Source organism: Erinaceus europaeus, chromosome 2, assembly GCF_950295315.1.
Source record: "Erinaceus europaeus chromosome 2, mEriEur2.1, whole genome shotgun sequence".
In the NCBI taxonomy this organism is placed as follows: domain Eukaryota; kingdom Metazoa; phylum Chordata; class Mammalia; order Eulipotyphla; family Erinaceidae; genus Erinaceus; species Erinaceus europaeus.
This window is the reverse complement of record NC_080163.1, coordinates 6,234,151-6,368,002: the sequence shown is the minus strand read 5'-3', so window position 1 is coordinate 6,368,002 and position 133,852 is coordinate 6,234,151. Positions and strand designations below refer to the sequence as shown.

Genomic DNA, 133,852 nt, shown 5'->3' with positions numbered 1-133,852 from the left:
CCCTCCCTGTGCTTGGTGCTCCCTCCCTGTCCATGGTGCTCTCTCCCTGTCCACTGGTGCTCCCCCTGTCGTTGGTGCTCCCTCCCTGTCCGTTGGTGCTCCCTCCCTGTCCGTTGGTGCTCCCTCCCTGTCCTTGGTGCTCCCTCCCTGTCCACTGGAGCTCCCTCCCTGTCCTTGGTGCTCCCTCCCTGCCCTTGGTGCTCCCTCCCTGTCCACTGGTGCTCCCTCCCTGTCCGTTGGTGCTCCCTCCCTGTCCTTGGTGCTCCCTCCCTGTCCTTGGTGCTCCCTCCCTGTCCGTTGGTGCTCCCTCCCTGTCCGTTGGTTCTCCCTCCCTGTCCGTTGGTGCTCCCTCCCTGTCCTTGGTGCTCCCTCCCTGTCCTTGGTGCTCCCTCCCTGTCCTTGGTGCTCCCTCCCTGTGCTTGGTGCTCCCTCCCTGTCCGTTGGTGCTCCCTCCCTGTCCTTGGTGCTCCCTCCCTGTCCTTGATGCTCCCTCCCTGTCCGTTGGTACTCCCTCCATGTCCTTGGTGCTCCCTCCCTGTCCTTGGTGCTCCCTCCCTGTGCTTGGTGCTCCCTCCCTGTCTGTTGGTTCTCCCTCCATGTCCTTGGTACTCCCTCCCTGTCCTTGGTACTCCCTCCCTGTCCTGGTGCTCCCTCCCTGTCCGTTGGTACTCCCTCCATGTCCTTGATGCTCCCTCCCTGTCCATGGTGCTCCCTCCCTGTCCACTGGTGCTCCCTCCCTGTCCATGGTGCTCCCTCCCTGTCCTTGGTGCTCCCTCCCTGTGCTTGGTGCTCCCTCCCTGTGCTTGGTGCTCCCTTCCTGTCCTTGGTGCTCCCTCCCTGTCCTTGGTGCTCCCTCCCTGTGCTTGGTGCTCCCTCCCTGTCCTTGGTGCTCCCTCCCTGTGCTTGGTGCTCCCTCCCTGTCCATGGTGCTCCCTCCCTGTGCTTGGTGCTCCCTCCCTGTCCCTCTGGGTCAAGGAAATGCAGGGGCTGCCTGAGCCTTGCCCCACCCTCCCGCCAGGCCGTTTGTCTCAGCACATCCTGTCCACACCAGGCTCCGTCAGCCGCCAATCTGATAGTCAGGGCGGTTACCTTATTATCTTTTTTAAAAAACTTTTTTATTTATAAAAGGAAGCTGACTAAACCATAGGATAAGAGGGGCACAACTCCACACAGTTCCCACCACCAGAACTCTGTATCCTATCCCCTCCCCTGACAGCTTTCTTTTATTTTTCTTTTCGTTTTTAAAAAATATGTATTGATTTATTTCCTTTTTGTTGCCCTTGATGCTTTTATTGCCATTGCAGTTATAATTGGTGTTGACGTCGTTGTTGTTGGATGGGACAGAGAGAAGTGGAGAGAGGAGGGGAAGACAGAGAGGGGGAGAGAAAGACAGACACCCGCAGACCTGCTTCACCGCCTGTGAAGTGACTCCCCTGCAGATGGGGAGCCGGGGGCTCAAACTGGGATCCTTATGCCGGTCCTTGCGCTTTGGGCCACTTGTGCTTAACCTGCTGCACTACCGCCCGGCTCCCAATAGCTTTCCTATTCTTTATCCCTCTGGGAGCATGGACCCAGGGTCGTTGTGGGATGCAGAAGGTGGAAGGTCTGGCTTCTGTAATTGCTTCCCCGCTGAACATGGGTGTTGACAGGTGGATCCATACTCCCAGCCTGCCTCTCTCTTTCCCTAGTGGGGCAGGGCTCTGGGGAAGCGGAGCTCCAGGACATTGATGGAGTCGTCTGTCCAGGGAAGTCTAGTCGGCATCATGCTGACATCTGGAACCTGGTAATTGAAAAGAGAGTTAACATACAAAGCCAAACAAATTGTTGAGCAATCATGGACCTAAAGGCTAGAATAGTGCAGATGAAGAGTTGGGGGGGTCCTCCATTTTGTAGATAGCTAGTAGGCCTATTTTAGTTATATTCCAAAGGGCCTGTGGTTATACTAGTTTTTTTTTTTTCTTTTTCTTTTTCCCCTGAGCCTGAAATCTGATATGCAGGTGGATCCAAGTTATTGTCTGAGGAGATGATGTCATGGCTGGAAAAGGACCAGAAAACTGGATCAGTGAAGAGAGTAGCTCCCTAATATGGGAAAAGGGTATAAATATTGTTGACTGTAAATCCCATCAATTTGATATGATCTGGGGCCTATCTTCAGCTTAGGAGCCTGTGTGACCTCTGCATCCCTGTAGATCTGAGCTCACATTCTGTGGTCATGAGTAGGAACGTTCCAAGCTGCCCCAATATCAGGACCCATCTTCCTCAGGTGTAGCATAGAGTATGTTGTCCAGCCTCCCTTCAGAGGATGGAACATTCTCTACCATTGTTGATCCAAGTTAAGGGCAAGGTTCTATGGGGGCCCACAAAGGGGTCCATTTTGTTGTTCCTGATAGAGATGTCCGGTAACAATGGAGAGAGGGATTTATTCAAGGTCTAGGCCCATCATGTCTGTGTGGGAATCTCAGGACTCCCTGACTAGGGCCCCAGCTGATGGGGTGGCCTGACAGTGACTAAAGAGTCATTGTTAAAGTATGCCAGTCTCTGCCCTTACTCAGCTTTTGTAGTCCTTGCTTTGCTAAGGTTAGCTTTGGAGTGAGAGAACTGTAATAGGAAATAGGAATCTAAGTCTAAGTGGACCCTATTTCATTATGAACTTTATACTGACTCACTACAGACTATTGTGTATTTTTGCTTTCAGGTATATATTTTGCCCTAATTTATGGATACGTGTGAACATATGCTCTATCTCAGGGGACCTGGTCTATATCTAGGTTTTGGGACTTTGTTAGGAAGTGAACCACCTGGAGTGGAATTAGAGAATACTATGAAAGGAAAGGTCTCACTCGAGTAATGAGGCTGAAGGGTTGACATTCCATGCCTGACGTCTCTGGACACAGTCTGAAGTGAAGCATGTTGAGGTGGTACTCAGTGTGTTGGATTAGGTTGGGATCAGCGGATGCAATATCATTTGGTGTGAATTGAGAGAAGCATGCAGGAAAGTGAGCCCCACCCTAGAGGTTCCAGGACTGGGGGAAATATGGGCTTTATAGAGGAAGTGGGAGGTTCCTGCTGTCTTAGGGTTTAAGAAGAAAATAGATAGTTATTGCTATAACCACATTATTTGGCAATTGGGTTAACTTTGAAAAATCCCTTTGTTAGGATTTGCTGTATCATACACACCATCACCATATTTTATGTCCTTTGACATTATCTGTATAGAGCTGTGCCACCGGTTGCTTCTGTTCTCCCTGGTCTAAGCTTTTAAGAGAGTCAACGGGAGTTGAGCGGTAGTGCAGTGGGTTAAGCACACATGATGCAAAGCTCAAGGACCTGAGTAAGGATCCTGGTTCTAGCCCCCTGCTCCCCACCTGTAGGGGAGTCGCTTCACAGGTGGTGAAGCAGGTCTGCAGGTGTCTCTCTTTCTCTCCCCCTCTCTGTCTTCCCCTCCTCTCTCTATTTCTCTCTGTGGTATCCAACAACAATGACATCAATAACAACAACAATAATAACTACAACAACAATGAAAAACAACAAGGGCAACAAAAGGGAAAATAAATAAATATAAAAAATTTAAAAAATTAAAAAAAGAAGAGTCAACATATCAAAGACTCAGCCTACGTATTAAAAAGATTCAGTTTGTGCTTTGAAAAGTTTGAGACATTCAATCAATTTTTCCCTTCTCATATTAATTAAATAATGATTTATATGACTACAAATTAATAGGAGTGTACATAAACACCATTCCCACCACCAAAAGACTGTGACCCACTCCATCCCCACCTCTCCACCGTGAAGCCAAACATCCACCTTCACCCTCAACCCAGGGTTTTTACTTTGATGCCCTATTCACCTTATTATCTTAAGGAGTACTGAGGGGCCGGGTGGTGGCACACCTGGTTGAGTGCACTATTACAATGTTCAAGGACCCGGGTTCGAGTCCCTGGTCCCCACCTGCAGGGGGAAAGCTTTGCAAGTGGTGAAGCAGTGCTGTAGGCGTCTCTCTGTGTCTTTCCCTCCCTATCACCCCCTTCCTCCTTGATTTCTGGCTGTCTCTATTTATTCGTCCAATAAATAAAGATAATAAAAAAATAAAAAATCATCTTGAGGAGTATTGATCTGGACTGCAGTGAGCAGAGTGGTTTCAAGTGTCTGTGATTTGTTTTTCCTTTGCAAATTGCCCGACACGCCCTTTGCCTCTGCTGCCCATTCCCTGTGTGTGTGGGGGAACCTTTTGCTTTTAAAGAATATTTTCCTTCTTTCCTTTTTTGATAGGATCAAGGAAATTGAGAGTGAAGGGGAGAGAGAGAGAGAAAGAGAGAGAGACCTACACCTCAGGATCTCACACTCGCAAGTCCAAGGTGTTACACGCTGTTTGCCTCCTGGGTCACTTGGGGTTATTTTATTTTATTTTAATGACAGAGACAGAGAGAGAGAGAGAGAGAGATATCAGAGCCCTGCTCAGCTCTGGCTTATGGTGGTACTGGGGATTGAACCTGGGACCTTGGAATTTCAGGCATGAAAGTCTCTTTGCAAAACCTTTATTTATGTATTTATTTATTTATTTATTTATGTCTTCAGGGTTATCGCTGGGGCTGGGTGCCCGCACTATGAACCCACTGCTTCTGGAGGCCATTTTCCCCACTTTATTGGATAGGACAGAGAGAAATTGAGAGAGGAGGGGGAGATAGGGAGAGAGAGAGACAGGTGGGGAACTGGGGGCTCAAACCCAGATCTTTGCGCTGGTCCTTGTGCTTCATACTATGTGCGTTTAACCCAGTGCGCCACCGCCTGACTGTTATTATTATTCTCTTCACTTATAAAGTCGCTGTTATTTTATGGGTTAGAGGAGCCTACTGCCCAGGGTACGTGTATATCTACGACGAGATGGTGCCAGGGCTGGAGCCCAAAGCCTCTGGGCACCTGCTGCTTCCCCAGCTCTGTCCCCCACCCCCCAGGAAGCCCAAGTTCCCACAGTCAGAGAGGGGCCACCACACCTCACCCAGACCCACCCACCCTTGCCCCATCCCCGGCAGTAAAGCTTCTCTCTGGTTTGTGGTACCCATTGAGTACTTGGCAGGCACTGGGCTCCAGTGCACCACAGTTATGAGTGTTTGATTTTATTTTCTCTCAGCTGCCTCCTCCTCCAAGCCAGCCTCTACAGATCCCAACTGTCTGCCGGTCCCTCCCCAAGCTGTTTGCCTCCTGACTCTTAGCCTTTGCGTATGCTGAGACACGTGTCTGGCTGTCTCACTACCCTAGGCATACTGGAAGGACTCTCTATTCAACCTCCAAAACCCTAACCAGGGGGCTGGGTAGTGGTGCACCTTATAGAGGACACATGTTACCGTGCACAAGGACCCAGGTTCAAGCCCCTTGGCCCCACCTGCAGCAGGGAAATTCATGAGTGGGGAAGCAAAGCTGCAGATGTCTCTCTTTCCTTTTAAAATTCAAAAAAAAATTTATTTATTTCCTTTTGTTGCCCTTGTTGTTTTATTGTTGTAGTTGTTATTGTTGTTGTTGGATAGGACAGAGAGAAATGGAGAGAGGAGGGGAGATAGAGAGGAGGAGAGAAAGATAGACACCTGCAGACCTGCTTCACTACTTGTTGTAAAAGGCAGTAGCCTTAAAGTTCCCTTTTTATGCAGAAGTTTTTAAGTTCCTTTTAGTATAAGTTGCTTGTAGTGTGAGATGGAAAATTCTTTGCCCTTTCCCCCTTGAAGAACAGGACCTAGTCAGTAAGCCACCGGTTGTTTACCAAGACCCTGCAAACAGGCAGAGCTTATCAGGGCCTTTGCACTAGGAAATTATTTTCTAGGAAGGGGCAGCTGATGGCGGGGGGATGTGGTGACCCTACCTGGCTAGATTCTATTGCTTGTGTGATTTTGCAATGTTTGAAACTAGCCTGCACTTTGCTTTGAATGGATCATATGCTTTTGCTAAGTTTGAAATGATTGGGTTTTGTGTTCTCTATAGCATGTTATTGGATATAGGCTGATAAGGTGATGTGTTCCCCCTCCCTGAGTGTAGTCTGAATTCCTATAAATTGTGTGGTTTGAGCCTTGTTCAGGGTCGAGCTGGTAGACTGCTGTCAGTCACCACTCGGCCCGGATTCGAATTCATGAATAAACATCTTTTGCTTCCTTGCAGTGGATGGTGGTTTGATTTTTGCTTGCTAACACTTGTGAAGTGACTCCCCTGTAGGTGGGGATCCTGCCGCAGGTCCTTGCACTTTGCATTGCCTGCGCTACTGCCTGACTCCACTTTTTTTTTTTAAGCTAGAGCACTGCTCAGCTCTGGTTCATGGTGGTGTAGGTGGGGGGAGGGAGGGGGTGAACCTGGGACCTTGTAGCCTCAGGCAGGAGAGTCTATTTGCATAACCACTATGCTATCTACTCCCCCACCTTCCCTCTCTGTCTTCCCTTCTCTCTCAATTTGTCTCTGTCCAAAACAATTAAATAAAAATATTAAATAAAAATTAAAACCTATTCAGGTTTCTCCTCTTGAGCCCAGGAGTGTGGGCACACCACCCCCTCCCCATGTTAGCTCTGTTTCTCCAGGTCCACAGAGGCCTCTGCTGGGAGCACACTGCTTCAGAAGAGGAAATGGGCTGGGTGGTGGTGCACCTGGTTAAGTGCTCACACTCCAGTGCACAAGGACCTAGGTTCAAGTCCCTGGTTTTTATTATATTTATTTATTATTGGATAGAGAAATTGAGAGAGAGGGGGAGATGGAGAGGAAAAGAGACAGAGACACCTGCAGCCCTGCTTCACCACTCGTGAAGCTTCCTCCCCTGCAGGTGGGGACTGGGGGCTTGAACCTGGGTCCTTGCTCACTGTAATGTGTGCCCTTAATCAGGTGAGCCACTGTCGGCCCCTATCCAATAATAAATTAAAAAAAAAACTTAAAAAAGAAGAGGAAACAGACTGATATATATTGTTCATTCATTAGTGGGAGGAGGGAAGAGAGAGGAGAACCAGAGCGTCAGTCTCACACATGCAGCGCTGGCTTCAGACCTGGGGCCTCACGATATACGTGTCGATACACATACATTGTCAGTATGTATCAGCTTATGACAGTGCCTGAATCTGAGAATCTGAGAGGCAAGAGCCTCAGGCATGAAAGTTGTCTGCATACCAATGTAAAAATATTTTATTTATTTATTGCCTCTAGGGTTATTTCTGGGGTTCAGTGCCTGCAAGACGAATCCACTACTTCTGGAGACAATTTTTTTTCCCATTTTGTTGCCCTTGTTGTCTGTCGGGGTTCTCCCTGACAGGTAGTCACGTGGAGGGAGATCTGGACCAGCCGGACCCCCCTTCTGGGGCTGAGCGGGAGGGAGAGTGTCGACGACTTGAGAAAAGACACCACACCAAGTCGGGAGTACTGTCAAGGCAGTGACTCGCTTTATTGAGAAAAAGACCATTTTTTATAGGCAGGGGGTAGAGGCAGGGATGGAAAGGTAGGGTGAGATGACATTAGAGGTGATGTGAGGTGGTGTCACCATCTGGAGGGCAGAGGTGAATTCAGGCATGGCCTACAGGAAACGCTGTGTCACTCTGAGGAGGTTAGTGACCGTCAGCGAAACTCGAGCCAGGCTTACGGAATGTCTGCTGGGCCTAGATCGGGGCCAAGCAGACCCCAACATATGCCCCTTCTGTTTTTGTAATGCCAGGTTGCATAGCTCCTGTCTTAGGTTGTCACCACACCAGTGATCTTACCTGTCATTGGATACCATGCCTCTGCTGGCTTCTGGATATTGGCTCCATGACCTGTCATAGGTTGCCCCAGTCTCTCTGAGATCTTACCTGTCATTGGTCTACTAGAGTGCCGGGGAGGGTTCGTAGCCTTCAGGCTCCAGAGTCCTGAGTCGGTGATAGTGGACCTCAACTTGGTATTTCCTCAAGCCTTTGCTGGATTAACTGTGCACTTTTATTGGGCAAGCAAGGCCCCATGGTTAAGAGGAGGAGAAGGAGAAGGAGAAGGAGGGGGAGGGGGCACCCGGATTACCAAGGGGGAGTACCTGGACCTCCACGGGTGGAAATAAAGTGCAGTTGGTTGGGGGAGGAGGTAGGTTGGGTTAGCTGGGTATATACTGGCATGGTGTCCTTTATGGTAAGGACTTGTCAACAGGGACTCTGTGGATTTTGCAAGAGCAATAATGGCATCCACCATAATAAAAGGAAAACAAAACGTGGATATCCAGTGATTAAAAGAAAAAGAAAAAAATGTCTCTATGACTGGAAAAGTGGGTGGCTTTGTCAATGAGATATAATAAATGGACAATTCAAATTTTTGTAAATATCAAAAAAAGTTTAGTATAGTTACTTCATTGACACTTTAGCCAACTGAATATTGGGGGTGCATTTCCCTTCTTTTTAAAATTTTTTTAAAATAGTTATTTTATTTACTTATTCCCTTTTGTTTCCCTTGTTGTTTTATTGTTGTAGTTATTATTGTTGTTGTCATTGTTGGATAGGACAGAGAGAAATGGAGAGAGGAGGGGAAGACAGAGAGGAGGAGAGAAAGATAGACACCTGCAGACCTGCTTCACCGCCTGTGAAGCGACTCCCCTGCAGGTGGGGAGCCGGGGGCTTGAACCGGGATCCTTACGCCGGTCCCTGCGCTTTGCGCCGCATGCGCTTAACCCACTGCGCCACCGCCCGACCCCCGAATAAAAATATTTTGGAGGATTAACACACATTAGTGAAAACAAGGTTAGCACACAGACTTAAAACAGATAATCTTGGTGAAAAGAAAAATTTTCCCTTTGAAAAGCAGTTTTTTGGATTTTTTTTTTTTAGCTCACAGCCACTCCCCCAGGAGGGGAGGGTGTGGCTAGGGAAATGATTGACTGAAGTCTTTGCCAATCTGTGGAGCAGGAGCTCTGTGATGTGATTGGCTGCGCGGACTGAGCAGGTGGGCTTAATTTACTGTGCGCAGAGAAAAATCTTTGGAAGTTCTTTTCTGGGCTAAGATACATTTTAGATTTTTAAAGAAACAAATCATTAAATTACTATCAAAAGTGTGTGTTGGTTCTCTGATTAATAAATTTTAAGTTAGAGAGAATGTTTTGTTAGATTTCTTTCTTTCTTTCTTTATAGACTAGATTGCTAGCCAGATAAGATCTCACTCAGAATTGGTTTAACGCTTTTTGAGAGTAGAGGAAAAAAATTATTTATTTTTAGGTAGGAAATAGCAGTTTTAAGACAATGCCTAGGTCCACTTTAATGTCTGTTTGACTCAGAAATTAGGTGACAGTTTAGCAAAAAGTGGGAGAGGAAAAATTAGGTCAGACTCATTAAGATTAAACAGGGGAAGGACACTCAAGTTTTTCAGATCCTGGCCAGGGTTCTGATCTGCTGAGGTTCCTTTTCTGTGTCCACTCTATGAGCTTCCCTGGAGTGTGAAGGATAGGGAGAAGGAGAGAAAGATCACAGGGACTCAAACATTTCTTGTCTGGTTAGGGTACCCTCACTTAAAGTGGCCCTCTCTGCTGCAACCAAAGCAAGTGTGTCCTTTGCTAGTTAAAGTTTGTTGGAGGGTATTAACTAGGATGGTTGTATCTACTTTATGGGTTTTTCTAAGGGCGGCCACCAAGGCCCTAGTCTGGTGGGAGGAAGAGCCAAAATCTCTGGCGGCAATAATCTAACAATCAAGTCTCTGCTGGCGTAGCCCGGCACAGGCAAGTTGACATTCAGCGTTTATGACATCTCAAACCAACGATCTGACAAAGTGGTCCCTAAGTTCACCTGCCAGAAATTTTCTTTGTAAGCTCTTCTGGACCCTATTGATAAAGGAGGAGAGGTCCTCACTGGCCTTTTGATTAATGCCTGCTATGGGGGATTCAGTGGGTCCCTCATCAAGCTTTCGCCAGGCCGTGAGGCCAATGGCTCTAATTTGATCTTGATAAGGGGGGGGGAATAGCTGCCTGTTGGGCACCCATGGCAAATTGGTCAGAGGTGTCAGAGAGCATGCCAACGGTAATAGGGATGGGGGGTTGGGCGTTTTGGTTTCTTTCTCCCTGGGCTTGGCATTCTTCATTAAAATACGCCAGAAATTTAAGACATGTGGGCCCAGGCAGGACGGCTTTAGCCAATTCTTTCTAATCCTGGGTGGCGCAGGCCTGGTGGGCTAGGCCCTCAAGAATAGTATCTGCACAGGGTGAGCTGGGTCCGTCTTCGGCCACAGCCTTTTTTTAGTTCTTTTTAATTCTCTGGGGTCCCAGGGATACCAGGTGGCTGGTCTGTTACCCCTGGGATTAAGATTGACAGGGTAAAGGTGGGGAGTTTCTCCTAAGCCGAAGGCCCCTCCCGTATAGGGAGGAGGCCCTGAAGGCAAGGGACCAGGAGTGCGGAAAGGGTTAGTGAGCGACTCAGGAGTCGGGGACTTGGAGGAACATGGCTTAATGTTGGGCCAGGGAGCACAACCAAAGAGGTCTAAAGAGGGGTACAGGGGCTCTGAGGAAGGTGGGGGCAATTTATCAGGTGCATCTATCTTTGGGTCAATCTTAATCTCTGTCTCCTTTTGTGGCCGTCTTTCTTTGGTTTCCTTGGGAGGCCTGGGTGGAAAGCAGCTTTTTAGAGCCAAGATAGTAGGGAGTACCCCGAGAGGTGGAATCTCTCCTTGGTCGACCTGGACCCGAGTGATCAGTTGTTCTACTCGGTCCCAGGTATCTCAGTCGAAGAGGTTGGCAACAGGAAGCCAAGGGGCAAACTTAAGTAGGCACCCCCAGGCCTGAAGGGTTTGATTATCAGAAAGAGTCAAGCCTTGACTCTTAAGTAAAATACGCAAGGATTCAAGAGAGGGATCTGGCTGCCCCCTGGATGAGGTGGGGCCCATGATAGGACTAGAAATTAAAAAAAAAAGGGGTGAAAAAGAACTGGCATCCGATGGATGACAATCAACTGCTCACCTGGCTGGGCCCCTCGCGGGACTTTAAGAGGTCTTAGCTTAGGAGTAGTCGTATAAGCCCCGACCTGGTCTTGGCATGGCCAAGACTCTCCACTGAGCTGAAACGACCCCACGGACACGCAGGTAGAGAGCCCACTCATGCCCTGTAGCCGTGAAGGCCGTGAGGCTCACATGTTCGCACACAATCACACAGAGGCAATCATTCAGTCAAGGCAGGGCAACGACCAGACCGGCCACCGTTACTGGAATATCCTAAGTCAGACCTTCAAGACTGGAGAGTAGCCCTGGCCACAGCCCGTCAGTTGTCGTGACAAATTCAATCCTTTCACGCGTTGCCAAAGTGAGAAGGGAAAGAAAGAGAAGAGGACTGCCCCATAATTTATGGGGGTACACTCACCAGCAGACCGATTGGCCCGTCAGCGTTCTTCCGTTGAGCAGCCTCACATGGGGCACCAGTCTGTCGGGTTCTCCCCGACAGGTAGTCACGAGGAGGGGAGATCTGGACCAGCTGGACCCCCCCTTCTGGGGCTGAGCGGGAGGGAGAGTGTCGACGCCTTGAGAAAAGACACCACACCAAGTCGGGAGTACTGTCAAGGCAGTGACTCGCTTTATTGAGAAAAAGACCATTTTTTATAGGCAGGGGGGAGAGGCAGGGATGGAAAGGTAGGGTGAGATGACGTTAGAGGTGGTGTGAGGTGGTGTCACCGTCGGTGGGGCCTATGCTCTTTAGGCATCATCAGCTGGAGGGCAGAGGTGAATTCAGGCACGGCCTACAGGAAACGCTGTGTCACTCTGAGGAGGTTAGTGACCGTCAGCGAAACTCCAGCCAGGCTTACGGAATGTCTGCTGGGCCTAGATCGGGGCCAAGCAGACCCCATCAGTTACCCTTGTCGTTATTATTATTGTTGTTGTTGTCATTGCTGCTGTTGTTGGATAGGACAGAGAGAAATGGAGAGAGGAGGGGAAGACAGAGAGGGGGAGAGAAAGACAGACACCTGCAGACCTGCTTCACCGCCTGGGAAGCGACTCCCCTGCAGGTGGGGAGCCGGGGGCTCGAACCGGAATCCTCACGCCGGTCCCTGCGCTTTGTGCCACGTGCGCTTAACCCGCTGCGCTACCGCCCGACTCCCGTATTTATTTATTACAACGAGAGAGACACAGAAACACCAGAGCACGGTCCAGTTTTGACACAATGGGTGTGCTGGGGATTGAACCTGGAAACTTGGTCCTTAGGCAGGCAGGAGAGTCTTGCAGAACAGAACCACTGCGCTGTCTCCCCAGGCTCAACTGAATTTGTTTCATATTTGCTTAGCTTGAGAGAGAGAGAGAAAGAGAGAGATGGAGAAAGGGAGAGCAGAGCAGCACCCTGGTGCATGTGGTGCGGGAGATGGAGCCCGGAGCTTCAGCGCAGAAACCCCGTCTGTCTGTCTGTCTCCCTGGCCTCCAGCCAGGCCTATAGACAGGCACCTGCAGCCAGAGTCCTGTGACTGACAGACCCGCTGAGTGACGTGTGTGCACACAGCCCCGCCCCCAGCCGGCGACCCCGCCCAGCCACGGGAACTACAGTTCCCAGCAGTCTCAGCGCGGAGGGCCCCGCCCACACCCGCTGGCCCCGCCCCCCCGGAAGAGCTCTCCAGGCGGCTGCCCACGTGGGCGGAGGTCGCGGGCGGCTGCGGGGCGGCGCTCATGAGCCGCTACCTGGTGCCGCTGTCCGCGCTCGGCTCGGCGCTGGGGGCCGCGGTGCTGCTCAAGTGAGTGCGGGCCGGGCCGGGCCGGGGCGGGGCGGGGCGGGGCGGGGCGGGGTCCCTCCTGCCCGAGGACGCGGTGCGGGCGGACCCGGGGGCTGAGGGCGCCTGCGGGGCAGGTCACGGCCCAAGGTCACTGCGGTCTGGCCACGAGGGACGTGTCCCTTCCCTCCCCTCCCCTCCCCTCCCCTCCCCTCCCCTCCCCTCCCTCCTTCCCTTTCCTTTCCCTTCCCTTCCTCTCCTCTCCCCTCCTCTCCTCTCCTCTCCTCTCCTCTCCTCTCCTCTCCTCTCCTCTCCTTTCTTTCCCTTCCCTTCCCTCCCCTTCCCCCCTCCCCTCCCCTTCCCCTTCCCTCCCCTCCCCTTCCCCTTCCCCTTCCCCTTCCCCCCTCCCCTCCCCTCCCCTTCTCCCCTCCCCTCCCCTTCCCTTCCCCCTCCCCTCCCCTTCCCCTTCCCCTCCCCTCCCCTCTCCTTCCCTTCTCCCCTTCCCCTTCCCCCTCCCCTCCCCTTTCCCTTCCCCTCCCCTCCCCTTCCCCCCTCCCCTCCCCTCCCCTCCCCTTCCCCCCTCCCCTCCCCTTTCCCTTCCCCTCCCCTCCCCTTCCCCCCTCCCCTCCCCTCCCCTCCCCTTCCCTTCCCCCCTCCCCTCCCCTTTCCCTTCCCTTCCCCCCTCCCCTCCCCTCCCCTCCCCTCCCCTTCCCTTCCCCCCTCCCCTCCCCTTCCCCTTCCCTCCCCTCCCCTCCCCTTCCCTTCCCCCCTCCCCTCCCCTTCCCCTTCCCTCCCCTCCCCTTCCCCTTCCCCTTCCCCTTCCCCCCTCCCCTCCCCTCCCCTTCTCCCCTCCCCTCCCCTTCCCTTCCCCCTCCCCTCCCCTTCCCCTTCCCCTCCCCTCCCCTCTCCTTCCCTTCTCCCCTTCCCCTTCCCCTTCCCTCCCCTCCCCTCCCCTTCCCCCCTCCCCTCCCCTCCCCTTCCCCCTCCCCTCCCCTTTCCCTTCCCCTCCCCTCCCCTTCCCCCCTCCCCTCCCCTCCCCTCCCCTTCCCCCCTCCCCTCCCCTTCCCCTTCCCCTTCCCTCCCCTTCCCTTCCCCCCTCCCCTCCCCTCCCCTCCCCTCCCCTCCCCTTCCCTTCCCCCCTCCCCTCCCCTCCCCTTCCCTTCCCCCCTCCCCTCCCCTTTCCCTCCCCTCTCCTTCCCTTCCCCCCTCCCCTCCCCTTCCCCTCCCCTCCCCTCCCCTTCCCTTCCCCCTCCCCCCTCCCCTCCCCTTCCCTTCCCTTCCCCCCTCCCCTCCCCTCCCCTTTCTTCCCTTCCCTTCCCTTCCCTTCCCTTCCCTTCCCTTCCCTTCCCTTTCCTTTCCTTTCTCCTTTCCCTTCTTTTCCCCTTCCCTTCCCTTCTCCCTCCTTCCTTCCTCCCTCCCTTCCTTCCTTCCGTGATTTAATACTGATTTACAACATTATGAGACGACGGGGCGACAATTCCGCGCTGTTCCCACCACCAGACTTCTTTGACCTCAGCCCCTCCACTGGAATCTGCAGCAGTTTTCTCCCAAGGTCACAGATGAGATGGTCGCCTCTTATTTCTGTTTTGAACTTTATTTATTTATTTATTTATTTATTTATTTATTTATTTTATTTATTTTCCCTTTTGTTGCCCTTGCTGTTTTTATTGTTGTTGTAGTTATTATTGTTGTAGTTATTGTTGATGTCGTCGTTGTTGGACAGGACAGAGAGAAATGGAGAGAGGAGGGGAAGACAGAGAGGAGGAGAGAAAGACAGACACCTGCAGACCTGCTTCACCGCCTGGGAAGCGACTCCCCTGCAGGTGGGGAGCCGGGGGCTCGAACCGGGATCCTCACGCCGGTCCTTGCTCCCTGTGCCGCGCGCACTTAAACCGCCCAACTCCCTCGACTCTTATTTCTATAACTATATTTATACAGAATTGCCCACTTTCCCCCTGTGGTCCTGCCTTCTCTTTCTATTTTTTTATTTTGATTTTTAAAAATTACTACTGACAGTATTGATTTACAAAACTATGTGATGACAGGGATATAATTCCACACCATTCCCAGAGTTCTGTGTCCCCATTCTCTCCACTGGAAACTGCAGTGGTTCTCACAAGCTCACAGATAGGGGCTATTTTTCTTTTCTTTCTTAACTTTATATGTATATTTGAAAATTTTAATATTTATTTATTCCCTTTTGTTGCCCTTGTTTTTTTTATGGTTGTAGTTATTATTATTGTTGTTATTAGTATCATTATTGTTGGATGGGACAGAGAAAAATGGAGAGAGGAAGGGAAGACCGGGAGAGAAAGACAGACACCTGCAGACCTGCTTCACCGCCTGTGAAGCGACTCCCCTGCAGGTGGGGAGCCGGGGGCTCGAACTGGGATCCTCACACCGGTCCTTGCTCTGCACTTAACCCGCTGCGCTACCGCCCGACTCCCAACTTTTTTTTTTTAAGATTTTATCCATTTATTTTATTTTATTAAAACATTTTTTTAATAATTTTATTTTATTTTATTTAATATTTATTTTATTTATTTATTCCCTTTTGTTGCCCTTGTTGTTTTATTGTTGTAGTTATTATTGTTGTTGTCATCGTTGTTGGATAGGACAGAGAGAAATGGAGAGAGGAGGGGCAGACAGAGAGGGGGAGAGAAAGACAGACACCTGCAGACCTGCTTCACCGCCTGGGAAGCGACTCCCCTGCAGGTGGGGAGCCAGGGTTCGAACCGGGATCCTTACGCCGGTCCTTGTGCTTTGCGCCACCTGCGCTTAACCCGCTGCGCCACAGCCCGACTCCCCGATTTTATCCATTTATTAATGAGAAAGATAGGAGAGAGAGAAAGAACCAGACACGGCTGTGGTACTTGTGCTGCGGGGGATTGAACTCGGGGCCTCCTGGTTGAGAGCCCAGTGCCATATCCAGTGTGTGTCTCCCAGCCCAGAGCCATTATTTCTATATTTTCATATATCACTATCATATATATCTCTGCCTACTTTTGTATGGCCCTGCTTTCTCATATACGTGTGTGTGTTACCGGACAGTGACAAATCGAGACGGGGAGATAGACAGAGAGAGAGAGAGAGAGAGTCAGAGACACCTTGGCCCCTGCAGCCTTGCTCCATGACTTGCAAAGCTTCCCCCCTGCAGGTGGGGACCAGGGGCTTGAGCCGGGTTCTGTGTACTCTACCAGCTGTGCCACTGCCGCCCCCACCCTTTCTCTCTCTCTTAGTCACACGACACCTATTACTACTTTCAAACGTCTTCCCTTTTTGCCTCTTTTCTCTCCAGTCCTGATGGAGTTGGGGTTCAGAGCCCCCTGGTCATCTTCCCCTAACATTTCTCCCCCTCTGGGAGGATGGACTAGAATTATTTTTTGGGGCGCAGAAGGTGGGAGTTCTGGCTTCTGTCATTGCCAGGTGGGACATTTCTGTCCAGTTGCTTCCAGGCTTTAGTTGGTGACTGGATTCTCTCAGCAGTATGGAGCAGGGGACAGTCGTCCTGTGAGAGCCTGAGGCCCAGAGGCTGCGGGTTCAGTCCCTGCACCCCCTTATGCCAGAGCTGAGCAGGGCTCTGGTGTCTCCCCCTTACTGATAGAGAACGCATACCTACATACGGGCGTCTAATTTTGTTCACTTTTCGGATAGAGAGAGAAACTGAGAGGAAGCAGTCTCTGAAGAGAGACTCTGAAGGGAGACTCCTGCAGCCCTGCGTCAGTGCTTCTGAAGCTTCCCCACTGCACATGGGAGCTGGGGACTTGAACCAGGGTCGTTGCGCACAGTCACGTGCGCTCTATCAGGTGTGCTGACACCCAGCCCTGGTAAAGAAATGAAAAAAAAAAAAGAAAAAGAAAAAAAAAATGAAGCAGTGGAAAGAATTTTTCCTGCCCGTGAGACCCACTGACTGTTGCTCTTTATCTGTAGTTTTAAAAATATTCTGCTGTTTACATCAGTGCCTCTTTTTGGGAAAGATTGATTTATTGTGAGAGAGGAGGGGAATTGAGAGAGAGAGAGAGAGACAGACAGACAGGCAGACACACACACCAGAGAGCACCGCTCAGCTCTGGCATATGTTGGTTCCGTGGTCTGAACCTGGTGCCTCCGGCCTGCCAGTCCTGTCCCTACCAGGCTGAGCTGTCTCCTGGCTCCATCTCTGGGCCCCACAGCCAGACTGTGACCAGCCATTCCTTCCATCAGTGGGTGGGGCCTGGGTGGAGCTGAGGGTGTGGGTGCCTGAGCACAGGAGAGAAGAAGGAATCTGCTGATGTCTCTGACTGTCTCGGGATCAAGTGAGAAGGACCCAAAATAACAGAATATTTGGGAGAGAAAAGGATACCACCATGTATTTTATTTTAACGATTCATTATTACTGTTATTATTTGGAGGATGCCAGACCTTGCACAGCTGTGATTTAATAATGTCCCTCCCCCCCTTTTTTTTTTCTCCTTCAGAGCTCAGCTCTGGCTTATGGTGGTGCTGGGGACTGAACCTAGAATTTCAGAACTTCAGACCTGGAAGTTTTTTTTTTTTTTTTTTTTCCCCATAACCATTAGGTTATCTCCCCAGCCTGAATTTTTTTTAAAATTAAAATTTTATTTACTTATTTATTTGTTTATTTAAATTTTATTTATTTATTTTCCCTTTTGTTGCCCTTGTTGTATTTATCATTATTATTTTTTTGCAAGAGCACTCACTGTTCAGCTTTAGCTTATGGTGGTGCTGGGAAGTGAACCTGCCGACTAGCTTTTTAATTTTTATTCTTTTTATTTGAGAGGACAGAGAGGAGAGAGACCTCAGCACTCCTCTGCCGTCCTTGTGCTCTGGGGGTCAGGGGCAGCTCATCTCCTGGGGCTGCCTGGGCTGTGTGGTCCCTTGTGGCTGAAGCAGCAGGAGAGGAGTCGTCTGTCACGAGGGAGGGAGAGCGAGAGCCAGAGAGAGCCGCAGCCAGAGCACCGCTGTGTGACAGGCAGCAGGGGACTTGGAGCCTGAGCCTTGGCCTGCCCACCCTGTGCCCCCAGCCGCTCTGCCCTGGCCCAGGGGTGTCTCTGGAATGGGGTGTCAGGCTCCCCTTGGGCTGTGTGGGCACCTTTCTCCCATCCTGACAGTGGCGGTCACTGGGTTCACACACTCTGATTGATGCATCTGAGGGGGGCCATCCACGGACAGACGGAAGGACCCAGGGTGCCGTCTCTCCTGCAGGGACCATGTGGCTGGAGGGAGGTGTCCCAGCAAGGCCACCATCCCCGGGAAGACCGTCATCGTCACGGGCGCCAACACGGGCATCGGGAAGCAGACGGCCCTGGAGCTGGCACGGAGAGGTGAGGGGGCGCGCCCACGGCCCCGGGACAGTGCTCAGTGTGCTGGCTGTTGGCCTGCGGTTGGGCCCAGGCCTGAAGGGGTGCAGCTGGGGCCAGAGGTCAAGGGCCAGACCTGGCCTCTGGGTTTGCCAGGCAGAGCCCCTCCTTGGTCTGGGGTTTGAGGACTGGGAGATAGGGACTGGGTGTCTGGGTCTGGGTTTGGGAGTCTGGGGTCTGGGGGTCTGGGTATCTGGGTCTGGCGTCTAGTGGTCTGTGGGACTGGATGTCTGGGTCTGGGGCTTGGGGCTTTGGGGTCTAAGGGTCTAGGGGCTTGGGGGTCTGGGTGCCTGGGATCTGGGGGTCTGAGAACTAGGGACTGGGTGTCTGGGTCTGGGGGTCTGGGGGTCTGAGGGACTGGATGTCATGTCTGCGTCTGGGGCTTGGGGGTCTGGGGGCCTGGGGGTCTGGGGGACTGGATGTCATGTCTGCGTCTGGGGCTTGGGGTGCCTGGGATCTGGGGGTCTGAGAACTAGGGACTGGGTGTCTGGGTCTGGGGTTCTGGGGGCCTGGGGGTCTGGGGGACTGGATGTCATGTCTGCGTCTGGGGCTTGGGGGTCTGGGTGCCTGGGATCTGGGGGTCTGAGAACTAGGGACTGGGTGTCTGGGTCTGGGGTCTGGGGGACTGGATGTCATGTCTGCGTCTGGGGCTTGGGGGTCTGGGTGCCTGGGATCTGGGGGTCTGAGAACTAGGGACTGGGTGTCTGGGTCTGGGGTTCTGGGGGCCTGGGGGTCTGGGGGACTGGATGTCATGTCTGCGTCTGGGGCTTGGGGTGCCTGGGATCTGGGGGTCTGAGAACTAGGGACTGGGTATCTGGGTCTGGGGTTCTGGGGGCCTGGGGGTCTGGGGGACTGGATGTCATGTCTGCGTCTGGGGCTTGGGGGTCTGGGTGCCTGGGATCTGGGGGTCTGAGAACTAGGGACTGGGTGTCTGGGTCTGGGAGTCTGGGGTTTGGGGTCTGGTGGTCTGTAGGACTGGATGTCTGGGTTGGGCTTGGGGGTCTGGGGTCTTAGGGTCTGGGATCTGGGGGTCTGAGGACCTGGGGTCTGGGTGGTTGGTGGTCCTCCTTGTGAGATGGGGTTCAGGGCATCGAGGGGGAGCAGTGTCTGCATGGACCCCAGTCTTCAGAGGAGACAAGCAGCTGGGAACACAGCTGGGAGGTGGCTCAGTGGATGGAAGGCTGGACTTGTGTGCTGAGGCCCCGAGTGCAGTCCCCAGCACTGCATATGTGTGTGTGGGGTGTCTCTGCTTTTCTCTCCTGTGAATAAGTAAATAAACCCTTTAAAATCATTTTACTTCATTTATTATTTTTAGATACATATTTTTCTTTTTTAAAATATTTATTCCCTTTTGTTGCCCTAGTTGTTATATTGTTGTTTTAATTGATGTTGTTGTTGTTAGGTAGGACAGAGAGAAATGGAGAGAGGAGGAGAAGACAGAGAGGGGGAGAGAAAGACAGACACCTGCAGACCTGCTTCACCGCCTGGGAAGCGACCCCCCTGGAGGTGGGGAGAGGGGGGACATATTTCTCTCTCATCAGTATCTATTTCTTGGATAGAGAGATTGAGAGCGGAGGGGGAGATAAGAAGGAGAGAGACAGACACACCTACAGCCCTGCTTCACCACTTGTGAAGTGACCCCCTTTGAGGGTGGGGAGCGGGGGGCTTGAACCCAGATCCTTGAGCTTGGTTATACCACCTGGCCCCCTGTGAATAAATCTTTTTTTTTTTTTAATTTTATTTCTTTATTGGGGAATTCGACAGTAAATACACTAGTTTGTACATACATAACATTTCTCAGCTTTCCATATAACAACACAACCCCCACTAGGTCCTCTGTCATCCTTCATGGACCTGTATTCTCCCCCCCCTCCACCCCAGTCTTTTATTTTGGTGCGATACGCCAATTCCAGTTCAGGTTCTACTTGTGTTTGCTTTCTGATCTTGCTTTTCAACTTCTGCCTGAGAGTGAGATCATCCCATATTCATCCTTCTGTTTCCGACTTCTTTCACTTGTGAATGAATCTCAGTTGGGACAGAAGTGCTGGGTTTTCCTGTGGGGTCTCTGGAGTGGAGGCAGCCCGGCTGGGGGGTGAGGACTGTGGGGGCAGGAGAGTCAGTGGTGCTCCCCCCTCTCCTCCCGCGACTGCGTGGCGTTGCCACCTGTCTCCCTCCTTTTAGCTTCAGATCATCTGGTTAGTCACGCGAGCAGGGTCACTCGAGGCCGAGAGGAACGAGAGGATCCACGGCGCCACTTCGGAGCCGGGCCTCCGCGGTTCTCTGGCGAGGTTAACCCACGGCCGCGCTGCATCTGTACTGTGCTTTTCTCGTTCAGTGAGAGGAGAGGAGCAGCCCGGCCCCTCGCACCTCTGTGCTCTAACCACTGGGACTCCCTCCCCCTGTGTCTCCCCCACAGGTGCCACGGTCATCCTGGCCTGTCGCGACCTGGACAAGTGTGAGGAGGCCGCGCGCTTCATCCGTGGGGAGACGCTCAACACTCGCGTGCGCGCCCGCCGCCTGGACCTGGCCTCCCTGCGCTCGGTCCGCGAGTTCGCGGCCGGGGTCATCGCAGGTGGGGGCCGAGGGCCCTGGGTGGGGGGGTTGCCGGCCCCTGGGGGTGTGGTGGGGCCTGGGGGGCACCAAGGTCCTGGGGGCGTGGGAGGGGGCACCTCTGCCCTGCCCGCCTCCCTGTCCCACAACCTTTAGGGAAGGTGTCACACGTGGCTTCACTGTGCGGAGACAGCACAGCGGTTGTGCAGAAGGCTTTCATGCCTGAGGCTCTGAGGTCCCAGGTTCAATTCCCAGCACCACCATCGACCGGAGCTGGGTGCGGGTCTTTCTGTGTTTTTAAAATAAAGTAAATAAAATATTAAATTTTTTTTTTTTTTTACTTATTTCGTATGAGATACGAGTTTCACTTGGGAGAAGAGAGGCCACTCCTTTGTGTATGTGTGCGTATGGCTCCTGAAACAACTTTTGCTTTGAGACAGAGAGACAGAGACAGAGAGACAGAGACAGAGAGACAGAGAGACAGGCAGGGGCAGAGCCACCGGAGCTTCCCCCAGTTCTGTGAGCCCTGGGCTGTGTGTCCTAGCTGGGTGAGCTGTCCTCCAGCACAGAGAAGCCATGCGGGTACCTGGACCTCAGGAGACATCTGGGCTGTTTACAAATAAAAGTAAAACGAAGATGCGACAAGGACACAGAAGCAGGGCCTTCCCAGGGGAGCGGGAGCCAGAGCAGGCTTCTCTTGGTGCCACCCAGACCGGCCTCAGGACCTTTGCACGTGTCTGTGCTCGCCCCACCTGTTCTTTTCCCTGTCTCACTGGGAAAGTCCCTTCCGTGTGACTCAGGCCTGTCCACCCTGCACTTCCAGTGCCCGTAAGCCGGACTCACATAGCTCTTGTGTGAGCAACGGGGGTGATGCCATCCTCCTGGTAGGGGAAACTGAGTCGCAGCAGCTTTGGAGCTGGCCGGGGTCAGAGGTGGTGGGCTCAGACCCATCTGGTGTGTTTCCTTCCTTCCTTCCTTCCTTCCTTCCTCCCTCCCTCCCTCCCTCCCTCCCTCCCTCCCTCTATTTGTCTCTTAATTTTTTAAAATTTTATTTTCTTTCTTTTTTTTTCTTTATTTATTCCCCTTTGTTGCCCTTGCTGTTTGATTGTTGTAGTTATTATTGTTGTCGTTGTTGTTGGATAGGACAGAGAGAAATGGAGAGAGGAGGGGAAGACAGAGAGGGGGAGAGAAAGACAGACACCTGCAGACCTGCTTCACCGCCTGGGAAGCGACTCCCCTGCAGGTGGGGAGCCGGGGGCTCGAACCGGGATCCTTAAGCCGGTCCTTGCGCTTTGCGCCATGTGCGCTTAACCCGCTGCGCTACAGCCTGACTCCCTTAAATTTTATTTTTTTTAAGATTTTATTTATTGGTTGATGAGAAAGATGCAGGAGAGAGAAAGAACCAGACATCTCTCTGGTACATGTGCTGCCAGGGATTGAACTCCAGACCTCATGATTGAGAGTCTGATGCTTTATCCACTGTGCCACCTCCTGGACCACTCTTTCTTTTTATTTATTTATTTTAATTACAGAGTGAGAAAGAGAGACAGAGCCCAGAGTCCTGCTCAGTTCTGGCTGGTGGTCATGCTGGGGATTGAACTTGGGACCTCAGAGCCTCAGGCAGGAGGGTCTTCTGCAGAACCCCTGTGCTGTCTCCCAGCCCTCTGCTGTATTTTTATGTGCTGTGTGTTTTTAAAAATTTGTATGTATGTTTTCTGCTGACTTCACTTTAACAAAGGCTTTGAATTTGATTAGTTAGTTAGTTAATTGATTTTAGATAGAGCTACCGAGAGAGAGTGAGGTTGGGCAGTCAAGAGGCCGGGCTCCAGTCTGGACCTCGTACCTGACAGAACTGCTGCCGAAGCAAGCTGCTCCGCTAGCTGTTACTCGCTTTTAAGGACAGAGGTCCAGTAAGGGCAGGGCAGACGGCATGATGGTTCAGCAAAGAGACTCTCATGTCAGACACTCCCAGGTCCCAGGTTCAATCCCCTGTATCACCGTCAGCCAGAGCAGAGCAGTGTTGAGATAGAGAGAGAGAGAGAGAGAGAGAGAGAGAGAGAGAGGGAGACAGGGAGAGAGCACTGCTCACCTCTGATTTATGGTGGTGCTGGGATTAGACCTGGGAACTCAGAGGTTCAGGGATGAAAGTATTGTGTAACCACTATGCTATTGCCCTGGCCCAAAGATCTATTTTTAAATTACTGTTATTTTTCTGAGAACACTGTTCAGCTCTGTGGTGGTGCCAGGGATTGAACCTGAGAGCCTCAGTCCTGCAAGTTTGCTGTGTCAAGCACTGTGCTACCCCCCCCCCCTTGGTCTTTTTATTTACTTGTTATCATTTCTTAGATAAAGACGGGGGGCAGGAGACCCCACAGCACTGAAGCTTCCTTTACTGTGGCAGAGGCTGGGCTCAGCCTGGGTGGAGCAGGGTGTGGTTCTGGGAGTGGGACCCTCCGCTTGCAAGTCCGGTGCTCTACCGCTGCCCCCCAGTCTCCTTTGGGGGCTCAGGACCTGCCCCCAGCACCTGCAGGTTCTGTCTCTGGCGCCGCGGCCGCCTTTGGGGTCTGCGGACTCCAGCGTGGTCGGCGCTGCCTGTGGGGGCAACGTCCCCGGATGTGGGCTCACCCCCTCCCCCCGCAGAGGAGCAGCAGGTGCACGTGCTGGTTAACAATGCGGCCGTCATGCGCTGCCCCCACTGGACCACGGAGGACGGCTTCGAGATGCAGCTGGGGGTCAACCACCTGGGTGAGGCCACGCGGGGTGGGGGTTGGGGGTCTCTGTCCGTTTACATTTTAGTTTATTATGTGGATCTGTTTGATGACGGGGGACGGGCAGGGCAGGGCAGGGCAGGGGTGGAGACAGACACTGACGCTCAGCTCTGGCTGATGTGGTGCAGGTGAGCTTAGGAGCTCAGAGCCTCAGGCGGGAGAGTCCTTTGCAGAATTATTATTATCATTAATTTTCCCAGAGCCTTGCTGAACTCTGGCTGATAGTAGTGCTGGGGGTTGAACCTGAGGCCTCAGCCTCAGGCAGGAGAGTCCTTTGCAGAATTTTTCTTATTCTTTTTTTCCCTTTAAGTTCTTATTGTAATATTCCTTGAATTAACACAGCAATCTTTTAAAAAATATTTATTTATTTATTTATTCCCTTTTGTTGCCCTGGTTGCTTTATCATTATAGTTACTGTTGTTGTTAGGTAAGACAGAGAGAAATGGAGAGAGGAGGGGAAGACGGGGAGAGAAAGACAGACACCTGTTCACCACCCTGTGAAGTGATTCCCCTGTAGGTGGGGAGCCAGGGGCTTGAACTGGGATCCTAATGCCAGTCCTTGCACTTTGTGCCATGTGCGCTTAACCTGCTGTGCTACCGGCTCCCTCTTACTCTGACTCTTATTCTTACTCTTATTCTTAATTTCCCCAGAGCCCTGCTGAGCTCTGACTGATGGTAGTGCAGGGGATTGAACCTGGGGCTTCAGAGCCTCAGGCAGGAGAGTCCTTTGCAGAAGCTCTGTGCTGTCTCCCTACAAGGTGTGTGTGTGTGTGTGTGTGTGTGTGTGTGTCTAGTCCACACTGGGGGGCCTCCACTGAGGCTGGGCAGCTCCAGGCATTGCCCCTTGGTGCTGGACCCCTATGAGTGTCTTGGTTGTCTGTCTCTTTGTCTGTCTGTTCTTTTGTATCCTAGATACCTAAGACAGTGGTCCTGTGTCTAAACAGTGGTGCTACATTGCCAGCAGACCCCTGCTTGCAAGGGTTGTGGGGGAGAAAGAAAGGAAGGCCTGGCGGCGACACGCCTGGACACGCGCACATAGTGCCACGCACAAGGATCCGGGTTTGAGCCTCAGCTCCCCACCTTCAGGGAAGATGCTTCAGGAGTGGGGAAGTGGGTGTGCAGATGTCTCTCTCTTTCTCTCTTTCTGTCTGTCTCTCCCTCCTCTCTCAATTTCCCTCTCTGTCCTACCCAGTAAAATGGAAAAGAAATAAAATTTGGCCACTGGGAGAAGTGGTAGCACTGAGCCTTAGTGATGACCCTGTTGGCCAGAGAGAGAAAAGGGAGAGAGAGGGAGGGAGAGAGATCACTGCACTGAAGCTTCCTCCAGTGTGGCGCTGGGCTCAAACCCGGGCCGTGCACATGTCAAAGCAGGAGTTCTCTCCAGGTGAGCTGGTTTGCCCGCCCAGGTCTTTCTGAAAACTGTATAATGGTTCTGCATAAAAGACTTTTGGGCCTGAGGTTCTGTCCCTAGCCCCCCCCCACAGGGCAGAGCTGAGCAGGGCTCAGGCTAAAATGAGACCCAACAGAGGCAGCTCTGTGGGTGGTGGAGCCGTGCCTGCTCCTCCCTCCCTCTGTGCAAGGCCTGGGGTCATTCCTGGTGTCTTCCACCCCACAGGCCACTTTCTCCTGACCAACCTCCTGCTGGACAAGCTGAAGGCGTCGGCCCCCGCGCGCGTCATCAACCTCTCGTCCCTGGCACACGTGGCCGGACACATGGACTTCCAGGACCTGAACTGGGAGAAGAGGGACTATGACACCAAGGCCGCCTACTGCCAGAGCAAGCTGGCCCTCGTGCTCTTCACCCGGGAGCTGGCCCGGCGGCTGCAAGGTGGCCAACCCTGACCCTGACCCCGACCCCAGCCCTGACCCTGACTCCGGCCCTACCCTGACCCTGACCCCAGCCCCAGCCCTGACCCCGACTCCGGCCCTGACCCTGACCCAGGCCCTGACCCGGCCCCAGCCCTGACCCTGACCCTGGCCCTGACCCCAGCCCTGACCCCAGCCCTGACCCTGACCCTGACCCTGACCCTGGCCCTTCCCCCAACCTCCTCCCTCAACCTCTCTGGCACCATGTGCTGTGTAAGGAATAACAGAGCTTCATGAGAGGGAGAGAGAAGCCAGAGCTTCTTCCTGACCTCTATTTTGTTTAAATTATTTATTTATTTTGTTCATTAAATATTTTTATCTTGGACAGGGACAGAGAAATTGAGAGGGGAGGGAGAGATCGAGATAGAGAGACTGCAGCCCTGCTTCCCCGTTGCATGAAGCTCCCTCCCTGCAGGTGGGGACTAGGGGCTTGAATGTAGGACTAGAGGGGCTGCCTGTGCATGTATTTTAGTGAAAGAGAGACAGAGAGAAAGGGACCGAACACTGCTCAGCTCTGGCTTGTGGTGGTGCAGGGGCTTGAACTTGGGGCTTTTGGTGCCTCAGGCATGGAAGTCTTTTTTGCAGCACCATTATGCTCTCTCTCCAGCCCTAACATATATATGATCCCCACCAAAGGCTTATGTGTGAGGATGAGGGGGAGAGCCAGAGCATCACTCTGCCATGTGAGAGGCCAGAGACTCCTAGAACCTCGTGCTGTAGCTTTTACCTTCCCTTTTGGGGGGCAGAAGATGGAGTGCCCAGTAAGGCTTGTGCCTTGACAAGCGTGCAGCCTGCGTTTGAACCCTCCCTCCCTGCCCCTCCTGGCGAACTCCACACGTGGAGATGGGGACTCGGGTGGGAAGCAGCACGGGCCCACGAGCTCCAGCTTGGGGGCCGGCACCAGCCTTCCCTCCGTCCTCCTCCCAGGCACCGGCGTGACCGTCAATGCTCTGCACCCTGGGGTGGCCAGGACGGAGCTGGGCAGACACACCGGCATGCACAGCTCTGCCTTCTCCAGCTTCACGCTCGGTGAGTGGACGTCCTGGCCTCCACCTGGGTCAGGGGTGGGCATAGGGCTGGGGGCCCCCCTCCAGGTACTTGAGGGGACTCGGGACAGACTGCTGACTGCTGATTGCTCAGGGTAATTAATGTCAGCCTCACCCTAAAGGTGAACCTCACAGGAAGTGGCTTCACCTCTCTGAGCCTGTCAGTTGCGGGTTGGAACCACACCCACCACAGGCACTGGGAGCATCCGGTGAGCCCTCCCTTCCGAGGGCCTGGCCTCAGCAGTGTTTAGGCAGCCAGGGGTGGGTGTGAGTATGAAGGATACATGGGCCTGGAGAGACAGCATCATGGTTCTACAAAAAGACTCTCAGGCCTGAAGCTCCTGGGTCCCAGGTTCAATCCCCATTACCACAAGGCAGACCTGAGCAGCGCTCTGGTAAAAAATAGATGAGAGTTGAAAACATGGGGTAGGTGACAACCATGCTGAGGGAGAGGTGGGAAGAGTCCCTTTACCTGGGCAAAGCTAAGGAGGCTTCCTGGGGGAGGCAGCTTTCGAGCTGGTAGCTGTGTTTGTAGGGGGGGAGTGGACATGCCAGGAAAGGAGCTGCAGGCCGACAGGTGCAGGGCCAGAGGCAGGAGGGGCCTTCTGAGGATGGGGCTGGGGTCCTTGCGCCTTCGCTGGGTGTCTGTGGAATGAGTGCTCTGGCCCTGCTGCAGGACCCATCTTCTGGCTGCTGGTCAAGAGCCCCCAGCTGGCAGCCCAGCCCTGCACGTACCTGGCTGTGGCGGAGGAGCTGGAAGGCGTCTCTGGGAAGTACTTCGATGGATTCAAAGAGAAGGCCCCGGCTCCCGAGGCTCAGGATGACGAGGTGGCCCGGAGGCTCTGGGCTGAGAGTGCCCGACTGGTGGGCTTGCAGGAGTCCCCTGGGCCCTCTGTGAGCGCACAGCCTCCCCCCAAATAAACACAGGACACAGGAGCAGGTGTGAAGGCCCAGCCTCCAGGGCGGAGCCTCAACACAGCCTGGGCGGACTACCCTGCCTCAGCACCTCTAGGTGGCAGTGTGGGACAAGGATCCTGGAGTGCGGAGCCTGCAGCATCCTCTAGGTGGCAGCAGTGAGCAAGGAGCCTGGAGTGCCATGCTCACAATATCCTCTTGGGATTGTTGGACAAGGACCACTGGAGTGCCGTGCCTGCAGCTTCCACTAGGTGGCAGCGTCGAGCAAAGAATGCTGGGATGTCATGCATACAGCATCCACTAGGTGGCAGTGTTGGGCAGAGAATGTCGGGTGCCATGCATACAGCATCCACTAGGTGGCAGCGTCAAGCAAAGAATGCTGGGGTTCCATGCCTGCAGCTTCCACTAGGTGGCAGTGTTGGGCAAAGAATGCCAGGATGCCATGCCTACCGCATCCACTAGGTGGCAGTGTTGGTTAAAGAATGCCGGGATGCCATGCATACAGCATCCACTAGGTGGCAGCGCAGGACAAGGAATGCTGGGGTGCCATGCCTGCAGCTTCCACTAGGTGGCAGCGCAGGACAAGGAATGCTGGGGTGCCATGCCCGAAGCTTCCACTAGGTGGCAGTGCAGGACAAGGAATGCCACCGCTCCTGTGCACACGTGCCAGTGTGGGCCAAGCCGTGTTATCCTGTTCTCTCGCCTTTCTGGCCAGTGGAATCAGGCAGCACTTGAGCACCTGAGCCGGGCAGTGGTGGAGCCCCTGCCCTGCCGCCCATAGGAGCTGGGCCAGCAGACGTCCCCCCCCCGAGGATCTAGCTCACCGTGGACACATCAGGTCAGAGGCCACCGTGGGGTGGGAGCCGACAGCTCGGGCTTCCCTGTGAGACTCCAGCCTCTCCATGCCTCAGTTTCCCCGCCTGGACCACGTGTAGAATAACCCCGGGACCTCGGGATGCCGCTGCCTGGCCTGGGACCCCGGGGACAGGACATGCCTGCTCAGGATGTCCCACGTGCGGCTGCCCAAGGCTGTGGCCTCTCAGACTTGCTGAGGTTGGTCCTGGGCCTGGCCCGCCAGAACCCGCAGGTGCGCCTGGCCCCACGTGTCAGCACCAGCCTCACAGCACAGCAGGCCCGTTCCTGTCAGGACGTGGGGCGGGGGAAGAATCCTGCACATCCAAGCGTCAGGTCCCCGGTTTGGTCTCTGGTGTCACATCTTATGCTGGAGTGATGCTCTTGTTCTGTCTCCTGTGAAATAAATAAAATCTGTAAAAAGTAATACCTGTGTGTGTGTGTGTGTGTGTGTGTGTGCATTAATTTTGAATTATTATCTGCCCAGAAGGAAGCGCAGTGGTTAGAGCGCTGGATTTATAAGTACATGGTCCTGAGTTCAGTGCCAGCAGCACACATGCCAGAATGATGTCCTGGCTGCACCCTCCCCTTAATGAGCAAAGCCTGTGAATGTGAGGTCCCAGGTTCAGTCCCCAGCACCAACATAAGCCAGAGCTGAGCAGCGCTGTGCTATAAATAAATACATAAACAAATAAAAGGAACTGGGCCCTGCAGCCAGCTTGAGCACAGGCTCCAAGGTGACTCCAGCAACCAGAAAACGTCTGCTCAAGTCTGGCTGATGGTGGTGCAGGGCCTTGAACCTGGGACCTTGGATCCTTAAGGCCTGAAATTCTGCTTGCATGACCCTTAGCTGTCTCCCCACCTGACAAATTCTCTATGAATTCATGCAGCGTTGGCTGGGATCAAACTGAGGCGCTCAGCAGCCACCTCCCTGGTGCAGGTTTAACATTTATTTTAGTTTTTACTTTACTTGCATATGGAACCTAGAGAGAGAGAGGTTGAGACCTGGACCTCAGCCCTGGCTGATGGTGGTGCTGGGGGTTGAACCTGGGACTTCAGAGCCTCAGGCTTGAAAGTCTCCCAACCCTTTACAATTTTTTATTTATGAGAGAGGAGAGAGAACCAGGGCATCACTTGGGCACATGTCAGAGGTCAGACCCTAGGGTCCAGCACTTTCGCCTCTGTGCCCCTCAGCCTGCAAAGTGCTTCCAGGTTTTGTTTTTTTTTTTCTCCCCAATCAGAAATTTTTGCTGAGGCTTGGTACTGTGACAGAACTCCACTACAACTTCCTGGTGACCTTTTTCCCTTTAATTAATTTTTTAAAAAGTCTTTAAAATATTTATTTTCCTTTTTGTTGCCCTTGTTGTTTTTCATTATTGTTGTAATTATTGTTGTTATTGACGTCATCATTGTTGGGATAGGACAGGGAGAAATGGAGAGAGGACGGGAAGACAGAGGGGGAGAGAAAGACAGACACCTGCAGACCTGCTTCACCGCCTGTGAAGTGGCTCCCTGCAAGTGGGGAGCCAGGGGCTCGAACCGGGATCCTTACGTTGGTCCTTGCACTTTGTGCCATGTGAGCTTAACCCGCTGCGCTACCGCCTGACTCCCTTATTTTATTTTTTAAATTATTTTTCTTTTTGTCTCCAAGGTTATTGCTGGGGCTCGGTCCCTGCATTACAAATCCACTGCTCCTGGAGGCCATTTCCCCCATTTTGTTGCCCTTGTTGTGGTTATTGTTGTTGTTATTGATGTTGTTGGATAGGAGAGAGAAATGGAGAGAGGAGGGGAAGACATAGAGAGGGGGAGAGAAAGATAGACACCTGCAGACCTGTTTCACGGCTTGTAAAGTGACTCCCCTGCAGGTGGGGATCCGGGGGCTCGAACCTGGATCCTTACTCCGGTCCTTGCGCTTAGCGCCATGTGCGATTAACCAGCTGTGCTACCGCCTGACCCCCAATTTTATTTTTTTAAAGGCAGACAGGTGGTAGTGTGCCCAGTTGAGTGCAGGCATAGCATGCACAAGACCCAGGTTCAAGCCCTTGGTCCCCACCTGCAAGGAGGAAGCTTCACGAGTGTTGGAGCAGGGATTGAGGTGTCTTCTATGTCTTCCCTTTTTTCAATTTGTCGATAATAGTAATGACAATAACAATAACAACAGCAATAATAAAGAGACATTGGGAGTGAAAGAGCCCACAGCTCCCAAGTCACCTTCAGAGTGGGGGCAGGGCTCGAACCCGGGTCTGGCTCAAGGCTGAGGAGCAAACTTCAGGTCCCCGTGGTCTGGATGGATCCCAGCTGCTGCCGAGTGCCCCGGGCTGCCCACGGCACGCGACAGCCTTGGTCCTGGCACTGAAGGCCAGGCTGCTTCCTTTGGGGGGGGGGGTGTTGCCTCCCAGCTTCCTGAAGCCCCAGCTCTGCTCCAGCTTCGAGCTGGTTCGGGGGGCAGAGTGTGGGCTCGGCAAACCCCCAGCTCAGGACCTTGCCCTTGTGCTCCCGTGCCCTAACCACTGCGCTACCTCCTGGCCACTAAACTACCGCCACCCCCGTTTCACTGTCACCAGAGTCATCATGGGGCCCTGTGCCTGCACAGTCAATCCACTGCTTCTGCAGTTTTTTTTCCTTTCTTTCTTTCTTTCTTTCTTTCTTTCTTTCTTTCTTTCTTTCTTTCTTTCTTTTTTGATAGGGAAACAGAGTTGCAAGGGGAGGCAGAGAGAGAGGAAGAGAGACACCTGCAGCCTTGCTTCACTGTGAATCGACCCCCCTGCAGGTGGGGAGCCGGAGGGGGGGCTTGAAGGGGGAACCCTTGTGTGGATTCCCCAGTGCGCCCACCGCCCGCCCCCCCAAGTCATTTTAAAAAATAAAACTGTGTGGGAAATACATGGGGTATTGTCACGGCGGGAGGGCTGGGATTCGGGTTGTGAGGCTGAGGCCCACTTGCTTCTTTTGGGGGGAGGGGGAGCGGGTTTGGTATAAAAGACGGACCCCCCCCCCAGCCGCTGGCCTCACAGGCCTGGCCTGGCCCCGTGGCTCGCGGCCAGTTCTCACCACAGACCCTCCCAGCCTTTCCGGAACCCTCAGACCTCAAAACCGCAGAGGGCGACTTGCAGTTGCAGGCCTCAGGCTGCAGAGGGGAAGGAAGGGGAGCAGGTGGGGCCCCGGGCTGCATCCCACCCGCCTGGCTGCTGGCGGAGCCCTGAAGGGGAAACGCGTCGAGTGCGGAGCACCACAGGCCGCCCTGAGCTTCTCCTGGGGGTTGTCGCCGCACTTGGCATCCACAGTGCCTGGCGGCCATTTCCTCCTCCTCCCCGTTCTCTCTCTTTGATAGGTCAGAGAGAAATTGAGAGGGAAAGAGAGAGCCCCCGGCTGCCCACCTGCAGGGGAGTCGCTTCCCAGGCGGTGAAGCAGGTCTGCAGGTGTCTGTCTTTCTCTCCCCCTCTCTCTCTTCTCCTCTCTCCATTTCTCTCTGTCCTGTCCAACAACAACATCAATAATAATTACAACAATAAAAGAACAAAGGCAACAAGAGGAAATAAAGAAAAAAAAAATCCACAAAAAAACAGAAGGACAACAAAAGGAAAAATAAATAAATATATTAAAAGGAGGGAGAGACATCTGCAGAACAGCTTCGTGGCTTGTGAAGCTTCCCCTGCAGCTGGGGACTAGGGGGCTTGAACCCGGGTCTTTGCACATGGTAACCTGTGCCCTCAGCTGGTGTGGCACCTCCCGCCCTCCCATTTTTTAATTACTAAGGAAATTGTGGGCACAGCCCGGGAGGTGGTGCAGTCGGCTATTTAGCACTTGGTTACAGGAGTCGCAGACGTGAGGTCCTGAGTTCGATCCCCAGCATCACAAATGCCAACGTGATGCTCTGGTTCTCTCTCTCCTGAAATACACAAAAATAAACCTTTTGGGGGAGGAGTCTGTCATTGCGGGTTCACTGCTCCAGGCTTGCTTCTTCAGATATAGATAAATAGAAACACACACACACACACACACACACACACACACACACACACACACACACACACACACACACACACATCAGAGCCCTGCTCAGCTCTGGCTGATGGTGGTGCAGGGGATTGAACCTGGGGCCTTGCATCCTCAGGCTGGAGAGTCTCTTGCAGAACTATTGTGCTATCCTATCTCCCCAGCCCCAAAAACAATTAAAAAAATTTTATTTATAAAAAGGAAACACTGACAAAATCCATAGGATAAGAAGGGTTCAACTCCACACAATTCCCACCACCAGAACTCCGTATCCCATCCCCTCCCATCCCCTCCCCTGATAGTTTTCCTATTCTTTTTTTTTTTAACAGGAAAGTTTTGGGCCAGGAGAGATAGCACAGTGGCTAATGCACCTGACTTCCATGCCGGAGGTCCCAGAAGCCCCAGGCTGAGTCGTGCCGCCACCAGAAGAAGCCAGAGCATGTGGTGCTCTGCTTTAAAACACTATTGTAAAATAAATAAAATAGAATAGAGGCATAGCACTGTGCCTGAGCCCCTGGAGATGCCGGGTTCTGCCTGGCACTGCTGTCGGCTGGAGGCTTGGAGCCGAGCTGTGCTCTGTCTGGTCTCTCATTAAAAATGAAGACATCCTGGGCCAGGCGGTGGTGCACCTGGTTGAATGCACACGTTACAATGCGCAAGGACCCAGGTTCAAGCCCCTGACCCCCACCTGCAGGGGGAAAACTTCACCACTGGTGAAGCAGGGCTGCAGGTGTCTCTCTGTCTCTCTCCCTCTCTGTCTCCCCCTCCTCAATTTCTCTCTGTCTCTATCCAATTCTTCTTCTTCTAGCGTTTGCCCTTCTTCCGTAGCCAGTCAACAGCGTCAGGTTGTGCCTGATGTAAAGTTTCGAGACCTCCTTTGAATCTGGAGAGGTGGCAGTCATTGACTATGTGGGTCATAGTCTGTCTGGAGCCGCAGGGGCAGTTCGGGTCGTCTCTGGCTCCCCAGCGATGGAACATAGCGGCGCACCGGCCATGGCCTGTTCGATAGCGATTGAGGAGGGCCCAGTCATAATGTGCCAGGTCAGAGCCGGGTGGACGCTTGCAGGGGTCTGTGATGAGGTGTTTGTTCTTGACCTCAGCTGACTGCCAACTCTGTTTCCAAGAGTCTGGAACAGAGAAGTTCAGTGCAGGCGCAGGGGACCAGATTGGGTGACAAGACGTCAAGCGTTGGGCAGGGTGGGTGAAGATATCCGCGTATATTGGCAGGTCCGGTCGAGCGTAGACGTGGGAAATGAACTTAGATGATGCCGCATCCCGACGAATATTTGGCAGGGCAATGTTGCTAAGAACTGGCAGCCATGGAACCGGGGTGGAACGGATGGTTCCAGAAATGATCCTCATGGAGGAATATAATTTGGAATCGACCAATGGAGGAATATAATTTGGAATCGACCAAGTGGACATGGGGGCTATGGAACCATACTGGGGCACAGTATTCTGCAGTGGAATAGCATAATGCCAGAGATGATGATCGTAGTGTGGAAGCGCTCGCACCCCATGAGGAGCTGGCCAGTCTTGCAATGATGTTATTCCTCGCGCCCACCTTTGCCCACCTATCCAATAAAAAAATAAAAATATCAAAATATGAAGACATCTTTTTTTTTTTTAATTTTTTATTTAAGAAAGGATTAGTGAACAAAGGCATAAGGTAGGAGGGGTACAACTCCACACAATTCCCACCACCCAATCCCCATAACCCACCCTCTTCCATGATAGCCTTCCCATTCTCTAGCCCTCTGGGAGCATGGACCCAGGGTCGTTGAGGGTTGCAGAAGGTAGAGGGTCTGGCTTCTGTAATTGCTTCCCCGCTGAACATGGGCGTTGACTGGTCGGTCCATACTCCCAGTCTGCCTCTCTCTTTCCCTAGTAAGGTGTGTCTCTGGGGAATCTGAGCTCCAGGACACATTGGTGGGGTCTTCAATCCAGGGAAGCCTAGTCAGCATCCTGGTGGCATCTGGAACCTGGTGATTGAAAAGAGAGTTAACATACAAAGCCAAACAATTTGTTGAGCAGAAGACATCTTTTAAAAAATTAGTTAAAAGATAAGATAATTGTGTGAAAATACACAGAACGGGGGCCTGTGTGGTGACGCCTTGGTTAAGTGCACATATCACAAAGCCCAAGGATGTGGGTTCGAGCCCCCGGCTCTCCACCTGCAGGGGAGGTGCTTCACAAGTGGGGAAGCAGGTCTGCCAGTGTCTCTCTTTCTCTTATTCTCTCTCTCTTTAAAAAAATTATTATTATTTTTATTATTTTTTATCAGAGCACTGCTCAACTCTGGCTTATGGTGGTGCTGGGGATTGAACCTGGGACAGTCAGGGCCTCAGGCATGGAAGACTTTCTGCATATGCTATCTCCCCATCCCTCTCTCCTCTCTATTCCCCTTTCTTTCTCAATTTCTCTCGGTCCTGTCTAAAAATAAAGAAAAAAAAAAAGAAAAAATGGTCGCCAGGAGCGGTGGATTCCTAGACACCCCAGTGATAACCCTGGAGGCAAAAACAAACACCACCCCCACTCCCACCCCATACGGCATGGGGCTTAGGCTTGACTCCTTCAAGACGCTCAGGTCTGTGCCCTTATCTGCCGCCAAGCTGGTCAGCGGCTCCCACAGCGCAGGCTCCAAACTGCCATTCTCACATGCTGAGCCCACTTCGTGTGGCCCAGAAACAACTTGTCAAAAAAAAAAATATAAAAGGAAAAGCAGACCAAGCAGCCCCCCAAGTCATCGGGCCCCTGGCCCCGCCCCGGCTGTGCCTGTCTCCGAGCATGCGGTATTTCTGGGCCTGCTTTATTCTCTCCACATCAAGCCTCTTCATCCATTGTTGTAGCAGGTGTCAGAACTTCCATTTTTATTTTAAATATATATATTTATTTATTATTGGGTAGAGACAGAAATTGAGAGGGGAGGGAGGAGATAGACACACAGACACCTGCAGCCCTGCTTCATCACCTGCGAAGCTTCTCCCTGCAAGGCCTTGAACCTGGAGAACTTCATTCCTTAAGAAAAATTTAATAAGACTCTCTCTCTCTCTCTCCTTCCTCTGGGAGCCCCTAGATTTTTCTCAGAGTTTATAGGAACCCTTCAGTAGATGTTTTCTTTCTTTATTTCATTTAACAGTACCCTTCCAATTCCATCCTTGTAATCACAAAAGGTAGGATGTCAGCCTTGTTAATTTAATTTTTTTCTTTAACCAGAGCCCTCTCTGCTCAGCTCTGGCTGATGGTGGTACTGGGACGTGAACCTGGGGGCTCAGAGCCCCGGCAGGAGAGTCTTTTTTGCAGAACTATGACATTATCTCTCTACCTATTCAACACAATAACTTAAAAAAAATTTATTTATTGTCTCTTTTGTTGCCCTTGCTGTTTTACTGTTGTAGTTATTATTGTTGTTGTTATTAATGTTGTTGTTGTTGGGTAGGACAGAGAGAAATGGAGAGAGGAGGGGAAGACAGAGAGGGGGAGAGACAGACAGACACCTGCAGACCTGCTTCACCGCCTGGGAAGCGACTCCCCTGCAGGTGGGGAGCCGGGGGCTTGGGGAGCTTGAAATGGGATCTTTACGCTGGTCCTTGAGCTTTGCGCCATGTGTGCTCAAGCTGCTACAGTTGTCAATTTTAACAGTTGCCTCCCACAGTTGTCAATTTTAACAGTTGCTTTTGCTTCACCTCAGGAGGTGAAGCAGGTGGCCTTTAATCGCTTGTCACCCGTGTGGAAATGCCCACGCTGGGCTCTTGTGTTGTCTCCTTTGTGTTGTCTTAGGGGTGCATTCCCAGAAGTGAGGCTGCTGGTCTACCCCGGGGGGGTGCTCAGTTCTGTGCAGCCCCAGGGCCCCCGTCACTTCCCAGCAGGGCAACACGGGCCTTCCCAGCGTCCCCTCTGCCCTGCTTTATGCATCAGCTACTGGCCTTGATGACAACCTCCCTTTTGTGGTTTGGATTTGCCCATCCTCAGAATGTCAGGGAGAGGACGGGAACATCAGGACACAGGCTGAACCTCTCCCGGATGGTGTGACGCAGGGCTGGTGGCAGAGATAAGGGCTGGGGGGCAGGGGTGCCAGTCATGCTGCTCCGTGCCCAGCTCCAGCTGTGGAGTCTCAGGGAAGTCAGACTTGTGGCTCCAGCAAGAGCTCGGCCAGACCAGAACCATGTCCCCCTCCCTGTCTGTCCTCTTCTGTCTTGGTGAGTCCCGGGGTGGGGCGGGGTGATGGCCAGAGGCTGTGGGGACAGGTGTGAGGCAGAGACTTTAAAGCCCTCACACCACTGACCCATCCAGGGAGCTGTGCTAGCCTCTCTGGTCTGTTCATAGTGGTGGGGAAGGAACCCAGGGCCTGGGGCCAGCTGCAAACTTCTCCCATGTTACCATTTTTCTTTTCTTTTTGAAACTAATTTCTTTTTTATTTTAAATTTCTTTTTTTTTTTTTTATCAGAGAGAAAGGTAGAGATATCGAGAGAGAGAGCGAGCCCAGAGCCCCGCTCAGCTCTGGCTGATGGTGGTGCTGGGGATTAAACCTAGGACCTCAGAGCCTCAGGCAGGAGAGTCTTTAAAAAATTTTTTTTATTAATTAATTTACTTTACCAGAGCCCTGCTCAGTTCTGGCTTATGGCGGTGCAGGGGATTGAACCTGGGACTTTGGAGCCTCAGGCATGAGTTTCTTTGAGTAACCATTATGCCGTCTACCCCTCCCCAACCCCAGCAGTAGAGTCTCTTGCAGACCCACCGTGCTGTCTCCCCAGCATTATTATTATTATCATCATGATCATCATCACTATTATCATTATCGTTATTGTTTTTCCCAGAGCCCTGCTGAGCTCTGGCTGATGGTGGTGCTGGGGATTGAACCTGGGACCTCAGAGCCTCAGGCACGGAATCTTTTGTAGAATCATCAGACTGTCTCTCCGTTCACCATTTTTATTTATTTCTGTTTTTTAAGTTGCTTTTTAAATTTTTATTAGCTTTATTTATTCATTGGATAGAGATAGCCAGAAATCAAGAGGGAAGGGGGAGATAGAGAGGGAGAGAGACAGAGAGACACCTGCAGCCCTGCTCACCAGCTGTGAAGCTTCCCCCCTGCAGGCGGGGGACGGGGGCTCGAACCCGGGTCTTCATGAGCCCTCATGTGCTCTACCTGGTGTGCCGCCAGCCTCTGGCACCTGCCTTGGGGATGGATGTGGGTGCCCTGCAGGGGGAGCAGGCGGGAGCCTTAACCCTGCGCCCAGCCCAGCCCGAGGAAGTGTGGATGCTGGGCCCCACGTCCGCCCTGCTCTTCTCTCCTCAGGGCTGTGTCTGGGGCAGGCGACCGAGACTCAGACGGGTGAGTGGGGCCCCCAGGGGCGGGGTGGGGGGCACCGAACCCTGACTCCACCCGGCTGCTCTTCCTCGCAGACCCGCTGCCCAAGCCCACCCTGCAGGCCGTGCCTGGCCGTCTGGTGCCTGTGCAGAAGCAGGTGAGCCTGCAGTGCCAGGGCCCCCCAGGCGTGGAGGGCTACCGTCTGGAGAAGCTGCAGCCCCGGATGTACAAGGACCAGGCGCTGCTGCACATCCGAGTGATGAGGCCCGAGAACGCCGGCCGCTACCGCTGCTCCTACCAGAACGGGAGCCAGTGGTCCCCTGCCAGCGACGTGCTGGAGCTTGTGGCCACGGGTGACTGGGGGCGGGGATGATGCCAGTTTGGGGGTGCTGTGGCTGGTTCCTGGAGAAGTGTGTCTGCTGTGGCTGCTCCCTGTGTGGGTCCCCCTGCCCCCTGTGTGGGTCCCCCTGCCCCCTAGGATGTGGGTCCCCCTGCCCCCTGTGTGGTTCCCCCTGCCCCCTGTGTGGGTCCCCCTGCCCCCTGTGTGGTTCCCCCTGCCCCCTGTGTGGGTCCCCCTGGCCCCTAGGATGTGGGTCCCCCTGCCCCCTGTGTGGGTCCCCCTGTCCCCCTAGGATGTGGGTCCCCCTGCCCCCTGTGTGGGTCCCCCTGCCCCATGTGTGGGTCCCCCTGCCCCCTAGGATGTGGGTCCCCCTGCCCCCTGTGTGGGTCTCCCTGGCCCCTAGGATGTGGGTCCCCCTGCCCCCTAGGATATGGTTCCCCCTGCCCCCTGTGTGGGTCCCCTGCCCCCTGTGTGGGTCCCCCTGCCCCCCTGTGTGGGTCCTCCTGCCCCCTCCTGTGGGTCCCCCTGTCCCCCCTGTGTGGGTCCCCCTGCCCCCTAGCATGTGGGTCCCCCTGCCCCCTAGGATGTGGGTCCCCCTGCCCCCTAGCATGTGGGTCCCCCTGCCCCCTAGGATGTGGTTCCCCCTGCCCCCTGTGTGGGTCCCCCTGTCCCCCTAGGATGTGGTTCCCCCTGCCCCCTAGGATGTGGTTCCCCCTGCCCCCTGTGTGGGTCCCCCTGTCCCCCTAGGATGTGGGTCCCCCTGCCCCCTGTGTGGGTCCCCCTGCCCCTCTCCTGTGGGTCCCCCTGCCCCGTCAGGCTGTGGGTCCCCCTGCCTCCCGCCCCCAGGAGTCTACGACAAACCGTCACTGGCGGCCCTGCCCAGCCCGCTGGTGTCCCCGGGCCAGGACGTGACCCTGCAGTGTCAGAGCCGCTACGGCTTCGACCAGTTTGCACTGTACAAGGAGGGTCGCTCCACGCCCTTCCACATGCCCGACCGCTGGTACCAGGCCGACTTCTCCCTCTTCACCGTGACGGCGGCCGACAGCGGCGTCTACCGCTGCTACAGCTTCTCCGCCTCCAGGCCCTACCTGTGGTCGGCGCCCAGCAACCCCCTGGAGCTCCTGGTCAGAGGTAGGGCTTCAGGCCGGCAGCGAGGCCGAGGGCTTGTTTCCAGAGACTTGCTATCAGTGGGGTGTGGGGAGAGGCAGAGGCAGAGGCAGAGACAGAGGCAGAGAGAACCTGGTTCTGTACCGGGGCGGGAACTCAGGTCCTCATGCCTGAGAGTCTGTTGCTCCACACACTGCACCACCTCCCAGGTAATAAGCTTTGTGTTTTCCTGATAGATGGATTCTATTGCAATTTTTAAAATAATTATCTTTATTTGTTTATGGGATAGAGACAGCCAGAAGTCGAGAGGGAAGGGGGGAGAGACAGAGAGGGAGAGAGACAGAGAGACACCTGCAGCCCTCCTTAACCACTTGCAAAGTAGTTCCCTGCAGGTGGGGAGCGGGGCCTTGAACCTGAGGCCTTGTGCACTGCAACGTGTGCTCAGCCAGGAGCACCACCATCCGGCCCCTGTGGATTCTATTTCATAGGCAATAGAATGGAGAGAGAGAGAGAGAGAGGGAGAGAGAGAGAAGGCGAGAGGGAGGGAGAGAGGAGAGGAGCCATGGCAGCACTGTACATACCTGGGATGAAGCCCGAGCCTCAGTTGTGCAAGTCCTGCGCTCTGCTGGCTGAGCTGTTTGCCCAGTGGCAAGGCCTCGTGTCTAGTCCGCGGTTCCTAGTAAGTCTAGGGACCTCGTGGTCCCGTCTCACACATGCCGTCACCGCCCCACCCAGCCCAGACTCTTCTCCTCTCTCGGTTACAGGGCCCTCCAAGACCCCCAGCCAGCCGCCCACGGAGCCCCCATCCCCCACAGCTGGTGCGTCCTTAACTGACGGTCCCACGGACCCCCTTCCCTCTCGTGTTTCTGTCTAGGTTTATCTCTGTTCTGTTCTTACATTTCTTTCTCGATCCACTTTATTCTTATTTTCACCACTGGGGCCTCACATGTCTGGGCTGACTTTCATTCTTTTTATTCCAGACAGACAGACAGACAGACCGACATCATGGCGCTGGAGCTTCCTCTAGTGATGCGAGATTTATTGATTTATTTACTTGGCAGAGACAGAAATCCAGAGGGAAAGGAGAGATAGAGAGAGGGGGAGAGAGAGACACACACCTGCAAGCCCTGCTTCACCATTTGTGAACCTTCCCTTCCCCTGGTGGGGGCTGGGGCCTTGAACTCAGGTCGTTGCGTGATAATGTGTGAATTTTTACTGGATGCACCACTGCCTGGATCTTTTTCTCTTTCTTGAATTTTTTTTTTTTTTTTTTTGTGGTGCACTTTTAGAATATTTTAGTATTTTTTATTTGCTAGGACAGAAAGGAATTGAAAGAAGGGGAGACAGAGGGGGAGAGAGGGAGACACCTGCAGGCCTGCTGCACTGCTCGTGAAGGCCGGGACTGGGGACTCGAACCCGGATCCTTGTGCCTGGTGGTGCGTGCGTGCTTGTACTGGGTGCCCCTCCTTGGTGCGCAGTTTATGAGGCCCCTGGGAAACAGGAGTCAGTGCTCCTAGGGCCTCTTTCTGGGCTGTTTCTGGGGAGGCCGGACTTCCTGGACGGGTGGGTGTGGAGGGCCCTGGGCAGACCTGACCTCCCCTCCTCACAGCCGTCCCGGCCGGCACAGAATCCGCAGGACAAACGGATATCCATGTCACCGGCACAGCCGCCCCCACCAGTGAGTGTCGACCTCCTGCTCGGGTGTTCAACCTGCTCCCGGGGACCCCAGGGCTGTACACTAGGGTGGGTGGTGGTGGAGGGCAGGCCACGCTCCTCCCACACTCTGCTCTGAGCCCGTGTGGCCCTGGTGTCACCCCTGGGGCCAGAGAGAGAGAGCGCCAGGGCCACACGCTGGGCCCTCACACTGACAAGTCCTGCCCTCCATCGCTCAGCCACCTTGGGCTGCGACAGGGGCAGGAACAGGGGCAGGATGGGGTGGGTCACCCCTCCACCTGAGCTTTCTGATTCCTGATTCTCAGCATCGTCCAGGAGCATCTCCGGCTCCCCGAAGGGGTCCATTCACCCGCCGGGTGAGTACACGGCCCCCACGCCCCCCCCCGGGCCTCCCCCCAGAGAAGCTGCAGCTTTGAGACCTGGGGTGGGTGCAGAGCTCGGAGACGGGAGACAGGGGTGGGGTGGGGGTGGGAGGTGGGAGGGGAGGGGGAGGGCAGAGCGGAGAGGGGAGGGGTGGGGCGGTGGAGGCGCACAGGACTTATTCGGACTCCCAGCGTCACCTGTGCTAGCCGAGCGGTGCTGGTTCTTCCTCCTGAACGGGGCAGTGGACATAGTGGTTGGGCGGAGGAGGGCCTGGGCTCGGGGGGAGTGTTTGCAGAAAACGGACAAGGTTTCCACCTGGACCAACAACTGCAGTTACTGTGAGCCATTCATCCCCCCAGTAAGAATTATTAATGAGAAAGTGGCCAAGGGCTGGGCAGTGGTGTGCGTGGTAGCGCTTACATGTTACAGTGCACCAAGACCCAGGTTTGAGCTCCTGCTCCCCACCTGCGGGGGTGGGGGGGGGGAAGCTTCACAGGCTGTGAGGCAGGTCTGCAGGTGTCTCTCCCCCTCCCTTCTCTCTCCATTTCTCTCTGTTTCTATCCAAAATAAATGAAGAAATAAATAAACTAGTTAAAATACAGAAAGAGAGGGTGGGAGGTGGTGCACACGTTACCACGCACAGGGACCTAGGCTCAGTTCAAGCCCTGATCCCCACCTGCAGGGGAGAAGCTTCACAAGTGGTGAAACAGGGCTGCAGGGTCCCTCTCTCTCTCGCTTTCTCTTCCCTCTTCATTTCTTGGTCTCTATCCAGAATGAATAAAAATACAATTAAAAAAGAACTAGATTAAAAAAACAATTAAAGAGGGGGAGAGAGAAGGAGGGGGAGAGAGAGGCAGAGAGAGAGAGAGAGCCAAGGAGAGGGGGAGAGAGAGAGAGAGAGCCAAGGAGACAGACAGAGAGAGAGAGAGAGGGGTGGGGGGTAGGGAGAGGGAGTCAAGGAGAGAGAGAGAGATAGAGAGAGAGAGAATGAGAGAGGGAGAGGGAAAGACAGCCAAGGAGACAGACAGAGAGGGGGGGTGGGGGGTAGGGAGAGGGAGTCGAGAGAGAGAGAGAGAGAGAGAAGGAAAGAGAGCCAAGGAGACAGACAGAGAGAGAGAGAGAGAGGTGGGGGGTAGGGAGAGGGAGTCAAGGAGACAGAGAGAGAAAGTGAGAACCAAGGAGAGAGAGAGAGCCAAGGAAACAGAGAGGGTTAGCAAAGTAGAGAGGCTGAGAGACAGAAGCAGAGACAGAGAGGGAAGCAGAGAGACAGAGATAGGCAGGACGCTGGGGACTGAGTGGGAGCTGGGAGAGGGGAAGAAGGGCCTCAGCGGCAGAGAGACCCCGGGGCCCCTGACCTCCCACCTGCCCCAGCCCCCCCAGGTCCAGCCCCCCGGCTCTACACCGAGGGCAACGTGACACGGCTGTGCCTGGGTGCCGGGCTGCTGCTGCTGCTGGCGGTGCTGCTGGCCGAGGAGCTGGGCCGGGGCCGCCCTCCCCGCCCGGGGTCCAGGCCGCTGCCCCCGCTGCCCCCGCTGCCCCCGCTGCCCCCCGCCCCACCCAAGGGTGCAGGCTGCCAGCCTGGGGGGCTGCAGACCCAGGAGCGTCCAGACAGCGGCACTCCTGCTCCTTACTGAGAAGGGCTGGGCGGGGGCGGCACAGGTGTTCTGCCAAGAGACTCTCCCGCCTGCCGCTCTGAGGTCACAGGTTTGGTCCCCGGCTCCACCATCCTTCAGAGCTGAGCAGGGCTCTGGGCTCTCTCTGTGTCTTTCTCTCATGAAAATAAAGCAAATAAAGTACTTTTTAAAAAGAGAGAAGGGACTTTCCTGCCTGAGGCTCTGAGGTCCTAGGTTCAGTCCCCAGCACCACCATAGGCCGGAGCTGAGCAAGGCTTTGGTGTCCCTCTGTCTGTCTCTCTTTCTGCATCTTTCTCTCTGTGTCTCTCATGAAAAATAAATAATTTTGGGGGCCAGGTGGTGGCACACCTGGTTAAGCGCACACACCACAGTGCTCAAGGACCCGAGTTCAAAACCTGGTCGCCACCTGCAGGGGGAAAGTTTCATGAGTGGTAAAGCAGGGCTGCAGGTGTCTCTCTGTCTCCCTCCCTCTCTATGTCCCCCTCACCTCTCAATTTCTCTCTGTCTCTAACCAATAATAAATAAATAGATAAATGTTTTTTTTTTTTTTTTTTTTTTTTTTTTTGCTTAAAAGACCATTATTTAAGGGGTGGGGGAGACAGCATCATGGTTCTGCAAAGCGACTCCTCCGCCTTGGGGCTCCAAAGTCCCAGGTTCAATCCCCTGCACCACCATCAGCCGGAGCTGAGCAGGGCTCTGGTAAAGTGAGAGAGAGGTGGAGAGAGGGAGAGGAGGACGGGGAGACTGAGCATCATCTGCACAGGCGGTGCTGGGCCCAGCTCAACCTGCTCGCCGAGGCCTGTGCTCTGCCATTGAGTCGCCATCTGGGAAGCTTTTTTCTTTTTTAATTAAATTTTTTTTTTAATTTATGAAGAGGAAACACTAAACCATAGGATAGGAGGGTTACAACTCCACACAGTTCCCACCACCAGATCTCCATATCCCTTCCCCTCCCCTGATAGCTTTCTTATTCTCTATCCCTCTGGGAGCATGGACCCAGGGTCATTGTGGGATGCAGAAGGTGGAAGGTCTGGCTTCTGTAATTGCTTCCCCGCTGAACATGGGTGTTGACAGGTGGATCCACACTCCCAGCCTGTCTCTCTCTTTCCCTAGTGGGAAGGGCACTGGGGAAGCAGAGCTCCAGGACACATTGGTGGAGTTGTCTGCCCAGGGAAGCCTGGTCGGCATCATGTTAGCATCTGGAACCTGGTTGCTGAAAAGAGAGTTACCATACAAAGCCAGACTGCATTGAAGAAAGCTTTGGTGCTGTGGTCTCTCTCATTCTCTGTTTCTTTACCTGTCTCTCTCTTAAAAGGAAGAAGAGAGTGTTATATAACCCCTGTGTTATCTCCCAGACTAAAATAAAGATTAAAAAAAACAAATTTAAGGAGTTGGGTGGTAGCGCAGCGGGTTAAGAGTACGTGGCACGAAGCACAAGGACCGGCCTAAGGACCCTGGTTCAAGCCCCCGGCTCCCCACCTGCAGGGGAGTCGCTTCACAGGCGGTGAAGCAGGTCTGCAGGTGTCTGTATTTCTCTCCCCCTCTCTGTCTTCCCCTCCTCTCTCCATTTCTCTCTGTCCTATCTAACAACAAATTGTTGACCAGTCATGGACCTAAAGGCTGGAATAGTGCAGATGAAGAGTTGGGGGTCCTCCATTTTGCAGATAGCTAGTAGGCATATTTTAGTTATATTCCAAGGGGTCTGTGGATATACTAGTTTTCTTTTTCTTTTTCTTTTTCCCCTGAGCCTGACATCTGATATGCAGGTGGATCCAAGTTATTGTCTGGGGAGATGATGTCATGGCTGGAAAAAGGACCAGAAAGCTGGATCAGGGAAGAGAGTGGCTCCCAAATATGGGGAAGGGGTCTAAATATTGTTGACTGTAACCCCTGTTTTATTGCTCTTTCCCAACATGCATTTTAAAAATAAAGAGTTTGGGGAGTCGGGTGGTAGCACAGCAGGTTAAGCGCACTTGGCGCAAAGCACCACAAACAGCGTAAGGATCCTGGTTCGAGCCCCCGGCTCCCCACCTGCAGGGGAGTCGCTTCACAGGTGGTGAAGCAGGTCTGCAGGTGTCTGTCTTTCTCTCCCCCTCTCTGTCTCTCCTCCTGGCTCAATTTCTCTCTGGCTTATTAAATAAAATAGGAGAAGAAAACAAGGCCCTGGGGAACACTGCAATCACAGGCCCGCACCAGCCCCGCAGTGTCCCTGCTGGATTCACAGGCCCGCACCAGCCCCGCAGTGTCCCTGCTGGATTCACAGGCCCGCACCAGCCCCGCAGTGTCCCTGCTGGATTCACAGGCCCGCACCAGCCCCGCAGTGTCCCTGCTGGATTCACAGGCCCGCACCAGCCCCGCAGTGTCCCTGCTGGATTCACAGGCCCGCACCAGCCCCGCAGTGTCCCTGCTGGATTCACAGGCCCGCACCAGCCCCGCAGTATCCCTGGAGGCAGTACTACTACTAGTAAACTTTAGTTTATTATTATTTTAACAGAGCACTATTCAGCCTGGCTTATGGTGACACTGGGGATTGAACCTGGGACCTCAGATTCTCAGGCATGAAAGTCTGTTGACCCACCTGCTGGGGGTTTGCTTCACAGGTGGTGAAAGCAGGTCTGCAGGTGTCTGTCTGTCTTTCCTCCGTTCTGTCTTCCCCCTCCTCTCTCCATTTCTCTCTGTCCTATCCAACAACAATGACATCGATAATAACTACAACAATAAAACAACAAGGGCAACGAAAGGGAAAAGTAAAGAAAAAGAAAAAAGATAAAGAATTGTTTAAAAAAAAGAAAAGAAAGTCTGTTGGGTGGGTGAAGTAACGCACTTGGTGAGAGTAACTACAGCAACAATAAAAAACAATAAGGGCAACAAAAGGGAAAATAAATAAATAAAAAGATGTCAAAAATCTATTAAAAAAACTAATTCAATCTATGTTCATTGACTGACCTTGCAAGTGAATTAGTGATAAAGCAAGTAAAACGTGGACTTGGGGCTACTTTTCCTTTTTCTTTCTTTGTTTCTTTCTTTCTTTTTTTCCAGTTTTTTTTTTTAATTATTTAGGAAAGGAGACATTAACAAAACTGTAGGATAGGAGGGGTACAACTCCACACAATTCCCACCACCCGATCTCCACATCCCATCCCCTAGACCATCTATCACCAGATGCCCAAACAATAAAAATCCTGCTTCCAGAGTCTCTTGATGTCGATTCCACGAGTAGAGCCAACAAGCTGCCCCGTGTGCGCGTCACTCTCGGCAGGAGCCTTGGGGCTGCTTTTCCGGCACACTGGGTCTCTCACATGTGTGACTGCACCGCCCTGGGCCCACTTCTTCAGATATGGAGACAGAGACAGAGGGAGAGTCCATGGCCCTGCAGCTTCTCTCAATCTGGAAGTTCTCTCATGTGAGGTTGGGCTCGAACCTGGGCCCTGCCTGTGGTGAAGCAGACACACTGTCCCCGGGCATTCTCTTCCACCTCCAACCGAAAAACATACTTTATTTTGTTTTTAGGCCGAGACAGAGAGAACTTGAGAGAGAAAAGGAGATACAGAGGGAGAGAGACCTGCATCACTGCTTCACCACTGAAAACATGAACTTGAAAAAAAAAACAAAAAACAAAAACACAGAAGTAAACAAACTGTTTCTTTTTTCTTTTTTTTTTAAATTTATTTTTTATTTTTTATTTAAGAAAGGATTAATTAACAAAACCATAGGGTAGGAGGGGTACAACTCCACACAATTCCCACCACACAATCTCCATATCCCACCCCCTCCCCCGATAGCTTTCCTATTCTTTATCCCTCTGGGAGCATGGACCCAGGGTCATTGAGGGTTGCAGAAGGTGGAAGGTCTGGCTTCTGTAATTGCTTCCCCGCTGAACATGGGCGTTGACAGGTCGGTCCATACTCCCAGTCTGCCTCTCTCTTTCCCTATTAGGGTGTGTCTCTGGGGAAGCGGAGCTCCAGGACATATTGGTGGGGTCTTCAATCCAGGGAAGTCTGGCCGGCATCCTGATGACACCTGGAACCTGGTGACTGAAAAGAGAGTTAACATACAAAGCCAAACAAATTGTTGAGCAATCATGGACCCAAAGCTTGGAAAAGTGGAGAGGAAGTGTTAGGGAGGGTACTCACTGCAAACTCTAGTGTACTTCTGCTTTCTTACTTTGGTGCCATACTCCAAACTCAGTCAATTTCTGCTTTGCGTGTCTACTTCTTCTTCTTCTTCTTCTTTTTTTTTTACATGCATAACATTCCCCAGATTCTCATTTAACAATACAACCCCCACTATTTCATTCATCATTTTTCATGGACCTGTATTCTCCCCACCCACCCACCCACCCCAGAGTCTTTTACTTTGGTGTAATACTCCAATTCCATTTCAGGTTCGACTTGTGTTTTCTTTTCTAATCTTGTTTTTCAACTTCGGCCTGAGAGTGAGATCATCCCGTATTCATCCTTCTGTTTCTGACTTATTTCACTCAACATGATTTTTTCAAGGTCCATCCAAGATCGGCTGAAAACGGTGAAGTCACCATTTTTTACAGCTGAGTAGTATTCCATTGTGTATATAGACCACAACTTGCTCAGTCACTCATCTGTTGTTGGACACCTGGGTTGCTTCCAGGTTTTGGCTGTTACAAACTGTGCTGCCAAGAACATATGTGTACACAGATCTTTTTGGATGGGTGTGTTGGGTTCCTTAGGATCTATCCCCAGGAGAGGAATTGCAGGGTCATAGGGTAGGTCCATTTCTAGCCTTCTGAGAGTTCTCCAGACTTCTCCACAGAGGTTGGACCCATTGACATTCCCACCAGCAGTGCAGGAGGGTTCCTTAAACAAACTGTTTCTAAGGCTTTGTGAGAACTCTGGTGAGGCGGCGTGGAACCAGACACTGTGATCTTAGAAGACTGGGAACCACTATTGATCATAAACAAAATAGTGGCTGGGAAAAAAAAGAAGAAATGGCCCCCAGAAATGGTGGCATCATACAGGAACGGTGGAGTCATGAACCGGTGTCCAGAAATACATTGCGGGATGGTGCAACAGCGTGGCGGTCCCCAAGTGAACTTCCTCTATGAGGCTCTGAGGTCCCAGGTTCAATCCCCTGCACCACCACAAGCCGGAGCTGAGCAGTGCTCTGCTCTCTCTCTCAAGGCTTCTTCTTTTAATTAATTAATTAACTAATTATTGGATAGAGACAGAGAAGTTGAGAGGGAGGGGGAGGTAGAGAGGGAGACAGACAGAGAGACACCTGCAGCCCTGCTTCACCACTCGTGAAGCTTTCCCCCTGCAGGTGGGGACTGGGGGCTTGAACCTGGGTCCTTGTGCCCTGTAACCTGTGCATGCATCCAGGTGAGCCACTGGCTGGCTTCTTTCTCTCTTTGAGAGATACATTCAAAATGATAAAAGTTAATATATACTGAAAGAAATTCTCTCTTTAAAGAAAAACAAGTCGCTACTTAGGCTGCTAAGAACACCTGCTACTTAAATAATAACTGATTTATTTTTCTTATCTTTATGGTCAAACCGCTCCGCTATTTCGCGATTCCGTCAGCCTGTCTGGCGGGCGCTGTCATCCTTTCTGTGAGTGTAAAGAGCTCCCTGCACGGGCGCATTCCCCTCCGTGTCCACCAGACGGCAGCAGACCCCCAGCCCAGGTAGCTGCTCTGCATTTGTGCACATCTGTAGGCCCGGGGCTCTGTCACTGCGTCCACGCGTGTGAGTTGCACTGGAGGTTTGGTCCCCAGCCGTTCCCGCATGTTGTGCTGCAAGAACAGGTGTAAAGACTAGTTCCTGGGGGTCGGGCGGTAGCGCAGCAGATTAAGCCCACGTGGCGCCCGGTTCGAGCCCTGGCTCCCCACCTGCAGGGGAGTCGCTTCCCAGGCGGTGAAGCAGGTCTGCAGGTGTCTGTCTCTCTCTCCCCGTCTCTGTCTTCCCCTCCTCTCTCCATTTCTCTCTGTCCTAACAACGACGACATCAATAACAACAACTACAACAACAATGAAACAACAACAAGGGCAACAAAAGGGGAAATAAATATTTTAAAATATATATATAGTCATGGTGATAATTAGTGCCGCCCGGGAGGTGATGCTAGTGGCTAAAGCTTCAGTCTCTCGGGCATCAAGTTGCAAACATGACCTCAGGATCACATGTAGCAAAACGACACTCTGGGTCTCTAAATAAATAAATAAGTCTGAACTTGAAAACGGAGTTTCTGAGTCAGGGAGACAGCCCAGCGGGCAGAGCTCAGGGCCTACACTGCAGCGGCGAGTGCTCTGGCGCCTCCATACCTCACATGAAACAAACACGGTGACTGTGTGTTTGCGTAAATGTTACTCCATAGGGCCGGGAAGGCGGCTCACTCTGGGGGCTACGTCTCGGGGTTCCCAGGAAGCCGCAGAGGTCTCAGGCCCAGCCCCCCTCACTGCCACAAACCACGGCTGAGCTGCGCTCTGGTCCTCCTTCTCCAGCTCTCACAATACGCAAACAAATATTTAAGTAATGAAAATAGGGGCCTGGTGGGGAGTCCGGCGGTAGCGCAGCGGGTTAAGCGCAGGTGGCAGAAGGATCCCGGTTCGAGCCCCCGGCTCCCCACCTGCAGGGGAGTCGCTTCCCAGGTGGTGAAGCAGGTCTGCAGGTGTCTGTCTTTCTCTCCCCCTCTCTGTCTTCCCCTCCTCTCTCCATTTCTCTCTGTCCCATCCAACAACGACGACATCAACAATAACAATAATAACCACAACAAGGCTACAACAACAAGGGTAACCAAAGGGGGAAAAATGGCCTCCAGGAGCAGTGGATTCATGGTGCAGGCACTGAGCTCCAGCAATAACCCTGGAGACAAAAAAAAAAGACTAGTTCCTGGCTGTCCGGCTGAGACAGCGTCTTCTCACCAGCACCAGGGTCTAAGTTTGGGCCCCGCCACCCCATGGTCCAGGCTCCCTGCTGCTGGCTGTGTTCAGAGCTCGGGGCCACTGTCTGCCCCAGCCACTCCAACAGGTGGGATGAGACCACAGCCAAGGCTGAGAGCTAAGTGGGTGCTTAACATTGAACATATGGCCTTGCTTAGAAGTATGCAGACCTGGAAATTAAAGTCCTTTTTATTTAATTTTAAAAATTTATTTTCCCTTTTGTTGCCCTTGTTTTTTTATTGTTGTTGTAGTTATTACTGTTGTTATCGATGTTATTGTTTGTTGTTGTTGTGGCCAGGTGTCGGGCAGCACCGCGGAGAAGAGAGAGGAGGTCTGGAACAAGTGGGGTACACGAATCTTTATTATAGGATGGGGGGGTGGCTCAGGCCATGTGGAGTCAGCCGACAGTGGCCGTCCCCACTACCTCATCGCGCAGAGAGAGAGGACGACCCGAAGGAGCCCAGAGAGAGAGAGAGAGAGAGAGAGAGAGAGAGAAAGAGAGCCGAGAGCCCAGAGAGGGAGGGTGAGGGGGATTTTATTAGGCGACAACCAGGGGTGACATGTGGGGCCAGGATTGGTTGAAGGGGGCACTGCTAGGATTACGCGGGGCGTGGTAAAACCTGGGGGCAGAGACTGCATCAGAATAATTCCTCAACATCAATTGTTGTTGGATAGGACAGAGAGAAATGGAGAGAGGAGGGGAAGACAGAGAGGAGGAGAGAAAGACAGACACCTGCAGACCTGCTTCACCGCCTGTGAAGCGACTCCCCTGCAGGTGGGGAGCCGGGGGCTGGAACCAGCATCCTTGTGCTTCATGCCACGTGAGCTTAACCCGCTGTGCTACTGCCCAACTCCCTGGAAATTAAAGTCTTAACCCATGTTCAGCGGGGAAGCAATGCCAGAGGCCAGACCTCCTACCTTCTGCACTCCACAATGACCTGGGGCCATTATTCCCAGAGGGATAAAGAATAGGGAAGCTTTCAAGGGAGGGAATGGGACACGGAGTTCTGGAGGTGGGAATTGTGTGGAAATGTACCCTTCTTATCCTATAGTCTTGTCAGTATTCCCATGTCACAAATAAAACTTAAAACAAGAAAAATAAGCAATGTTATGAAAGTATCCAGTATAGTGACTTGAAACCACAAGGCCTGGCAGGGGAAACAAATGGCTCTGTGGAAACAAACTTGCCTCCCAGGCCTGGGGCTCAGACCCCAAATGAAACCTTTTCTTACTGTGAGATTGTCCTCGCTTGCTCCATCTTCAGACCCTCACTGCCTGTAGGTGAGACTTGAGGGCAAAACTCCACACAGGTTGGTGGTGGGTGGATGAACAGCCTCTTGGAAGCAAACTCGTCTCACACGTCCCAGGTCCCAGGATCAAATCCCTCCTATAATGCTGGCCCAGCAGGAGTTTTCTTGCCTTTGGCGCTCGTGGACAGATGGGCCGGTAGCCTCGTGGAAATGCTCCCGCCTCTTGTCCCAGGCCCCGGGGCTGGAGCTCTGCCCAGAGTGTGAGGTTTTTCAAATCCGTGTAGGGTGGGAGGGGGCCAATAGCTCTATGATAGCAGACACGTCTCTCAGGCCCCAGATCCTGGGTTCTATCCGGCCCCAGATCCTGGGTTCTATCCTCCCTGGATAGAACCGTGTGAAGCTGACAGTGTGAAGCATTTTGAGTCTTAGGCCCTCACTGCCTGGAGAGAGACTTATTCTCAAAAGGCAGCCTCAGAAGGTGTGTGTGTGTGAGTGTGTGTGTGAGTGTGTGTGAGTGTGTGTGTGTGTGCGTGTGTGTGTGGTAGCCCTGTAGCAGCACTGCTGTTCCACGTGCCCCAGGTCCTGGGACTGAATCCCCTGCCCCCATATGTGCCCACAGAGTGAGGTTTCTCACGCCCTGGTAGGAACTCTGATGACAGTGTGAAGCATTTAAAAATTTTGTTTATTACCTTTATTTATTTATTGGATAGAGACAGCCAGAAATTGAGAGCAGAGGGGGAGGTAGAGAGAGAGAGACAGAGAGACAGAGAGACACCTTCAGACCAGCTTCACCACTTATGAAGCTTTCCCCCTGAAGGTGGTGACTAGGGGCTTGAACCCAGGCCTTTGTGCACTGTGGTGTGTGCTTAACCAGGTGCGCCACTGCCTGGCCTCTGAAGCATTTTATTCTTTCTTGTGAAGGTGTTTTACTCTCATTGTCTCTTATTAAAGACAGGGTGGGGTGGCGATGTGGGTCCTTACAAAACCCGTTGGGAGTTGGGCGGTAGCACAGAGGGTTAAACGCAAGGACTGGAGTAAGGATCCTGGTTCGAGCCCCCGGCTCCCCACCTGCAGGGGAGTCATTTCACAGGTGGTGAAGCAGGTCTGCAGGTGTCTATCTTTCTTTTTTTAAAAAGCATATTTCATTTATTTATTTTCCCTTTTGTTGCCTGTTGGTCTGCTTCTAATTCTGCTTCTAAAGCCCCTTCTGTTTCATTGGTTTAATCCCCCCTGCTTACACTGTATTCTAGTTACATAACCACTGTTAACTAAGCACCGCCCTGCCTGCAGGGCACTGGTTTAATCCCCACTGGTTCACAATGTCTTTTTGCTCCGCCCCCTCTCCTAGTCACCCTGATTTGCACCAGTCTTTTTTCGCTCCACCCTCTCTACCTCACATCCTGTTTCCACCCTACTTGGCGAGTATATATATAAAGACAGGATTGTGACTAGAGATAGTTTAGATTGCGCTGCATTCCACATGAATAAAGACTGAACTGCGTACCACTCAGCCATGAGTCTCTGGTCATCTCTCTCTCTCTCGCCGGCGAAGCTAGCCCGGCAGTTGCCCTTGTTTTTTATTGTTGTTGTTGTTGATGTTGTCGTTGTTGGATAGGACAGAGAGAAATGGAGAGAGGAGGGGAAGACAGAGAGGGGGAGAGAAAGACTCCTGCAGACCTGCTTCACCGCCTGTGAAGCGACGGCCCTGCAGGTGGGGAGCCAGGGGCTCCAACCAGGATCCTTATGCCGGTCCTTGTGCTTTGCACCACGTGCGCTTAACCCACTGCACTACCACCCGACTCCCGGTGTCTATCTTTCTCTCCCCCCTCTGTCTTCCCCTCCTCTCTCCATCTCTCTCTGTCCTATCCAACAATGATGACATCAACAATAACAATAACTATAACGATAAAACAAGGGCAACAAAAAGGAAATAAATAAATATTAAAAAAAGAAACCTGTTATAGGGGCCACCTTTTTGAGCACACGTTATAATGGATAAGGACCTGGGTTCGAATTCCTGGTCCTTCCCTTTTGGGGAACTTCACAAGTGAAGCTGGGCTGCGGGTGTCTCTGAGTCTCTATCTTCCCTTTCCTCCTGATTTCTCTCTCTCTCTCTCTCTCTATCCAATAAGTCAGTTACACACACACACACACACACACACGCACACACACACACACACACACACTGGTTAAAGAAGTTTAAGCAAGGAAGCAGCTGCTGCCAACCCCAGGGAAGCTGTTTCAAACCATGACAAACCACCAGTTCCCTGCAGATGCCGGGGCCGTCTTCAGCATCTGAGCAGGAAGTGCAGGACGTCCTCTCAGCTCAGACATGGGGGCGCGGGACTCATCAGGGACTCATCAGGGAGAACAGACAGTGAGAATCAGCCCTGCGGTCCTGAGTTCTCGGGTTGTGGCTCTGCCGTGAGCACATCCGCGTCCCAGTTTAACGTCCAGCCCAGGTGGCAGGACGGGTGGCTCAGGCTGAGGAAGTGCGGCCCAGAAGGAAGTCCTACCTGCGGCCCAGCTCTGCGTGACCTGCGGGGGCTGCACACCTGCTCCCTGGCAAGACCAGCCCACAGCTGACACCTTGAGCACTGGGAGAGACACGGGTCTGAGCACTTTTCGGAGAGGAGCGAGATTGGAGGAGGATGCAGGAGGACCCGAGGGCCGAGAGGAAAGATGATGGAGTTTCCTGAGCACCCAGAGGCCTCTCCAGCTTTCGGGGTGCGGGAAGAGAAGCTGGAGGCACGATGAGACCTGGCTACCCAGGGGGAAGCGCAGGCAGTGGAGCCCCAAGCTCAGGGCAGCATCGCCGTCTCTGCTGGCTGAGAAAGGTTCCCGAGGTGCAGAAACAGCAGGGTGCGTGGTCACGGGCGACATGTGTGCATCTTCCAGTCTGCCGGGGAGTCTGCGTCCCCATCCCCATCCTGCTCCTCAGCCTGTCAGCAACCACCTCCAGCCAGGCACTGGGAGCCACCGTTGCCGTCAACTTCTGAAAAGGCAGACTGACTGGCAGATCCATGTTTCTATCAATTATATTTTTTTTAATTTTTAAAGATTTTATTTATTTATTAATGATAAAGATAGGAGAGAGAGGAAGAACCAGACATCAGTCTGGTACATGTGCTGCCGGGGATTGAACTCAGGACCTCATGCTTGAGAGTCCAGTGCTTTATCCACTGTGCCACCTCCTGGACCACTGTTTTGTTTGATTTTTACCAGAGCTCTGCTCAGCTCTGGCTCATGATGGTGTGAGGGATTGAACCAGGGACTTTGGAGCCTCAGGCACAAGAGTCTCTTTGCAGAACCATGAGGCTCCTCCCACCACTTATCTCCTGTTTACAGACTGTGGAGGCCTTTTCACACCCACTCTGTCAACCCCACCTCTCTCTGATTGTCCTCTGCCAGTGCTGGGGCTCGTCTGTCAGTGTCAGACAGCACAGCACGCCCAGCCGTGTGTGCTGTGCTGAGGCTCCTCAACTCCCAGCTCCTTCCCTTGACCCATACAGCCCAGTCTGTGTCCATCTACTCACTTCCGCCTGCAGACCAGCCTTCCTTGAGCAGGTTTTTCTGTGCTTTCACAGCTGCTAGGTGTCGGGCCCAGCCCTGGCAATGCCTTGGAGAGAGGTCAGGAAACACTACCACCCAGTGTACCCGGTGACACCGCAGACCAGTCAATACACACGTGACTTGTTCTATTGGCAGTAATAATCTGGAGAACTACACACACAGAGAAATGTTTCCAGGCTGCAGAGACAGGATGATGGTTTAGCAAGACTCTCAAGAGCCTGAGGCTCTGAGGTCCCAGGTTCGATCCTCAGCGCCACCATCATCCAGAGCTGAGCAGGGCTCTGGTGTCTCTTGCTCTCTCTTTTCATTAAAAATAAATGTTTTGGGAGTCTGACAGTAGCACAGCGGGTTAAGTGCACGTGGCACAAAGCGCAAGGACTGGTGTAAGGATCCTTGTTCGAGCCCCTGGCTCCCCACTTGCAGGGAAGTCGCTTCACAGGCAGTGAAGCAGTTCTGCTGGTGTCTGTCTTTCTCTCCTCCTCTCTGTCTTCCCTCCTCTCTCTTGATTTCTCACTGTCCTGTCCAACAATGACATCAACAACAATAATAATAATAACCACAACAAGGCTAAAACAACAAGGGCAACAAAAGGGGAAAAACAGCTTTCGGGAGCAGTGGATTCACAATTCAGGCACTGAGCCCCAGCAATAACCTTGGAGGTAAAAAAAAAAAAATAAATGTTTTATTTGCTCTACTTTATATATTAATGTTTTTCAGCCACCAAGTTGCAGACGTTACCATGACACCAACCTGACTTCCCTGGGCAGACGATTTCACCAATGTGTCCTGGAACCCCACCTCCCCAGAGCCCTGCCCCACTAGGGAAAGACAGAGACAGGCTGGGGGTGTGGATCCACCTGCCAACATCCATGTCCAATGGAGAAGCAATTACAGAAGCCAGACCTTCCACCTTCTGCACCTCATAAAGAATTTGGGGCCATATTCCCAGAGGGATAAAGAATAGGGAGGCTTTCAATGGAGGGGATGAGATGCAGAACTCTGGTGGTGGGAATTGTATAGAATTGTACCCCTCTTATCCTACAGTCTTGTCGATCATAATTAAGTCAATAAAAATAAGATATTCTAAAAAAGTGTTTCCATTAAAAAGAAAGTAGCAGCTAGAGCCCAGGACATGCATGTGTGAGGGTCAGCATCAACTAGACCAGAGCTGTCAATCACAAATACAAATATTAAAAAGACACCCTTTAAGAAAACCATACAGTGGGAGTCGGGTGGTAGCGCAGCACTAGGCGCAAAGCGCAAGGACCAACATAAGGATCCCGGTTCGAGCCCTTGGCTCCCCACCTGCAGGGGAGTCGCTTCACAGGCGGTGAAGCAGGTCTACAGGTGTCTGTCTTTCTCTCCCCCTCTCTGTCCTCCTCTCCTCTCCTCTCTCCATTTCTCTCTATCTTATCCAGGATCAATAACAACAAAAATAACTACATTAAAACAACAAGGGTGACCAAAGGAAATGAATAAATATTCAAAAAAAAAAAAGAAAACCATACAGTAAATGTAAAAAGTTTTACAAGTTAGTATTTGTCTCACAAAATTTTGATGGTTATTTTTCTTCTAAAATATCAGTTATAACCAATCAAGATAGAAATATTGACATCAAAATACAGATGTCAAAATATCTACTTAACCTTGCTTAAGATGAAGCTTTATAACAAACTTTAGGAAACTTAAATAAACTTTATTGAACATATGTACATGTACAAACACACATTCATATGACGTGTGTGTGTGTGTGTGTGTGTGTGTGAGATAGATAGAGAGAGAGAGAGAGACTGGGCTTCTCAGGTGGCTGATTTCACCCCTCAGAGGCCCAGTTTGCTGTTGGGGGTGGGAGAGAAGGGGCCTTCTGTCCTGTGTCCTCCTGTCTCCTGGGAACAGGCGTCCCAGCAGGGGCTCCTCCTCAGTTTGAGATCTGGGGGCTGCCCACCTGCTCCCTCTCTCCCCACTGCCTTTTGTCTGTCCCAGCCTGGTCATATAATTTGATGCTGAAAAGGCATTTGGCAAGAGCCAACACCCATTTATGATAAAGATCCTCTAGAAACGGAATAGAAGGACCTTCCTCAACATAATAAAGACCATTTATGACAAACGCACCTCGAACACCATTCTCAATGGGGGAAGGCTAAAAGCTTTCTCCTAAAATCGGGAGCTGCACAGGGATGCACACCGCCTCTCTGTGCAGCACAGCCCTCAAGGCCCTCATCACTGCAGTCTGGCAAGAAAGAGAGACCAAAGGTCTACAGATTGGAAAGGAAGAATTCAAACTACTAGTATATTCTGACGACATGATAATACAACTAGAAAACCCCAAAGAATCCAGAAAAAACAACAAACACCTACAGGAAATAATGAATTAATAGAGTAGCAGGATGCAAGACCAGTGCACACACATCTGTGGCATTTCTGTATACAAACCAGGAGTCAGAGGAAAGGGAAAGGAAAGATTCAATCCCATTTACAGTAGCCCATGAAGATGAAACACTTGGAGTAAACCTCAAAAGGAGGTGAAGGACCTTTACAACCAAAACTATAATACATTGTTAAAAGAAATGGGGGGTGGTGGTGGCTGGGGGTGGTGGTGGCTGGGGGTGGTGGTGGCGCAGCGTGTTAAGAGCATGTGGCACAAAGCACAAGGATCAGCAGAAGGATCCCGGTTCAAGCCCCCGGCTCCCCACCTGCAGGGGAGTTGCTTCACAGGCGGTGAAGCAGGTCTGCAGGTGTCTATCTTTCCACCCCCCTCTCTGTCTTTCCCTCCTCCCTCAATTTCCACAAAAGGCCACACATTGCCAAAATACTTCTGAGAAAAAAAGGAAAAATATGGGGGTATCATACTCCCCAACTTCAGTTTATATTACAAAGCTATCATAATCAAAGCAGCATGGTACTGGAATGAAAATGGACACTTGGATAGATGGAGCAGAATCTAAAGCCCAGAAATGAGCCTCCACCCACCTCATAGATGATAAAGGGACCGGGGCCAGGTGGTGGCGCACCTGGTTGGGCGCACATGTTACAATGCCCAAGGACACTTAACTCACTTCATTTTTTTTTAAATCAGAGCACTTCCCAGCTCTGCTGGGGATAAAACCTGAGACTTTGGAGGCTCAGGCATGAAAGTCTCTTGGCATAACCATTATGCTATTCTTCCTCTCCTTCCCCACTACAAATCATATTTCTAAAATAAACTTGGTGGTGCACATGGTTGGTCACATGCATTACAGTGTGCAAGGACCCAGGTTCAAGCCCCAGTCGCCACCTGTAGGGGGGAAGCATTATAAGTGTTAAAACTACAGGTCTCTCTCTCTCTCTCTCTCTCTCTCCTTCCCTCTCAATTTCTGTCTACCCAAAATAAATAATATGAAGTACTAAATTTTTTATTATCTAGCTAATGATGCATAAGTCCTGCAGTAAAATATCTGTTAATTTTATGTACAACAGCTTAGAACGTGGGCAGGTGTCATGTGGGCAGGTGTCACGTGGGCTTTCTGTGGATGCTGTCACTGCTGAGTGGTGACATGGGCATTTCAGTGGCTGACCAGTCAGAGTCACAGAAGCCGGGTATGCATCTGCCCAGGCCCTTGCCTTAGAGAACAGACCCTGCAGACAGGCCACAGGTGGAGCCTCCAGGCCCCGCAGCAGAAGTGCGGGCTCAAGCCCAAGAGTAAGACTTCCGTTTCTGTCTTGTCTCTTCCATGTCCCGACCTGGAGGAGGGCAGACATGCAGACCAAGAGGCAGACGCCAGCTATTGTGGTTTGCGCCATGTGGCTTACCCAGGTGTGCTACTGCCCAACTCTGGGGCACTCGAATGAATAAAGATTTGAATTGTCCTGCTGCCACGAGCTTGGTTCCTGGGTCATCTCTCTCTCACACGAGACGCGAGCCCGACAGGCGAGTAAGGATCAGCTCAAGATAGACCTGGTATCTGTTTTACCCGCATGAGAGTCAGAAGTTTGCACCGTGAGCATGAACACATGCAGATCCGCAGTAAGCCTACTGTAGCTCAGCCCCAGCTGTCACTACATTTTATTGTCACTTACTGGGGAAATGGAGTCATTAGTACCTGATCGTATTCTAGCTGTTTCAAAAGCCTATGTAGCACTTTGAAAGATGGCAAGTCCTGTTGTTAAAAGAAGATTACTCGAGTGTTGATTTGCTGGCTGCTGTTCCATGCGCAGACACTGCAGAGCTCAGACCGAATGGACACTTCGCCTTTCTGGAGAGTGAGTCAGAGCTCCTGTCTTCTCATCCATCACTAGATACTGGGGTCCTTCCAGAGCTCTGAAGCAGTATAATCCCCACTGGAGACAGAGGCAGTGGTATTAAGAGCCTCTCTGCAGCAGGGGCCAGGACCACTTAGTAAGCACTCAGCTACGGCTTCAGGGAGCAGATAAAACACTTATACGCTTCACATTCAAACTAAATGGCCCACACTGGACCCCTGTCCACCAGCCAATGCCACCTTTCCCAGTGCCCAGGCCAGAGCAGTCAGAGTGGAAAAGTCAATCTACACACACACACACACACACACACACACACACACACACACCACTCAATGAACTCAGTGACATCTGCTCAGTCATGCCAGGACATACAGTCTTACTCAGTCACAGGACAGAGGGGTCAGATCTCCTGGATATGAGGGTCACACCCTGTGGGGACACATGTGGGGTGGCAGCACGGAGGCTGCAGGGTGTACACTGGACACCACTGATCTGTGCACTGATTCCCAGTGTAGCAGCCAATTTTTATTTAATTTCTTTATTGGGGAATTAATGTTTTACATTTGACAGTAAATACAATAGTTTGTACATGCATAACATTTCTCAGTTTTCCATATAACAATACAATCCCCACTAGGTCCTCTGTCATCCTTCTTGGACCTGTATTCTCCCCACCCACCCACCCCAGAGTCTTTTACTTTGGTGCAATACGCCAATTCCAGTTCAGGTTCTACTTGTGTTTTCTCTTCTGATCTTGTTTTTCAACTTCTGCCTGAGAGTGAGATCATCCCATATTCATCCTTCTGTTTCTGACTTCTTTCACTTAACATGAATTTTTCAAGGTCCATCCAAGATGGGCTGAAAATGGTGAAGTCACTATTTTTTATAGCTGAGTAGTATTCCATTGTGTATCTAGACCACAACTTGCTCAGCCACTCATCTGTTGTTGGACACCTGGGTTGCTTCCAGGTTTTGGCTGTTACAAACTGTGCCACAGCAACCAATTTCTAAACTGAAAGCCAACTTTTATTTAAACACCTCAGCGGTCCCTGCAGTTAAACACACAGCAGGAAGCTAGAGGGAAGGCTTTATTTAAAGGGCTTTCTTTCTCTGCAGGGCCAAGGCAGTGTGAGCAGAGGAAGACCACGTGGAGGCCAGAGGAGGAAGCAACCTGGTTGGGCCCAGAAGCTGGTTCCCCAAGCGAGGGAAGATAGGAGCCCACACACACCACAACGTGATTTTGAACTTGTGACACTTTTTGCTGTTGTTGTTGTTCTTGTAACTTGTGGCTGCATTTTCCAGTCAAAAAGATGTCGGGCAGCCCCCCTGCTCTGATGCTGGGGTCTGTTTACATAACCGTTGTTTTGCCTGAGACCCGCCCTGCCTGCAGGGTGTTGGTTAATCCCACTGGTTAGAACCTTCGCAACACCTGCTCTGGAAGCTTTCTTCCTTCATGCTCTTTTCTTTTCTCCACTCCCTCTCCTAGCCATTTCCTTTTCCCACTTGCCACTTCCAGTTAAAGAGATATATAAAGGCTTTGTCTCTGATCAATGAAGGCAATGCATTGCGTTCCCGCTCCGCCATGAGTTCCTGGTTCCTCTCCCACGTCGCTGAGTAAGCAGCAGCCCAGGTTGGCTCTGGTCGAGTTCTCTCTGACCCAGAGAGCACGTGCCCGGGAAGAAACACCCTCACACTTGTTGTTTTCGATGGCTTAGGTTGTTTTCTCCGGGCTGGCTTCACGGGCAGGTAACAGACGACCAGGGACTCATAGTTGAGCTGTAGGCAGTATCTCTTTATTCATGCAGGACGCAGCACAATCTAAGCCGAGCTGAGCTAAACTAAAGGTAAAGTACTCTAAAACTCACAATGCTGTCTTTATATATACTTGACAAGTAGGGTGGAAACAAGGTGTGACATAGAGAGGGTGGAGAGAAAAGTGACTGGTGACAATCAGAGTGTGACAAGGAGGGGGGGTGGAGGAAAAACATATCATGAAACAGTGGGGATTGAACCAATGCCCTGGAGGGAGGTGCTTGTTAACAGCGGTTATATAAATAGAATGAAGTGGTTATGTAAATAGAATAGTGTTAAGCAGGGGGGATTTAAACCAAATGAAACAGAAGGGGTCTCATGCATACCAACACACACTAGCCCGGCAGAAAGACTGGGACAGGCAGATGGAGGGGGAGAGGGAGACACAAACCAGCACAGAGTTTCCTCGAGTTTTCTGTAATGGGCATGAACCTGGGCCACAGGAGAGGTAAAGTCAGACGAGCTAACTTCTGGCCTGGAAGGCTTCACACCTCTAACAGGAACCCAGCCAAGGGTTCTGACGAGTAACCAGAGAAAAGTTACGGCCTACGGGAGTGGGGGTGTGTAGCCAAATGACGGAAAATTAAGACACACTGAGGCACAGCGGAATATGAAATAAGAAAAAACACATGAAATAATGAAATAGATAAATGAAAATAGATAAATGAAAAAGTCACCATTCTGTGTAATGATGCCAGAATGACATGACTCTGCCCCCCCAGTCACTGACCCCCACCGCTGCCCTCACTGACAGCAAGAGAAGCTAGCAGAGGACCCCCACCCCAGGTCATGACATTTGAGGCTGAGCTGCCACCATGGCTTCAGGGGTGCTGCCCCTTGGCCTCTGGGAACCCTGTGTCGCCTGCATGTTGCCTTCTCTTCCCGGTGAGGACAGGGAACATGGTTCCCACTGGGATCAAGCCGTTTCCTGACTACACTGCAGAGGGCAGGCCAGATGTTTCTAGACACGGTGCCCACACATGCTTCTCACACTCAGGGCACTTCTCCTTTATTCTGATACAGACTTCTACTTCCAAGGCCGACTAGGCTGAAAGCCAAGCGTCAGGAGACATGGGAAGTGACTTTCTCTTGACAGGAAACTTCCAGAGTTTAACCTCTGGATACGCTTATAACACGTGCTTATAATCTGATTGTGATGCACTTGTAAGTCGGCCTCAACATAGGACAGAAAGACCGAAAATATGATAAAGGGTTAAGAATGTGTAGGGGGGTCGGGCGGTGGCGCAGCGGGTTAAGCGCAGGTGGCACAAAACGCAAGGACCGGCATAAGGATCCCGGTTCGAGCCCCCGGCTCCCCACCTGCAGGGGAGTCGCTTCACAGGCGGTGAAGCAGGTCTGCAGGTGTCTATGTTTCTCTCCCCCTCTGTCTTCCCCTCCTCTCTCCATTTCTCTCTGTCCTATCCAACAACAACCATAATAACTACAACAATAAAACAACAAGAGTAACAAAAAGGGAATAAATAAATATTATAAAAAAAAGAATGTGTAGGAAGTCTGAGATGGTGCAGGTGGGAAGTGCAGGTGGTTAATGCAGCTTGCTAGCACTGGTAGAGCCGGTGAGGCCAGACTGGCCTTTGGCTGAGAAGGTGGCTTCTGTAACCCGGCCAGCAACTGCCCTCCTAAAAGGGACCCGGCCCCCTCTTCCCCAGCGGCTAAACTGGCCCAGACGCAGCTCTGCGGCAAAGATAACAGTAACCAGACCCTGTGCCTAAGCCTGCAGCCTTCGCTTCTGCAATGACACTTTGCTCAACCTGCATCCTGCTATATAAACCCTGAAACCCAGCGGCCAAGGTGGGGGGGCGGCCAGGAGGAGCACTTCCGGTCTGTGGGAGCACGTGGGAACTGTGCCTTTGGCCGGAGTGGGCGGGGCCAAGAGCCTAGAGTCTGGTGAGGGGCGTGTGGGGGCGGGGCCTACGGCAGATGGGGCGGGGCCTATGGCGGATGGGGCGGGGCCTATGCCAGATGGGGCGGGGCCTATGCCGGATGGTGCTGGCAGCCTCTAGTTCTGCTCCTAGAAGTCACTTCTTCCTGGTCTTATGCTCAGGTGCTTGTCTTGCTTTCCCGACTCTCTCCTGGAGCAGGGCTGCTCCTTGCCTTAAAATTCAGAAGCAACCCAGGTGTCCAGCTGCAGATGAGAGGCTAAGAAAGTGGTGGTGCATATACACAACGGAGTACTACGCAGCTGATAAGAGGAATGAGCTTATCTCCTTTGCCTCCTCTTAGATTTAGATGGAAGAAACTCAAATAGATAAGCTAAATAAAGAAATGTTGGGAGTCGGGCGGTGGCGCAGCGGGTTAAGCCCAGGTGGCGCTAAGCACAAGGACCAGCGGAAGGATCCGAGTTCGAGCCCCTGGCTCCCCACCTGCAGAGGCGTCGCTTCCCAGGCGGTGAAGCAGGTCTGCAGGTGTCTGTCTTTCTCTCCCTCTCTCTGTCTTCCCCTCCTCTCTCCATTTCTCTCTGTCCTATCCAACAACAATGACATCAATAATAACTACAACAATAAAACAACAAGGGCAACAAAAGGAATAAATAAAATAAATTAAAAAAAAAAGAAATGTTACCTAAAAATATGGCTTAGTTTCACTCATGGGTGGATCCTAGGAAACAAGAACAGAGAGGAAACCCAAAGTCAAACGTGGACAGGGTGTAGTGTATTGCGCCAAAGGAGAGAAACCTGAGGAGCAGGGCAGGGAGGGGGCGGAGGGCTGGCTTTGGGGGTCCTGGTGCCTGATGGTGCCCAAGTTTGGGTGAGGGTGTTTTGCAGACACCTGTCACGGTGAGATGAGACACTTTACCACTTTGTCAACAACTGTGCTGGAGACCATTAGCCACACCCTCCCTCCAGTAAAGTGATAAAAAAATGTTTCAAGGAGTTTGAGATAAAGTGTGTGGACCACTTGCATTGAAATATAAGATGGTGAACTTTTTTTTTTGATTTTTCCTCCAGGGAGATTGCTGGGACTCAGTGCCTGCACCATGAATCCACTGCTCCTGGAGGCTATTTCCCCCCCTTTTGTTGCCCTTGTTATTTTTATCGTTGTTGTGGTTATTGTTCTTGTTGTTGCTGTCGTCATTGTTGGATAGGACAGAGAAATGGAGAGAGGAGTGGAAGACAGAGAGGGGGAGAGAAAGACAGACACCTGCAGAACTGCTTCACCACTTATGAAGCGACTCCCCTGCAGGTGGGGAGCTGGGGGCTTGAACCGGGATCCTCACACCGGTCCTTGTGGTTTGCACCATGTGCACTTAACCCACTGCGCTACCACCTGACCCCTGAACTTCTCTTTTTAAATAGTGATTTGCCTGAGTATAAGACAATGGGGGTGTAGTTCCACATCACCCACACCAGCCAAGGTCGGCCCCTCATCCCCAAGGAGAACCACCAGAGTTCTCCCAAGGTCTTAGAGGCAGAATCACCTTTCTTTTCAAGTCCACGTGTTTCAGTCTCTACATTCCACACATGAGTACAAGCACCCCGTGCGTGTCTTTCTCTCCCTTACTCCACCAAGCACCATCCCCTCCAGTCCCATCCACTCGTTGGGTCCCACAGGACGCATCTTCATAGTAACTGAGTAGCACTTGGGGGTCGGCCCACACATTCTCTCTCCAGTCACCTCGACGTGAACGTTCAGTCTGCGTCCAGACTGGCTGTTGTGAGCAACAGGGCTATGGACATGGGTGCACATGTCCCTTGAACCAGGACCTTCGTGTCTTTTGTTTCCTTTATTGCCTTCAGGGTCTCTGATGGGGCTTTGTGCCTGCATGTCAAGCCTACTGTCCCTGGAGCCATCCCTCCTTTCACCCTTCTATTAGTTAAGACAGAAAAATAGTGAGAGAAGGGAGAGAGAGAGAGAGACAGCAGCATAGCTCCACCACTCCTGAAATACCCCCCCCCCCAGCAGGTTGTTCCCCAGTCGGCACAGATGAGAACACAGGTTTACATATGGCCTGTGAGAAAACCGACTTGGGGAGACCTTGACCTCCTTGGCGCTGGGCCCCCTGCATAGCTACCCCCAGCACAGCTTCTCCCTAGCACCCGGTCAGTGGTGTCACTCCAGCCCCTCCATCAGGACCCTCTCTGGGTGGGCAGCTCACACATTTTCTTCCCTCAGCCAACAGGGAATTTCATCGGTGTGCAGACACGAGTGACAGAGGGAGGCCAGGACACTCAGGAGGGTGACAGTGATGGGGTCAGGACACTCAGGAGGGTGACAGTGATGGGGTCAGGACACTCAGGAGGGTGATAGTGATGGGGTCAGGGCACTCAGAAGGGTGATAGTGATGGCATCAGGACACTCAGGGGGGTGACAGTGATGGCGTCAGGACACTCAGGAGGGTGACAGTGATGGGGTCAGGAGACTCAGGAGAGTGACCTGGCTTTTTCAGAGAAGGCTCACAGTGGAGGGTCCCCCAAGGAGGCCGTCTTGAGGCTGGTTCACAGGAGCAGCTCAGGGCTGAGAGGCAGGCTGAGAGCTCTGGGAGGCCCAGACTGAGGCCAGGCTTCAGCAGAAAGTCTGCTTCCTCCTGGTGGAGTCAATAGTCTCTCACGGTCCTGTGCCTCCGGAGAAGTGAACCGCACCCTCTCCAGCAAAGCTGTATCTCATGACTTCTTTAACTCCCAATGTACTTTTCCTCTTCTGTTGTTAATTTTTCCCTTTATTGAAGGGATTCATCATTTACAGTTGACAGTAAAATACAGTAGTTTGTACATGTACCACATTTCCCAGTTTTCTACATAACAGTTCAACCCCCACTAGGTGCTCCTCTGCCATCCTGTTCCAGGACCTGTTTCCACCCCCCCCCCCCGAGTTCTTTACTTTGGTGGAATACTCCAACTCCCCAATGGACTCTCAATGCTTAACTGGGAATTTCCCTTCAGACTGTGGAATCCTATTGTCTCTATTTTTGGTTAGTTATTATTTGGACTTTATTCCATATGCCAGTTATTATTATCTCTTTTTTGTCATCACAGGGATTTCTCTGCTGTGAGTTTATTTATTCATTCATTTATTTTTTTTTAGATTTTTTTTGTCTCTAAGATTAACCTGAGTTACTAAAGTTTTTTTTTTCTTTTTTTATTGTTGGAATTATTGTTTTTATTGATGTTGTTGGATAGGACAGAGAGAAATGGAGAGAGGAGGGGAAGACAGAGAGGGAGAGAGAAAAACAGACACTTGCAGACCTGCTTCACCGCCTGTGAAGCGACTCCCCTGCAGGTGGCAAGCTGGGGGCTAGAACCGGGGTCCTTATGCCGGTCCTTGTGCTTGGCGCTACCTGCGCTTAACCTACTGTGCTACCGCCCGACTCCCTGTGAATTTATTTTTCAGAGAAGGAGACAGAGATAGAGATAGAGAGAGCACGTGTTTGGGGAGACCCATGCACCAGTCCTCCCTCCATGCGGCTGGAGCTGGATTCTGAGCTCGCGTGACCAAGCAGGTGCCCATCTCAGGTGAGCTGCTTTACCGGCCCCACGGGGAGTCTCTGTCTTCTGAGTATGCAAACAGGCAAGTGTCTAACCTTACTTCCAGTGTCTAGTTTTGTTGTGTCAACTGAAAACATTTCCTACTTTCAAACAAAGTTTATAATGCATCTGTGAGGAGGGGAGAACACTGCTGGAGTTTCAGGGTCCACCCGGAGTCCCTGGGCCCCATGTGGAGACGCAGCCAGCATGGGGGCTGGGACTGGGGATGAGAGTCCAGACAGGCCAGGTGCCCCAGCCTCCTCTGGGGCTTTCAGCCTTGGTCCTGAGGACAGTGCAGGTCCTCCCTGGGGACAGAGTTTAACTTCTTGAATCTGCTGTTGCACACACTGCCTTTTTTCCTGTCTGAAAGTCTGGTCCCGTTAATTTCCTTCACTTTGCTGAGAAATGACCAGACCCAGGTCTGCTTAGTGTATCTTCACCACTTCTAGGACCTAGGTGCTATTTCTCCATCTCTTCAAAATGTCCGATCACTTTGCTGGTGGGTGTGGAAGTAAACACTGTAAACTGCTATCTTGTTATTTACTAGTAATCACAAATAAAAAAAAAAAAGAAATAAAATAAAGTGCTGACCGTTTGGTTCCAGGACTGTGGCCTTGTCCTCAGCATCTCTTGGGACTCCCAGCCTATGTCACCTGCTGGGAAATTGTGCAGATGCGGTCACATCCACCATGTTGTCCCCTCAGGGTACTGTCAATTCCCACGAGAAAGCCTTATTCCTGGAGTGCCTTGTTTCCTAGCCAATCCTGTCCAGACTTGTCACTTCCGGAATTTCTCCCATAAAAGCCCTTCTGCTTCCGCCCCTCCTCTCTCGTTCGCTTTTCACCCCGCAAGGAAGGGTTGTTGCGCTTAGCGGGAGGCGGCCATTGTTGCTATCTCCACGTGGCCTGAACTGCTGTGCTCTCACCCAACTCTGAAGTGTCCGCGTGAATAAAGATTTGTGTTCTCTCTCCGCTCCAGATCTCCTCTCTCTCCTCTGTGTCACAGCCCGACAGTCACCCTTTCTCCTCCTGCACTGAGTGCCTCTTAACTTTCTCCCTCCCTTTTTAATGTTTGTATTAATTTACTATTGGATAGAGGCAGAAAGAAGTTGAGAGAGTAGGAGATAGAGAGGGAAAGAAACAGAGAGACTCCTGTAGCCCAGCACCTGTGAAGCTTTTCCCCTGCAGATAGGGACCAGGGCCTCGAACCCAGGTCCTTGCCCACTGCTGCATCTTACTTTTCTGAATAGAGTCGCTGTAGTACATCTTGTAAAATTTCCTCAGTCTCGTAATCCAGTTTCAGAATTGTCTCTTTGGCTATGTCTCCTCCTTGATGTGAAAATATTCTGGCTTTGCCTATTTCATTAAAAACAAACAAAAACAGCAACAACACAACACAACACAACACAACACCCCCTCAACTGTGTCCTCTGGTTTTTCCAGCTGTTGTTTGTAGCATTCATCCTATTCATGAACCACTTCAGGTGTTCACTCGTGCCCCGTATATGAAGCTCACACAGTCTAGTGTTTTTCTTTGTCATATGTGACAACACCATTACAACTGTAGATGTGGCCCTCTCCAGCACTTCCCATGTTTTTACCTTTATTTCTGTTTCGGTGCAGTGCAGGGGGTATTTAAGCAAGGGACCAACCGAGACACTTCCTGGTGCAATTTCACTCTGCCTTCGAGCGATGGATACGGAGACCGGAGAGCGATCGGCAGCAACGACAGCACCACAATCCACACCTCAAGCTGTGTGGCGCCGGGGCCTGAAGGCAGAGTCCCACACAGCATATGAGCACACAGTTCCCTGGGAGCCATCGCCCACATGCTAGCCATGGAGCCAACAGCTGCTCTGAGGACCGAGAGTCTGCCAGACAAGTGAGCTGAGCCTCAGCCAGGACCTCGTATCCCCAGCTCAGAGCTGTGAGCTGCTCTGTCCAGATGAGGGAGGCTTTGCCTCAGGACCCTGGGGTGTGGTGGTGGAGGGTGGGCAGGAAGGGCACCAGGGTGGGTTCTAGGCATCCATGCTGCTTGTGTAGAGAAAAGGGAAGTCTGTGAGGGCTGGGGCAGTGTGGAAGCTTCCTTCCCTCTCTGCCTGGCTCCTCTGGGCGCCCAGACCACAGGGACCCGAGCAGACAGCACAGTGACCTGGGAGCCGAGTCTGCAGATCTGAGCCTGCAGGTAGCAGCCTGAGTCCCAGCTGGGGGTGGAGGGGAACTGCCCACGGGATGGAGCCCCAGGATGAATGAGGCCAAGGTGAAGAAGAGGAGGCTTCTTGCAGGCATGTCCAAGAGGAGAGGGTGGGTCCTGAGCTCCTCGACGGGAAGGGGCCTCTCAGGGAGGCACTGGGTGTGCTTGCTGCTCCATGGAAACCCAACAGGCTTGGGGGGCAGTTCCCCTTCCTGTGGGGGTGCTGACGTGACAACCTTGTGACAGGGAGGCCCAGTCCTGAGAGAAAACACTGTGTGTCTGTCCATCCTGCCGCTCTCAGAGGGCCCTCTGTGCTCAGAGGAGGACACGCCATGACCCCCACCCTCACAGCCCTGCTCTGCCTGGGTGAGATGGACCAGGGGGACACCCCAGTGTAGGAGGGACCCCACAGCCAGGCCTGCTGGGTCAGGGCCCCAGGACTCAGGGGCTGTGTGGGGAGAGGCTTGTGCTCAGGACTCAGGACACCCCTCTCACAGGGACTCTCTTCCAGGGCTGAGTGTGGGGCCCAGGATCTGCGTGCAGGCAGGTGAGTCTGTCCCCAGGCTCCCAAGACCTTCATTGGACTCCAGGCCCTTGGATGGGGGGGGAGGAGCTGATCTGGGCTGATGGGGGTTTCTGGGAGGGTCCTGGGCTGAGAGCTGGAGTCTTGGGGTGGGACTGTGCTGTGACCCCACCTCTGATCTCCTTCCAGGAACCCTCTCCAAACCCACCCTCTGGGCTGAGCCAGGCCCTGTGATCCCCTGGGGGAGCCCTGTGACCCTCTGGTGTCTGGGGACCCTGGGGGCCCAGGAGTTTGCTCTCTATAAGGAGGGAAGTTCAGAGTCCTGGAGCACACGGGGTACACTGGAGTCCGGGGACAAGGCCAATTTCTCCATTACGCACACAGAGGAGAAGCATGCAGGCAGATACCTCTGTCACTATCTCAGCCCCACTGGCTGGGCGGAGCCCAGTGACCCCCTGGAGCTGGTGGTGGTGGCAGGTAAGACTCACTCAGGGGCCCAGCCCAGGCTCTCCCTCAGCCCTGGGGAGCAGAGGAACCCCATTTTGTAAACTTCCTTGTTCTCTCCCAGGACACTACTACACACCCTCCCTGTCAGCCCTGCCGAGCCCTGTCGTGACCTTAGGAGGGACCATGACCCTCCAGTGTGCCTCAGATCAGGGATTTGACAGGTTGGTTCTGAATCGGGAAGAAGACAACTCCTCCTGGACCCTGAATACACAGCAACAGCCCAGTGGGCAGATCCAGGCCCTGTTCCGTGTGGGCCCTGTGTCCCTCAGCCACAGGGAGACGTTCAGATGTCATGGATATTACAGTGACAGACCCCAGGTGTGGTCACCCCCCAGTGAGCCTTTGCAGCTCCCGGTCTCAGGTGAGGGTCCCCTTCTGCCCCATTCATAGTCTGAGGTTCCCAACAGGTCATTGGGGTATTGGTCTCAGGGGATCCCCAGGAAGGAGGCTGGGTGAGGAGAATTCAGGTTCCCCGTGAGAGACACAGGGTGTGGCACAATGCCTGGGTCAGGGCAGGAGAGTGTAGGCTGCCCTGAGTGCCCGCTGGTTACTGCAGGGGCATGTGGGAAGCCCTCCCTCCTGAGCCTGTGCGGCACTGTCCTGGCCCCTGGAAAGACACTGACCCTCCCATGTGGCTCTGCTGTGGGTGCTGACAGATTTGCTCTGTCCTGGGAGGGGACCCCGGCCTCCCCCAGAACTCAGGCCAGCTGACCCTGTCAGGCTCTCTGCCTCCTCTTGGCCTCCCGGGCTCCTGCCAGGCTCCTGGTGCTCAGGACTCAGCTGGGCTGTGGTCCCCAGGTGGGAGCTCATGGGGCAGTGCTCACAGCTGACCTGCACAGAGACCCACAGAGTCCCCACAGGGAGCAGAGGCCAGGTGATGTCCCAGTGAGCTCATAGCTCAGGCAGGAGACAGATGTGTGCAGACAGGGTGTGATGCCCTGTAAGCATGAATGAGTGGATGAATGAGTGAGTGAATGATTGAATGAATGAATGAATGAATGAGTGAATGAATGCTGGACTCCAGGTGAATGCAGAGTTGGAGTGGAGAGAAGGGGCCCAGCCTGACTTCAGCCCCTGTGCTCCTGACACTGGGCCCCTCAGCCCAGCCCTCCCCCTGGAGCGAGTGCTCAGCCGGGAATCAGCATCAGACTCCTGTCCTGAGAGTCAGCTCACTGCCCCGTGTCCCCAGGAGGGCATAGCCAGGGCGCAGACATTTCTCTGCTGAGGGACAGTTCACCGTCTGGGCTGTGCTCAGAAGCAAGCTCTAGATTTGAATGCAGGGAGGACTGAGAATTATTGAGGGGTTCTCCTGGAGCTGAGGAGGGTCACCCAGGGACAGCTGTATCCGAAGAAGTGCAGGAGTTAGAACAGGGTCCAGGACAGACATCAGGAATGTGAACCCCTGTGTCTCTCCTTGTCTGTGACTCCAGGAGCAGCTGATCCCCCCAGTCCCATATGGACCAAGCCCAGCTCTGAGAATGATGAGGAGGGTCAGGGCTGTGGCTGGACTGAGGGTCCCATCCTGTCAGGGGAGGCGGCGCCTGGGTGACGTCAGGGCCTGGGTGACACTGACCTCCCCTGACACTGTGTCCTCTGTGTCCACAATTCCAGTCTCTCCCCTTGAAGACCACACTGCTGTGTCCACAGTGGCAGCCCCTCAGCCCCAGGACCACAGGGTGGAGAACGTGATCCGGATGGGCGTGGCTGCCCTGGTGCTGCTGGCCCTCGGGGTCCTGCTGTGGGAGGCTCGGCACAGCCAGAGGAGCACTCAGGGTGCCACCACCACTGGCAGGAGGGACCCCTGGGGGGCCCAGGTGCCATCCTGAGGGGAGGATCCTGGGGGTCTCTCTGGGCCTGGGAGGCTCTGAAGCAAAGCCACAGCATGTGCTGGTGAGTCGAGTGCTGAGAGCCTCATGGAGGGTGACAGAGCTTGTCAGGAGAGTGGTGGGGTCCCTGGGGGGCTCCCTTATTAAAGCTTCTGCTCTCCCTGCTGCCTCTGCCTAATGCCCATCTCTTCTTACCCTGTGACAGGAGGGGACGGCACCCATGGGTCTGGTCCTCACCGTGTCACACGTTGAGCCACAACCCATGGTCAGGTGAGGTTCTCTGTTTCTGGTGGCCACTCCCTGAGGTGAGCATGGAACACAGTCCCTCAGTGCAGAGACAGCACACACCTTAGGCAACTGACAGAACTACTAACAATTGGCCAGATGGGAGCAAAGGCTCTGCACCCCCTGCCTCGTCCCCGCTCTTCTGTCCTGTGAAAACTGATGCACACAGGGCGCCTGTGTGTCCCCCACAGACATAGGCACCCACCCTGGAGATGCGGGGAGCCCCAGCCACCCCAGCTGCAGCTACGGCTTGCTTTCAGAGAGACGGCCACCACACATCCCTTGTTTATTCATGAGAGAGAGAGAGAGAGAGAGAGAGAGGGAGAGAGAGAACACCAGGGCATCACCTGTCTACACGTGATGTCAGGGATCAAGTTGGAGCCTCACGATTTCTGTCCAGTGCTCTAACCATTTTATCACCTCCCAGGCTGCTCAGAGCTTTGTTTTTTTCCTTTTTTTTTCTTCAATTTTTATTTATAAAAAGGAAACACTGACAAACACCATAGGCTAAGAGGGGTACAACTCCACACAATTCCCATCACCAGAACTCCGTATCCCATCCCCTCTCCTGATAGCTTTCTTATTCTTTATCCCTCTGGGAGTATGGACCCAGGGTCATTGTGGGATGCAGAAGGTGGGAGGTCTGGCTTCTGCAATTGCTTCCCCGCTGAACATGGGCGTTGACAGGGTCGATCTGCTCAGAGCTTTGTAAGGAGAGCTGAGAGAGGGGCAGTGTGCCTGCAGAGAGCTCTCAGTATGGGAAGACCCTGGGGCCTGGGGAGAGAGAAGTGAGAACTCGACCCCTAGAGGGAAACAGTGGTTCACCCCCAGGAGACCTGCTTCTGCTTTCCTGGCTTTGACCTGAGTGTCACCCCAAGGACAGGAGCCCCCAGCCCGCTGCCTGTCCACTGGCAATGCTGGAAGACCTGGGGGGCTGCGGAGCTGAGCTGCAGGCCAGTCTGAAGGGCCATGGATGGTGGGGCAGAGGCGAGGAGAGCAGAGGAAGAGGAGGACAGGGTGAGGAAGAACAAGGTGGTTCTCATCCAGATTTTTCTTGTCTGTGAAATACTCACACCCCCTCTACCCACAAATCCCTTTCCTCCCAAATGCCTTGAGGAGACAAATCAAGGTTTTGCATGGGGATTTATCTTTACAGAAGCCAGACTTCCTCTTTGGCCACATCTCTATCTCCTTAGTACTGGAAGGAGCATTTGGTGTTTTATGGTCACCCATGTGCTAAGGTGGCCTCTGGTGACCTCATGCACATGTGGGAGGGAGTGTGGATTCAACACACAGTTTTGCCCCAGGGTCTTTCCACCGAGCTGGTTTCTGAAGTTGGAGGAGGGATTCAAATATCTGAGTCTTGGCTGATAGGAAAGAATGAATTGTAGAAGTGGTTATGAAAGAAATTGTTGAAAGAGCCTCGTCTTGGGGACTGACCCCTTTCTTCAGCATGAAGCCTCCTCTCTCAGGGAGACCAGGGTGCTGAGCTGCAGAACCAGCTTCTCACCTGAGTGACAGCAGCAGCTCCTGGGCCCTGGGCCTGGAGCTCAGCCCAGAGAAGGTAGGGGTAGGGTCCCACCCTCTGGTCTCCATGGGCCTCTGTGGGGGCTCTTCCCTATGTCTCCACTACCTCACCAAGCCTCCCTATTTCATTTTATTACTTATTTATTGATTTATTTTGCCTCCAGGGTTACCGCTGAGGCTTGGTGTCTGCTCCTGGTAGCCATTGTTTCCATTTTACTGGACAGGACAGAGAGAAATTGAGAGAGGAGGGGGAGATAGAGAAAGGAGAGACAGATAGACACTTGCAGACCTTTTTCACCAGTTGTGAAATGACCCCCCCCCTTGCTGGGATAGCCTGAGGGTGCTTCTTCTAGAGTACATGCTCTCTGAGTTGGAGAGAACTTGACTGGAGCCAACCTAGGCTGCTGCATGGGAGAGGGATCAGGAACTTGTGCTGGGGTAGCTTTGCAGGAGAGAGACTCTGGGACTCGCGGATCCAGAAGGCAATCCAATGTGTGTTTAATCAGAAGAGAATCTGTATTTATACTTGCCAAGAAGGAAATAGTAGGGTGGGAAACAGGATGTGATGTAGAGAGGGTGGAGCAAAAAAAAGAGTGCAAACCAGTGGGGATTAAATGGTGGAAAACAAGGTGTGACTAGGAGAGGGGGTGGAGCACAAAGAGAGTTCGAACCAGTGGGATTAAACCAGGGCCCTGCAGGCAGGGAAGTTCTCAGGTAAAGCAGTGATTATGTAAATGGACCACAGCACTAAGCACTAAAAATGCAACAGAAGGGATCTTAGAAGCAGAATTAGAAGCAGACCAACATTTTCCCCTTTCTTTTTAGGTATTTGCCATAGTATCAGGAGTGCGGGCACTTTGTGAGGCAGGGAGACTGATAGGAGGCACACCTTTGGGGTTCTACTGTTCCTCTTTGCTCCACCTCTCAGTAGAGAGAGAGACTAACAGGACTAACACACCCTTCAGGTTCATGCCCTTCCAAGCTCAACCACATCCTCACAATTTTCCAACATCTCCCTCTTACTCAATGGCCATATATAAATGGGTCAGTGTCTGTAAGAGGCTCCATCTCTGTCAGGGGAATAGCAGTGTAGGGGTGAACAGAAACCTGTTGGGAAGAAACCTGAATGATATCGTGTAGCTGTCTTCAAAAAGAACTAGCACAAGACAGGGAGGGATAAGTAAGAGTAGCAAGGGACAGCGTGAGACTGAAGAGAGGCTTAGTAGGTGGAGAGGGGGGCTGCCTGATGGGTGGAGGAGTGGGGGCCTGATAGGCTGAGGGGTGAGAGGGGTGATATGGCATTGCAAAGTTCCAAGACAACTGGAAGAAAGGTCCATGGACTGCTACAGTCAGTCCTCGAGAAGTTCAGCAGTGTAAAGGGAGTGTCCAAAGGTGTACCAGCAAGTCCGATAGAAGCATCTGTCCAATGTCAATGACCAGGGGAAAAATGCCACAAGTCTATCTTGATGGAGGAGGACAGCCACTGGAAATTTTCTTCTCTGTAGAGAGTGAGCTGGAACCACCAAAACATGACAGGTGAAGCAGAAGAAGGAAGGGCAGACAGCAATAGGTAAGAGAAAGGCAGTAGGAAAGTTCTGTCCTTTGGAGTCCATGAATCAGGTTCTCCAGATCATGTCAGGTCACATCATGGGTTTCCGGGAGATGGCTGTAGTTGTGGGTGATGTCAGAGGACAGGGGTCCAAGATGGATTTCTGGGGATTCCATATGAGCAGATGCTTCTTCATGTGAAGGCTTTACATAGTTGTAATCACTTACTTGTGAAGAAAAAACTTATAACAAATTAGAGATTTACTATAATTGATAACTCGATTATAATTGGTTTAGGTATCTTTATAATTTCGTTTAAAGGTCATTTTATGTGACCTCATGTAGCAGTTTCTGTACAGCAGAATTTTCAGACCAAATTTAGGTAAAATATATCTTGATTTTTAACTATTTTTTACTTCGAACATTTAAACAAACTCACGTTAGTGACAATTTTTTTTTTTAACATTTACAATGTCAGATTGATGCCAGATTTGTTGTGGATTAATTTCCACAAGATTAGTTTACAGGGCATTTTGGGGTGCCCTCCAAAAATGTCCTGTATAGAGAATTTGTATTATAACTTTGGAGATGATGAATTGTCACATTGAATTTTTAGACTTTTACCTTAAATACTCAGTTACTTTAGCAAATTAATTTTACCTTTCCTGGTAAGAATGTAGCTTCAAAGGTGCACTTTTAACCATTAAGTTAATGTTTACCAAACTTGAAACACACACATTAAACATGTAGATTATAACACACAGGAGGAAAAAAACTTTTGTGACTAAGACATATCATTTCAAACGTGAATTTAGACCTGTACTGTCATAGTTGAACCATCTTTACTCACACAGTTTAAGACTAAACATTTCATATTCATACCAAGACTTAAAAAGAAATCAAAAAGAGGAAAAAACATTTTTTGGACTGTTTCTGGATGTCTCCAGAAACCATGGCTGCATCCAGGATTTTTATATAAAGTCAATTAAGTTTCAGAGTACTCTGAGAAAAATGGGTCGTACAAAAAATTTTGGTCACTCAACTCACTCAATTTTTTTTTTCAACTCACTCACTCACAAAACACAAGTGGCCAGTCATAGCATAAGACATTTGGGGTGGGGGGGAGAGCTCTGTGAATCAGATTTTTCAGATTCTGCCATGTCGTATTATGGATCCTGGGGTGCGTCCTGCAGCCAGTCCTCTTGCAGTGTTTCTTGTTCCTCAGGGATATCAGTGCCATCATGTGGGTATTGCCAGACATGGTGGGCAGGAACCCAGACAGGTTTGGAGTAATTCTGTGGAAAAAAGCATGTGAAACCCCTCCCCATGGTCAATAGGGGGTCAGGCCCTTTCCAAATTTTATAGAGTGGGTCTTTCCATTTGACCTTAATAGCTGGGAGAGTGGATGGTGTTTGCCAATGACGAATAATAGGAGGTTGGTCCGAGTTTTTGTAAATATTAAAGAGATTTGATGTAGTTAAGGCTTTTGCCAGCTGGATATTGGGGGGGTACATTTCCCCTTTTTATTTAATTGAGCCTTAAGGGTTTAATGGGCCCTCTCGACAATGCCTTGTCCCTGTGGATTATATGGAATTCCTGTAGTATGAATAATGTTCCAGAGGGAACAAAAATCTTTAAATTGTTTGCTGGTAAAAGCAGGCCCATTGTAAGTTTTAAGTTGAAGATGTATGCCCATTACAACAAAACAGGAGAGCATATGGCTTATAAGCTCTTTTGAGCTTTTTCCCATCTGAGCTGTAGCCCACAGAAACTTAGAGAAGGTATCAATTGAGACAAGCACATATTTTTGTTTGCCAAAGTTGGGTATGTGGGTGACATCAATTTGCCAAAGAGAGTTGGCTTTTAATCCTTGGGGGTTAACCCCAAGAGTTTGAATAGCAGGTGTTTTGATTAGACCTGCACAGGAGGAACATGTAGCAAGAATACGTTTTAACTGTGGCAGAGGAATATCAGGAAATTGAGCTCGAAGACATTTAAGATTAACATGGGTTAGGGAATGAAAGTCAGCAGGATTAGAGACAGAGGCTCTAATGAGTGAGAGAAAAGGGAAGAATAATTGAATCTGGTTCCCTTCCTAAGACCTGAACTGATCTGTTTCTTCCTTGGTGAACCATAAATGCTAAGGCATCAATCTCGGTTAGAAGTCTTGGCGCTCCCCCTACTGGCATATGAATCCATTCGAGAATGCCACGCTTCTGCCACAGTGCCCCCACTACCGTGGGGGTGGAGTTAAAGATTAGAAGATTTACCGGAGAGGAGGTGTTGTTAAAATTCGGCGGCTCCAGCTGGCCGGGCTAGCTTCACGGGCGGGTAACAGAGACGACCAGAGACATACAGCTGGGCAGAGAAGCTGTATTTCTTTATTCAAGAACAACGATTTATAAACTAAGACAAACTAATCACCAAGCAGAACTCTGCTGCCTCTTTCCCCCCACGGCGGCGCCAAGCACTCTCTCACTCTGGAACTCTGGAACTCTCTCGGGGTTCCTTGGGGCGGGGCCAAGCGGGCCCACGAAACTAGCAGGACTGATCCAATTCTCTTGGCGGGGGAGAGCTAGGACAACCTAATGTAAAGCATACAACAATTCCCCCTTTTCTTTTTAACTAAATGACTACAGTATCAAGGGTGTGGGGTGAACAGAAACATATATCATACAGACATTTTAAAAAAAGAAACTGGCACAAACATGGAGAAACATGTAAGCAAGTAACAAGAACCAGTGTGCTGCCAAGGGAAGGCCTGAGGGGGCCATATTTTTTTGCCTCTGTGGCAAAACTTTATCAGCTTAAAAAAACATTTCTTGCCTCTGGGGGGTGTACTTGCCTCAACGGGCATTTGCATGGGGGTGGGGAACGGCCTAGAGTCCCAAAGGCAGCTGGCTGCAATTTACTTACTATGAAACACAACTTGTTATTAGCATAACCAAAGCACAATCTAACGTTTCTAATAGAGAAGGAATTTGAGACTTTTACATATCAACAATGTCTTTTTAACCTTTTGTTACACCCATTCAAGATGGAGACACACCTTAGGTGTGTGCAGGAAAGGAAACCTCAGGCATGAGAATAATTAGCATAGCCATTGTGCGATCTACCATTTCTAATAGAGAAGGTAATGGAGAGTTTTACATATCAACAAGTCTATTTAACTTTTTGTTTAGACCAACTTAGTTAAAATATATTGATTGTTAACTAATTTTTACCTCAGACTTTAAATGTAAGTTAATTTTATCTTTATGAGAATTACGTTGAAAACCTTTTTCATTTAACTTTGACTAGTAAGAATTTAGCCTTAAAGTTACTGTTTACCAAACTTTAAACATACACATAAACATGGTCATTAATACACAAGGAGAGAAACCTTTGTTACGAAGACATGTCATTTCAAACACGAATTTAAATCTGTACTGTCTTAGTTGTTGGGGGGGTCACCATCTGGAGATGGCTTCCCGCGCAGCTCCACTTTAAGGAATTGCAGGTTGCGATCTCTGCGTATTCCAGCTTGTCTGCCTTCAGACCGTACCGGCAGCTGGAGATCTCGTGTGCCCAGTTTCGGCAGGGAGCCCGGGGGTCTGGGAGGTCTGGGATCATTCCAGAATTCATAGCAAGAGGGCGGGCGGGCCAGCTTTGTAGAAGGCACGGGCCGAGGTGCCCAGTGGTGGAGGCCATGATAGGCTGCCGCGGCCCTGCCCCATGGCCCTGTCATGTCTGCTGCCCTGCTCGCAGTGGCCGAGCAGCATGGAGGGATCACACGTCCAGTGCCCTGCGTCACGCAGTGGAGAGCCGGCTCCTGTGGGCTGGCCTGCGTGCTGGCATTGGGCTCCTGCATGGTGGCATCGGGCTCCTGCGTGCTGGCATCGGGCTCCTGTGTGGTGGCATCGGGCTCCTGTGTGGTGGCATCTGGCTCCTGTGTGCTGGCGTCAGCCTCCTGCATGCTGGTGTCAGCCTCCTGCGGGCTGCGGGGCTGCGGGGCTGCGGGCGTGGTGCGCGGGGTTGTCTGGGCGCAGCCGGCTGGCTGGCTGTTTAACTAGGTGGAAAAGGCAGCTCCGCGCCTCGCCTCTTGCCCGCTGGCTCTTCCCGACTCCTCTGGCTGTTTTGAGTTTGCCCAAGCGAGTGGAAACCACAGAGTGGTCAAGAGATAAATGTTCCAGAAACAGTAAAACAGTCTCGTGAAGAAAGAGCAGAGGCCTTTGGAGATCTCTTCACAAGCAGAAGAGAAGGCCATAGTACATAGGTAGCCAAATTGTCTTTACTTATCTGAGAGATGCGCAGGTCAGGTCCACGTGGGCGCCATTTGTTGTTAAATTTCGGAGGCTCTAGCTAGCTTCACGGGCGGGTAACAGAGACGCCCAGAGACGTATGGCTAGGCAGGGAAGCTGTATTTCTTTATTCAGGAACAACGATTCATAAACTAAACCAAACTAATCACCAAACAGAACTCTGCTGCCTCTTTCCCCCCGCGGCAGCGCCAAGCACTCTCTAACTCTGCAACTCTGGAAGTCTCTCAGGGTTCCTAGGGGCGGGGCCAAGCAGGCCCGCGAAATTAGCAGGACTGATCCAATTCTCTTGGCGGGGGAGAGCTGGAACAAACCAATGTAAAGCATACAACAAGGAGGGGAAGAACTGAACGAGTTGCATGTCCTGGAGAACCTGGTTAACTCTTTCCAGTGCCAAGGAGGCTTCGGGGGTTAACATACGCTTTGAGGAGGGCTGTTTGTTTCCTTTTAACAGATCAAACAGCAGTTGCAGGCAGCTAGTAGGGAGATAAAGATACTGCCTAAGCCAATTTAAATTTTCAAGAAAACTTTGTAAAGAAGCAAGAGTGAGATTAGAAGGAAAAGTAACACAAGGTTTTAAAGGACGAATCTGCATTAGGGAAATCTCTGAGCCTAAGAAAGATATTGGAGGAATTAGCTGTACCTTCTCAGGAGCTACATTAAGGCTGCTTTTCCAGTGGGATTAAACCAGTGCCCTGCTGGCAGGGCGGTTCTCATGTAAAGCAGTGATTATATAACTAGACCACAGCATTAAGCAATGTAACAGAAGGGGTCTTAGAAGCAGAATTAGAAGCTGACCAATACCCGCTGCAAGTGGGGAACTGGGGGCTTGAACCTGGATCCTTGTGCGGGTCCTTGAGCTTCATATTACATGCACTTAACTGGGTGCGCCACTGGGTGCATGGCCCCTGCCACCCCATTTTATACCCTATGGATTCCTCACTGTCCACATTCATACTCATCTCTGTGGCCTGTCTTCTCGTTCAGGGAAATAGTATTCCAAGGGTGTCCCAGAATCTCTGAACCTGTTTACCAAATTGCCTCATTCATGTGCCTTGCCCCCTGTCGTTGACAATGTTCTCGGCTCTGGTTTCCAGTATCTGAGCACAGCCGAACTGCCATGATTCCCACACATATTCCCCCTTTTCTTTTTGTTCAGCAGGGTTTTTGGTGGGGCTTTGAGTTTGATTCCCTGTTGGATAGTATGCCAGCTCCCCCTGGCTTCTGCTAAACCTAGCACCGGTATGCCTCTATAGGGATTGGGTTTGATCCCATTCAAAGCAGTCTATTTACATAAATCACTTTTACATTTACATAAAGCACCACCCTCCCTCCAGGGCATTGGTGGTTCAGTGATAGGATTCTCGCCTGCTCTGCCCCCTCCTTGTCACACTCTGATTTTCACCAGTCACTTTTCTTTCCACCCTCTCTATGTCACATCCTGTTTCCACCCTACTTGGCAAGTACATATAAAGACAGCATTGTGAGTTTTATGGTACTTTACTTTAGTTTAGCTTAGCTTGGTATAGATTGTGCTGTGTCCCGCATGAATAAAGAGACACTGCCTACAGCTCAACCATGAGTCCCTGGTCATCTGTTACCCGCCCGTGAAGCCAGCCCGGCGAAAACAACATAGCCTGTCGAAAACAACAATTCCTGAAAACTCTTTTTTCTTTAAGGTGAAGGCTGAGAGACGGGGGGGGGGGCGTGCTTGCTGCCCCTGCAGCTCCCCCACAAAGCCCCCGCTTGGTGTCCCCAGGGGTGCTGGGGCTGTCACCCAGGTCTTGCTCATAATGAAGCTTGCTCTCTACTGGCTGAGCTACCTCCTGGCTCAGAATGTCACCTGCCTGGCACTGTGCTTCCCGAAGGCTGACCCTGGGCAGCCTTTCTGTCCTGTGTGTCCTTAGGAGGACCCTCCTTCATGGTCACTCCCTGGGGTCACTCCCACACACTGACCTTCCACAGAGAGGCCCTTCTAGGGCTGTCCTGACATTGGGTCTCGGAGGGGGGGGGTCTAGGCAGCTTCTGGGCCAGGTGCACCCCTTCCTCATGCGATGCTTGACCAGGGGGTGGTGAGGGTGGGGCCTTGGGAGCCCACACTCAGAGGACAGCACCCAGGAGGGTTAGGCTGTCTCGTGTGAGAGGAACGCCAACTGCCCTTTGGCAGGATGGGGCTGAGAGTCAGCTCAGGGTGACACACAGCCATCTCCTCCCTGTGTGTGTGTGTGTTTGGGGGGGGGTCTCAGCTCTGTCCTTCCAGCGGTGGATGCTCAGCCTCACCCCTGGCTGAAGCATCTGCCCTGCTGCATCTGACCCTCAGGGGTGTTGGCCTTTCACACTCATGGCTGAGGCTTTACCCTCAGAGCAAGTTCAGCGGCACCTCTCAGAGTCAGGGCAGGTGGGGGCTGCTGCTTGGACGTGCCGGTCCTCCACGTCTGGACCACTGTGCCATGCACCTTGAAGTGGACCTCCCCAGTCTGTGCCCACGTGACTCCCGCTGGAATTGATGTCACCACGTCCCGAGCACCACTGACCACGCGGCCAGTCAGAGGAGCAAGCCCTTTAAGCTCTAGCAGAGAGGATGAACCAAGAGTCAGAGCTTAGAAGCAGCTTAGTCGCAGCTTAGCCCTCAGATCAGGGTGCTGGTCTGCTCTCTGTGTGGGAGAGAGGAGAGGGGACACTGGACAGGGTGAGCTGTGCTGCAGGGGCTGGGTGTCAGGGCAGGAGGGCCTCAGGGGCAGGTTGCAGGAGGGGCTGGAGGCTGATGTAAGAACAATAACAAGAAACAACACAGAGAGGAGGAGGTGAAGGGCATTCTGAGAAGTACACACCCCAGAGCTGGGGGAGTGGCTCTGCTTCCTTCCCTCTCTGCCTGGCTCCCCTGGGCGCCCAGACCACAGAGACCCAGCTGTGACCTGGAAGCTGAGTCCGCAGATCTGAGCCTGCAGGCAGCAGCCCTGAGTCCCCTCACAGCTGGCGGGGGTCACTGGCCATGGGAGGGTGCAAGGGTGAGGGGGTCAGCTGATGGGAGGGGATCCTTGGAGGGCACTAGGGCTGGATGCTCTCTTAGCAAATGAGGATGAGGCTCCTGTGGGGACAGTTCCCCTTCCTGTGGAGGTGCTGATGTGACAGCCTTGCGACAGGGAGGCCCAGCCCTAAGAGAAAACACTGTGTGTCTGTCCATCCTGCTGGGCTCAGAGGAGGACACGCCATGACCCCCACCCTCATAGTCCTGCTCTGCCTGGGTGAGATGGACCAGGGGGACACCCCAGTCTGGGAGGGACCCCACAGCCAGGCCTGCTGGGTCAGGGCCCCAGGACTCAGGGGCTGTGTGGGGGGAGGCTTGTGCTCAGGACTCAGGACACCCCTCTCACAGGGATTCTCTTCCAGGGCTGAGTGTGGGGCCCAGGATCTGCGTGCAGGCAGGTGAGTCTGTCCCCAGGCTCCCAGGACCCTCGTTGGAGAATTTGACCCCCCAGGCTCTGGGGATGGAGAGGAGCAGATCTGGGTTGATGGGGAAAGGGGGAATCTGGGTGGATCCTGGGCTGAGAGCTGGGGCCTGGAGGTGGGACTGTGTTGTGACTGCATCTCTGATTCCTTCCAGGAACCCTCCCCAAACCCACCCTCTGGGCTGAGCCAGGCCCTGTGGTCCCCTGGGGGAGCCCTGTGACCCTCTGGTGTCAGGGGGCCATGGGGGCCCAGGAGTTCCATCTCTATAAAGGGGGAGGCCTAATACCAAGTGACAGTCAGATCCCACGGGCACCCGGGAACAAGGCCAACTTCTCCATCCCAGAGATGCGAAACCTCCATGCAGCGAAGTATCAGTGTTGCTATCTCAGCTCCCCTGACTGGTCAGAGCTCAGTGACCCCCTGGAGCTGGTGGTGGTAGCAGGTGAGACTCACTCAGGGGTCCCAGCTCAGGCTCTGCCCTCAGAAAGGGGGTCTGCTCTCAGGGGGTTCACATCACACCAGCCCTGGGGATTAGGAGGGACATTTCCCATGCTGCCTTCTCCTCTCCTAGGATCCTACAGCAAACCCTCCCTGTCAGCCCTGCCGAGCCCTGTGGTGACCCCAGGAGGGACCGTGACCCTCCAGTGTGCCTCAGAGCAGGGATTTGACAGGATGGTTCTGACTCAGCAAGGAGAAGACATGTCCTCCAGGACCCTGGACACACAGAGACACTCTAGTGGGCAGGTCCAGGCCCTGTTCCGTGTGGGCCCTGTGACCCCCAGTCACAGGGGGACATTCAGATGCCATGGCTGTTACAGGAGAAGACCCCAGGTGTGGTCACCCCCCAGTGAGCCCCTGCAGCTCCTGGTCTCAGGTGAGGCCCTGTGTGTCTGTCTCAGCTCAGTTGTCCTTCCTGTCCCAGGAAACATGAGGCTGTAAATGTAGCATTTCAGGGTGGGGGAGAGACAGGTGGTTCTGCAGAAAACTCTCGCCTGAGACTCTGGGCCCAGGACCAGGGTACACCATCACCATTGCCCAGAGCAGAGCAGGGCTCTGGTGTCTCTGTCTCTCTCCAGTTAAAATAAAGCACATGGCACAAAGCGGAAGGACTGGCAAAAGGATCCTGGTTCGAGCCTCCGGCTCCCCACCTGCAGGGGAGTCGCTTCCCAGGCGGTGAAGCAGGTCTGCAGGTGTCTGTCTTTCTCTCCCCCCTCTGTCTTCCCCTCCTCTCTATATTTCTCTCTGTCTTATCCAACAACGAAGACAGACAACAATAATAATTACAACAGTAAAGCAACAAGGGCAACAAAAGGGAATAAATAAATAAATTAAAAAAAATAAAGCAGCTGAAATATATTCTTGTGGCACAGTGTGGGTGGGCTCACGGAGGATCACGGAGTAAATCACTCGTTATGATAAAGGCGTTTTGCTTGTTAATTTGAGCTACCTACTGACTGTGGACTTAGGACATTAGCTTACAGTCGCACGAGTCTCAATTGTTGTTCCATTAAGTTCTGATTTATCTTCAACTTTATGAAACTCAGACTTTAGGATTTCAGTTTTTTCATGATTTTACACCAATCCTACTGACGCCCGGCGCTGAAGACCACGGTTGTGCAAGTCTGACGCTCTGCCCACCGCATACCTGCAGGCAATTCGGTCTGTTGCACAGCTAAATACTGACTTGTGCCTGGTCTTCACTGACAGGAATCCTTCTCCTGAGCTCTTGCAAGGCGGCTCACCCGATCTTTCCTTTCTGCTCAGCTGTCTTTCCCTCTGGCTTGTGAGCACAGCCTGACACGCTGAGCCTCTGGGTCCTCACGCTCAGATAACAGCCTCGCGGCATCTGCCGAGGCCCATGCTTGCGGGACTGTCCACCTGGCTCCAGGTGTCTCCTTGTCATTAGCAAGACGGGGTCTTACACGACGGTCGCTTTGGCTTTTCTCTCAGAACCAGTGATCACAGGTGAGCGGGGCGAGCTGTGTTCTGTTAAGAGCTCGCTCAGGAGTGATCACAGGTGAGCGGGGCGAGCTGTGTTCTGTTAAGAGCTCGCTCAGGAGTGATCACAGGTGAGCGGGGCGAGCTGTGTTCTGTTAAGAGCTCGCTCAGGAGTGATCACAGGTGAGCGGGGCGAGCTGTGTTCTGTTAAGAGCTCGCTCAGGAGTGATCACAGGTGAGCGGGGCGAGCTGTGTTCTGTTAAGAGCTCGCTCAGGAGAACGTGGGCTCCGGGGTTTTGAGCGAAGAGGGGGGAGGTTGACCTTTAAGACAAAGATGAAAGGGTTTGCCCTTTGTTCTGAGAAATGCAGTGGATTGCAGACTTCAGAGATTAAGGAAAAGGAGAAACAGAAAGAGAAAAAAGGGGAGGAGATGTAAGGATGTGTCCCCCAGCCTGAGTCAAATGCATCAGGCCCTGAAGCCCTTCTCCCTGCCCCTCACCCCCAGACAGGCCTGCAGTCCCTGTGGGCACAGGCTGAGGGCTCTCTGGGCCCTGCTCTCCCTGCAGCCTGAGACCTGCCTGGGGCCGCGTGGGCTCCTGCCAGGCTCCTGGTGCTCAGGACTCAGCTGGGCTGTGGTGCCCAAGTGGGAGCTCACGGGGCAGTGCTCACAGCTGACCTGCACAGAGACCCACAGAGTCCCCACAGGGAGCAGAGGCCAGGTGATGTCCCAGTGAGCTCACAGCTCAGGCAGGAGACAGATGTGTGCAGACAGGGTGTGATGCCCTGTAAGCATGAATGAGTGTGTGAATGATTGAATGAATGAGTGAGTGAATGAATGAAGGAACGAATGAATGAATGCTGGACTCCAGGTGATGAACATGCAGAACTGGAGTGGAGAGAAGGGGACCAGCCTGACTTCAGCGCTGTGCTCCTGACACTGGGCCCCTCAGCCCAGCCCTCCCCCTGGAGCGAGTGCTCAGCCGGGAATCAGCATCACACTCCTGTCCTGAGAGTCAGCTCACTGCCCCGTGTCCCCGGCAGAGCACAGCCAGGGCGCAGACATTTCTTTGCTGAGGGACAGTTCACCATCTGGGCTGTGCTCAGAAGCAAGCTCTAGAATTGAATCCAGGGAGGACTGAGAATTATTAAGGGGTCTTCCTGAAGCAGAGGAGGGTCACCCAGGGACGACACTATCTGGAGAAGTGCAGGAGTTAGAACAGGGTCCAGGACAGACGTCAGGAACATGAACTCCTGTGTCTCTCCTTGTCTGTGATTCCAGGACCAACTGAGTTCCCCAGCTCCATATGGACCAAGCCCAGATCTGAGAATGGTGAGGAGGGTCAGGGCTGGGGCTGGGCAGAGGGTTCCATCCTCTCAGGGGAGGCAGCGCCTGGGTGACGTCAGGGCCTGGGTGACACTGACCTCCCCTGACACTGTGTCCTCTGTGTCCACAATTCCAGTCTCTCCCCTTGAAGACCACACTGCTGTGTCCACAGTGGCAGCCCCTCAGCCCCAGGACCACAGGGTGGAGAACGTGATCCGGATGGGCGTGGCTGCCCTGGTGCTGCTGGCCCTCGGGGTCCTGCTGTGGGAGGCTCGGCACAGCCAGAGGAGCACCCAGGGTGCCGCCACCTGCAGAAGGGGCCCCCGGGGGGCCCAGACGCCATCCTGAGGGGAGGATCCTGGGGGTCTCTCTGGGCCTGGGAGGCTCTGAAGCAAAGCCACAGCATGTGCTGGTGAGCCGAGTGCTGAGAGCCTCATGGAGGGTGACAGAGCTTGTCAGGAGAGAGTCGGGGTCCCTGCTCAGAGGCCCCTCGTGTCAGCTGCTCTCTGTCCCTTGTGGACCTGCCTGTCCACCCTGCTGCCTCTCCTCCCCTGTCTCATCTCTTCTCTCCTGGCGGCAGGAGGCCGCCCTCCCGGCAGGCCTGGTCCACACCTGGAGTTTGCACTCTGAGCGGCTGCTGGGGCCCCTCGTCTTCACCCCACACTCCTGCCTGTGCAGCCGCCTCCAGCTGGGAGTCCCCAGGCAGATGTGGGCTCCCTCCATGAACGAAGCCGTGAAGACTGGGTCCCCGGGAATGATGCCTCCCCCCACCCCCTCTGCAGCAACAGGCCTTCTCTCTGCCACCCGAACCCTGTTTCTGTAGAGTCACCTTCAGAGTGAGAGCCTGCCTGGGAGCAGCCGGGTGAGAAGTGGCGTTTCTCAGCCCCGCAGCACGTCAGCCCCAGAGACAGCACAGGGCTTGAGAGTAGCAGACAGGGCACCTGTGTGTCCCCCACAGAGATAGACACCCGCCCTGGGGACATGGGGAGCCTCAGCCACCCCAGCTGCTGCTCACAGCTTGTTTTCAGAGAGACAGCCACCACACATCCCTTTTTTTTTTTTTTACATCCCTTGTTTATGAGAGAGAGAGAGAGAGAGAGAGAGAGAGAGAGAGAGAGAGAGAGAACACCAGGGCATCACCCGTCTACATGTGATGTCAGGATCAAGCTGGAGCCTCATGTTTTCCCTCCAGTGCTCTAACCACTGCACTACCTCCCAGGCTGTTCAGAGCTTTGTAAGGAGAGCTGAGAGGGACAGCTGAGAGAGGGGCAGCGTGTCTGCAGAGAGCTCTGAGCACAGGCAGAGGCCCCGGGATCTGGGGAGAGAGAAGTGAGAACCTGACCCCCAGAGAGAAACAGCGGTTCATCCCCAGGTGACCTGCTTCTGCTTCTCTGGTTCTTGTCTGCAATTGTCCAGCAGAATCTTTCCACCCACCTGGACTTTGGATATTTTAGGGGTCACGCAGATGTCATGTGCTGGGGTGATACAAAACCAACCAAGAAAAGGGGCAGCCTTGCCAGGATGGACTTCCAGGAGTGAGCCTTCTTCAAAGCCCTGACCTGAGGCTTGCCTGCTAGTCTGTGGCTATAGCTTCAGTCTGGGGAGAGCACTCACTCGATTACCAGGAAGGACACAGCCCCATGGCCTCAGCTCAGGCCCTGCCCCTGCTCCAGCCTGCAGAGCAGGCCCAGGGCCAGGAAGGCAGCCCAGGGTCACTGCTCCAGGCCACAGCTAGCTTGCTGCCCTTGCTCTCTGAGCCTAGAGAATTGAAATGTGGAGATAGATAAAGGGAATCCATACTCCGTCAAATTCCGTGCAGCTAGCAACAGAGGGAGGGGACAGCCCCCAGGAAGACGCAAAGCCATCTTCCAGGCCAGGGAGATAATTTAGGGTCTGCCTGGACCAGGGTCACAGCATCCTGGAGCCTAGGGACAGTGGGTAGCTGGGGTGGCCATGGGAGGGGCAAGACCAGAGTTGGACGGGCTGCCATGTGGACTCTTCCCTGACACCTGTCATGGGCTCTAATCTCTGTCAGCACAGCACTCTTCTAGTGTGACGGTCAGATTTTTACATTTGTTAATTTTTTATTGGGGATTAATGGTTTATAGTCAACAGTAAATACAGTGATTGGTACATGGGTATAATTTCTCAGTTTTCTGGGGGCTGGGTGATGGCACACCTGCTTGAGCACTCGTTACAATGCACAAGGACCCGGTCATGACCCCAGTCTCCACCTGTAGGGGAAAGCTTTGTGAATGGTGAAGCAGGGCTGCAGCTGCCTCTCTGTCTCTCTCTTCCTCTCTATTTCCCCCTTCCTCTCAATTTCTGGCTGTCTCTATCCAATAAAGATAATAAAATATGTTGTTTAAAATTTTCTCAGGTTTCTCTTTTAAACTTTTTAATAGAGACAGCCAGAAATCAAGAGGGAAGGGGGAGACAGAGAGGGAGAGACAGAGAGAAACCTGCAGACCTGATTCACTACTCGTGAAGCTTTCCCCCTGCAGGTGGGCACCAGGGGCTTGAAACCAGATCCTTGCATATTGTAACATGTGTGGTCAAACAGGTGTGGCACTACGTGGCCCCTCTCAGTTTTCTTCAAAACACTCTCACCCCATAACTCTCCACCATCATGCTCCAGGAGCTGAAAACCCTCACCCAGAGTCCTTTGCCTTGGTGCAAGACAACAAAGCAAGTGCTAGCTCTGCCTGTGTTTCCCCTTCGGTTCTTATTTCTTGACTTTGTGTGTCCAGAGTTGCTGGGGCTCATGTGGGGTGGCTCCAGCCAGGAGGTAAGCTTACCAGTCCTTCCTCACCAGTTCTAGTGACTGCATGAAAAGAAAGAAGATGCGGGGAGCATTCTGGTACAAACACTAGTTTATTGGAAGGTGGGTTTGGGTTAATATAGAAAGTTAAACAAAGAACAAAACACGTCAGAAATTACAGGTTTCTTAAAGGTCAGCTTACCCCCTATGGTAGGGGGTTGGTATGACAAGAGTTGATGCGATACATAAAGGTCAAAACAATTAGTCTCGGGAGCTGGGCAGTTGCACAGCAGGTTAAGCACACGTGGCGCGAAGTGCAAGGACTGGCACAAGGATCCCGGTTCGAGCCCCTGGCTCCCCACCTGCAGGGGAGTCGCTTCACAGGCAGTGAAGCAGGTCTGCAGGTGTCTATCTTTCTCTCCCCCTCTCTGTCTTCCCCTCCTCTTTCCATTTCTCTCTGTCCTAACAACGATGACATCAATAACTACAACAATAATACTACAACAATAAAAAAAACAAGGGCAACAAAAGGGGAAAATAAATATTAAAAAAATTAGTCCCCTGATGCAGGCATTTAATTATCCAAAAGCATTTGAGAGAAGACTAGGGGTTAAACCAGCAAGGTGAGATAGAGAAGGAAGAACAAGGCTTGATGTAAATCAAGGACATCAAAGGACACCAGGAAATAAGAGTTTTTGGGGGGCTTTTCACTGTCTGGTGTTAGGAGTATGTGATAGGGTATGTTCTCCTCTGTGATCAAAAGGTGAAGTGGATGTGTGAACTTTGAGTAAATGAACCCTAAAGCAGGCAACCATTTGTCTGACAGCAGGGGGAACTGAGTGTGAGGGCCCTGTAGGACTTCTGTGAGCTTGAGAGACTAACAAGGAGAAACTGAGTCTGGGAGGCTTTTCCCTCTTGGCTCATCTCTATAAGGAGAGAGGCTAACAAGTGGGGTGTCTTTCTAGACCTCCATCCAAGGATGGGAGAGCTTCCGTAAGCTCTACTAAACTTTCACATAGTCCCACACAGAGTCCTCTCTTCCACAGTGTGTGAGCTCAGCCTAGGTTACCCCCCACACACACACAGTGTGTTACCTCAGCCTACGTCTCCTAACCATCATGCTCCAGGACCTGAATATCCCAGGATGCTTTTTTCCCCTTTTATTTGACCATTATATTTGGTGACTTTTGTTATTTGTGTCCTGGCTATTGCTGCCCAGGTGTGGTGTGGGGTGACCTCTGGTCTTCTGGTTGCTAGACTCCTGAAGCCAGTCACCCTGTGTTCTGTCTCAGGAGTGGCTGGGGTTGTTGTTCCAATGTGACATTCATTTCTCTGAGGATGACAGCAGAGAGAGGACAGGAGCTGATTTAGCTCACTCCCCACTAGGGAAAGCCAGCCAGACACAAGCGGCCCCCACAGACGGCTCAGCATGTGACGAAGGACAGAGCTGACGGGCCTGAGTGAAGAGAACCACACACTGTCGTGGGGGAGCGTGGCCTGAACCCCCAGTCACCATGCGAACCAGATTCCCACGTCTCGGAGCTGGGTTCCGTTTCGCAGTATCAGTGATGCAAACGCTTCTTGTGCAAAGCTCCTCCCCAGACCCTGCTAGCAATGCCACACGTGCCCAGTCTCCTTACTGTGCGAGCTTCCTGAAGAGAAGGGAAGGAGACAGGCTGTGGCGCGGTTGGGATGCACAGAACCTGTGCCCGGATGCGGCACCAGACGTGCAAACTGCGGACGTGAGAACGGAGGCCAGTCAGCAAGAACTCCAGCACGGACGCCAGCGCGTGACTGAGTGTGGGGACACAGGGAGCAGACCGTCCAGCCGGGCTGCTGCTGCCCCCAGAGGACAGAAGTGCGGACAGGAGGGAGGGGACAGAGTCTCCAGGGTGACGGTGCAGGGAGAGGAGAGGAGAGAGGGGAGGAAAGGATGGGAGGGGAGGGGAGGGGAGAAGAAGGGAGGGGAGAAAAGGACAGGAGAGAGGGGAGATAAGAGGAGAGGAGAGAAAAAGGAGAGGAGGGGAGGGGAGAGGAGGAGAGAGGAGAGGAATAGAGATGACAAGAGAGGAGAGGAGAGAATAAAGGAGAAGGGGGGAGAAGAGAGAAGAGGAGAGGAGAGGAGGGGAGGGGAGGGGAGAGGAGAGGAGAGGAGAAGAAGGGAGGGTAGGGGAGGGAGAGGAGAGGAGGGCAGCTGTCCCCAGCAGGGCAGTGGTGCTGACAGGAGGGGTGGATACAGCCCCTGCGGTGACAGTTCAGGGAGCGGAGGGGAGAGGGGCAGCTGCCAGAGGAGCAGGAAGCAGAGACAGGAGGGACATTCCCAGCCAGAGGAGCAGGTGGGGCCTGGGGACTCTGCAGACAGACGCCAGCACCTCCCAGCCCCCTCCCCTGGGGTGTCCCCCTGGGACCTCAGCTTCTCTGCTCCGAGGGCAGAGGTGCCGCAGGGGAGCTCGTGTCCCCCAAGTTAACCTGGGGTTCTTGCTGGTATCAGAGAGAAACCACTCATCCCAGGCCATTACCTTTCGGGCCACTACAGAACCCGTCAGCGTGGTGATAAATTGAAGGGAAATGGGACCTTACTGCTGCGAATTCAAGACAGTGAAAAACACTCGGGAAAGAAGTGTCCATGGGGACCCCGAGCCCCCAGCCCCCGAGTGAGTCACTGTCACTGTCTCCCCCTCACTGCTGCCCTGCCCCCAGGAGCCCTTTGCCGGGCTCAGCTCAGCTCCCCACTCCCCCTGCACCTCCCCCTCCAGCCCCCCTTCTGCTTCTCCTTCCTGCCCCTCTTCCTCTGCTCCTGGCGTTGGTGATCCCGGGTCAGAGGTCAAGGTTCAAGGTCCTCTCTGGGGACTTTATTCTTGATGCCGTCGCTTGTACCAGGAATTCTGGCAAGTGCAGTGTGTCCTCTGCAGCTGCACACCTGACTCCTGGGGTCAGGACGCCGAGGGACAGGCCAGCACCGACCTGTCCCTGAGGGAGGAAGCCCCACTCCTCCCCGTCCCCTCACACAGGGCCTGGCCCCAGTCCTGCCCCGTTCCCTGCCCAGGACCCTGGACATGCAGCCCAGGTCAAGTTCAGCTGAGACTCACTCGGGGTGCTGGCCCTGCCCTGACTCCCGGCTCTGTGGCTCCGCGGGAGTGCTCTGTCCCCGGGCCCCAAACAGTCTCCTGGGACTCTGTCACACCCTGCACACTCCTTCCCGGCTCTACCCCTCCACAAACTCCACTCTCTCCATGACAGTCCGGTGACACACCCCTGCCTGGCCCGGTGGCTCCTCCCAACAGAGCACGTCTGCCCACTGGCCACCACCTGCCTCACTGCACAGATATCTCAGGTCTGTGTCGGGATGGGCAGCCCCGGCCAGTGTGAACAGTCTCCTCAACAACCCCAGATTCACAGCCGTGACCAGCCAGTGCTCAGCACCCTGCCCGCTGCTGCCCGTGGGCCCTTGGGCACCAGGGCAAGAAGAAACTTGACCAGGAAATCGCCGGTGCCGGCTGCAGTGCTGATGCCTGGGGCCTAAGGCGTCTGTGTGCACAAGACTGTGTGAGCCCAACAGAGCTTGGAGTCAGAGTGACAGGGACCCCACGCCAGGCAGAACAGGGCCCTGCCCTGGGTCCAGTCCCCTTCTGGCCCTGTTTCAGCGTCACCCTTGGGTGGGCTTTGCCCTGAAGGGGAGGCTGAATGGGGGGTCTGGTGACACTCAGATCTGCTCTGAAGGCCCAGAGCCTCTGTCCTTGTCCTGAGCTCAGAGAAGATAGAGAGGCCCTAAGGGGGCCCTTCCTCTTCCTGTGAGGACACACAAGGAACTGATAAAGTGTGACACCCAGATGTACCTTGTCACACCCAGGGTGCTCTGCCCTGCCGGCCCTGGGACTCCCAGCTCTGCACCCTGGGGGCCATGGGAGGCAGCCCCATCTGGACCCTCACTGCCCTTCTCTGCCTGGGTGAGCTTGGGGACAGAGGAGGGTCCCCTCCCTCCCAGGTCCTGTCCCTGAGGGACCCCCTGATTCAGTGGGGGCAGGCCTTCTGGGAGGGGGTGTGCTCAGCACAGAGGGGACCCCAGGCTCAGGGCCCAGACCAGGCCTGGAGCTGCTGTGTGTGATGGGTGGGTGAGTGAGGGTCTCACAGGGACTCTCTTCCAGGGCTGTGTAGGGGGCTGTGGGACCAGGTCCAGGCAGGTGAGTCCCCCCACTCCTCAGCCTCAGCCCAGGGACTCTGGGAGGTGGGCACAGTTGTTATGGGGAGGTGCCCAGTGTGGGATGAGCCTGCTAGGGAAACTGAGGCAGAGGCAGCCCTGACTCTCAGCTCTGACTCCTCCCCAGGGACCCTCCCCAAACCCTCCATCTGGGCAGAGCCAGGTGCCATGATCCCCAAGGGGAGCCGGGTGACCCTGTGGTGCGAGGGGTCCCTGCAGGCTGGTGGCTTCTGTCTGCATAAGGATGGGGGCTCTGCCCCCCATGTGACCAAGGTCCTGCAGGTCCCTAGCAACAAGACCGGCTTCTCCATCAACTCCATAACTGAATTCAGAGCTGGGCTGTACCAGTGCTCCTACCTCAGCTCCAACATGTGCTCAGAGCGCAGTGAGCCCCTGGCCCTGGTGGTGACAGGTGAGAGGGGACCCGGGACCCTCCCCACGGGGGCTCCTCCTCACAGGAGAGGGGCAGAGTGTGGGCTCAGGCGCCTCAGCCCACAGTGCAGCCTGGGGTGTTGGGGTGACGGCCCCCTAACACAGCTCCTCTTCTCCCTCAGGAGTGCTCCCCCCACCCTCCCTCTCAGCCCAGCGGAGCCCTGTGGTGGAGGCAGGAGGGAGGGTGACCCTCTCCTGCAGCTCAGAGACAGCATCGGGCACTTTCCACCTTCTGAAGGAGGGGGGCGCTGATCCCCCCCCACACAAGATGCCAACACTCACTGAGGGGAAGAGCTGGGCACGGTTTCCTGTTGGTCCTGTGACCTTCTCCCACGGGGGTGCCTACAGGTGCTACGCCTCCTATAACAACAACCCTCAGGTGTGGTCACAGCCCAGCGACCCCCTGCACCTCAATGTCACAGGTGAGGGCCCAGCATGTCCTATCTCCCCAGGTCTCTAAGCCGGGTGTCCTGGGGAGCCTGCTTGAGGTGGGGGTGACACTGGTCTTCTGGGGTGAGGACACAGGAAGGACCTTGGTGAAGGAGCAGTGGCACATCACTGAGCTCTCGTGGGCCGCTGGGTGAGGGTCCCTTCAGTGCCCGAAGCCCTGGCATACAGCTGTGGCAGGAAGCACTTGTGTTCTGTCAGGTGACACAGGACCCCGTGACATGCTCGGCCTGAGTCTCCACACTAGACACAATTTCTGTCAGAGCTCAGGGCCCAGGCTGCAGCCTGGGGCTGGGCAGAGGGTCCCATCTTCTCAGGGGAGGCGGCGCCTGGGTGACGTCAGGGCCTGGGTGACACTGACCTCCCCAGACCCCCTGTCCTCTGTGTCCACAATTCCAGTCTCTCCCCTTAAAGACCACATTGCTGTGTCCACAGTGGCAGTCCCTCAGCCCCAGGACCACAGGGTGGAGAACCTGATCCGGATGTGCGTGGCTGCCCTGGTGCTGCTGGCCCTCGGGGTCCTGCTGTGGGAGGCTCGGCACAGCCAGAGGAGCACCCAGGGTGCCGCCACCAGCAAGAGGGACCCCCAGGGGCCATTCTGAGGGGAGGATCCTGGGGTCTCTCTGGGCCTGGGAGGCTCTGAAGCAAAGCCACAGCATGTGCTGGTGAGCCGAGTGCTGAGAGCCTCATGGAGGGTGACAGAGCTTGTCAGGAGAGAGTCGGGGTCCCCAGGGGGCTTCCCTGTTAAAGCTGCTGCTCCCCCTGCTGCCTCTGCCTCTGTTTTCTCACCCCGTGACAGGAGGGGATGGCACATGCAGGTCTGCTCCTCACCGTCACACTGCCCTGCTGTCCCTGTCCTGCCTCTTTCGTCCCTGCTCTGTGTCACCCCCACCCTTCCCCTGACAGACTGTGTCTGTCCCAGAATAAACAATCGACATAAGTTCCCGTGTGTGAAAACTATGTCTTACGTCACGGTGAGACCCACCCTGGACCTGGAGGCCTCCCTGCCTGTCCGATGCCACCTGGCCCCGGGACCCTGGAGTGCCCCCCGGCTGAGTGACAGTGGGCGTCTGAGCTCTGGCCAGAGGCTCTTGGTCGGCAGCTCTGGGGGACGCCCGGACCCCAAGGTCTCTGGCAGTGATGTTGTGGGGGCTCCTCAGCTCAGGGCAGGGCTGTGTGGCTCTCTGTGGCCCCGAGGGAGGGTGGCAGACCCTCCTCTCAGCTGAGAAGGCCCCCAGGGTCCTCACTGGGCCACGAGCTCCTAGGTCTGCCTGACCCGACGGTGACGAGGTCACCCCACTCCATGTCACACCTGACCTCAGTGACGTTGTGTGCACAGTCCTGGTGCTGCCACCTTCAGGCCAAGCTGCCACCGGATTCGGGACTGTGGGTCCTGGGAGAGCGCGCTGAGTGCCCAGAACCCAGTGACCGTGGGCAGAAGAGCCACCTGGGTCAGGGCCAGTGAGGCTCCGTGGCGGGTGTTGACGGAGACACCCCTGTCGCCCGGGCGCTCTGAGAGCTGGGTGACGTGTTTGCTCAGCGCCGTGGCAGGGTCACAGCTGTGACAGGACACCCTCTGTGTCCTCAGAGCAGAGGCCAGTCTACCGGGCATGGCTGTTTTCTTTCTGCATCCCCCCCTGCTTCCTCCCTCCCTCCCTTCTTTCTTTCTTTACTTCCTTCCCTTTTTCTTTCTTCTTTCTTTCTTTCTTTCTTTCTTTCTTTCTTTCTTTCTTTCTCTCTCTCTCTCTCTCTCTTTCTCTCTCTCTCTCTTTCTTTCTTTCTTTCTTTCTTTCTTTCTTTCTTTCTTTCTTTCTTTCGTTCTTCCTTTCTTTCCTCCCTGCAGCAGTTATCCCTGGGGCTCAGTGCCCACACTACGAATTCTCCACTTCCAGTGGCCATTTTTTCCTGTCCACCCACATTTATTATATTTGACTGGACAGAGAGAGATTGAGAGTGCAGGTGAGAGAGACATGAGAGAGAAAGACAGACACCTGCACACCTGCTTTACCACTCATGAAGCACCCCATGGAGGTGGGGAGCGGGAGGGAGCCTGAAGCCGGGTCCTTGTGTGTGGTGCTGTGTGCGCTTACCCTGGTACACCCCGCCCGGCCCCTCCTTTCTTTTTAATTGCTACCAGGGTATCTCTGGGGCTTGATGTCAGCACTGTGACCCTACTGCTCCCTCTGGCCATTTTTCCTTCCTTCCTTCCTTCCTTCCTTCCTTCCTTCCTTCCTTCCTTCCTTCCTATCTTATTTGATAGGACTGAGAGAAATTGAGAGGGAGGAAGAGACAGAGAGGGAGAGAAACACCTGCAGGCCAGCTGCCCTGCTCATGCAGCTTCCTTCCCTCCTGTGCTGGGGAGCTGGGGGGGGGGGGCTTGATCTTTCTCCACCTGCAGGGGGAAAGCTTCACGAGTGAGCGGTGGAGCAGGGCTGCAGCTGTCTCTCCCCTCTCTACCTCCCCCTCTCTTCTCCATTTCTGACTGTGTCTATCCAATAAATAAATAAATAAAGGTAATAAAACATAGTTTTTATTAATGGTCACTACAAAAAGAGTCAAAATCTAACAGACCAAGGGTTGACAAAACTAGAAATAAGCAGGTACTCCTACAGCTGTTAAAGGCCAGAACCGCCTTTCTAGACAGAACCCCTTTTAGCGGCTAACAAAAGGCAAAGACCCCAGCTGGCAAGCTCAGAGGCCAAGTAGCTGTCTCTACTGCAGCATCCGTCTCCATGGTTCACACGCGCCGTGGGAAGGGGATAGGGAAAGAGGTCCAACCCCCCCCCCCCCAGTGGAACATTGAAATGAAGTCGGGTCCCAGCGTCTCCTCTCCCTCCTCAAGAGAGCAGCCTGTGCAGTGCAGGCAGGGGCGCAGGGAAACAGGCCTCCTGCAGCTGCGCAGACAGGAGGTGCCCCAGCCTCTGTGGGAAGTGCAGCGGCTCCCGAGGGCTCCTCTAGAATCCCCCCTCACCGGGCAGCCCCACTTCCAGGTCGAAGTCTCCACTGGGCAGCAACACCCCCCCCCCCCCCAGAAGCTTCTGACGGTGCTGCAGCTCCTGGCCCTGGGCTGTGCGCATCCCATCAGAAGGCACGAGGCTCACAGCTGGTGTGTGTGTGCGTGTGCGTGTGCGTGTGCGTGTGCGTGTGTGTGTGTGTGTGTGTGTGAGAGAGAGAGAGAGAGAGAGAGAGAGAGGGAGAGAGAGGGAGGTGAAAGCAGGCAGGCAGCATTGGGCTACGAGCACTCTTCACAGTAGCCAAAGTGGAGCAGCCTGATGCCTGTCAGATGAACAGAGGCAGGAACGTTCTCAGACACAGGCACCTCAATGCGCCCTTGGGAAAGACGACAGTTACTTCATAGAGAAGGAACCCAGAGGGACAGGAGTCACTGGGACGAGTGTCAGGACGGGGCAGTGGGGGGGTGGGGTGGGGAGTGGGCTCAGTCATCACCGGGGTGGACATTCTGCTGGTGAGGGGAACACCTCGCGGAGTAGATTGGAGTTGGAGATGCAGTTTGAGTTTACTAAAAATAAAGGGAACCATATAGATTCCTTGTCTTTCTCCTTTCTTTCTTTCTTTCTTTCTTTCTTTCTTTCTTTCTTTCTTTCTTTCTTTCTTTCCTTCCTTCCTTCCTTCCTTCTCTCCTTCTCCTTCTCTCCTCCTCCTCTTCCTTCTGCTCCACCTCCAGGGTCATCTCAGTGCCGGCACAGTGAATCCACTGGTCCTGGAAGCCATTTTTCCCTTTATTTTTTTTTCTCTCTCAAAATTTTTTTTGGATAGGACAAAGAGAAATTAAGAGAGGGGGGGAGATAGAAAGGGAGAGACAAACACATGCAAACCTGCTTCACCTCTCATAAAGTGTCCCCCCTCCACAGGTGGGGGGAGGGATTAAACCTTTTGGGTCTTTGTTCAAGGTACTATGTGCACTTAATCAGGTGCACCACTGCCCGGCCCCGAATCACTCACTTTCAGATGAGCTATTTTAAGGACATGCAAACACTCATTTGAAGGGACACGTGCCCCTGTGTTCACAGCTGCACTATTCACAACAGCCAGAGAGTGGAAGCAGCCTAAATGCCCATCCGCAAATGACTGCATAAAGAAGTTATGGGATATACACTCCATGGAATACTACTCTGCCGTCAAAAAAGATGATACTGTGTCCTTTGGGACCAGATGGATGGAACTGGAGGTGATGCTTAGTGAAATAAGAGATGAAAGACAGCTGCTGGTCGGCCTCACTCATGTGGAATCTTGCTGCACAAGAACTAAGAAAACCAGAAAGGCAGAAGCTGAGGGCCTGTGTCCTAGGCTCAGTGGGGCTGGTGCTTCTCACTGGGAGGCGGGAACACAGCGCTGGTGCTGGCTGCGGTGTGGACTGTGCCCTGCCTTACATTCTTGTCAACCACTGTTAGTCACTGATAGAAGTGGCCTGAGAAAGTGAAAATGGACAGAAAGCATCTAATTTATATTCTGTGTCCTTTGCACCAACAGAAGGGAACGGAAGCAAGAGACATGGTTCCCAGAGCCCCTTACACCGGAGGGATCAGGTCCAGGCTCTGTCCCTGGCAGGCTGGACACTCACCAGGTCAGAGGGCCCAGAAGCCACCACAGTCCATGGCCATGTGACAGGGACCCCCCCCAATCTCCACGTCTCACTTTGTTCCTCCGGAGCTTCCCAAGGCTGTGGCCATGTCCTTCGTCTGAATCCCTGTGAGTCTGCCGTCACTGAGCTGAGCCCCCAGGGCAGCCAGGGGCTGTCACCTCCACCCTGAGCTTGTCACAGGGGCAGCGCAGAGACATGGGGGGGATAGAGAAGGAAGTGACTTCTAGTCAGTTCTGCTTTCAAATCAGGTGACACCGCAGAATCACCAAGCCCTGCCCTGTGTCCTGGTCCCTCCTGGCCCTGCTCCAGTGTCACCCTTGGGTGGGTTTTGCCCTGAGGGGAGGCTGAGCATGTAGGGTCTGCTGACACTCAGATCTGCTCTGAGGTCAGAGCCTCTGTCCTTGTCCCATCCTCCAGGGATAGAGAGGCCCCAAGAGGGCCCTTCCCCTTCCTGTGAAGACACACAGGGAACCGATAAAGTGTGACACCCAGCTGCACCTTGTTGCACCCTGGGGTGCTCTGCCCTGCCGGCCCTGGGCCTCCCCAGCTCTGCACCCTGGGGGCCATGGGAGGCAGCCCCATCTGGACCCTCACTGCCCTTCTCTGCCTGGGTGAGCTTGGGGACAGAGGAGGGGTCCCCTCCCTCCCAGGTCCTGTCCCTGAGGGACCCCCGACTCAGTGGGGGCAGGCCTTCTGGGAGGGGGTGTGCTCAGCACAGAGGGGACCCCAGGCTCAGGGCCCAGACCAGGCCTGGAGCTGCTGTGTGTGATGGGTGGGTGAGTGAGGGTCTCACAGGGACTCTCTTCCAGGGCTGTGTAGGGGGCTGTGGGACCAGGTCCAGGCAGGTGAGTCCCCCCACTCCTCAGCCTCAGCCCAGGGACTCTGGGAGGTGGGCACAGTTGTTGTGGGGAGGTGCCCAGTGTGGGATGAGCCTGCTGGGGAAACTGAGGCAGAGGCAGCCCTGACTCTCAGCTCTGACTCCTCCCCAGGGGCCCTCTCCAAACCCTCCATCTGGGCAGAGCCAGGTGCCATGATCCCCAAGGGGAGCCAGGTGACCCTGTGGTGTGAGGGGTCCCTGCAGGCTGGTGGCTTCTGTCTGCATAAGGATGGGGGCTCTGCCCCCCATGTGACCAAGGTCCTGCAGGTCCCCAGCAACAAGACCGGCTTCTCCATCAACTCCGTAACTGAATTCAGAGCTGGGCTGTACCAGTGCTCCTACCTCAGCTCCAACATGTGCTCAGAGCGCAGTGAGCCCCTGGCCCTGGTGGTGACAGGTGAGAGGGGACCCGGGACCCTCCCCACGGGGGCTCCTCCTCACAGGAGAGGGGCAGAGGGTGGGCTCAGGCGCCTCAGCCCACAGTGCAGCCTGGGGTGTTGGGGTGACGGCCCCCTAACACAGCCCTCTTCTCCCTCAGGAGTGTTCCCCCCACCCTCCCTCTCAGCCCAGCGGAGCCCTGTGGTGGAGGCAGGAGGGAGGGTGACCCTCTCCTGCAGCTCAGAGACAGCATCGGGCACTTTCCACCTTCTGAAGGAGGGGGGCGCTGACCCCCCCACACACAAGATGTCAGCATTCACTGGGGGCAAGAGCCGGGCACAGTTCCTTGTTGGTCCTGTGACCTCCTCCCACGGGGGCACCTACAGGTGCTACGCCTCCTATAACAACAACCCTCAGGTGTGGTCACAGCCCAGCGACCCCCTGCACCTGAAGGTCACAGGTGAGGGACTTTGCTTGTTTCTTTTTCTCCCGGTTCCCAAATGACGTCCCTAACCCTGTGTCCAGTGGAGTCAGGTGTGTGTGGGGGTCCTGCCCTCCTGGGGTCAGGGTCTTGGTGTGGCGCTGAGGGAGGGAGCAGCAGGGATTCTGTTGCCCTGTGGCTTGTGGACTCATGTCATCTCAGTGCCCTGTCCCTGTGCCTTCAGCTGAGCACAGCAGCCCCCTCATGGCCCCCACTCTGCACACTGGGGGTAGCTACTGGCTTCAGGCTTTGGTCTCTGCACTCAGCCTGTCAGGAGAGCTGAGCCTGCTAAATCTGAGTGGGGGTACAGCACAGGGTTCTGCAAACAGACTCTCCTGCCTGAGGCTCTGAGGCCCAGGTTCAATCCCCTGCACCACCATCAGCCAGAGCTGAGCAGGGCTCTGGAAACAAAGAAAAAAAAAGAGCAAAATCCTATCAGGCTGGGTCACCCAGGGGCCAGGAACTTCCTCTGGGCCTCTTTCCCTGCCTGGGCCAAAGGGTGAATGGTGTGGCCACAGTGAGGGAGAGTCCACAGCCAGGGAGACGGCTTAGGGCTTAGTCAGACCCAACCAAGCACCACCTCTGGCCCCTTCCTTTGTCTCAGAGGGTTCAGATGGCACAGGGCACCAAGGCCCCCTCGTCTCCCTTCCTGCTCTGATTGGGATCCTGGTGGCCGTCCTCCTGCTGCTCTCCCTCCTCCTCCTCCTCTCCTTCCTCTTCCGAAGCCGGCATCGTCAGGGGGAGCACAGGCTGCTGTGTGAGTGGGGCTGGGGTGACCAGCCACAGGGGCGGTGGGCTCCCCGTGGGCCCAGGACAGACAGAAGCAGGGATGGGGAGCAAGGTGGCTCTGGGTGTCTGACCTACAGAGAAAGCAGAGCAGTGAGGGCTGGTCCCTGGCTTCCACTCCTGAGCTCCTGGGACACACGGACTGTGGGTACCAGCCCTGTGGAACCCTGTGTGCAGGGGGGTCACCCCCAGGCAAGACTCACTTCTCACTCCCACAGGGGCTGCCGGCCCAGAGCCACAGGACAGAGGCTTGCAGACCAGGTACCCCCCACCCCGAGGACCCTCCATCCCACTCACAGCCCCTGCCTGCCCTGACACTGCGTCTCCCCTCCCCCCACAGTGCAGTGGCCGCTCCCCAGGAAGACGCCCTGAGTGACAGGAAGAGAAGGAGCAGCCAGGGGGACAGAGGTTTCTGGGTGAAGGGGCTGGGAGGAGTGGGGGTGGGGTGTGGACAGAGACCCACCTATGTGACCTGGTCACCCCTCCCCTGCATGCCAGGGCCCCATTGGGGAGCGGGGTGGTCACAGCCCTGAGAGATCTTAGGGGCCCCCACATGCCCCCCTGCTCTGCCCCCCAGATGCTGCAGAGGCAGAGACGCGGCCTGAGGAGGGGGCACAGCTGGACTGTCGGGTGAGCCCTGCTCCCGCCCAGGACAAGGACCTTCCCGTCCCCACTCTGACTGCAGTGCCCTGTCCGTCCCCAGCGTCCCAGCTCTCAGACCCAGCTTTCCTGCAGGTGGAGTCCCCTGACACCCCACCCTCCTGATTTCTGAGGCTTCCTGAGCTCCCCAGGGTCTCCTCCCTGCCCCCTTGTCCTCTGTCTGACCTGAGTGTTGGGGTGAAGCCCCAGGGGACAGCTGGACAAGGGGCCCTCCCACCTCCGCCATCTCTCCCTCCTCCAGCACTCTTGGGGGCTCTGTCTGTGGGCTGGCAGTGAGCAGACTGTCCTCGTGCCCAGTGCCCTGGGGGTCTATGCAAATGAGCAGAGTGTCCCCAGAGCAAAGTGCCACCAGGAAGCCCCCCAGGAGAGAGGCCTGTCACAGGGGTGGTGGCCCTGAGACAGGTTCAGGGAGGACAGGCTGTCCACACCTGAGCCACACCCCGGGGCGTCTGCAGACCCTGCTGAGGATGGCTCCAGGGCCCCACAGGAACGGACCTGCCTGACAGCCTTGAAGACCATCTCAGGGCCCCTGGGGGCCAGGCCAGGCTGACCCCCACTCACTGTCTCTCAGCAGCCCAGGAGGGGTGAAGACCCCAGGAAGCCCCCTATGCCCAGCTGAACCAGGAGGGCTCAGACTGGGAGCGGCCAGGCAGGGAGAGGAAGGACAGAGCAGGGGAAGGGGACAGACAGGCGGACAGTCAGGCAAGCCCCTTCCTCTCCACCCCGGCATCACACCGGCTCATGGATCCCCACCCTGCAGGCTGCCGCCTCCACAGCCCCCCAGGATGTGACCTACGCCCAGCTGACCCTCAGGCAGGGGACGGTGCCCCCTTCCTCCTGGTCAGAGGAGCCCCCCGAGGAGCCCAGCCTGTACGCTGCTCTGGCCACCCAGTAGCCCAGGGGTCTGGGCCTCCCATGCCAGCCCCCCTCCAAGTGCAGAGCTGTCCCCATGGACACTTCCTGATGACCAGCCAGCCTGGACCCTGACGGCCACCCGGAGGCCCTGGGGCCCTTTGGGAGTCAGCTGGCTCTGCCCTCACACAGAAGGAATGTCCCACGTTTTGGAAATAAAGCGGCTGGCTCCTGAGTGACTGCTGTGTGGGTGACTGATGTGGGTGGACCCGGCTTCTTGGCTTCTCAGCGTCTGCAGGCCAGCAAGAGAGGGGCAGCTCCCAGACAAGGGGCCCTGGGCTGGTGTGTGGACACCCGGGGGCCAGGGGCGGCACGTCCCCGGGGAGCCCATGCCGCCATCTGAGGGGCAGGGGACAGTCGGCGGACAGGTGGCCTCCAGACCCACAGGTGAAGGGGACAAAAGAGGGGACAGGAGGGGGGCAGGTGGAGAGAGAACAGGAACTGGTCAAGCTGCCATGTGGCTCCAGCCAGGAGCTGTCCAGTCTAGGGCCACTTTGGGGACAGCTGGTGGCACCAGGGCAGTGGGCTCACCAGTTAGGGCCAGACCCAGGTGGGCAGCAGGTACCGGCCCCCACTGGTGCTCTGGGGTTGCCCTCACTTGCTGCTGAGGGTGCCGGGGCTCCGTGACTGTCTCCCCAGGCCCTCAGGGGCACTGCGGGTCTGCCAGCTTCTCACTAGAGTCCAGTGGTGGGGCAGGGCCCAGGGAAAGCCCAGGCCCCCCCTCCACTCAGGTGCTGGTTGGTTAGTTTTTTTATTTTTAAAAATTATTATTATTATTTGTCTCCAGGGTTATTGCTGGGGCTCAGTGCCTGCACCATGAATCCACTGCTCCTGGAGGCCATTTTTCCCCCTTTTGATGCCCTTGTCATTGTAGCCTCATTGTGGTTATTATTGTTGTTGTTGATGTCATTGTTGTTGGATAGGACAGAGAGAAATGGAGAGAGGAGGGGAAGACAGAGAGGGGGAGAGAAAGACAGACACCTGTAGACCTGCTTCACCACCTGTGAAGCAACTCCCTTGAAGGTGGGGAGCTGGGGGCTCGAACCGGGATCCCTTGGCCGGTCTTTGTGCTTTGCGCCAGGTGCGCTTAACCCGCTGTGTCACCGCCCGACCCCTGGTTGGTTGGCTTTTAAGCAGCTTGCTGCTCAGCTCTGGCTTGGGGAGGCTTGCGGAGGCTCCAGGAGGCTGGAACCTGTGAGCTCAGAGTTTTAGGCAGGAAGTCTTCTGCATAACCACTAGGCTATCTCTCCAGGGGATGAAAATGGAGCTGAACTGGGGTCTGAGTGCCCAGAGAACCAAGCTCTGACGCAGCTCCTGCAAAGGGCGTTTGCTTTATGGCCTCTGGGGTCCAGAGCCAGAGGGCGGAGGCTCTGCGCTCAGTTGGCCTCCCTGCTCTGGAGAGTCGGCCTTTACTACAGGTGGGGTGGTGAGGGCGGGAAAGGCGAGGGCGGATGTAAGGAGGACAACACCCCCCCAGGACGGGCGCATCAAAGCCCTGACCAAGGGCAAAGGGGCCTTGACTGTCCTCTGTTATGGGGGCTGCCCCTGTGGGTTTAGGCCCAAGGCCGCCTTCAGTTTCCAGGCTGCTTTTGGCTTTAGCAGATGAACGGATGGAGTTAACTGTACCCCAGTAACAGGTCACTGCCCCCCAGGTCACACCCTGTCCTTGTGGGGCTGGCCGCAACAACAGAAACATCACACATTTCATGGGTGTCTTGAGATGGTGTCACCCCATCATGAGCCTGAGTGTTGGGTAGTATGCCACCTCCCCCTGGCTTCTGCTTAACCATATGCCTATATAGGGATTTACTGAACCCATTCAAAGCTTTGGTCTATTTACATAAATCACTTTTACATTTACATAAAGCACTCCCTCCAGGGCATTGGTGGTTCAGTGATAGGATTCTCGCCTGTTCTGCCCCCTCATTGTCACACTCTGATTTTCACCAGTCACTTTTCTCTCCACCCTCTCTATATCACATCCTATTTCCACCCTACTTGGAGAGTATAAAAACAGCTGCTCTTCTGATTAAAGACACTTGGAAATTGCTTTAGGGCTCCGAGAGTTCCAGAGTGTATCTCCTGCAAAGTTGGTGCGGCACGAGTTCCTGATCCCTCTCCCACGCAGCAGCCTAGATCGGCTCCAGTTGAGTTCTCTCCAACCCAGAGAGCACTAGCTTGGGAAGAAGTACCCTCAGGCTATCCTGGCACCTGAGGGCCGAGGAGACAGCATGAGGGGTATGCAGACAGTCTGTCAGGCCCAAGGCTCTGAGATTGCAGCTTCACCCCTCCCTCCCCCACCCCAGCAGCACCACAGCTAAGCAGTGCTCTGGTAAGAACACAGACATTAACAAACATGAATGACCAAATGAAAGTTTCTTATAAAACACAGTTCTGGGGCCTCAAACCTACAACATGGGAAAATTGAGTCATTTCTGATAACAGATGAGTGGCTGAGAAAGATTAAGTCTATATACACGATGGAATAGTACTCAGCTGTGAAGAATGATGGACTTAACACTTTCACCTCCTCTTGGATGGAGTTTGAAGGAATCCTGTGAAGTGAGATCAGCCAGAAAGAGAAGGATGAAGATGGGGTGACCTCAGTCATGGGCAGAAGCTGAGAAATAGGAGCAGAAAAAGGAAACACAAAGCAGAACCTGGACTGGGCTTGGTGGACGGCACCAACATCAAGGTCACAGAGATTGGGGGGGGCTTGGTGGACGGCACCAATTTCAAGGTCACAGAGGTGGGGGGCTTGGTGGACGGCACCAATTTCAAGGTCACAGAGGTGGGGGGCTTGGTGGATGGCACCAATTTCAAGGTCACAGAGGTGAGGGCTTGGAGGGCACCAAAGTCAAGGTCACAGAGATTGGGGGGCTTGGTGGAGGGCACCAAAGTCAAGGTCACAGAGATTGGGGGGCTTAGAGGGCACCAATGTCAAGGTCACAGAGGTGGGGGGCTTGGTGGAGGGCACCAAAGTCAAGGTCACAGAGATTGGGGAGGGGCTTGCAGGTCCTGGTGCTGATGGTGGAGGAGGACCTAGGTTGTGGGGAGAGTGTTTTGCAGAAAACGGAGACGTTTGACACATGAGCCAACAACTCTATTGACTGTAAACCACTAACCTCCCCAATGAAAATAAGAAGACCAGAGAGCCCAGGAAGTCAGCGAGCTGGGCTGCTGCGTGAACAGTCCAGACACAGAGAGCAAACCTTCCCGGGTGCGAGTGAGGAAAAGCACCGGGAAGAGAAGCCGCCAGTGCAGACAGGCCCGGAGCAGAGAAAAGAGTGGAGGCCAAGGAGCTCCTCCCAGAAAGCGTCGTTACAGGGACCCTTGTCAGCCTCAGAGCAGAAGAGAAGGCCGGCCTGGACTGCAGGGCTGAGGTGGGCCGTGCTGCAAAGTCCAGGGGTTGTGAAAGGCAGTAAGAGCCAGTGTAGCCACTGGACGCCGGCCTGGTAGACGCTGTGAGGAAAGGAGTGTCCCTGAGTGTGTGGTTCATGCAGGGGCACGAGAGGGAATAAGAGGGTGGTGTCTCTCTCGCTAAGGAGAGACTAAGCACTGACTCTCCAAACGTCCCCCCACCAGGCTGGGGAGTCTGACACGTGGGAGGAGAAATAGAGCAGTTACCAGAGACAGGGTGGGGAAAGACAGAGATATACTGCTCAGTCACCAGGAGATAGGGTGGGGAGAGACAGAGAGATGCCGTCAGTCACCAGGAGACAAGGTGGGGAGAGATGGGGAGACACAACTCAGTCACCGGGAGACAGAGTGGGGAGAGATGGAGAGACACTGCTCAGTCTTCTAACTTCTGGCATCAGATTAACAAGTTGAGAGACAGTTCTGTGCACAGAGCACATGACATGCGTCAGCAGGTTCAGCCCCCAGCACCACCAGAGGCCGGAGCTGAGCAGGGCTGTGGCCTCTCTCATGCCCACACAGCCCTCGGGCAAAGCTGAGCCCCGTCGCCTACGGCATGGCGGCTCTAGCCAACTATAGGCCGTGCTCTCTGGGGTGTTGCTGGGGGAGGGGGGTCATCGTGAGGTTCTCACCAAAAAGGAGAAGCTGTCGCCGTGGACAGACAGACAGAGAGGGTGTTAGGCAACACCTAGAACCATCTTCCCCTCAGAAGTGTGTCATCGATGGGGCAGTGGTGAAGGGGCCTGACGGACATTCAGACAGAACAGGATGTGGAGACACAGGGGAAGCAGAAGGAAGGACACTGGGAAGCTTCCCTCATTCCAGGTCCCATGGGAGGGGTGAGGAAGGGGGCCCTGACCCCACAGTCTCTTTCCCCCAACTCTGCAGTGAGCCCCCCCCTCCTGGCTGTCAGGTCCCCTGGTGAAGTCAGGGGCGAACATGACCCTGCAGGGTCTCCCAGAGCTGGAGTCTGACAGCTGCATCAGCACCGAGAGGGGGTGTCTGGGACCCCCTGCACATGTGGGGATGCTCCATCCAGGGGGCTCTCAGCTCCTTCTCTGGGGGTCCCCGACACGGGCACGGTGACATGACAGGAGGCCCGTCCTGAAAAGTGTAGAGCAGGGACGATCCCCACAGGTGGGGCCCCGAGTGCCGAGTTCAATAGGCAGTGAGCCTGGGGGGTGATGAGTGAGGCGAGGGAGGGAATGAGGTCCACAGGTGCTGGCCCAGGTAGAGACTGCTCCCTGACAGGCTCCATCCCACCCACTTGCAGAAGCACTTCTCCCCCCAGGACTCGCCAGCAAGGCACCCACCTTCACTGTCCTCTCTGTGGCTCTCGTCTCCACGAGCATCTCCCTTGCTGCTCTGATCTGCTCCAGGTATTGCACCCAGAATCGTAAATCTGAGGGAGCAGAGGCCACCTCCTGGAAGTGGGGTTGTGGGCGATGGGATGGGGGCAGAGAGGCATGTCCACTTCCCATCCACTGAGTGGTGGTTTCAGTACTGAAGTGTCTGAGGGAGCAAGAGCATATAGTCCCTGCTCCTCCTGAGTCATCAGCTCAACAGTCACTGCAGGAAGCCAGTGACCTGCCAACAGTGTAGGCCAGTAGAGAAGGTGAAGGTGGGGCCATGGGCCTGGTTCAGAGCAGAACCTCATGGCTGCATGTGGGGTGTGGTGGTCTAACTTGTTGGGCATTAAACCAGCTTCCCCTGCTCCATGCTGCATTGCTGATAGTACAGCCTATTTACATAGTCATTGTTTAGCCTGATCTATCTTCTTTCTACCTCGAGACCCTCCTTTCTTGCAGGGTATATTAATCCCAGCAGTTAAAACCATCGCAACAGTTGCTAAGGACACTTCCACCTTCCCAGCATGCCTTTTGCTTCTCTTCACCCCTTTTCCTAGCCATCTCTGTTCCCAACTTGTCACTTCCAGTTTTGTCCCATAAAACCCACTTCTATTCCTGGTATCACACTTCTTTTCTCTCCCACGTCCCGACCTGAAGAAGGGTTGGTGTGCAGAGCGGGAAGCAGCCATTGCAGTTTGGTGCCACATGGCTTAACCCGCTATCCTCACAGCTGACTCTGGGGCATTCCCCTGTGAATAAAGAATTGTTTTACTATGTAGACATGAATTACTGGTCTCCTGCCCTCGGCACTAGCCTAGCACTAACTGAATGAGGACAGAGACCCTGAGCAAACTAGGGCTCAGCACAGCCTTGCTCAGATCCTGGCATCTCCATTCTGTGATGCGTGGGCAGGAGGAGCCTCTCTTCCACTCACAGAACCCACCATCTTGAACACAGAGCCCAGGGAAGACCAAGACTTGGATGGAGGGGTGAGTCCACTACAGCTGCAGCCACTCTATGTGGCCAGAGACCACACCTTTGTCATGACTCAGCCCAACATTCCTTTTCCTTTCCACGACCCTGGAGGCACAGAGCATGTGCTGTACCCCCAGCTGAGCTATGAGGGCCTCCCACAGAGGGCATCCCCTCCCTTTTCCTTGCATCCCAAGAGCCCTTTAGTGGAGCCCACTACCTACATGGAGCTCAAGGTTAGTCAAGGCTGCAGCAAGGCCCAATGAGAACCTGGGTTCTGAGCACACAGTGCGACCAGCAAGGACCCGAGTGCCTCTAAGACCTGGCTCCTTCTCCCCAGATCCTGTGCTAGATTCTCAGGTGAAAGCAATGTCAGGACATCCATGATCCTGTCCAGCCACCCAGACTCCTTAGCAGAGGCTTCATGGTTGGAGGATTTGGTGATGACTTTCCCACAATTCCCAGAGATTCTGCTGGACTCACCATGTGTACTGGAACTTAGTGATTATCTTTTAATTTTCCTGCATTTCTCCTGTGCTGAATCCAGCAGCCTGTGTGCATGTGCTGTCTGCTGACTGTCAGCTGAGCAGTGAAATGTCAGGGGTGATGCAGCTGTGTAACTTTGGGAGCTATCAGATACACACATGTAGTTACTTGCTGGGCTAGCGTGGGGGTGCATCTTCCCGGGCACATACTCTCTGGGTTGGAGAGAATATGACCAGAGCCAGACTGGGCTTCTACTCACTCAGCGACTCGAGGGAGATGATTCAGAACAGAGCTTGTGGTGAGGCGATTCGATTCTTTATTGATCAGGGAGCCCAGGCTTCTCAAGGTCGGACCCAGAAGTGGCAAGTTGGAAACAGAAATGGCTTGACATGGTTTGGAAAGGGGCGGAGAATAGCAAAAGGGGCTGGGAAAGGTAACTTCCTTAGCAACTGTTGCGAGGGTTTTAACTGGTAGGATTAATAATAACCTGCAGGCAGGGAGGGTCTTGAGGGTAGAAAGAAGATAGATCAAAGGAATGGAATGGGTGGAGATCTTTCAGGCAAAACAATGATTATGTAGATAATAAGGGAGCAGGCCATAGTATCAGGAATGCAGGGTGCTTTGTGAGACAGGGAGTCTGATAAGACGGGGTAAACCTTTGGGGTTACTCCTGTCCCTCCTTGCTCATCCTCTTGGTAGATAGAGAGACTGACAGGATAGACACACTCCTCAGGTCAAGCCCTGCCAGGCTCTACCACATCCTCACAATTTCCTGACAGTTACTGTTCCTGCGGCATGTTATACTTTTCATTGATTTTATGTGGTTTAGTTTTTTTTTTTGTGTGTGTGTGTGTGTGACTATGTGGTGTGTGTATGTTTGTTTGTGGTGTGTATGTGGGTGGGTGGTGTATATGTGTGTATGTTGTGTTGTGTGTATGTGGTGTGTGTAACACTCTCCAGACTCACCGCCTGGGTCCCAGCACCATTACACCAAATGGTCATCTCCCCGTCACTCATCTCGTCTCCACAGACTCTCCAATAACAACTCCAGTCTCAGAGTCAGAGAGCGAGTTAGGCTGTTCTTAGTTTTGCCGACTGAGTTACTGCTGGTAGTTCTATTCCCTGGGTGACTGAACCACCCCACAGTGTCTTCTCCCTGACTCACCTCCTTTAGCACCATCACCTGGACTTACCTGCCTCCATTTGGTTCTAAGAGCACAGTGCTGTTTGTTTGTGGTCACTGGGCTTCATGGCTCCAGGCCAACTTTTCAGATAAAAGCAGCACAGAGATAGAGAGACAGAGAGAAATACTCCACAGACCTGAAACCTCCTTCAGTGTGGTGAGGGCCAGGTTTGAACCTGGGTCCTGCCCATGACCAAGCTAGCACCCTACCTGTGATCTGTCACTGAATCAATCAGGCTGTGTCTGTTTTTAAAGATAAAACTTGGGACTGGGTGGTGGCATACCTGGCTGGAAGTATATAAGACACAAGGACCTAGGTTTGAGTCCCAGTCCCCACTTTCAGGAGAGAAGCTTTGTGAGTGGTGGAGCAGGTCTGCAGGTGTCCCTGTCTCTCTCTCACCCTCAGTCTCCCCCCCCTCTCAATTTCTCTCTGTGTCTATACAATAAATAAATAAATAAATAAATAAATAAATAAATAAATAACCCCATGCCCCCATCATGTCCTTCCCACCATCTCCATCCCTTCCATCACTCCTGGGTGCATGGCTCCATCCCAGCCCTTCCCTGTACACAGACCCCCATGTCCCTCCTACACACACAGCTCTGCCCACATCCTCCCCTTCTGCAAAGCCTTCACTCCTAAGAGGCAGCCTCGTTCTGCATCTCCCCAGCTGGGCCACCCTCTGGGCTATCCCTGTCAACCCGCCTCTCTCTGACATTTGAGTCCTTCTCTCTCGTCACTCTGGTGCTTTGCTGTCCCCACCAGGTGGGCTGTTCTGCTGACTGCCAGTCTCCTTGACTGTGGACCTGCTTGTCTGTCTCAGCTCCTTGTCTGGTCATCTTTCGATGGCCGTGAGGTTGGCCTTCACATGGGGCTGTGAATACAGGGTGCAGATGCGCGTCAAGATGAGCAATTTAACACCCCCCAGACAAATGTCTATGGATGATACTATAGACACTTTTATTTGCTACGCTGTCTCTAGCCTCAGTGGGCCTATCTCTCCACCACCTCTCTCACACCTGCTGCTCCAAATGTCCTTGTAGTAGAAAAGAAAACAGTTCAAGTTCCGAGTTCAGGTCCTTGCCTGAACCAGCCGCTGCTCCTGTGCTCACTGGTCACCTGTGTCTGCAGATGGACACACCTGTGTCATTCAAAGGGAGGGATTATTCCTGGTGCAGAATCTCACTCTCCTGCTGACCTGACTTGAGCAGTCTGCCCGGTCCTCAAGTTCAGCACTTCAGTGGTGTGTGTGCAAAGACACTGAGCTCATGGTCTACCAGCACCTGGAGCTGTGGGAAGAGACCCGGAGGCACGGAAGCATTTGTCATGAGGACAGGGCCCTGACTCATGGGCCGTGAGCAACCTGCCACTTCCTTCCCTGATGCCCTTTCTCTTCTGCACTTCCGGTGCCTTTCTGCAGGTGCCTTTTCCTGCAGATTCAGAATCTCACCTCCTGCTCAGGCCTCATCTTGTGTCTTCCAGGAAGAAGTGACACCTCTGCTCTTGGCACACAACACCCAGTGTCATGGGCTCCGTCTGCACACACTCCTCTAGCCAACTGCTGGGATCAGTCTTGATCAGGTCCAGACTGAAGGCTCATAGAGAGGGTTGTTGGTATGCTTCTAATTCTACTTCTGAAAACCCTTTCTGTTTCATTTGGTTTAAATCCCCCCTGCTTAACACTGCATTCTATTTACATAACCACTGTATTCTATTTACATAATCACTATTAACAAGCACCTCCCTCCAGGGCATTGGTGGTTCAGTGGTAGAATTCTCGCCTGCTCCGCCCCCTCTCCTTGTCACACCCTGATATTCACCAGTCACTTTTCTCTCCACCCTCTCTACATCATATCCTTTTTACACCCTACTTGGCAAGTATATATAAAGACAGCATTGTTAGTTTAGTTTTAGTTTTAGCTTAGCTCGGCTTAGATTGTGCTGCGTCCAGCATGAATAAAGAGATAGTGCGTACAGCTCAACCATGAGTCCCTGGTCATCTGTTACCCGCCCGTGAAGCCAGCCTGGCGAAAACAACAGAGGGTGTCTGCTTTGTCTTGTGTGTGGTGCAGGTCCCTGCCCAACCCCACTGCAGCGGGGCGATTTGGTGCTGTAGACAGTTTCCTCTCTTTGTAAACGACTATAGAGCATTCTCCTTTCTCTCTCTCTCTCTCTCTCTCTCTCTCTCTCTCTCTCTCTCTCTTCTCTCTCTTATTTGATAAGGCATAGAGGAACTGAGAGAAGAGTAGGAGACAGAGAGGGAGACAGAAAGAGAGTTATCTGCAGACCTACTTTACTGCTTGTAAAGTGTCCCAGCTGCAGGTGGGGAGCCAGGGGCTTGAAGCTGAATCCTTGCTCATGGTGATATATGAGCTTAACTGATGCACCACCATCAGGCACTATAGTCTCTCCTTCCCCCTCTCCCTCTCCCCCTCCCCTCCCTTTCCCTCTCTTTCCCTCTCCCTCTCCCCCTCCTTCTCCTTATCCCTCTCCCTCTTCCCCTCCTTATCCCCCTTCTCCCTCTCCCTCTCTTTCCCTTTCCCTCTCCCCCCCCCTTCTCCTTCTCCCTCTCCCCTTCCCTCTCCCCTCTCTCTCCCTCTCCCTTTCCTTCTCTTTCTCCCTCTCTCTTCCTCCCCCCTGTGTGTGTGTGTGTGTGTATCACTCTCTAGAAAAGGTTAGTCTAAAGTGATGAAGCCCTAGCTGCTGCAAAGGCAGGAAGATGCTGGCCAGAGAGATAGCTCTGGGTTTTTTTCTAATGCTTTGTCTCTCTCCCTGTGTCTCTGTTGCATTTAGCACATAGCTCCTCCATCTCTCTCTCTCTCTCTCTCTCCTCTCTCTCCAGCTCTCTGGCACAGTGGTAAGCTCCCATGTGCCTGTGGTACCCTTTCAGCGATTCATTCATTAAACAAAACCCGAAAGCAGCCTCCATCATCTCCTTCTCTCAGTGCATCTGTGATGCCAGCGCGAGTGAGGTCACTTGAGTCCTCTCTGAGACACTGTGACTCCACTCTGGAGACAGTCACCGTCCTGCTCTCCTTCACTGCGATGCGGGGAGTCCACGCCGCACGTGTTCCACCTGGAGCTTCCGAGGGTCTCTGAGCACAGTGCCGTGACCCAGAGCTGCCCTGGGGACAGCACCCCATGGTCAGACTCCCCCTGCCAGCCTGCGTCTCCTGGTTCTCAGATCGCCTCCACTTCCTGAGTGTTCTGCTCCTTCTTGTGTCCCCTCTCCTCTGGTGTCACTCCCCCCACGGACTGTCCCTCACTCTCCTCTGCCTGCAAATGCTGACACCCCGGGCCTGGCTGCCTGCATGGTGGTGCTGGCCTGAGGTCCTGAACACAGCACAGACCTTCCACTGAACGATCATAGAGTCTACCATGCGACTATTTCTGGACCAAGGATAACAGAGCAGAAAACAGCTTTGATGGTGTATTACATGTCATGTGTAATCAATTCATTAAGTATGTGATGACATCAAAAGTAACACTCACTGCTACCTGGTTCACAAGAAGAGAAGCTGGAATCTCAGGAAACAGAAAACATTTATCTAAGATCTTCAACAAGAGGAAGCACTTGGCCAGTGGACTGGGAGGGTCTGGGTCTAGATCCATTCCCAGTCTGACTAGGAGGAGGTCTGAAGCCACAGCTGTCATGTGAGCAGTTTCCAGGAAGTCAAGTCCTGTCCCCAGCAGATCCCACACCCACCTGTCTGTGAGAAGACCCGCTGTGTCACCTCCATGTTGTGGTCACCTTGTCACCCTCTGAGCTGACATCCTGTGCACTTAGTCATTTCTTGGGGTTATTACCTCCTGTTCACAGAAGCTCCACGTCCCCCACAGCCACCAGCCTGGTGTCTCAGTGAGTCCAGGGAGTACAGGGAGGGGACACAGTGTTGAACCATGGCCTAGAGGCTGGGTGTGTCCCTGTAGATGTCTGTGCACACGGAGAGGGGGTTCCCAGCTGACCTGGGAGGATCCCAATTGGTGAGAGTCCAGGAGAAGCAGGGGCAGGTCACAGGCTGCCCAAAGCCTGGAAGAGGGTGCAGGAATGGATGGGAGATGGGGTCTGGGATGGAGCTGGACTGTCCATGTGAGTCCTCACAGGAGTCTTCTGGGTCCAGAGCACCAGGCCCTATGTAGGCGAGTCTCTCCTCCTGCCCTGGCTTCCACCCCCAGCTGTGGGGCTCCCCAAATCTGGGCAGTGGGTGTGGGCTCATGGCTTTAGACAGTCCTGTGGTGAATCTCACATGGAGGAGGAAGGGGGATTCTGGGAAATCCATCCTTAGATCAGAGCTTGAAACTCACCCAGACTCTTCCCCTGGGCCCAGACAGGCTCTGTGGGCACCCAAGGAGGCGCTGATCTCAGAGCCGAGGTGTCTGGGGGATTTGGTGTCACCTGGGGAGTTGGGAGAGGAGGCAGAGCCAGAGAGAGCAGACTCTTGAGGACATCAGACAGCCCAGGTCCCCGGGACATCAGTAACCCACAGAGGCTGGCTACAGTTGCCATGGCTCCTTCTCACTCTCCTTACACAGGGTCAGCGCTCAGTGACCTGTTGCTCCTGTCTCACAGGGGAGGAGGCCCTGTGCCTTGTGAGTTGCCAGTCCCTGTTCAGGGTGCCATTGTGCTGGGGTAGCTTTGCGGGCAGGAGAGAGATGACCAGGGACTCATGACTGAGTGGCATGCATTTCAGTCTTTATTCATGTGGAACACAGAGCAATCTAAACTAAGCTATTTATAATCACAATCCTGTCTTTATATATATACTCGCCCAGTAGGGTGGAAACAGGATGTGATGTAGAGAGGGTGGAGCGAAAAAAGACTGATGGAAATCAGGGTGTACTAGGAGAGGGGGCGGAGCAAAAACCAGTGGTTTTTGAACCAGTGGGGATTAAACCAATGAACCAGTGGGGATTAAACCAATGCCCTGGAGGCAGGGCGGTGCTTAGTTAACAGTGGTTATGTAAATAGAATACAGTGTTAAGCAGGGGTGATTAAACCAATGAAACAGAAGGGGTTTTAGAAGCAGAATTAGAAGCATACCAACATTTCCTCCTTTCTTTTTACCTAATGGCCATAATATCAGGAGTGAACAGACACCTATATCGTACAGGCATTTTCAAAAGAACTGGCACAAGACAGGGAGGAAGAAATAGGAGAGTAGCAAGAACCAGTATGATACCAAGGGGAGGCCTGAGGGGGGCGTTTCTTACCTCAAAGGGCAGTGCCTAGCAGGTGAAAGGGCATTTCTTGCCTCTGGGGGCATCTATTGCCTCAAAGGGCATTTCATGCCTCTGTGGGCATCTCTTGCCTCTGGGGGCGTTTCATGCCTCAAAGGGCATTTCTTGCCTCTGTGGGCAGGACCTAGTAAGGAGGGGGGTTTCTGACTCTGGGGGAAGGGCCTGCAGGCAAGAGGCATGGCATATAGAGTCCCAAGGCTGCTGGCAGCAAAGTCCATGCACTGCTGCAGCCAGTCTTTGAGAAACCCATCAGTGTAAAGGGAAACTGCTGTAAAGTTGTGTAAAGTGTCTAAGAGGTGTACCAGTAAGTCCAATAGAAATGTCAGTCCAAAGCAGATGACCATGGAAGAAATGCCAGGGGATGAAATGCTGCACGTCTGTCTTGATGGGGAATGTCAGCCACTGGAATTCTGCTTTTCTGTAGAGAGTGAGCTTTGGAATCTGTGAATCTGTTTCTTCAGGTAGTTCCAGGTCACATCATTGGTTTCAGGGGGTGTCCAAATGGATTTCTGGGGATTTCATTTGAGCAGATGCTTTTTCATGTGAAGACTTGACAGCTGAAATTCACTTACTTGTCAAACAAAACTTGTAGCAGATTAGAAGTTTACTCTAATTGATAACTCCATTATAATTAGAAGTCCTTTCTAGTTTGATTTTAAGGTTGTTTAAACAGTTTAAACTCAATAAAATGTGGAAAGGTAAACAGAAGAACCATGGTTAGAAGCCTTAGGCATGAAAATCATTAACATAATCATAGCACTATCTGCCCCACCCATAACTCATACAGTTTTCAGGATTAAACCTTTCAGATTTATGCCAAGATGTAAAAAAAAAATCAAAGGAGGAAAAAACAACTTTTTGGATTGTTTCTGGATGTCTCTAGAAATCATGGCTGTTTCCAGCATTTTTTTAAGTCAAGATCATACAGAAATTCAGTCATTCAAATCACTCTCTTATGAAACGCAACTGAAAGCAGAAAGCAAACTTAAGATATTCAGAGAGAACAATGAGGGGGGACTCAAGAGAAAAGCAGTAGGCAGTTTTTGCTTCCTTCACCTTGAACCAGATTATCCAGATCTCACCATGTAGCATCATGAGTCCCCGGAGGGTGTCCTAGTCCAAAAAGCTCTTTGAAATTCCATTTAGGGTGCTTCTGATGGTTCCTATTGGATTGTGGCAGGCACCCATTTTTAAAAATGTCTTCCCATCGAAGAAAGAAAAGAATCAGGAGAGTAGAACTAACCACGTGTCTCCATTCTTGGGGACTGCCAAGGTACTGGATAATGCTTTTCAAGTTAGAGTAGTCCTTCTCCGCGGGAAACATGTGAGAGGAAGTCCAGAAAGTCCCAGGGGAAATCTCTGTGCATCTTCCAAGCTCTATGATCACAGTCATAAGGAACCAAAGTGTGGCCTGGAGCAAAATGCAGTCCTTCTCCTCGGCAAACATGGGAGAGGGAATCCAGAAAGTCCAAGGAGAAATCTCCATGCATTTTCCAAGCTCTACGATCACAGTCATAAGGAACCAAAGTTCCTGGTCAGGGAACCAAAGTCTGGCCCAGAGCAAAATGATGCAGAGACAGAGAAACTGTCTCATGATGAAACAGCAGAGGCTTTGGGAAACCTCTTCATAAGTAGAAAGGCAGCCCATAGTGGATAGGTAGCCAATTTCACTATCTGGGGGATGGGCAGATTAGGTCCCATGTTGGTTGGGCGCCATATGCCAGTCCCTGTTCAGGGTGCCATTATGCTGGGATAGCTTTGCGGGTGGGAGAGAGAGATGACCAGGGACTCATGGCTGAGTGGCACGCATTTCAGTCTTTATTCATGTGGAACACAGAGCAATCTAAACTAAGCTATCTATAATCACAATCCTGTCTTTATATATATACTCGCCCAGTAGGGTGGAAACAGGATGTGACATAGAGAGGGTGGAGCGAAAAAAGATTGGTGGAAATCAGGGTGTACTAGGAGAGGGGGCGGAGCAAAAAGACATCATGAACCAGTGGGGATTAAACCAATGCCCTGGAGGCAGGGCGGTGCTTAGTTAACAGTGGTTATGTAAATACAATACAGTGTTAAGCAGGGGGGATTAAACCAATGAAACAGAAGGGGTTTTAGAAGCAGAATTAGAAGGATACCAACAGGGGGAAAAAAAAAAAAGAAGCATACCAACAGTAAGTCACACCAAGATGAAGGTCCTGTGTGAGGAGGCTCCTGCTCACCAGGACAGGTGGTGTGTGGGCTTCCTGGACAGAACAGATATGAAGGGGGAGGGAACAGGCCAAGGACGCCCTCAAGTTACTGTTTCAAATTGTCGGGGATCCCACCCCAGAGCCTGTCCACCCAGGCAGATGGGAGACGGTGAGGATAGAGGCAGGAGGAGAGACGGGGTTCAGACTGGGAGGCCACAGATGTCCTCACGCCTCAGAATGACTCACCCCACAGAAGCCCCTCTAGTGCAGTGAGAGACCCGCCCTGAGCTCAGGCCTCTCTCACCATCAGCCTCTCCTGCTTTCTCTGCATCACTAAGTCTCAGGGAGGGATCACAGCCTCAGGGCTGGGGGGAGGGGACCCCAGAATTCCCAGGAGCTCAGCCTCAGATGGAAAAGATGCTTCAGTGAGCACATGGGCAGCTCCAGGTCCTCTCTCTCTCTCTCTCTCTCTCTCTCTCTCTCTATCTCTCTCTATCTTTATCTCTATCTCCTGCCCTGCTTTCTAGGAAAGTCTACCAATGATCTGGCTCAACCAAAGAACCATCCCCCTAACAAGTGAGTCAGGGTCCCTCTAGTCTCTGTCTAGAGAGACTTTGATTATCACCGTGGAAGAGAGGATGCTTTAGGAGACTGCTGTCACATATGTTTTTTGACTTTTATCTCCCACAGATGCTACTGGATGGACAGAGAGCCAGAGGCGGACAGAGTGATGAATAGGGAGGTAGGGGCCCTCAGTGCATGCACCCCTGCCCCCCATCTCCTGTCCCCTCTCATGTGTGCGACCATCGTCAGTTAGATTTTGACTCTTAAACAGAAGAAAAGTCTGACTTCCCCTTCCCAGAGGTCCGAGGACCTATCAGTTGGTACCGGCAAGTCACGGAACTCACAGAGAGCAGCCACAACATGGTGCTTGAATCCTACCGCTGGGCACACGCAGATAGACAGACAGCTCTTCCATGGACACTGCCCTGGCTCCCCAATCTCAGCCAGGTGGGGTCACCGTGAGCAGCTTGGGCTGAAGAGCTGAGCCTTCACCAGATAGTTATTTCTAAAATCTTGGCCTATCAGGGGCCAGGCGGTGGTACATCTGGTTAAGTGCTCACATGACAGTGTGCAAGGACTCAGGTTCAAGCCTCTGGCCCCCACCTGCAGGGGGGAAGCTTCATGAGTGGTGAAGCAGGGCTGCAGGTGTCTCTGTCTCTGTCTCTCTCTCCCTCCTACTGTGTCAGTTTCCCTCTGCCTCTATTCAATAATAAATAAATTCATTAAAATCTTGATATAACTACGCAAAATTCAGCAGAGCTCCCTTCTACCTCTCCTTACAAAGCAGGCAAATTTAGAGGTCCACAGTCTTTACAAGGGCCACTCATGATGGACCACTGTGGGCCCCAAACAGAAAACCCTGGGGCCGCCTGGCTTCTGCTGCACTGCCCCTTATGACCATGTCTCACCCTGCTTTGAGGAGATCGGTTCACAGTTAGGTTCTAAAAGTCACTTCTGAGAGCAGACAGGAACATGTGCTGACTCCAGAACTTTCCGGGAAGTCAGGTGCATCTGTTCGGAGCACGTCATGGCAAAGTCAGTGCCGGGCCTAGGGAAGAACTCAGTCAGGTCCCCTCAGTGTCTTCCTTCATCTTGGAAAGGGATCTTGACAGTGAGGCTGGAGACCCCACAGGGACCACCCCGTCCCCCCACATGGGTCAGTGCTACTGGTTCCTGCACAGGAGGCAGCCAGGAGAACAAAAAAATCACTGTGTGAAATATGCCACCCAACGCCAGGTGGCTGCATGCCCATGTGAGACCTAGGGAGCAGTGCAGAGGACAATCCAGGTGCACCCGTAGTGGTCTGTGGTCTGTCCTGGCCGAGCACGGACTCAGGGGGGCTGAGGACCTAGCATCCTGGGGGCACAGGGTGGCAGCTGGGGGTGATGAAGTGAGCTGACCCTGTCCTGTCCTGGGGAGCTGTGGAAACGCATCCCTGTGGCAACACTCCCCTAGACTAACTCTGCCTCAGAAGAAGGATATTGAAATTGAATAAAGAGGATGCTTGGGCTGAGTGAGGTCAGAACAGTGGCCAGGAAGGACAGGCGTGAGGAGGGTCTTCAGCAGAGCAAAAAGGGAATCTTGGAGAAGAGAGGAAGTAAAATAAGGTTCTGAAGAGGGTTTGACCCCAGCTGATGAGAGCCCACATACATGTGCACGTGCAAGGCTCCAGAGCCCAGGACCCTCACTCACTGGGGGTGCAGGGACAAGGTTCCAGAGCCCGGGACCCTCACTCACTGGGGGTGCAGGGAAAAGGCTCTAGAGCCCGGGACCCTCACTCACTGGGGGTGCAGGGAAAAGGCTCTAGAGCCAGGGACCCTCAGTCACTTGGGGTGCAGGGAGAAGACTCCAGAGCTCAGGACCCTCACTCACTGGGGGTATAGGGACATGGCTCCAGACTCAGGTACCCTCACTCACTGGGTTTGCAGGGACAAGGCTCCAGAGCTCGGGGACCCTCACTTGTGAAACCTCACAGGGAAGCTCAACTCCATTCGCTCTGGGGTTCCGCCAAGGAGCTTCCTGGAACCAAGCTCTCGGAGAAGGAACTGCTCCTGGCAGGGAGATGAGAAGACACTCTGAGGAGGGACATGACCTCACACTTCCTGGGGACTTCAGTGTCATGAGAATCTCCCACAGGAGGCTGAGCGACTGAGGCCGGGCCGACTGAGGCCGGGCCAAATAATGATCCCTGGAGACACCCTCCTCCTCTGTCTCGGTGAGTCCTGGCTATAAGCGGGTTCACAGGGGGGGACAGGGAAACCCCACAACTACCAGGGTGCCCTGTAACACGAGGCCTGGGTGGTTTCCCTGGAGGTTCTGCTCTGCACTGTGGAGAGAGGCTCTGCCCAGCCTTCTGGAGCTGTGTCTCCCCAAGTCCAAGTAGTTCCGGGGGCTTGGTCATCTCTGATACACAGTACCGTGCTGTCCCTGTGATGAAATGAGAGCTCGGGGCTGGATCCACACGCTGACGGCGGAATTTGTCTCAGCTCTGGATTCCTTTTGATTTACCAGAAACCTGCTCATCTCTGGCTCATGGTGGTGCTGGGGACTGAACCTGGGGCCTCAGAGCCTCAGACATGAAAGGCTTTTTGCAGAACCACTGTGCTTTCTGCAGCACTGTGGAAGATGGAAGATGATAGAGAGGCAGATAGACAGGTAGATAATAAATGGATAGATAGATAGATACACAGATAGATGGATGGATGGATGATGGATCACTGGAGAACTGTCTCAGCCACCTAGACCCTCTCCCACCAGATGCCCCAGAGACCAGAGATTCAGTCCCAGGCATCGTCTGTGCCAGAGCTCAGCTGTGGTCTCTCTCAGTCTCTGGTCTCTCACTCTGTCTCACTCCCTGTCCTCATCACTCTCTCTTCTGAAACAAATACTCTGAAACCAAGGGAGAGCAGAGTCCCCCTCCCCCCATAATGAGACAGGTTGCTGATGACCCACGTGTGACAGCTGGTGTCCTCAGGCCTGACCTCCACCACCCTCGCTCACTCTCCCTAGTGCTCTGCCTGGGCCTCGGACTCCTCACACATGCAGGTAGGTGCTTGGACTCCCGCTCCCCGCGTGGCAGCTCTGGGGGAGGGTCTGAAGCCTGCGTGCACTCCGGCTACCCCTGCTCCCCGTGTGAGCCCCCGGCCCTGCTCACCCCTCCATCCGGGGCCTCGCTGGGCTGTGTGCCCCAGTGTGTATTTAAGCCCGTTCACAGCCACAGGAAGAGGAAGCAGGGCTCAGAGACTGCCCAGCACCCACCCGGTGTCACAATCCAGCCACCCTGTGCGCCTTGCCGAGCCTGCAGTGGGCTCTGGGTCTCCCTGCATGGCCTCCTCCACCCGCTATGTATGTGCCGCTGGCTACTCTGCCCACTACTGCCGGAGCCCTGATGGGGGCCACACCGCCCAAACGTCTCCTGGTCTGGATGGCAAGTCACCACATTGCAGATGTCTCTACCTCCCGCTTAACCTGCTCTGGGGCCTACTGCAGACCCCTGCCCACTGCCCCAGGTCTCTGAGCACACGCACACACACACACACAGGCACACACACGCACAAACATACACACACAGGCATACACACGCTTACACACATGCACACACACAGGCACACACACATGCTTACACACATGCACACACATAGGCATACACACACACACACACACACACATACAGCACAGCCTGTTTACAAACTGGGACACGATTTAGTCACGAGAAGGGTGGCCCCGGGCTGGGAGACACGCCTGGTAGAGTGCACACTTACTTGGCTTAAGGCCCCAGGTTTGAACCCTCTTGAACCACAAGAGCATCTTGTGCTGGGGGTGGGGTGCTGGGTGCTGTGCTGTCTGTCTTCTCTGTCTGTCTTTCCCTCTGTCTTAACAAGAAGTTTAAGGAGGGTAGGCGGTAGCTCCCCCAGCTGTGTGCTCACATCCTCATGGTCAAGGACCCTGGTTCGAGCCCCACTCTCCCCTGCAGGGAGGCTTCACGAATGGCGAAGCAGGTTTGTAGGTGTCTCTCTGTCTCTCCCTCTCTGTCTCCTCCTCTTCTCTCTCAATCTCTCACATGCATGTCACGTTTAAAGACAGTGGAATCATGCCTGCGCTAAGCCTCAGTGCCGAAAAGAGAAACAACAGGAAGGACACAGGCTGCCATGAGTTCCCAGACGCAGGACGTGAAGGGTGTGGCAGCCAGCGGAGGAGCAGGGCGGGGCCCACTCCCGGGAGGAGTTGTGGAGTCTCCTGAGAGGGTCCCGGGGCTCTCATCCCAGGATGAGCAGTGAGGGGCCTGGTGCAGGCAGCTGCTGTCACTCAGCCATGGGCTCAGCAGTAACAGCATTTTACAAATATTTGATTTATTAATTGAGAGAGAGAGAGAGAGAGAGAGAGAGAGCCCAGAGCACTGCTCAGCTCGGGCTTATAGTGGAGCTGAGGATGGAACCTGGGACCTCGGGCATGCAGGTCCTGCGCTCTGAGAGCTTTATACCATCTGTGGGCTTTATACCATCTGTGCTTTACAGCTGGGAGGTGGCAGAGTGGGGGAGCCCAGCATTGAGGGGGCCTGGCCGCATGTGAGGAGAGATGCCCTGGTCCTCCTCATGCCTGCTCTCACCACACCCTCACATCTGTCTGTCTGTCCACACAGGAGCTGCAGGCTCCACACAGCCTCCCCTGCAGCACCCCCACACACACACACAGAGGAGGCAGCTGCCCTCGGGGAGCCTGAGTGGGCTCTGTTGAGTGGGCTCTGCTTGCTTGCAGGCGTTCCCGCCCCAGCTCCCACCATCTCGGTCTCGCCGGGCCCCGTGGTGCCCTGGAACCAGTCTGTGCGGATCTGGTGCCGGGGGCCGGTCTCCTTCTTGTACCACCTGGAGCTCCAGAGAAGCCCTGGCTCGGACCCCGAGGTGGTGGGGCACACCCTGGGGGCCAGGAAGGAGGCCGAGTTCCCCCTGCAGCGCATGGACGCTGGCAAGGCCGGGAGCTACCGGTGCCGGTTCCAGGGCCCGGACGGCTGGTCGGAGCACAGTGAGGAGCTGCAGCTGGTGGTGACAGGTGGGGAGGCCGCCAGGGGAGGGACGGGGGGCAGATGCCCTTCTTCCCAGGAGAGGGACAGGGGTGGGGTGGGGGCAGATGCTTCCTTCATGGGAGAGGGGTAGGGCCAGACGCCCTCTTCACAAGAGAGGTGTAGGGGACAGAAATCCCCCATCACAGGAGAGGGGTAGGGAGCAGATCCCCCATCACAGGAGAGGGGTAGGGGACAGACACCCCATCACAGGAGAGGGGTAGGGGGCAGACAGCCCATCACAGGAGACGGGTAGGGGACAGACACCCCCCATCACAGGAGAGGGGTAGGGGACAGACACCCCCCATCACAGAAGAGGGGTAGGGGGCAGACAGCCCATCACAGGAGAGGGGTAGGGGGCAGACACCCCCCATCACAGGAGAGGGGTAGGGGACAGACACCCCCATCACAGGAGAGGGGTAGGGGGCAGACAGCCCATCACAGCAGAGGGGTAGGGGGCAGACACCCCCATCACAGGAGAGGGGTAGGGGACAGACACCCCCCCATCACAGAAGAGGGGTAGGGGGCAGACACCCCATCACAGGAGAGGGGTAGGGGGCAGACACCTCCATCACAGGAGAGGGGTAGGGGGCAGACACCCCATCACAGGAGAGGGGTAGGGGGCAGACAGCCCATCACAGGAGAGGGGTATGGGGCAGACACCCCCCATCACAGGAGAGGGGTAGGGGCAGACACCCCCCATCACAGGAGTGGGGTATGGGACAGACACCCCCATCACAGAAGAGGGGTAGGGGGCAGACACCCCATCACAGGAGAGGGGTAGGGGGCAGACACTCCCATCACAGAAGAGGGGTAGGGGGCAGACACCCCCAATCACAGGAGAGGGGTAGGGGACAGACACCCCCCATCACAGAAGAGGGGTAGGGTGCAGACAGCCCATCACAGGAGAGGGGTAGGGAGCAGATCCCCCATCACAGGAGAGGGGTAGGGGACAGACACCCCATCACAGGAGAGGGGTAGGGGGCAGACACCCCATCACAGGAGAGGGGTAGGGGGCAGACACCCCCATCACAGGAGAGGGGTAGGGGGCAGACAGCCCATCACAGGAGAGGGGTAGGGGGCAGACACCCCCCATCACAGGAGAGGGGTATGGGGCAGACACCCCCATCACAGAAGAGGGGTAGGGGGCAGACACCCCCATCACAGGAGAGGGGTAGGGGACAGACACCCCCCCATCACAGAAGAGGGGTAGGGGGCAGACACCCCATCACAGGAGAGGGGTAGGGGGCAGACACCTCCATCACAGGAGAGGGGTAGGGGGCAGACACCCCATCACAGGAGAGGGGTAGGGGGCAGACAGCCCATCACAGGAGAGGGGTATGGGGCAGACACCCCCCATCACAGGAGAGGGGTAGGGGCAGACACCCCCCATCACAGGAGTGGGGTATGGGACAGACACCCCCATCACAGAAGAGGGGTAGGGGGCAGACACCCCATCACAGGAGAGGGGTAGGGGGCAGACACTCCCATCACAGAAGAGGGGTAGGGGGCAGACACCCCCAATCACAGGAGAGGGGTAGGGGACAGACACCCCCCATCACAGAAGAGGGGTAGGGTGCAGACAGCCCATCACAGGAGAGGGGTAGGGAGCAGATCCCCCATCACAGGAGAGGGGTAGGGGACAGACACCCCATCACAGGAGAGGGGTAGGGGGCAGACACCCCATCACAGGAGAGGGGTAGGGGGCAGACACCCCCATCACAGGAGAGGGGTAGGGGGCAGACAGCCCATCACAGGAGAGGGGTAGGGGGCAGACACCCCCCATCACAGGAGAGGGGTATGGGGCAGACACCCCCATCACAGAAGAGGGGTAGGGGGCAGACACCCCCATCACAGGAGAGGGGTAGGGGACAGACACCCCCATCACAGGAGAGGAGTAGGGGACAGACACCCCCCATCACAGAAGAGGGGTAGGGGGCAGACACCCCCCAACACAGGAGAGGGCTAGGGGGCAGACACCCCCCTTCACAGGAGAGGGGTATGGGGCAGACACCCCCCATCACAGGAGAGGGGTAGGGGACAGACACCCCCCCTTCACAGGAGAGGGGTAGGGGGCAGATCCCCCCATCACAGGAGAGGGGTAGGGGGCAGATACCCCATCACAGGAGAGGGGTAGGGGACAGACAGGAGAGGGGTAGGGGACAGACACCCCCTTTCACAGGAGAGGGGTAGGGGGCAGATCCCCCCATCACAGGAGAGGGGTAGGGGACAGACACCCCCCCTTCACAGGAGAGGGGTAGGGGGCAGATCCCCCCATCACAGGAGAGGGGTAGGGGACAGACACCCCATCACAGGAGAGGGGTAGGGGACAGACACCCCCCTTCACAGGAGAGGGGTAGGGAGCAGATCCCCCCATCACAGGAGAGGGGTAGGGGACAGACACCCCATCACAGGAGAGTGGTAGGGGGCAGACAGGAGAGGGGTAGGGGACAGACACCCCCTTTCACAGGAGAGGGGTAGGGGGCAGATCCCCCCATCACAGGAGAGCGGTAGGGGGCAGACACACCCCCTTGATGGGAGAGGGACTGGGGCTGGTTGGTGCTCTGAAATTTTGAACTAGCTCCCCATCTTAAAAAGCTGATCTTGTGAGCCAGGAGGAGGTATAGCCAGTTGAGGGCACCTGCTACACTTCACAAGGACCCAGGTCTGAGTCCCCACTCCCATCTGCAGGGTAAAGTCATGAAGCAGGTCTGCAAGTATTCCTCTCTTTCTCTCTCTCTCTTTCCCCAGCTATCTATCCTCTCTCAAATTCTGACTGTCATATTAAATAAAATAGGAAAAAATGTCTAGGGGAGATAGCCCCACCTGTTAGAGCTCAGACGTATTCCCAGAGGCCTCAGGTTCAGTTCCAGCATCAGCATGCCAGAGAGCAGAGAGGGACTCTGGTCTGGATCGCTCATAGTAAATAAGTAAAACTGGGGCTGCTTGGTGACACAGTTGAGTGCACACATATCCATGTGCAAGGACCCAGGTTCAAGCCCCACCTCCCACCTGCAAGGGGGAGCTTCACCAGTGGTAAAGCAGGGCTGCAGGTCTCTCTCTCTTTCTCTCTCTTCTCCCTCCCCTCTCAATTTCTCTATCTCCATCAAAAAGAAAAAAAAAAGAAAGAAAAAGAAAAATAGAGAGGGAGAGAGAGAAAGAGAAAGGGGGGCAGGCAGTGGTGCACCTGTTAAATGCACATCTCACCATGCACAGGGACCCAGGTTCAAGCCCCTGGTCCCCACCTGCTGGGGTGAAGCTTCATGAGGGGTGATGCAGGTGTCTCTCTGTCCCCCTCTGTCCCCCTTTCCCCTCCATTTCTGTCTGTCCTGTCAAAAATAACGTAATCCATTTGTTAAAAAAAAAAGAAAGAAAAGGGAGAGGAGGAGAGGAGGGAGGGAGGGAGGGGAGAGGAGGAGAGGAGGGAGGGAGGGAGTGAGGGAGGGGAGAGGAGGAGAGGAGGGAGGGAGGGAGTGAGGGAGGGGAGGAGAGGAGGGAGGGAGGGGAGAGGAGGAGAGGAGGGAGGGAGGGAGGGGAGAGGAGGAGAGGAGGGAGGGAGGGAGTGAGGGAGGGGAGGAGAGGAGGGAGGGAGGGAGGGGAGAGGAGGAGAGGAGGGAGGGAGGGAGGGGAGAGGAGGAGAGGAGGGAGGGAGGGGAGAGGAGGAGAGGAGGGAGGGAGGGGAGGAGAGGAGGGAGGGAGGGAGTGAGGGAGGGGAGAGGAGGAGAGGAGGGAGGGAGGGAGTGAGGGAGGGGAGAGGAGGAGAGGAGGGAGGGAGGGAGTGAGGGAGGGGAGGAGAGGAGGGAGGGAGGGAGTGAGGGAGGGGAGAGGAGGAGAGGAGGGAGGGAGGGAGTGAGGGAGGGGAGGAGAGGAGGGAGGGAGGGAGTGAGGGAGGGGAGAGGAGGAGAGGAGGGAGGGAGTGAGGGAGGGGAGGAGAGGAGGGAGGGAGGGAGTGAGGGAGGGGAGAGGAGGAGAGGAGGGAGGGAGTGAGGGAGGGGAGGAGAGGAGGGAGGGAGTGAGGGAGGGGAGGAGAGGAGGGAGAGGAGGGAGGGAGGGAGGGAGTGAGGGAGGGGAGGAGAGGACGGAGAGGAGGGAGTGAGGGAGGGGAGAGGAGGAGAGGAGGGAGGGAGGGAGGGGAGAGGAGGAGAGGAGGGAGGGAGGGAGGGGAGAGGAGGAGAGGAGGGAGGGAGGGAGGGGAGAGGAGGAGAGGAGGGAGGGAGGGAGGGAGGGGAGAGGAGGAGAGGAGGGAGGGAGGGAGGGAGGGGAGAGGAGGAGAGGAGGGAGGGAGGGAGGGGAGAGGAGGAGAGGAGGGAGGGAGGGAGGTAGGGGAGAGGAGGAGAGGAGGGAGGGAGGGAGGGGAGAGGAGGAGAGGAGGGAGGGAGGGAGGGGAGAGGAGGAGAGGAGGGAGGGAGGGAGGGGAGAGGAGGAGAGGAGGGAGGGAGGGAGGGAGGGGAGAGGAGGAGAGGAGGGAGGGAGGGAGGGAGGGGAGAGGAGGAGAGGAGGGAGGGAGGGAGGGGAGAGGAGGAGAGGAGGGAGGGAGGGAGGGAGGGGAGAGGAGGAGAGGAGGGAGGGAGGGAGGGGAGAGGAGGAGAGGAGGGAGGGAGGGAGGGAAGGGGAAGGTAAATCTTGCCCTCTCTTGTCTCTGCCCTTGCCCTCTCCTTCAGGCTTCTATGACAAGCCTCTGCTGTCTCCAGGGGGGCCGCTGGTGGCCCGGCTGGGGGCGCGCCTGTCCCTCCGCTGCAGCTCCCCCCACGCCAGGTTTGATGGATTCTCCCTGGCCAAGGAGGGGGGGGCCCCCATCCCCGCCCCAGAGCGGGACCCGCGGGGGGCTACTTCTCCCTGGGCCCCGTGGGCACTAGCTCCTCTGGGAACTACAGCTGCTACGGCTGGTTCCACGGCAGCCGCTCTGTGTGGTCGGAGCCCAGCGAGGCCCTGCAGCTGGGGGTCACAGGTAGGCGGCCACTCCGTGCCCCCCACCCCCACTGCCCCGGGTGGCCTCAGTGACAGGGCGGGGATGAACTGAGAGTGGAGGGGTAGAGAGACAGGGAGCTACCTGCCACCCTGCTTCACTGCTCATGAGCGTCCCCCTGCAGTGGGGGTGGGCAGAGGGGAAGCTGCTCCTGTGCAGGGGGAGCAGGACTTGAGCCCAGGTCCTTGGGAAGGGTGATGTGTGTGCTTAACCAGGTGTCTGCTGCCTGGCTCCCACATGGACTTGTCTGGGTCTCCCGGGGGTACCCGCTCCCCAGACAGGAGGGGCTGGTGGGCCCTCTTCCCAGGGGGTGGGCCTCTGCAGGTGGGGCTCGGGAGGGTTGGGGGACCCTGCAATGACCTTCCTGCTCCCCTTTGTTTTCATGTCCAGATGCTGGCGGAGGGGCCCATGCGGTGGAGAACTCGGTGCGGCTGGGCCTGGCGGGGCTGGTGCTGGCGGGCCTGGTGGGCCTGCTGGCCTGGCACCCCTGGGGCCCCAGAGAGCCCCGTCCAGCCTGCATGGAGGCCGCAGGAACAGCGGGCAGAGTGGACCTTCCGCCCCCGCCCCCTGGGGACCACGCCACCTTGAAGCAGAAGTGGCAAGGCTCCAGGACCGCAGGTTTCATTCCCGGCACCACTGTGAACCGGAGCTGAGCAGAGTTCTGGGGCAAGCAAGCAAGCAAGCAAACTATTTCCCTTAAAAAGTAATAAAATGATTACAAAACCCCAAATAACCACAGCAGGTGACCTGGCTTCTCACTGCCACACCCCTTCTCTCTCTCTGTCTATCTGTCTCCCTGACTGACCCACCCCTTCTCTCTCTCTGTCTATCTGTCTCCCTGACTGACCCACCCCTTCTCTCTCTCTGTCTATCTGTCTCCCTGACTGACCCACCCCTTCTCTCTCTCTGTCTATCTGTCTCCCTGACTGACCCACCCCCTTCTCTCTCTCTGTCTATCTGTCTCCCTGACTGACCCACCCCTTCTCTCTCCCTGTCTATCTGTCTCCCTGACTGACCCGCCCCTTCTCTCTCTCTGTCTATCTGTCTCCCTGACTGACCCGCCCCTTCTCTCTCTCTGTCTATCTGTCTCCCTGACTGACCCACCCCTTCTCTCTCTCTGTGTATCTCTCTCCCTGACTGACCCACCCCCTTCTCTCTCTCTGTCTATCTGTCTCCCTGACTGACCCACCCCTTCTCTCTCCCTGTCTATCTGTCTCCCTGACTGACCCACCCCCTTCTCTCTCTCTGTCTATCTGTCTCCCTGACTGACCCACCCCCTTCTCTCTCTCTGTCTATCTGTCTCCCTGACTGACCCACCCCTTCTCTCTCCCTGTCTATCTGTCTCCCTGACTGACCCACCCCCTTCTCTCTCTCTGTCTATCTGTCTCCCTGACTGACCCACCCCCTTCTCTCTCTCTGTGTATCTCTCTCCCTGACTGACCCACCCCCTTCTCTCTCTCTGTCTATCTGTCTCCCTGACTGACCCACCCCTTCTCTCTCTCTGTGTATCTCTCTCCCTGACTGACCCACCCCTTCTCTCTCTCTGTCTATCTGTCTCCCTGACTGACCCACCCCTTCTCTCTCTCTGTGTATCTGTCTCCCTGACTGACCCACCCCTTCTCTCTCTCTGTGTATCTCTCTCCCTGACTGACCCACCCCCTTCTCTCTCTCTGTCTATCTGTCTCCCTGACTGACCCACCCCTTCTCTCTCTCTGTGTATCTCTCTCCCTGACTGACCCACCCCCTTCTCTCTCTCTGTCTATCTGTCTCCCTGACTGACCCACCCCTTCTCTCTCTCTGTGTATCTGTCTCCCTGACTGACCCACCCCTTCTCTCTCTCTATAGTCTCTGATCTCTCTCTCTGGGGTCCACCCCCCCTGTCTGGTCCACCTCTCTCTCTGGTCCATCCTTTCTCTCTATATATCTATGTATCAATTTATCTATCTATCTAATCCCCCTCGCACCCCCGTGGTCCACAGGGAAGCTGTGCTGAGTGTCCTGGGCTCTCCCCCACCACTTTCTCTGCCCCCACTTTCCTATCTGCCTCTCAAGGCAACACCCTAACTCATGCACAGTGGGAAACTCCTGAGGAACCATCACCCAGTGGTCCCGGGTGGGGCTGCGGGCAGCAGTGACCACTGAGTTGTTGGTCTGCTTCTAAATCTGCTTCTAAAGCCCCTTCTGCTTCATTGGTTTAATCCCCCCTGCTTACACTGTATTCTAGTTACATAACCACTGTTAACTAAGCACCGCCCTGCCTGCAGGGCACTGGTTTAATCCCCACTGGTTCATGATGTCTTTTTGCTCTGCCCCCTCTCCTAGTCACCCTGATTTGCACCAGTCTCTTTTCACTCCAGCCTCTCTACATCACATCCTATTTCCACTCTACTTGGCAATTATAGATAAGGACAGGACTGTGATTAGGGATAGTTTAGATAACTTAGTTTAGATTGTGCTGTGTTCCACATGAATAAAGAGATACTGTGTACAGCTCAGCCATGTGTCTCTGGTCGTCTGTCTCCTGCCCATGAAGCTAGTCCGGCACAGAGTGACTCTTCATAGGCTGGGAGGCTGCGGGATTCCAGTCAGACTCTGCCTGAGAGTTTGATGCCCAAAGGAGCAGCTCAGTGGGAAATACTCCACCTCAACTAAGAACTCAGCTGTGCGGCCATGTCTGCTCTGAGACACCAGGTTTAATCCCCAGGGCCACTGTGTGCCTGAAATGAGCAGTTCTCTCTCTCTCTCTCTCTCTCTCTCTCTCCCTCTCTCTCTCCCTCTCTCTCTCTCTCTCTTTCTATAAAGCTAGTTCACTTTGATGACTTAAGGCTACAAGAAGAACATTGACTGGGTAGGAAGATTTTCTTGTAGAATGTGAGGCAGAATACAAATTCTCATAACATTTTCAGAAAACTTTCAACCCCTTTGGGGAAAAAAGAACAAAATACATATTTTGAATAAGAAAATAGATTTTGGGCCAGGTGGTGGTGCACCTGGCTGAGTGCACATGTTACAATGTGCAAAGACCTGGGTTCAAGCCTCCACAGTCCCCACCTGCAGGGGGAAAGCTTCACACGTGGTGAAGCAGGGCTGCAGGTGTCTCTCTGTCTCTCTGTCTCCCCCATCCCTCAGAATTTCTGGCTGTCTCTGTCCAATAAACAAATAAAGGTTAAAAAAACTTAGAAAAAATTGACTGAGGAGATGTGAAAGGATACCCCAGAGACACTCCAGTCTTGTGGAAGAGCATTTCTCAGTCGAGAAAGGAGAGCACTCCCCAGACAATAACTTGGACCCACCTGCATATCAGATGTCAGGCTCAGGGGAAAAAAAAGCAAAAAAAAAAAAAAAAAAAAAAAAAAAAAAAAAGCTAGTATAGCCATGGGCTCTTTGGAATATGACTAAAACAGGCCTACTAACGATCTACAAAATGGAGACCCCCCCAAACTCTTCATCTGCACTATTCCAGCCTTTAGGTGCGTGATTAGTCAACAATTTGTTTGGCTCTGTATGCTCTTTTTCCAGCCACCAGATTCCAAATGCTAACATGATGCCAACCGGACTTCCCTGGGCAGACAGCACCACCCATGTGTCCTGGAGCCCCACCTCCCCACAGCCCTGCCCCACTAAGGAAAGAGAGAGACAGGCTGGGAGTGTGGATCCACCTGCCAACGCCCATGTTCAGCGGGGAAGCAATGACAGAAGCCAGACCTTCCACCTTCTGCATCCCACAATGACCCTGGGTCCCTTCCTAGAGGAATAAAGAATAGGAAAGCTTTCAGGGGAGGCGATGGGATATGGAGGGTGGTGGGAAGGGTGTGGAGTTGTGCCCCTCTTATCTTATGTTTTTTGTCAGTGTTTCCTTTTTATAAATAAAAATTGAAAAAAAAAAAAGCGAGGAGAACACACACAGCAGGCACTAACTACCCGGGGCTCTCCTTGGTTTGTTAATCCAGGGAACAACTTCAGCTCTGAGCGCACTGCAAAGGGACAGAGTCCACAAGGCCTGCAGTGAGGGTTGACGTTCAGTTCACACACACAGGCAGAGTTTCGCACACCGCACACCTGACGAACTCTAACCGGACCACAGACACCTGGTGCTGGAGAGCCAGCAGCTTATAGTGATTGAGTTTAGCTGATGATCTCACTTGCTAGATAAACAGTCCGGGTGCATGGTTGCCGTGTTAACATCTGATTACCACTGTATCACGCACATATATCAGAAAGAGAGCGTAGTTTAGCTTTTTAAAATATTTATTTATTCCCTTTTATTGCCTTTGTTTTATTGTTGTAGTTAATGTTGTCATTGTTGGATAGGACAGAGAGAAATGGAGAGAGGAGGGGAAGACAGAGAGGAGGAGAGAAAGACAGACACCTGCAGACCTGCTTCACCGCCTGTGAAGCGACTCCCTGCAGGTGGGGAGCCGGGGGCTCGAACCGGGATCCTTATGCCGGTCCCTGCGCTTTGCACCACATGCGCTTAACCCGCTGCGCTGCTGCCCGACTCCCCTAGTTTAGCTTTAATTATTATGTTTTGTTCAGACATTACAGAAATGGGTCAAAGAATATGGGGTCATCATTTTCTTTTTTTGGGGGGCATTACTATTAAATTTTTTTTAAATATTTATTTTCCCTTTTGTTGCTCTTGTTTTTTTGTTGTTGTTGTAGTTATTATTGCTGTTGTTATTGATGTCATCATTGTTAGACAGGACAGAGAGAAATGGAGAGAGGAGGGGAAGACAGAGAGGGGGAGAAGAGAAAGACAGACACCTGCAGACCTGCTTCACCGCCTGGGAAGCGACCCCCCTGCAGGTGGGGAGGCGGGGGCTCGAACCGGGATCCTTATGCCGGTCCTTGTGCTTTGCACCAAGTGTACTTAACCCACTGTGCTACCGCCCGACTCTTGTTACTATTTTTTTTTTTTTTGCCTCTATCCACTGCTCCTGGAGGCTATTTTCCTTTTTGTTGTTATTGCTTTGTTGGATAGATGAGAAAGAAATCGAGGGAGGAGGGGAAGACAGAGAAAGACAGACACCTGCAGACCTGCTTCACCACCTGTGAAGACTCCCCTGAAGGTGGGGGCCGGGGGCTCAAACTGGAATCTTTATGCTAGTCTTTGTGCTTTGCACCGTGTGTGCTTAACTCACCGCCTGTGAAGCTAGCCCAGCATTTCCCTAGTGGGGCAGGCCTCTGGGAAGGCCAGGTTCCTGGGCACATTAGTGGGGTTGTCCGCCCAGAGAAATCAGGTTGGCATCGTGCTATCATGTGGAACCTGGTGGCTGAAAAAGAGTTAAGATGTAAAACAGAACAAATTGTTGACTAATCATGAACCTAACAAGGGAGGGGATTGGATATGGAGTTCTGGTGGTGGGAATTGTGTGGAGTTGTACCCCTCTTATCCTATGGTCTTGTCAATATTTCCAATTTATAAGTAAATAAAGATAATAAATAAATAAATAAAAATGAAGAAAAAATTCACTGTAAAACAATCCCCTAATAAAATAATGATAATGATAATGATAATAATAATAATAAAGTAGCTCCACTGCCTATGTTACCAGGAAAGGTGCCAAGCCTGCTCCTCCCTCATTGTGACAGATGCCAGGCCTGCCAGCTGGACCAACATGCCTGGGTGGTGGTCCACTCCCAACCACCCCTCTGGAAGCCCCAGACCAGTCCTTGGAATTCCCCATCTAAAATTAGCTAATTGCTCCTGACACTAGCTTCTGTAATCGATGCTTACCACAGCCCCCACCCAGATTCAGGGTCTAAATAATCAATAGTGTTCACACTCAGGGCCTTGGGTCCCCAGTGCTAATGGGCCCTTCCTCTCTCTCTCTCTCTCTCTCTCTCTCTCTCTCTCTTTCTCTCTTTCTCTCTTTCTTTCTTTCTTTCTTTCTTTCTTTCTTTCTTTCTTTCTTTCTTTTTCTTTCTCTGTCATAAAAAGTGGTTAATTGGGGCTGGGTGGTGGCACACCTGTTTGAGCACACATATCCCCATGCATAAGGATCCGGGTTCAAGCCTCTAGTCCCCACCTGCAGGGGGGAAGCTTCCTGAGAGACGGAGCAGGGCTGCAGGTGTCTCTCTCTGTTCATCTTCCTTTTCTATCCCGCTTCCCTCTCAATTTCTTAGACCTGTGAAATTAAAACAATAAATAAACGAATAAACCTTTTTAAAAATGGATTAATTTCTGTTTAAAAGACACTGAAGTAATTGTTCATTTCTTTTTGAGACACTGAGCCACCAACACGTTTGGGAGGGGCAGGTGTGGTAGCGGAGGCCTTGCTGAGACCACAGGGTGAGCAGAGGGAGGCTGAGTGCCTCTTCCTGGGCCTCCCCCAGGGCAGGGCAGGGCTAAGAGCCCTGAGTGACCCCATCCAGTGCCACCTCCCTCATCCGTGTCCTGAGGGCTCAGTGTTCTGTGTAAACCCGTGCCATGCCGCCCGCCCTGGCTGCCTTGCTCTGGGTCCTTGGTGAGTCTACCAGGAGGGCTGGGCTTGGGGGTGGGGTGGGGAGGTGGCACCCAGTTCACCCTTCCCATCCTCCAGGGCTGTGTCTGAGCCAGAAGACCAGCACCCAAATGGGTGAGTCCTTCCTGGGGCCCAGGGTGACTCTGTGGGTGCAGGCCGACAGCTGGAGGAGGGGGCGTGGGGAGCCCTCCCTGTGGGGGACAGGGTGACCCTGTGGGTGCAGGCTGACAGCTGGAGGAGGGGGCGTGGGGAGCCCTCCCTGTGGGGGACAGGGTGACCCTGTGGGTGCAGGCTGACAGCTGGAGGAGGGGGCGTGGGGAGCCCTCCCT

The 133,852-nt window shown here is 53.7% G+C and overlaps 7 protein-coding genes across 20 annotated transcripts in view; all 7 read left to right on the top strand.

Moving 5' to 3' along the window:
* Nucleotides 1-12,542: 12,542 nt before the first annotated feature.
* On the top strand, nucleotides 12,543-28,419 carry RDH13 (retinol dehydrogenase 13). 4 transcript variants are annotated; one of them, XR_009545540.1, is made up of 8 exons: nucleotides 12,543-12,659; nucleotides 17,841-17,959; nucleotides 20,412-20,567; nucleotides 23,186-23,290; nucleotides 24,929-25,141; nucleotides 26,107-26,208; nucleotides 26,902-27,391; nucleotides 27,497-28,419. XR_009545540.1 is itself a non-coding variant. In XM_060175759.1 (7 exons), exons 1-7 carry the CDS (start codon nucleotides 12,595-12,597, stop codon nucleotides 27,957-27,959), a joined length of 798 nt encoding a protein of 265 aa, XP_060031742.1. In that variant the 5' UTR covers nucleotides 12,543-12,594; the 3' UTR covers nucleotides 27,960-28,419. The 4 variants fall into 4 exon arrangements, 2 of the variants coding, with proteins under 2 accessions (XP_060031742.1, XP_060031733.1); XR_009545539.1 differs by having other exon boundaries at nucleotides 26,902-27,444; XM_060175759.1 differs by lacking the exon at nucleotides 26,902-27,391 and having other exon boundaries at nucleotides 27,922-28,419.
* A 7,617-nt stretch (nucleotides 28,420-36,036) lies between these two features.
* GP6 (glycoprotein VI platelet) lies at nucleotides 36,037-42,975 on the top strand. Of its 2 annotated transcripts, XM_060175702.1 has the most exons (8): nucleotides 36,037-36,184; nucleotides 37,282-37,317; nucleotides 37,389-37,646; nucleotides 38,480-38,764; nucleotides 39,505-39,558; nucleotides 40,350-40,418; nucleotides 40,720-40,770; nucleotides 42,149-42,975. In XM_060175702.1, the coding sequence occupies exons 1-8, from the start codon at nucleotides 36,151-36,153 to the stop codon at nucleotides 42,409-42,411; spliced, it is 1,050 nt and encodes a 349-aa protein (XP_060031685.1). In that variant the 5' UTR covers nucleotides 36,037-36,150; the 3' UTR covers nucleotides 42,412-42,975. The 2 variants fall into 2 exon arrangements, with proteins under 2 accessions (XP_060031685.1, XP_060031691.1); XM_060175708.1 differs by lacking the exon at nucleotides 39,505-39,558 and having other exon boundaries at nucleotides 36,042-36,184.
* A 24,809-nt stretch (nucleotides 42,976-67,784) lies between these two features.
* On the top strand, nucleotides 67,785-70,730 carry LOC103124477 (leukocyte immunoglobulin-like receptor subfamily A member 5). Its single transcript, XM_060186529.1, has 7 exons — nucleotides 67,785-67,984; nucleotides 68,121-68,240; nucleotides 68,386-68,421; nucleotides 68,587-68,874; nucleotides 68,966-69,265; nucleotides 70,335-70,394; nucleotides 70,516-70,730. The coding sequence occupies exons 2-7, from the start codon at nucleotides 68,207-68,209 to the stop codon at nucleotides 70,728-70,730; spliced, it is 933 nt and encodes a 310-aa protein (XP_060042512.1). The 5' UTR covers nucleotides 67,785-67,984; nucleotides 68,121-68,206.
* Nucleotides 70,731-81,149: 10,419 nt separating this feature from the next.
* Nucleotides 81,150-87,475, top strand: LOC132533691 (leukocyte immunoglobulin-like receptor subfamily A member 5). The gene is made up of 6 exons (XM_060175741.1): nucleotides 81,150-81,633; nucleotides 81,779-81,814; nucleotides 81,993-82,280; nucleotides 82,410-82,712; nucleotides 85,279-86,173; nucleotides 86,207-87,475. The coding sequence occupies exons 1-5, from the start codon at nucleotides 81,600-81,602 to the stop codon at nucleotides 85,446-85,448; spliced, it is 831 nt and encodes a 276-aa protein (XP_060031724.1). The 5' UTR covers nucleotides 81,150-81,599; the 3' UTR covers nucleotides 85,449-86,173; nucleotides 86,207-87,475.
* A 4,187-nt stretch (nucleotides 87,476-91,662) lies between these two features.
* Nucleotides 91,663-101,814, top strand: LOC132537077 (uncharacterized). The gene is made up of 16 exons (XM_060186528.1): nucleotides 91,663-91,808; nucleotides 92,007-92,042; nucleotides 92,187-92,471; nucleotides 92,614-92,913; nucleotides 93,338-93,530; nucleotides 94,278-94,461; nucleotides 95,971-96,044; nucleotides 98,022-98,152; nucleotides 98,351-98,386; nucleotides 98,531-98,815; nucleotides 98,957-99,256; nucleotides 99,882-100,034; nucleotides 100,282-100,324; nucleotides 100,404-100,471; nucleotides 100,641-100,798; nucleotides 101,484-101,814. The coding sequence occupies exons 1-16, from the start codon at nucleotides 91,763-91,765 to the stop codon at nucleotides 101,616-101,618; spliced, it is 2,427 nt and encodes an 808-aa protein (XP_060042511.1). The 5' UTR covers nucleotides 91,663-91,762; the 3' UTR covers nucleotides 101,619-101,814.
* A 17,275-nt stretch (nucleotides 101,815-119,089) lies between these two features.
* On the top strand, nucleotides 119,090-128,139 carry LOC132533562 (immunoglobulin alpha Fc receptor-like). Of its 10 annotated transcripts, none has more exons than XM_060175725.1 (6): nucleotides 119,090-119,252; nucleotides 119,999-120,082; nucleotides 120,952-121,035; nucleotides 121,793-122,083; nucleotides 126,755-127,041; nucleotides 127,450-128,139. In XM_060175725.1, the coding sequence occupies exons 1-6, from the start codon at nucleotides 119,219-119,221 to the stop codon at nucleotides 127,645-127,647; spliced, it is 978 nt and encodes a 325-aa protein (XP_060031708.1). In that variant the 5' UTR covers nucleotides 119,090-119,218; the 3' UTR covers nucleotides 127,648-128,139. The 10 variants fall into 10 exon arrangements, with proteins under 10 accessions (XP_060031708.1, XP_060031710.1, XP_060031711.1 ...); XM_060175727.1 differs by having other exon boundaries at nucleotides 119,093-119,252; nucleotides 120,047-120,082; nucleotides 127,450-128,136; XM_060175732.1 differs by having other exon boundaries at nucleotides 119,114-119,252; nucleotides 119,974-120,082; nucleotides 121,011-121,035; nucleotides 127,450-128,127.
* Nucleotides 128,140-133,468: 5,329 nt separating this feature from the next.
* Nucleotides 133,469-133,852, top strand: part of LOC103124474 (uncharacterized) — a 23,484-nt gene continuing 23,100 nt past the window's right edge. Inside the window, exons 1-2 of the mRNA XM_060186527.1 lie at nucleotides 133,469-133,526; nucleotides 133,602-133,637. Of these exons, the coding sequence (XP_060042510.1) occupies nucleotides 133,490-133,526; nucleotides 133,602-133,637 (73 nt within the window). The 5' untranslated portion in view covers nucleotides 133,469-133,489. The remainder of the gene's footprint in view (nucleotides 133,527-133,601; nucleotides 133,638-133,852) is intronic.

Coding starts and splice junctions, on each gene's coding strand:
- RDH13 (XM_060175750.1), top strand. CDS start 12,595: ATGAGCCGCTACCTGGTGCCGCTGTCCGCGCTCGGCTCGGCGCTGGGG. Junction 25,142..26,106: donor GCTGGCCCGGCGGCTGCAAG/GTGGCCAACCCT, acceptor TCCTCCTCCCAG/GCACCGGCGTGACCGTCAAT. Junction 26,209..26,901: donor CTTCTCCAGCTTCACGCTCG/GTGAGTGGACGT, acceptor GCCCTGCTGCAG/GACCCATCTTCTGGCTGCTG.
- GP6 (XM_060175702.1), top strand. CDS start 36,151: ATGTCCCCCTCCCTGTCTGTCCTCTTCTGTCTTG. Junction 37,647..38,479: donor GCTGGAGCTTGTGGCCACGG/GTGACTGGGGGC, acceptor TCCCGCCCCCAG/GAGTCTACGACAAACCGTCA. Junction 39,559..40,349: donor GCCCCCATCCCCCACAGCTG/GTGCGTCCTTAA, acceptor CCCTCCTCACAG/CCGTCCCGGCCGGCACAGAA.
- LOC103124477 (XM_060186529.1), top strand. CDS start 68,207: ATGACCCCCACCCTCACAGCCCTGCTCTGCCTGG. Junction 68,422..68,586: donor CAGGATCTGCGTGCAGGCAG/GTGAGTCTGTCC, acceptor ATCTCCTTCCAG/GAACCCTCTCCAAACCCACC. Junction 70,395..70,515: donor CTCTGAGAATGATGAGGAGG/GTCAGGGCTGTG, acceptor CCACAATTCCAG/TCTCTCCCCTTGAAGACCAC.
- LOC132533691 (XM_060175741.1), top strand. CDS start 81,600: ATGACCCCCACCCTCATAGTCCTGCTCTGCCTGG. Junction 81,634..81,778: donor CATAGTCCTGCTCTGCCTGG/GTGAGATGGACC, acceptor ATTCTCTTCCAG/GGCTGAGTGTGGGGCCCAGG. Junction 81,815..81,992: donor CAGGATCTGCGTGCAGGCAG/GTGAGTCTGTCC, acceptor GATTCCTTCCAG/GAACCCTCCCCAAACCCACC.
- LOC132537077 (XM_060186528.1), top strand. CDS start 91,763: ATGGGAGGCAGCCCCATCTGGACCCTCACTGCCCTTCTCTGCCTGG. Junction 96,045..98,021: donor AGGCACGAGGCTCACAGCTG/GTGTGTGTGTGC, acceptor GAACCGATAAAG/TGTGACACCCAGCTGCACCT. Junction 100,325..100,403: donor GACAGAGGCTTGCAGACCAG/GTACCCCCCACC, acceptor CTCCCCCCACAG/TGCAGTGGCCGCTCCCCAGG.
- LOC132533562 (XM_060175725.1), top strand. CDS start 119,219: ATGATCCCTGGAGACACCCTCCTCCTCTGTCTCG. Junction 120,083..120,951: donor CGGACTCCTCACACATGCAG/GTAGGTGCTTGG, acceptor TAGCTCCCCCAG/CTGTGTGCTCACATCCTCAT. Junction 121,036..121,792: donor CTTCACGAATGGCGAAGCAG/GTTTGTAGGTGT, acceptor GCTTGCTTGCAG/GCGTTCCCGCCCCAGCTCCC.